This window comes from Helicoverpa zea, chromosome 17 (assembly GCF_022581195.2).
Source record: "Helicoverpa zea isolate HzStark_Cry1AcR chromosome 17, ilHelZeax1.1, whole genome shotgun sequence".
NCBI classification, from domain to species: domain Eukaryota; kingdom Metazoa; phylum Arthropoda; class Insecta; order Lepidoptera; family Noctuidae; genus Helicoverpa; species Helicoverpa zea.
The window spans coordinates 6,903,683-7,034,704 of record NC_061468.1 but is presented as its reverse complement, the minus strand read 5'-3'; the positions used below and the strand labels follow the sequence as shown (position 1 = coordinate 7,034,704).

The following is a 131,022-nucleotide window of genomic DNA, read 5'->3' as shown; positions in this document are numbered from 1 at the left end:
ATGTCTATCGAAAAATTACACTTCGTGTTAAAATATGGTGAATTACGGAAAATACACAACTCCATCTGTTGAAATAATAATCCTCTATAAAGAATGTATTGTCATTTACCACCTCGCTCCTTTGACAAATTGATGGTGTATTTTATTTACCACAGATGGAGCTACTTTAACCTTGGCTAAACAAAATTTTCATTTTTTTTTTTCTTCCGAAGTTACTCATAAAGGTGTGATTTTCTGTGTAAAGATTAATAATAGGCCGATCAACTAATATAAGTACAACATTCAAATGTACAGTTTTGACAAATAGATTGCGTGTCGTAATATTTTACATCTTGAATTCACAAAATTAATCATATCTTTTGATAGAGTGAATCGATTTCGATGAAACAAAAACTAAGTAATACCCCAAGTTACGTAGAATTTTTGTATATAAGCATTGTCTGCATTTAATTCGTAGATTTTACGTGAATCCCGAACAAACAAACAGATAAACAGACAAACAGACAAAAATGACAAAAATGATGGAAATGGGTTCTGTTAGTTATCCTTTAACATGCTGGCTATTTTTTTTGTCAATTTCTTCAATGTACAAAAATTACTTTTCTACAGATTTATTATATGTATAGATAGTAGATATAGACATTATTTTTAAGTATAAGTAATTATGGCGCATTTATCGCATTGGGGTAACCTGTAATGGTAAATGTATGTAGATAAATAAATAAATACAAACATACCTTATACAGGCCTTAAGAACTTCATTCGACAAAAATAAATAGCTAATCGTCATTCTATGGCAATTCAAATGTTCTATTATAAGAACAACAAATTCCGACACAATTAGGTATAATCAAGATATTAAATGTGTTTACGTTATAGAGCTATAGGAATGTAAAAATATACCAATATGGGTACAACATAATTGTTGTTTACCTATTATCATAAAAGTTGTAAACACATATAATTATGATTTATACACATGCGTTGACAGTTTAACAAAAGTAATGACCCGGTATTAATTCATCATGAACGTCACTAGAATTATTATAACAAGTTGATAAATGAATACGTATTAAAACTCGAACTCAAAACCGTTTATTCAGGCTAATAAATCTGCACTTTGTAAACGTCAAAACAAAAGATAGTAGCCAAAACACCCACCCTTCACTACTTCCTACGTGTTATTGCTGAAAAAAGTGACGCAACAAACCCCTTGTAAAATAATTACTTATTATCACAAAATTTGAATCATAGTTTTAAGTAAATACGTTACTCACAGTTCCTACTACCCTTTTAATTTAGAACTCTGGATAGTTAACCAGTACCGTACGCAATACTAGAGGAAAACATTCGTATTTTGCACTAGATACTAACGCCATCTCGTTTGTCACGTGAAAATTACCAGTGGTTCCGCGAAATGTTTGAACTGTGTAATATTTCCAGCAAGAAGCATGTTATATATAATTTGACTTGAAAGAAAACTATTTTAAACACAATAGTATAGAAAATGAAAGTGCACGTGCATGAACTTTTAACAAAGACTATAAATTGCTGAATTAAAAGTCATAGACTTTTAATTCAGCAATTTATAGTCTTTGTTAAAAGTCATAGACTTTTAACAAAGACTATCCTAATTAAAAGTCATAGACTTTTAATTCAGCAATTTAGTCCTTCATTATCTTAGCAATTCTATTGTCTATTCTAATTTGAGGCAATAATTAATTTTATCGTAATTTTTAAGTATTACACATAATAAACAGATAATTTATAAAAACACTTCAGCTCTTTCACACTAGCACATTTCTCGCTCAGAATTTTTACGCTTGTTGAGAACAATCCGCGCGAACAATTTTGGTGGAATTTCACCATAACAATCGAATAATTATCGAAATAAAATACAGGATGCATGTACGTCGGTAGGTACTTCATAGCTTGCTACGTAATATTAATCTGTGGTACTACAGCAATATCATAGATAAGAGCTGTCTGCGGCGCCGTATTGTAGCGTTGACATTCAATACCTACTCCATTTATGTAACATCTAGAATATACTGTATATTTAGCTATTACGTACATACAATGTTACTAATATAGAGGATATTTCTAAAATATAACTTTTATTTTTAGAAGAACCTATAGGTATTCTAATTTATTAAAATTAGATCCAATTTAGAACGTCGCTTCTAGACTCCTACTCATAATTCTTCGGGAATTCTTTGCTAAATCTACCTACATACGAGTTACTACGAAGAATTTATTCGATATTATAATTAAGGAACTTTAAGATTTTATTTTATTCTTAGTACCTACGTTATTTATTAAAAACTAACGGCTTCTCACGGATTTAGGGGACTACTTCCCACATAAGGATACATGTATGTATGATAAAATATATGTATGGTAGCTAAGGATTGTGAACCATTCTGTTTTTTTTTTTTAATTAGTCAAGTACTTTTGAGTCTATTTGTAACATACCAATCTAGTACTCAAGTATATGTCCTTGCTACAATGTCAGACTATGGGAAACTATGAGTACAAATTAAAGAAATCCCGCAAAACACGCAGGTAGCCTATAGTGGAGACTTCAAATATGTTTAAAAGGTTTGTAGAGAATATCAGGTCCTAAAACAATACTTTGTTGCTGAGTCAATACCATTAAAAGGGTTCTACGATTAGGCCATCGCTGGATTGCCCAATTGCTAAAGTGAAAGAAGTCGGTTAATGAGGTTGTAAAGAAACGGTCATCAGAGAAATGAAAAAAGCTGAACCCTGTATTGTATTTGAGATTTTAGTGTTCAGGTATGTTGTAATTCTGATTGAGGTAAAGGACGTATGGGCTGCGGGTTGTTCGAAAGAGATACCGCGGCCCTGGTACATAAAAGGCCTATGACGGAACACGACGGTTTTTAGTCAGTAAGAGTCTGACACTCCCTCACCGCTGCTAACCCACAGCGGGAGGGGTCATTTGATGATTTTTAACGTCGGAAAAAAAAAAAAAAAAAAAAAAAAGGTAAAGGACGTATGTTGCTGATTATATTGAGTAGGTATATTGTGAATATCACTTTATGTAAATTGGCCGATAAAAGTTATTGATACCACTAGTTGTTTTGAATTTTAACACGATTATTTGTGTGCTTTTTCCGTAGGTATATAGAAAGGTACATTCCTACAATGTTTTGTTTTGGTTTTACAATTTATTTGTCAACCATAACTTCGAAAGTGATTCATGAGTTTATGTTATTTATTAAAAGATAAAACACAAGTGTTAACATTAAAATACATTATATATGAAATATCTCCCGTAGTACTAATTTATCTCCCGTCTTAGGTAGGCACATTAGGTAACACACTGAAATTCAGTTTTGATTAAATAGCTGTGGATAAGATTAAGCTTGATTACATTGTTAATTAATATTTACGTGGGTACTTACCACATAATTTAAATTACTGACTAGACTCCCTCACTACATCTTAATCTGCACTTCAATTTTCTCTTGGTAATAAGTCCGCAACTACTTGTATTCAACAGTTTTATTTCACTTTGTCACAAGATTCAAATTCTAAATTAAACAGTAAGACAATGTTTGATAGCGACCTATATCCAAATAATTATGATTAAATTATTATTATGCGTGTGTGAGTGGCCGAATCCGGTTAGACTGGAAGCCGACCCTAACATAGTTGGGAAAAGGTTCGGGAGATGACGGTGACGATGCGTGTGTGAGTAGCATTCACAACTGTAGGTACATTTTTATTCTGTGTCTGCAGTGTGGGGGTACTGTAAAGTAAATTCAGTAGAAAACAAAACACGATCTCTTTGGAACAGGGAAGCCTTAAAAACAGATGCTGATTAAAAAGAATAAACAAACACAACGACTTTCTGAATGGCGCAGTATTCAAAATTCAGGTGATGCGGAATTGGTTTCACCGAGTAAGGCTTACAAACGGCTGTTCCGGGTGAAATTGAAATTTAAAATGCTCCTAGTAGTCGAAACATACATTCAATGTGAATAAAAGTTAAGTCCCAAAGTGGATGATATTCAGTAACAGACTCGTAGTTTCGTTTTATTTTTTAAATAACCTACTTAACATTACAAATAGGTACAATGGTACATATCGTCGTAAGTATCAAATCAATCAAAAGTAATTTATTCAAAGTAGGTTGAAAATCAGTACTGTTTGGACGTAAAAATTTACAAAAGACAGCCCCCAAAACGCCTGCCCTTCGCCATATCGTTTCAGTGCCTCAAAATATCTGAACATAATCAAATTTTAAGTCGCTCACGATAAAATGTATCACGAATCATTGAAAATCATGCTACAACCTTGACTACAACACAATAAGAATCCTTAAGAAGATTTTCTATATAAATATTTTTCTTTAGCCCGTTCAATTTCATTTCAAAGGCTAGCACAACGATAGTCGAAGACTTTGTTTGTTCAATTTCCAATATCGGTCTAAAACTGGCCATACAAGTATCTAGGGCCCTTATAACGCCTGAAGCCATTATTACATTACCAAGACAAAGAAATTCTTTCAACTTTTCGATGCCGAAAATAAAACAGAAAAGAATTGAAATATTTCACTAAGTATCTGTGTTGAGCGCCCAATAAAATGACCAATCCTTTATCCGAACTTACCGGCTTTTAATTAAAAGAAATTTTGTAAAACCTGAAAACTGAAAAGGCAAACAATAAAAGAAACTTCGTAAAACCTTTTCTAAGTGATCGATGAAAAACTTAATAAAGTTGATAGAAACCTTTTGTAAAATTAAAACTAGAGTAAATTGAGAGGCAGCTTCATCACTAATAAAAGTTAATATTAATAGATTGCCTACAGGTACCTTTTTAATTTTTTACAGGCACCTACTGCAGCTAACAACTTAGTCTATAACTGAACGTATACATCCATTCTTTTATATAATTATACTTCACTTCATTACAAACATTTCAATCTTCAGTTCAAAGTTACAAAGTGTATTAAGAGTGACATATTTATTACAAATCATGTGTAGCCCAATTACTGCGTCATTTGCGAGTAAAGTGACTAAAGCTAATATGATTTCTCCCAGTTAGCTGAACATTATACCGTACAGTGTAATTTACACAAGAAAGAAAGAAAGAAGAAAGAAAAACAGTTTAATTGCGCAAAATATAGGACGCATAAATGCCCCTAACAAGATGAGCATAATATGGATAAAAAGATAAAAAGAACATAACACAAATTTAAGGGAAAATATGCGTCCTAAAGCGCGCAATACGGCCCTCGCTCAGCATAATGCTGCGACCCGAAACGAGATAGAGTCCCAGCGCTGGTTTTCAGCGATAGCCGGTGCTACCGCGATGACGTCAACCGGTGGAACTAATGTATAAAATAAATAAATAAAAAATACCTACTTAACTTTGCATGAATATTGTGATTTGTGTTGTGATGTGAACAAATGTGAACTTGTGTAGTGGGTGGATGCATAGTGTGTTTACGGAAGAGGAGATTGACAGTGTAATATTTGACCACAGATAATACATATAATACGGGTTTGACCATAGTAATATAGGTTTTGACAATGACAGATGACAGCAAGTGAAAAAGTCAACAAGAAGAAAAAAAAACAATTAAATAGTATAATATCAACAATGAACAACATTTGGAAATTAATATAAATTATATTCGTATAAGTGGGTTGGAAGTATTATATAATAATTATAACCTGGAGAAATTCTCATAATTTGAGAAGGTGAGAAGCAGAGGAAGAACATCAAGCCCAGACACAGCTTAACTCCAATAGAAGATTGGATTGGATTGGACACAAGCCGAGAGAGTAATTAATGAATGCCATAGAAATGTAACAATATCAGCATCCTCATTGGAATCATGTTACTTGTAAACCTCTTCCACGAATTTTTGTTGGGAAGGTACAACTGTCTGTAATTATAATTGAAGAACTTCAGGTACAAGTCTTGAAATTACACCAAATCTGCTCAAGCAACCGTGGAAAGTCAGCTAAAAGGACACTTTAGGGTTCCGTACCCAAAGGGTAACACGGGACCCTATTGTTTTCGCTCCTCTGTCCGTCCGTCCGTCCGTCCGTCCGTTCGTTTGTCACAAGGCTGTATCTCATGAACCATGATAGTTAGAGAGTTGAAATTTTCACAGATGATGTATTTCTGTTGCCGCTCTAACAACAAATACTAAAAACTATAACAAAATAAATATATAAATAATACAAACGTGATGCTCTTTTTTGCTCATTTTTGCTCGATATCGATAAATATATATAGAATATTAGTTTGGATGGTACGGAACCATTCGTGCGCGAGTCCCACTCGTACTTGGCCGGTTTTTATAAAAGGATATCCTACCTTACAAGCTTTCAAAATGATTTTTTCCAGAAAATTGGAGCTAAGTTCAGTCAAGTGGAAGAAGTCTATTCAACCGTGAAGGACAAACCACTCCCGTTAAAGAGAAAAGTTTCGCTGACGAAGAAAATATGCAATTAGGTCATTACCACATCTATCACATTTAAAACGGAGACTGAAGGAAGTTATCTTAAAGAGTCTCGTTATGCTGAAAAAATAATGTTAAGAGGGTTGTAGTGTACCTTTGTTGCATCACTATTATATATAGGGAATTTGGCCAGACAATATTTATTTGTACAAACACTTGCTGTATTCGCACGGTTTCACTCGCATCCCGTTTGAGCTTCTCTGCCTGTACTCGGATAAGACGTAAGTATAGTCCATGTTACTCGGGGGTAATGAAGCTTCCTAACAGTGAAATATTTTTTCAAACCAGTTCAGGTTCTGGAGCCTTTGGGGTACAAATAAACAAAAAAAGTTTATACAGAATTCCTGTGGTAATCTAATGTTAGGACTATGTATTTTATTCATCAGTTCAAATAAAAACAACATCGGAAATATTATTTAGATCGGGGTGTGATTGGTTTTACAATAATCTCGTTTGATCACATCATGTACATATTTCGATTTCCAATTTAATATATTTTGGTACAATCATGAAGGTGTGGAAATAAGTAATTTGCAATTTTCTGATTCATATAAACATGTCCATCTGTGATAAATACTGTATTTGTTTTTTAGTGTTTTATCTTCAGATGTATCTTTTTACTTAGGTTTTGAAGAAATTTATAATACTCTGATAAAAAAACAACTTGGATGATTTTTCTAACATTCAAACAATCTGAAGAATCGAACATTTCATCTAAGTCGTTTTGGCATTCATTTAATTGACTCACAGCAAAATTCTGTAAATAATCTATCTGGCTATTTGATCATATTTTATGCTTATCTTCATACATATCAAATTCAAAGTCTTTCGATGTCTTGATAAGTAAATCAACAATTACATTGGTTACTAAAATCTGCAGCTACACTTCGTAAAAGAGAATTCACAGTCTTTTAAATCACAACCGAATAACGTTAATTTTACACTACTCTAATTAGATTCTAAATTAATTTAAACTCTATATAACTTCAAAGTTCATTCTACCCATTTAAACAGAAATTCATACAAAAGCAATTCATTTCAATAAAACAACGATAAGATAAATTCATACATGAAAATGCAACTATTTACTAAATCCCACATTTTATTTCAAAATTCAACTTTTAGGCTAAAATGTCTGACCATAATCTACCCAGTTTTGGGCGCTCTCCCAAATGTGAGTAAATGCAAGCGTTGCAAAGTTTGGAGCCAGTATGGCTGAGTTAAAATTTTTTACAATCTATTATTGTCTTAACTATCTAGTCCACAATGCTAAGGCTTATTACTTAATTGATTTAAAAATATGAATACGGAGGAATTCGATTAGATTTTTATAGCTAAGGTAATTTTCTTGCATGCACAAAACCTACATAATATGTCTATTACTGAATGTGCTAGGTCTATGTGCCTCAAGGGTCCCATCGCGAAGTTCTAGGAAAACCGCCGAATGGGCATTCGTTCACACCAATGGGAAAAGGGTATGTTTAGGCGCGGACCACAATTACCAGATTTGGTATAAGTAATTGTATTTTTAATCGACTTCATTTCTTTGTCTATTAATACAACATCGCCCTGCTCAAATTGCCAACCTCGCCCGCCCTAGGTGCACCCTGCTGAACACGGACGAAGCTCTGTCGATCCACTGGTGGTGGGTATAACCACCACGCAGTTCCGAGGAATATTAAATGCCATGCTCGGAGACAGGCAGCAGCATCTCCTAACTTAAAAAATATTCTACTCACCATCTCATTATCTTCTCAGCTTGGGGAAGGTCATCGTCTAGCAGTGAATTTTTTTGAAGGTGTGACGAATGATACTAATTTCTTGAATAATCATTTATTGAAGCAGTCGATGTGGGTTCCTGAACATCGAGCAAAGTGACAAACCTTAGGTGAGACTTTGTCCAGCAGTGGACGTCTTTCGGCTGACACGACGGCGACGACGACTTTACTAGACTCTTGGTCCGAATAGGTACCAGAATTTTTAGGATAAAAATAGATTTCATATACCTTCAAGTTATCATCATAGCACAGGATGCCAGTAAAATTTGAAGTTTTGTTTGTATTTCACGCTCGTGTGAATGTTTGAGTTGAAGCTAAGTTTGCACCATAACCACGACCACGAGTAAAATAAATAAAAAGCTATAAATAAAGGAGGTAGTCGTTGTTCTTCATAGTTTGAGAAGTTTAATTAAATAAAAGTGCAAAACGTTGGATCGCTGGAAAGAAGAAAACTTTTGATAGAAAACTTCAAGATAAACTTTTTAAATTTAATTTCATGCATAATTGTGTACCAAAAAAGAACTCATTATATGTATACTGAAAGATTTGATATTATTATCTAGCAAAAATAGTTCATGCTCTCTAGAAACGAGCAAAAGTTATCTCATACACCCATATAAATAGCAAAATAATAGCCAGATCTACACACTCTTACACATGGCAAATAACTCAGAACTTATTCACTCAATGAAACGCAATTTCACTTTTCTAAGAAGAATTCGTTTGAGGAAGAAAAATATTGGCATACATAACAACAATGTTTCAATAATGAAGTGATACCAAGAATCACGAGAAGTTATCCAAAAATATTACAAACACATTCATTGGTAACGAAATTACTTTTCTGATAAAAAACTTTGGAAAGCGTGTATCGATACAAACGAAAACCAAAATGTCGACGGCGCGTGTAAAACATGTGGTGTGCACAGAGCCTTATATTAACTGTTTTAGTTTCCCCAACGTTATCGATAAGGAAAGACACACCAGAAATGAACAAGGTTAAAAGATAATAGTTTAAAAACACCAGAAAAACACGCTTATAAATGCAAGAAAAAACATTACAAGACTTTTCTAACAAGTCCAAACACAGTCATGGTAAGATGTTGCATCATGAAGTTCCAGTTTGTCTTCCGGCTCCATCATCAACTAACTTCAACAGTACCACATTAATGTATTGTCATCAGAACTACATACAGCTGCCAATTTTCATGACGCTACGATTAAATTAGTAAGTTACCGTAGATTCCATTACATAGTTAGGATACAGATCGCTCTAACGAATTCTGGCAACTACCAAAAAGTGCCTATATTTTTAGATTCCAAAATCGTATCGAGTTAGAAGCCAGACTTGCAGATTATTTTTGTGCCTATGTTACTCGATATCTTTTCGAAACAAATGAATTTTCCTTTTTTGAAAAGTCTTCATTTCAAGAGCGCTCCGATTTCAGATCAAAAATATTTCGTTGTCTATATTCTATCAGAAGACTATAGCTTTTGCCTGCGACTTCGTTCGCGTGGAATAGTGACTTCCGGCAGATTTTTGGTTTGATTTTTATAATTTTTTGTAATAAAAACTATCCTATGTCCTTTCTGAAGTTCCAAACTATGTCTCTACCAAATTTTACACAAATCCGTTCAGTAGTTTAGGCGTGACAAAGGACAGACAGACAGACAGAGTTAAGTACTTAGCATTTATAATATTAGTTTGGATTATCATGGTTATTATAATGAATGTATATGCATATTCATGTATAAATGGTATTCAGCTTTTACAAGTATATAGTTTGCAATCAATTGAACAAATAGCAAAGTCTCGTTAAACATCAACATTTCGAAAGCAACTAAAGCTAGGAATCCGATTTTAGAGTTCAGATTAATTTACTTATTTTATTTGGAGAAGGCAAAGTAGACATTGAATAAAGTATTTAAGTATACATACTTTTTGAAAAAGCTTAAAACTATTTAAATTAATTAATCCTTTTAGTTTAATTTAATGACAATTATTTTGTGTTAAATATTTTTTCATTTAATATTGTGTTAAAATTATGTTCAGGTGTGATTTCCAATAAATACTAGCTACGTGATAATATATTGCTCAAAATATTGGTATTATTGCGTGCATGTTAATTATTTAGTTCTGAGAACTTGATGAACTCGACAAAGCGAATTAAAAGAAAAATACGTAATGAATTAAATTGAATGTTGATAATTAATTATATTTATTAAGTCTGTGTATGTTAACCACAGTATTTAATATACTGTAATATATTGGAAAATAAATAAATGTATGTAGAGTAGGTATACCTACTATTTATTATTTAGGTCTGCTTCAAACACAAAAAAAAAAACTGGACTGTTAAGTCTGAAATCACAATCCCACACTGAGGTTGTGTTTTGAGTAACGCACAATCCTTCTCCATGTGCAGCCGAAAATCGATCTCAGTGGCGTGCACTTGGAGAGGCCTATGTCCAGCAGTGGACTGCTATAGGCTGATGATGATGACTTCTCCATGTGAGACGCTGTTGGTAATGTAACAAAAGTCGACTAAAATTAGCTTCTTAACACCACTTATATAAGTAAACATTGGTAGAAATAACGCGTAATATAATCCAGCATATCATATGTGGAGAGAAAGTATTATGGTGGAGTAAATTAGCTCATTAACAGAGGAACGTGACTGCGCCAGTGCTAACTTGAGGATCTAATTCACGAACTGCGTAATTGCTACACACTCGTAATAGGAAGATAATGTTCTGGACTACATGTTTCTGTGTCTTTTCGTTTTTCGGCTAGATTTTTCTTAATTGTTCTTAGAAGCCAATATTGTTTTGCACACATTTGTTCGCGAACATAAATTGTATACAGGTAGGCGCGAAGTCGCCGCTGCGGCGTGTGTGAGCGATGTGAATACGAAAGCGAAGCGATGATGCGCTTGGCGAAAACAATAAACAGTCATTTGTTTCGAAGTAGCTTACGTGACGTGACGCAATACGGCGCGGGGCAGTGCATATCCTTCAATTGGCTTCGTTGGTTCGCTCACGCAGGACGCACCCTAAGCATGTGTAAAAAGGCCGCAGTTGCGCGGAGATTCTGGATATGTGACATACGTGTTTCGAAAGCGATGTCTAGAAAAAATAATTGAACGGTCAACCAAATTACAAACACAATAACTGAAACAAAAAGAAAGCTTGTACCTGAAAAAAAATATTTTTATAGGTAATTTTAGCACGCAGTGTCCATCAAAAGGTTTTAACTAGAAAAATAATAACCAAGTCATGAGAATTTCTTTATTTAATAAAATAATTTTAACGCCGTAGTGAAAAACCTGCAATACTGTAAACAGTCCCAGAGGAAATCTATGGGATGTCAGTTCACTTTGCAAATATGAAATATAAATCCTGGAACATAAGGCCGTCATGCTTCAAAAGAGCTGCTTATTACAGCTTCTGATGCTTCTTTTGTTACCACTTTTCTAACACACTAATTTAAGATTTTTCAAAAATGTTATAATGAAATCTTCTTTATATAGCTTCTTTATTTCTGGAAAATCTTAAATATAAAGAAGCAGGCTAAGTGAAATCACTATGACGCAGTAATTACCTACTGATCATCCTTGCTAAAGCTCACAAAGAATTTAAAATTTTAATAATTTTGTATGCTTTCATAAAATAATAATGAACCTCTTTAGTTTACTAGTAAATCTACTTACGTACACAAGTTCCAAGAAAACTCCTATTAATAAACGCAAAAGTTTATATGTATAGATATTTCATCCTCTTTCACGCTAAAATTATTGGATAGATTTTGATGAAACTTGACACTTGACAGTAACATAGTTTATATATCAAAATAATATATGGGCTACTTTTTATCCAAGTGCAGGCAGGAGTTTCCTCACGGGTAAAACCACGGATGGAAGCTAGTAAACGGCCTCTTAATAGGGAAGCAAAGTGAAGAAAATAAGGGTTGTGATTTACCTTTCGGCTCTCATCTATCTTATTAACGCAATGCTGCGGGGCTGATGTAGTGCCACTTAACCTAAACTTAGCTTTACGCTTGTACTACATCAATTATGTTAAAAGCTTTAGCTTTAATCATGTGATGGTTTGAAAAATACAATTTTGTAAATGCTAGAGCATTTTGTGTGTTTTATAGGTTAAACTATTATACCTAAGATGTATATATTATAGTGTGTACATTGTATAAAATAAATAAATATTTTATACCAGTAGCCCGAGTGGTATGTAAAAGAAATAAATAAGAGAAGTTTACGGCAGCTTTATAAGATGGTTTGAATTTGATAAAAAAAATTTGGTTTGTGCCGGATAACCTTTCATTAATGCATATGGGTACAGACACTGATAAATACATACTTTCTGGTCGGGCTCCACATATTCAAAAACTACTGGAGTTGTTAGATTTTTGCCATATTTCCGTCTTCAGAAGAAAAAACATTACTTTATTTAACAGTACATTATGGATGCAATAAACTTGCTAATTTCCGATGACAAAACTAATAAATACGGCTCACGGTTTACTGTGTTAGCATATTGGATTAGCTTTCACGTGGTTAAAACCACTCTCTGACTGTGCCAAACCGCAGAATGTCATTATCGCCACATTAGTGCACCTTCGCACACTATTTAGGAACTATCAGTCATTTGGTTTGAATTCACTTACTTATTGCATTTGTTTGCACCTGTCGTAGTCACGGTTGTCGAATAAAACTTTAAGATCCTAGTCTATAAGAAGTGGGTTTACAATATTTGAAGTAGTAAAATTATCACCATAAAACGATGAACTGATTTAGTTGAAAGCAAAGACCCTTCAGTTTCTCAGCGAGTCGACGGAGATCGATCTTAAATAGAGGCTCAGTATTTCGCCACACTAATACCGTGTAAGTAATTGTCTTCCGTTTGCTAATTGGTGTAGGTTCGATTCCTGTTATAAGCAATGACGGAGTTGCATTGATCGGAAGTCTGTGGATATTAATTTTGCTAACTTAAGTTACGGCTTTATTTTCATAGATAATTATTACCACATATTATAACATAGAACTCACAACGAATAAATTACATGGACCTTGACGTAGTAAGAATAATTAAAGTAAACATAAGGTTTTGTTTTAACAACCTAGTTTAGATAGGTTAATGTAGACTGTAGACAGTGATGCGTGTCCCGTTTGGGTGCATATTATTGAATCACTTTCCAATGTTTTAGATTCATGAAGCACAAAAGTATAACATTAATATTGTAAACGACAGTTTTTATCTTTTCTTACTTTTAAACTGCAATTCATCATCAGCTTTTTTATTGTCGCTTGTTACTGCCTTTTCTCATACAGAGAAGGAATGCCTATTCATCATTTCGCTTCCTCGAACTTTTCAATGCCGGTTTCACCAAGATGTTTTCCTTCACATTAGTACCTATATATGTATAAATTAAAAAAGATAACCTGAAATCAAACACACACACTAACGCTAACGGCTAACGCGACTATACAAGTTATTACCCAAAACTCTGATCAAAACATTTCATAGACCTTCGTAGGTACTTAAATCTGTCCGAGACGTCTGGGCTCAGCGGGATATCATGGAAGAAGAAAAAGTATACCTGTGTTATTTATTATTTTCATTGTAAAGGTAAAATCCATTATGAAGGACTCATTACAATAACAGAACAGCAATAACAGTAATTGAAGCATTCAGAATAGCAGCGTTTTACCTGAAATAAAACGCATATTAAATACTTACCTTATTTGAAGCTTACTAGTTTGAGATAGGCACCTACGTGTTTTCCGCTTTTATCTCCGTCCTTTTCTACCCCATATCTTGCATCTCTCTCGCACACCGACCAGTTTCACTCCCCACCAGGCAGGAGGCGACGAGTGTTCTCGGCGGCCACAGTTCGTCATTGAGTCGAAAACACCAGGCAGAAATTAAAATGTAAGCTTCAAATAAGGTAAGTATTTAATATGCGTTTTATTTCAGGTAAAACGCTGCTATTAAATTCTTGACCGTTATTTGAAGCTTACTAGTTTGAGACGTGTTTGTTATCGCCTGGTGGAAGTGGACGCCAATGTGAGCAAAAGCACAATGAAATTGTGTATGTAAATAGGTACTTAGGTACACGAGTAATCACATGTAAGTATGTGTATTGCGTCCTGGAATACTAATGTAATCAAAGTTAACTGGTACTGGTACTCAGCTACATCCTGTTAGACTGGAAGCCGACCCCAACATAGTTGGGAAATGGGCTCGAAGGATGAGTAATAAAAATTAAAAGAGAGATGCAAGAACAAAAGCAAAATTGATTTCATTTTCTAATAGTAATTAACAAAAACATTGCGATACTTCTTAATAACAATAGTAACAAAAATATAGACATTAATCAGCCGGATTAATTAAATAATCGAGATAACTTGCTACTTCTATTTAGTGGGTATCTTTCCCTTCTGTAAAAATGGGCAAATGTATTGCCTGATCGCCAATTACCCTTTGCTAATATATCGTCCAAAAGTATATTGTCAACACAGATTTTGACGCTACCGCCGAGTGGAAGCTTCCTGGGGTTGTAGTTATTCCTGCCTCTTTTAACAATGTCTTAATCCACCCGCATCATCGTTCGGGTGCCTGCCTTTGGTTGGCCTCTAACGGATATAAATAAATTTAAGGAATTAGCCGATGTCCGTCTATCTTCTAACAAGGCTTTAGTCTTTCTGACCCAATACACTGGACTTAGATTTATATTTTCCTGATTATCCATCAAACAACAACCCGACTGCCTATGACTAGAACTGTCGGTCTTAGAGCCAAAGACTGGCCATAAGATTAAATTATCTTTGTTGTTTTTGAAATGTTCTGGGTCTATTGCAAGCAAGGAAAGATCATGGACTCGCCTTTCCGAAACAAGCTAGCAAAAGAAAGAGCAGCAGTGTGCCTGGAAGTTGCAAATGGATTATTCTCGTCTACGTTTACTGCACTTAAGTAGGTTACCAATTGGTCATTGTTCCAGATGGACGGCTTCCCGGGGAACAGGTTTGCTCAGCGCTATTGATTTTAAATTGTGTCCGACTAGAACGTGTGAACCTAGCTCTCCAGTGGTTTCTGCATTGCATAGTGTAGCTATAACTGACTTGTGTAATAAAATAGTATTGTATGTTAGTTTATTTACTATGTGTAAGTCTGCTAAAAATTGGGTAAGTATAGGTCCAAATAGGGATTCAAGGATTCATAGGATCCAATTTCATACTTTTCGCCCCAATTTAACCATCGACTCCAAGCTGATTGATAAGTGTTGCGTGTGGATTGAAGAAGACTTCAGTCGGAGAGACTCCTTGTCCCTCCCCCCCCCCATTTCCCTGACCTTGGCAGGGGGTATCCCCGTTGCTGTGTCTATCGGTTTCTGCTCGAGGTTCATCAGTGTGTAGGGTACTGCTAATGATCGGGACTTCAAATCTGCTCGCCAAAATACCTGGTGCCACCGAAGGAACTACTATGAGATTAACTCCCGTTCCTGAATTGAGATGACTGAGGACCTACGGTATAAGGTAAGGTGGCGGTAATACCCATGCTAGCGGGTAAGTCAAAACTTGAGAAAAGGGCATCGTGGAACCCCGCTTTCGGGTCCTTCAGATCTAGGGGCACGTAGTACACAACTATGTGTCCCTGGGCTCGCTTCGAGGCAAGTAGGTCCACTGCTGATACAAGATGCCACTCCGGTGGAGGTTTGTGTCGGGAGAGATGGTCTGCCTGACTGTTGAATAGGGCTGGTATATGATTCACGACGTGATAGATTTGATACAGCTCAAGATAACTGAATACTCTTGTACGTCAAGTTCGGTAGGCTCCTTGATCGGGTGCCACCTTGATTTCTTAGATATGACACCACAGTCCCATTTTTGCATTGAAAAATGGCTGTTGATCTCTTTAGCAACTTGCCGTGATTTTCCAGTTAATACTGCAAGCATCTCTTTCAGATCGCAGTGAAAGCCTTTTTCTCTCTCGTTCCATGAACCCATTACGGGAGTTCCGTTCAGTTGTGCCCCCATCCTACATCGGAGGCGTCCGTGGTTATAAGGTGACAGGGAAGTGGCGAATGAATATCCAAGGTTTGGTGGCAGCTGACCAGCCACCACTTTAGATCTGCTAAGGCATCTGCTGGTAGGTTCAACATTGCTATACTCCATTCACCGAGCCGTGAGCCCACAATGTAACCAAAGAATGACACTTTTTCAAAATGGTGGGTATAACCCGACCGATGACAAAAACGTCACATTTTTATGTAAAATGTTCTTAGTATCGTGGTCTTCAATTAAGTAGGGTTCTATGTATGACAGTCAAGACTTCTAGGTTCATTTTACATGTAAACGATTTACTACATATTTCATTAAAATTAAGAAAATAATTTACGGCCTTTATTATACATATTTGATTTCAAATAAGTTTGAAAAGATTGCATAAGTTCCACAGACATCGTTCTAAAATATCATTTCTAATGTTGTCAGTATATTACTTTCGTAGTTATTTTTATAAAATATGATCATTACTTCAATCGTGACTTATAAGAACCCTTTTTATGGTTTGTTCACCGTTTGGCTCACGGTTCCATGAATAGGGTAGGTATAGATTGCTGTTCAACACTGCATTGAGGAAAGTGAGGAGAGCCCGGTAATGCAGTCTGCCGTATGGAACAACGAAAACTTGCGAAGTTTAAAAGTCCTATCAAGCTATGCAGGTCTTCTAAGTTTGTCGTGCTGTTTGTCACGTAGTGCGTTTTGTCATTATCTTGTTGATAATGCTTGCGATTTATTCACTTGCCATCCAAAACGTGGTGCAAATGATCCCAAAGTAGGCAAATATATCTTGGTGAGCCACCAGAAAATCGAGATACACAATTATAAGTAACCCTTGAGTTTTCAAAGTTTGAGCCACCCAAATTGGTCACTGTGGCGAAGGTCTTGGGTGCCGTGCTTAAGCCAAATGGTAGGCACGTAATCTGAAGCAGTCTTCTTCTGTATACTAGTCGAAGAACATGTCTGTGACCTCCGGCTACCGGAAGGTAGAAGTAAGCCTGGGCGAGATCCACTTGCACAGCCATTCGTCTTTCTGAAGAAACTCTAGCACCCGAAAAACATTTATTAAACTGAAGGGTTCCGTAATTATGAACTTGTTGAGAACCTTGAGATTGAGTATTGGACGGTTCTTTCCGTCGCCTTTTGGGCACAAGAAACATATTGGAAAGAAAGCTGGCAGAATTTGCAGCTATCAATAGAACTTTTTGTTTTATCATTTGGGATATGACGACATCCATCTCTTTGGACTCTCTGGTCAAATCTGGCATTATCTATCAAAGGTGGCTCTTGGCCAATGGTATGCGATACCCAGTTATTATTTTTGACAAGAAAGGCGGAGCTCCCATTTCTTTCCATTGGTCTTGATATAATGTTAGGCAACCCGCCTGGAAAGTCATAACTTACGTGCCTTGTTGGACGCATCAAAGTCCGCCTGCGGTCCTGGACGCTTTCTGTTTCCTCTGTTGGACATGGTTCCTATTGTAATTTACTCGTGATATCCCAAGGGAGCTTTTAGAGTTTTGCGTCACACGCCATTCAGCGTGAGTGTGATTACCATTTCCCTTCGAGGGAAGGTTATAATGGCGACTCTTCGAAAGTCGATCCAAAAAGCCACCCTGCGAGGGTAGATTGCAATGATGGTACGACCCGCAACATGCATGATTGGTACCCTGCGAGGGTCCGTGATAATGAGCCGACCCCTGCGGGGGGTGGCTAGTATACTTACTGGTCCCTGCTTTGTAATGATGCTGCGACTCGCAAAATGCAAGATTGGTACCCTGCGCGGGTCCGTGATAATGAAACGACCCCTGTGGGGGGTGGCTAGTATACTTACTGGTCCCCACTTTGTAATGATGCTGCGTCTCGCAACATGCAAGATTGGTACCCTGCGCGGGTCCGTGAAAATGAGCCAACCCCTGTGGGGGGTGGCTAACATACTTACTGGCAGTCCTAGGCGGAGCGTACCAAGTCTTTCAAGGCCGAAAAGCATCACACGCCGAGATAATGAGCCGACCCCTACGGGGGGTGGCTAACAGACTTACTGGCAGTCCGAGGGGAGCGTACCAAGTCTTTCAAGGCCGAAAAGCATCACACGCCGAGATAATGAGCCGACCCCTACGGGGGGTGGCTAACAGACTTACTGGCAGTCCGAGGGGAGCGTACCAAGTCTTTCAAGGCCGAAAACCATCACACGCCGTGATAATGAGCCGACCCCCATGGGAGGTGGCTAACAGACTTACTGGTAGTCCGAGGGGAGCGTACCAAGTCTTTCAAGGCCGAAAAGCTTTCTTGACACCATCAGCCCTCTTCAAGTGCGGTAGTGATCAGTCCGAACTAAGGAGATGCTGGTTGGACCGCACCTCACACCATTCTTTTTTGTCAAACCGTTGAACGCCTTGCAGGATTGAACTAGGGCCACAGGTGCCTTAGGAACTTCGGGCTTGCTTTCTTTTCCATAGTCACGTGCACGGGCTGTGGTAGCTTTATTATTTACCGCATCTGTATTTGCTTTATAAGTCACTCATTCTGAAAACAAATTACTGAAAAAAAAGTACACGGAAGAAACTCGTGACAAAAAAGGGGTAGATGTACAAAATATTAACACTTGATTTCGCAAAATCGAATATCGAACGGTAAAACCGTTAACAAATTGTATAAAATATTATAAACTCACCTGTGTTCTGCGAGAGCACTGAGTTTATTTTTCAACGAAATACTACAGCGGTTGGTTAGACAACCTTCTCGGGCGGAAAACAAGACGCCAATGACGAACTGTGGCCGCCGAGAACACTCGTCGCCTCCTGCCTGGTGGGGAGTGAAACTGGTCGGTGTGCGAGAGAGATGCAAGATATGGGGTAGAAAAGGACGGAGATAAAAGCGGAAAACACGTAGGTGCCTATCTCAAACTAGTAAGCTTCAAATAACGGTCAAGAATTTAATATCAATTAGTGATCCCTAACGACCTTCAAAATATAACCGATATGGATTGGACCAATAAAATCGTACCTACCTTTATTTTGTCCAATGACCTTTCAGAATATTTTTATTGCTACACAGCTTATGTTCTCAAAGCGTCAGTTTCGGATTTATTTGCAGGATTTTGTTTCATGAATATTTACAGATATTTTGTAGCACTGGACGGGTTAAGAGCAAAAATTATGGATAAAAATATAGCGTCATAAAATTAGCATACCGTGTTGGCGTCGCGTCGTTGTATTTTGACAAGCGAAAATTACAACAACGGTTGATTAAAAAAAATGCGGCAACGTGACGCGTAGTTGCGACTTTTTCCTTTTATGTCAGGACAAATTTTAAAATGGTGAAGTTTGCATTAATACGAATAATTATGTTTTTGTCCCTAATAGAACAGAGAAATAAATAAATTATATTCAAAATAAAATACGAACCAATACCTACATAAGTCTGCTTGCTAGTCCTGTAAAGATTGCGTAGCCATTAGCAGCTTTCGTGAGATTGTAGCGAAGACGCCTAACAGCCTTTTCACGCTGGCGAATAGGTTGTAATGTAATGTTACAATTCCGGCAGCTGTTATTATGAATATCTAAGCTCAGGCCCATTTTCAATCAGAGGGCAAACGTGCGAGAAAGGAAAACAGCTGTTTATCATAGGTAAGTGAAATGATTATGAAAAACAGTCAAAGATACATATGTCCTTCACAAAAATTTTTCGTACCTCTAACTTACCGATAAATATGAGTAATTTTGTTTGTCAGTTAAAGAGGTAGTACTTTGGAAACGAAGATAAGCTATTTTTGACCGACTTCCCAAAAAGGAGGCGGTCGTCAATTCGCATGGTTGTATTTTTTTGATGGAACAACCAACTCAAAGCGGTTGCAGAGCTAGTAGAGACATAATTTGCGTAACTTCCTAGAGGAAGAAGAATGTCCTTTGTCCTTGTACTATTCCATAACTTTTCCACGTGGTATAACATAGGGAGGGAATAATGTTTACTTGAGCCGTTTCTCCCTAAAGTCACTTGACATGCATTCCCCAAATAGCTTTCTTGCCAAAAATATGACATCTTGGAATTTGTTACGCAATGTGAGCAAAAATGTTCCTTAGATCAATCGCCCACTTTTTTGAAAATTGGCAAAGATGAAAAAAACTCACAGAAAATATATCTGTTAAAGGAAATGATCCCAAAACTCAAAGACAAATGATGAAAGTTGTAATTAAGACCTTTTTCTTGGTTGTTTTGCTTTAAGATTAATTAACTGTTATGAAAGTTTGTGTTTTTATTGCAAAGATTGAAAAAGGATATCCAAAAATACAGTTTACAGAACAACTTACTTTTCTTTTTTCTTCGTAAAAATAATCTACCTTTTCCACGTTTCACTGCCTTAATTCCTTTTGTCATAAAATAGGCTAGCTTTGACCATTGGATTATTTATCCATACATACACACATACCTACCTAGTTATGTGTTATCCTTGGTCAAGAAAAACTACCTTCTTCCGGGAACTGGTCACAAATGGATCCTTTCCGACTGAAACGTTCTGAAGCCAACCGAAGTTAATAAAGCGTGAATATCAGGAGTTTTTGCGGGCACACTCCGATGCGGTTGGATAAGCCCTTACTGGCGCACTCAGAGTTTTTATCGATGACTCGTGTCGTGGTGTCCCGTGGCTTCACCCCGCGTTCTGGGGAGCTACTTTCCGCAACCGAATAGAATGTACAGTTATCGGCACTGATATTGAGCCCTGACCTTCACCTGCGCAGAAGCGATTTACTGCCTTATTGCCTTATGCGTACGGTGCGCAAAGCGATCACCACTCTTCCGCCGAGAGCTCAATATCCGTGCCAGTAACTATAACACCACCACTTTACCTATATTCTACCCACATGCATATCTGTTTACCTATCAGATCATTTGTTTTCAAAGTGTGTAACAAACAAACAAACTTATGCGATTACTAAGGATTATTGGCCTGTCCTTTAAGAAATAAACGACTCGTTTTGTTTACGGACTGTATTTTTGCAAGTTTTTTTGATGTCCTGTTTTGCACACAAAATCAGGAAATGGTTTTTTAATCACCAAAGAAAACATGATGACTAATTACTTTTTTAAAATAATTATTAATTTTATATAACTATGAAGAATTTCAGAAAAAGCTCTTTACCATAATAAATACCTTACCTGTGCATATTCCTACACGTTAATATCTAAGACGTACTAGGGTAGCAGAAATCAGAGAGGATCTTACTTAGATTATTCTGAAATTGTTGCCGACACAACCTGGCGCTAGGTCACACGTGCCGCGAATTAATAGCAGTACTGGGTTAAATAAGACTGTGTTGCTTATGAAATTGTTCACGAGTACCTATAGTATTTACAAACCTCAGATTAAAATCATTTTAAATTCGAAGCTTGTGGCTAAGTCAAAACCGCGCTGTCAATTATTAAGTTAAGCAATACTTGGCGCGCAGTCAGTTCGTGGACCATCTTGTCATCACGACTTCTTCCATGTTTCGGAAAGTACGACAAACTATAGGTCCCGACTGTCATTTAAACATCTATGGCAGTCGTTACTGGTAGTCAGAGACCAGAAAATCTGACAACCAGTCTTACCAAGGGGTGCTAGGTTGCCAGGGTAACTGTATTGAGGATGTCAGATATGCAGTGCTTCTTATAAAACACTGATAGCCAGCTATCCAACATAGTTGAGAAAAGGCTAGGCTATTTTGATGACCTATACGGAGACCATACCATGTATATGGAGACATAAAAAACACCATCAATTTATGATGATAGATTATTAAACTTACTCTAGTTGCCTATTTCGTGAGTGGCTAATATTTCTATCTAAGCTGAGTTTTTTGTAATGCATGGTAGAAATAATAACATAGACTGAAAGACGATCTACCATTTAAAATATGAATAAAATATTATCAGATCTAAATGGAATGTCCTAATGGAATTCAATTCATTCAACTTCACTCAAAATTCATTCAATAAATACTGTTACAGACTTTTTATCGTCCCACTGCTGGGCACAGGCCTCCTCTCACAAGGAGAAGGATTGAGCATTAACAATAATTTTGTATTTATTCATTCAATAAATACAAATCAAATAAAAAATCAAATCATTTATTTGTGGAAATTTTGTGTTTGTTTTTGATTATACGTGATCAGTAATATATTTTTCCCATAAATATTTTATTACTGTACCTGTGTATTCGTTATGGCCATAAATGTGATTAGCTATTTTTATAAAAACAACCAGATAAAATTTATTTGGAACAACATTAATTTAAAAACGAATGGCTTTATTTCGCACTATTAAGTGCCTACATAGCGAAATATTTTAAACGGAGCTCACTGTGAACTACATAATTTAGTTGCTGAGTTACACAATTATATTACTTACCTTTTACTAAAGTCATACCAGACTGGTTGATAGTTATCGAACTTTCTAGCTTCTAGTCTTTTATTAAATTAAAGGCACTTAAACGGAAGCGTAATTTTAAGAAAACCATAATTTTAAGAGTCTCTTTAATGTAAACTTTACAACCCACAATTCTTGGTTTTTGACTTCAGTATTATAGCTGTAGTAATACCATCCCTTCCACTAGTATTTATCATGACATGTAAGGTATACAATTTTCCTCTCTTTGTATGAATGGTAAATTTGATAATTAAATAGTGCATAAGTGAAGTGCTACTAACATAGTTTTAAGTTTTTATTTACTAACAATTTTGTATAACATATGTATGCTAGTTTTATGGTATTTATCTATGGGCCTTTGATGCCTGATAATAAAGATGATTTGATTTGATTTGAATAATCTGCTCTTACACTGACCGTAAAAAGCATAACCTTACATAGAACGATCGGCCGTTGCTAAGCAACGAACCAAAGAAAATGGATTAACATTTATGAACATATGTAGGTCCTTAGATATTCATGTACGAGTATGTATTCTAACCGCATGCAGTAGCTAATTAATGAAGTGAGCATAAGATTTCAAGGCGACGTTACATCTAGCTCTATGGAAAAGATAATTATATAAAATCTACATTCATGTGCAGTGAAGCTAGGTTAGTTCTAAAATAAATTCATGATGAATTGAATTATGAGTAGGTTAATATTAGAGGCACTAATTGCCAAGTGAAACCTACACGGGCTGCGTGCAAGGTTGGCGCTTGGATGGTTGACCATCCATGGCATCCATGTTACTACGAGTTCTTTCGTGTTTCGAATGGTACATTCAATTCGTGTAATTGGTTGGTTAAGTTGGCCTGACTGTCAATTGAATCTCTTTGGCAGCCGTAACGGGTATTCATAAGCCAGAAAATCTGAAAACTTGTCTCAACAAGCGGTACCTGATTGCCCAGGTTATTAATAGGTTGCTATTGAAAAAGAATCACTGCGAAAAATCACTGGAGCCAACACGAACTTTAGTTCACAATTTTCAAAAGGAGTAGTAGGTACCTTTATGTCTATCCAGTTTATCCACCATTTCGTATGCAGTCAGCAAATTAATTTGGAACGCTCACTGCAACAAGCAGGTAGCTTTATTTTGTAAATCTATTTTAAGAATTTTGCAAAGTTTCGTACAATTTGTTCGAACAACTAAGTAGTTCGACGCGATCGAAATACAAATGCTTGTCACGTTATCTTTGGAACATCAACTAAAAAACTCTACGTGAATATTATTTTGTCATTCAAAACTTTGTACTAAAATATACTTCAGATTTATTTTGTGGAAATCATAATGACACCTTTTAAAATTTCTCTCTTAGTTCTTGGTGAAAGAATTTACAATTCTAAAATTATTATGATCGATATCTTAGCACCAATATCGGCGCTTTATCTGATAATTTTACCTTTCAACATTTTCAATAACCACCGTAAACTAGCAGACTGTGAAATGTGAAATTATGACATAGAGAATAAAAAAGCAAGCTTTTCTATAAAAATCTTTGATGAAAATCCCCTCGATTCGTTATCCCGAGCTAAGACTGAAAAAAAAGGCAACTGAAATAAAATTATAGAGATGTCAATGAATATTACCTTGATGACAGGCTATGTCTAGTTAAACAAAATTGACTGACAACCGGCCTTAATTACATAATCACTGGTTAATAGTCAATTAACATCTATTATTTCCAGCGTTCAACCTAAATGAATTCCCATTTTCAACAACATTTTCACTACTGAATAAAGGCTAAGTTTCACCAATGAAATAAGCTGTTTGTCCTAAGTAAAACGCGTGCCAGTTCAGGACAGAACTATTAATTTTGAACTTATTACGTATTCCTAAAAGGATTGACTACCGAAACCAGATGAAACAAATAGTAGAATACACCAAAATATTTGGTTTCACAGTAAAAAAGTCATCGATAAACCGACCTATTACGTAAACCGACTCTCAGTGAAATTGACCCTTTAGTCTACAATACATGAATGATCGACCGACGTATGAGCGTAATAGCTATTTCAAATACTGTACACGCCAAACTTCGCATTCACCCGTAATTACCGTAAATCATACCATTGTATGCAATTGCATATTTACTCCCTTGTCAGCCATTATTGATGATACGGCCCGGTATTATCGGAATATCTGTCGGAATAGCTACATCATGCTAATCTTGATGTAGCTATTAGCTATATTGACGGGCTATGGAACCTGATTCCATATCGGAACAGTGATTAATATCGCTAATATTTTTCTTACCATGACTATGGTGATGATGCAGCTTGTAATTTGTCTTCTTTCTAATCAATTATTTTTCGGCCCTCATTTTGGTGGGTTTTCCTCGTATATTATTTCTCAATCTATCATGATGATGTTGCAATATTTCTGTTACACACTAAAGAAAGGCAAAAATTAACAATGGAGAACAAAAGAAAATGTTTGTGTTTTATACTTTCTTGTTTGGTTTATTACCTAACGAAGAATTCAAAAAAAATTTCGTTGCTTGATTTCTGACATTTACGCGAATGTAAGACATTTAAATGAAACTTTTTCTACGAATTTTATCGCGGTTATGTGAATATTATTTAATCGCGACGTTTCGGTTGCCTTACAGCATCCATGGTTTAAGCAACAAAAAAGTGTCTTTGTTCAGGTCTATACCGTATGAACACAAAAACAATGTTTATTAAGTGAAATTAATATTTAAGTCTCATTTCTGTTCCCAATAATACTTAGGTACATGTAATATTTATTTACATTATTTACTTGCTAGGCAATCTTCGATGTTTTTTCATGGCTAAATCATTACCTAGCACAATTTTGATAAGAGTATTGAGTCGAAGCTCGAGAATTTGAAAATAATTACCAGTACTCAAATTGGTAAACAAATAGACTTGCCTGAAGAATCATTCTATAGTGGATTCATATCGGATATTCATATATAAATAAATAAATAATTCCGGAACATTTTTTACACACGGTCGGTTAGCCCCACGGTAAGTTATTAATTAACTTGTGTTATGGGTGCTAACACAACTGATAAACTACATACAGCTACATATATACATATTTATAAATACATATCATAACACCCAGACCACGACCAACAAGCATGCTCATCACACACATGTCGACCGAACCGAGAATCGAACCCGGGACCTCAGGTTCGGCAGTCCGGCATGGTGACCATTGCGCCATCGAGGTCGTAAAAAGATAAAATAAGTATAAGTCTCCGAGTAGGAATTTAAATAAAAAAACTTCAAGTGAAAGGTATTTTTGAGTAAAATAATACAAGCTACATTTACTATAAAACATTTCTTTAATTTTCAATAAAAGTTGAAAATAAAATTATTTCGAATAAGATAAAGTTAGAAGAGACACAGTTATTTGAAATAATGATAATTTCAAATTGATCAATTTACTTCGTAATAATTTATATTAAGGTATTACAAATATTCATAAAAATACCATATTTATTTTCCACATTGGAACAACACTAGACAACAGGCCAATCTTATAATATTATCATTTCATTATACCAAATATTACCAAGTAATCTTATACAACGAACGACATAGTACTAATCATAAAATTCAATTTGAGCGTTTGCAAGCATAAAATAACTTCTATACAAAACAGATTCTCAATATAGAAAAAGCTAATAAAAGAAAAGCAATATTTTGACACTATTTTGGTAATACAACTCTTTGGTAGGACTTATTTACAATATTGACTGAATCAACCAGTCTTGCTTTAGCGGGGCTATATACATACATTAAGTGAACGTTCAACAAACTGAAAGTTCTTCGCGTTAACCCTAAGACGTTCGACGTCACATTCGTTTGACACTGAACACTGATTTATCATCTAAAGCACTGGCTTGGGCGAGTGTTTCACTATAGAAAATGTTCTCGTACCACTGGGACACTCCCGTGTTTCACCCGTCCTCACGGCACGGATGTCTTTGCACTGAAACAAATGATTAAAACGTTATTTTATTTTTAATTTATAATTTTTAATTAAAAAAAGTGATCTCAGAAAAACTTTAGGCTAAGGAAAGTGGAGCTGACGTTTGAAAAGAAAATATCATAGTGTTTTATTTTGATTCTAAAACTAAAATGTGTCTTTAGTCAGCGAAGACCTATACAACCATTCTCTTGTAATTAATGAAAAGGTACTTGAGGTAAGGCTGTAGAAGAGGGATTGCATATTCATTAAAAATCAACCACTAGTGCTCACTACTGAATTAAATAAAGTTTTCCGTTGTTCACTATCAAAAAGCATGTGAATAAAAAAGTGTGTTACAAACTACCCATGACGCAATGACTCATATGACGTCAGATAAGGGAAATTGTGTATCGAGTGACCCAAAAAGCCGATAGACCAGAAAGCCTGCCCGTGCAAATATCAATCAAAGCCCACAAACCTTCCTAAAATCTACATTCCCTATATAGTACATACAAACACACAACATACATAAATACATCTTGAACAAACTGCTTCTAATACCTATTTACATCACCTCAAAACCTTATAAATACCAACACTAAATAAAACGGTTATAAGCCTATTCGGTCATTCGTCATCTCGACACACTTATCTCACCACGATTGAGTCCACTTGGTGAAACTCAAAATTTTAACATTTATCATGTCGTCAACTCGAAACCGTTAAGATTTTGATTCGTGTCCAGTTAGTGAAACTTAAATTATAAACTTTTATGTTTTCACCAACTCGACACGTTTTAGAATTTAACCCGATTTCAAGCAAAATGTACAGTCAACTACATTTATTTTCTGTGTCACAAACATCATTGGAAACTAAACGTCCGCTTATTTCCTAAGCGGACGTTCAGTTTCCGATGATGTTCTGTTCAGTTCTGTTATCCTTGTACTTGGTACAAACGATGATTCGATTTCAATACTATTATTTTACTGTAGAACATTATTAAAAGTTGCTAATGCGTCTGGCTTCAATGCACTTATAGAATAGAATAGAATAGAAATTCCTCAATTATCAGGAAATAGAATAGATTTCCTAGTACTTGTAGTAAGTAGTTTGGGAGTTTGAGTATGTTCGCGTTTCAAGCGTTTGCTAAGCGGACGTTCAGTGGCCGATGATGTTTGTGACACAGAAAATAAATGTAGTTGACTGTATTTTTTGCTTGAAATCGGGTTATATTCTAAAAAGTGTCGAGTTGGTAAAAACATAAAAGTTTATAATTTAAGTTTCACTAACTGGACACGAATCAAAATCTTAACGTGTCGAGTTGACGACATGATAAATGTTAAAATTTTGAGTTTCACCAAGTGGACACATTCGTGGTGAGTTAAGTGTGTCGAGATGACGAATGACTCGCCTATTCTACACTAGCCGATTTCCCGCGGTTTCACCCGGTTGTAACTACTACCCGTAATAGGATAAGATATGGCTTATGTTACTCGGGAAAAGTGAAGCAAAAAGTTACAAAAGTAATACAATTTTTCGAAGCGGCTCAGTAGTTCCGGAGCCTTCGGGTACAAATAAACTGACAACAAAATGATTGCTCTATATTAAATGTAGGTTTTAGTATAGATACATACACACAAAATCTTGGACAAACTGTAAGCCCCTAATATTTACACCATCTAAACCCCTACAAATACCACCATTAAACAAAACTGTTATGAGTTTATTCTACATAAACGGAATAACGATAACATTACCATTTTAGGGTTAAGATTACCGTTTCTTCATATTATTATAGTCACTATCAGCGATTATACTTTCTCTGTAATCTTTGGGTTTCGTTTAAATTTCTCGGATTTTCTTTAGGTACTAGACAAGTTCATTTTTGGCTAAAGACCATTTTCTTGTTAACCCTAGATTACTACTCTACGTCGCAGAGGCGCCCGCGTTTTTGATATTTTGCTTTCTCTTTTTATCCTTTGCGCGTACGGCATTCACGTTCAAGGACATCTCAGTGATTGCCAGCACGTGTCGCAGGACGGTGGTTGCGTTACGGTAAGTGTAATAGTTTTTTTGATATTACTACCTTTGGCGCTCCAAAGACGTATGAGTAGTTTGTATGTAAGTTTTACGCTATTAATCAAATTATTTGGTTAGTGTTTTTTGATCATTATTAGTTATTCTATATATCTTTTGTAAATTCATATGTTATACTAGTATGTTATATATTGTCATAACATATCAACAAAAAATGAAAAACCCCTAAGTCGAAGACAATTTATGAAAAAAACTTAGTCGCAGTTGACTACTGAATGGATGCCAAAATGACTAGAAGCACCTACGTTGAAGAGCAATATCCGGGATATAATTGAAGTCATCCTAAAAAAACCTTCCGATGACTGTTCTGAAGAAAATGAGGGTCCACCACCGCCAAAAAAAAGAAGATATTGCTCTTATTGTACATCTAAAAAGAAGAGGATGTCCAAAATGACGTGCGCAGAGTGCCAAAAATCTATACATCAAGTTCATGTATGTATCGGATGCATCTAAAATATTTTTTTTGTTACATTGTTTTTTTTTTTTGGTTGATTACTTCATAATTTACTATTTTTCAAGAGAATTGTATAATTTAAGTTTTTATTTTTTTATTTTTAATGAGAAGACTGTTAAATTGCCTAAGTTCCTAAAATTTGTTTCTAAGATTTATTTGATTAAAGATTTTGTAATAAAAATATATAAATATTAATTAAAATTGTGTTTCTCTTTTTTTAGTAATCTACACAATTACATAAACAGTCAAAAAATATCAATCATACTAATAGGTTTTTAATAAAATCATTAGTAAATATGATGCGCCTCGCAAGCGTATGAGTAGTTTCTTTGTGCGTCGCAACATGAGTAGTAATCTAGGGTTAATCTAAAGGTACGTTTTGAATACTAGGTGCTGGCTGCAACTACCGACCGCACGTGCCGCCATTGCATTAAATCGGCCGCACCGTTTTGGATCGGAACGACAGCAGCATGTGCAGTCGCCCTCAGATATCGACTGATTTCATGCATTCGCTGCACGTGCAGTCGACAGCAAGCTTTCAAAAACGGACCTTTGAATGTCAGACTGAATGAATCTAAGCTAAATTAAATGCTGTCTTGGATACGTTTGAAGACTCCAAAGAGTCCTGTTCATAAAAGGTAGGTACACGTGCCAAAAGCTTGCAAAATGAGTCATTGTGTGCCAAAGAAGTTATAAATATAAGACGCCCACGGATTTGCCCACAATGTGATAAAAATACCTCGCGAGCATAAAGAAAAATCCTTGTTTGTAGCTACTTTTATAAATACCTTTCTTTCTTTTCTTTGACGTAAAGGTGTAATAGATAGTTATTTTCTCATTTGAAGGTGCTAACAAAGATAACTATGTATCGGCACTTTACCCACGCTATCTAAGGTATCTTGTAAGAAAATGATGTCGTAATGTGGTTTGATAACTTTTGCTATCAAAAAACGTTCAGGGATTCTTACTTTTTATTGCCATTCATGCAGTATCATACTAACGGAACGTTAGGATCCCAAAATCCCAAAATTATAGTTTGAATAAAAGTAACGGTTAGAAGTATCTAACAAGCAAACATGTAATTCCCTACACGTGCTGTAAAACATTAAAGCGTTTCAATCTACCTGAACAACATTTAAAGTGGAATAAAATATGAATACTGCTACAGAGCTCAGAGGATTTAAAATATAAATACAACTTAATGACACAAACTTTGCTTTTCAAATCTGCAGCTTAAAGTTGGTTAACATAAAGTCGGAGTGGGCTTTGCAATTAGGTCAGATTTGACACACAAGACTAATGCATGCTCAGAACACTGAACAATGCGTCTAATCCCTTTTTATTGGATAACCTCTTTCTTAGAAATGCTTTTGATGTTGTTAACTAGGACGAAAATATTTTTTCTTTAACAAATAGCTGTTTCTGCGGTTCCGGGACAAATTTTTGCCGCAACCAGATATAAGTAGCCTTTCTTTTAACTTAAGTAATGTAAGTTTTTAGGGTCATACCTGCTTCGAAACTAAATTTCATTTTAATCGGATTAACCACTTTTCTGGGAAAGCGGACAAACTTGCTTTTTCATTAGTGACCTCTAATACATTTATGAGATAACAACACTCATTTTTGCTTTTATCTAGAACACAAACTAGAAATGTTTCATAAAAAGCCTAAAAATAAGTCATAATAATACTTGTGGAGAAATAAGTGTGCGAAAAAAATAAAAAGAAAGGCTGAACCAAAAGCTATTCTAATAAAAAAATGTGTGCGTAACATTCGTACATAAGCTACGAGTGAAAGAAGCACATATGGCGGTAATGACCAGCGTGAGAGCAATTGACGCGAGCTATGCGACAGCCAGAATATTTTGTGCGATCTCGTTTGTACGGCATGCCCAATAAAATTCAAATATTAGCTTCATATTTCGGCAGATTTACAAGTACAATAAGACTTGTACTCCATCCATATGTGTCAATTTAAGAAGAAAGTAGTAGAAGATAAAGACTTATTTTTACCATGCAGTGCAACCCACAAAGAACATACATACGTATTAATAACAGTGACAGGAACACAGTTGAGAAAACACTTCGAACGCAAACTCTTTTAAAAATGCAAAGGCAATAGTTACTCACATATCCGTATTTATATTGAAGCTCGGCTGTAGTTACCTTTTTATCTTTTCAGTGCACCTGCAGGGGGAAACAATTTCATGGCTCATGAACATAGTTTTAAATTGTTTCACAAAACATGCAGTTAGCAGAAAATTGAATTAGAACGAACATGAAAGGCAAAATCGAAGCGAAATGAAAATGCTGGGTTATTATTTTTTAATTAATGTTGGTGTTTTTGTGTAAAACTTACGTGTTCTGGTTGTGTGAGTCGGAATGCGATGCTGTGGGAGGCAGGAACCTCGCCAGGTGTGGTTCTAGAAGCAGCTGCCTGAAGGTCTGTCGGAACTGCCTCGACATTGAGCAGTACAGCACGAAGTTGATGGCTCCGTTCAACAGCGCCAGAAAGTCCATGAGCTCCCCGAACAGATCGTAGCATCGCTTGAAGAAACACCAGCCGAGTAATCCACTCATCAGCCCCATAATGCCTTGAGGCAGTTCCGTCACAAGGAATAGTAAGAGCACAGCTAATAACATCTTCGTTGTTCTGTCAGTCCGTTTGTCTGCTTTATTCTGCCTCTTCACCATTTTCTCAGCTGCGGGGCAAGCGTTATAGTTCCTAAGTTTCTTTTGATGTTGGTTGGCATTGTATAGCGCTCGTATTAGCCAGACGCTAATGACAGTAAGAATGGAACATGGTAATAACTTGATCACAACGCCGTGCACCCAGAAATTGGCTTGGTAAAGTGTCCCTTCGTAGTCCGAGTCCACGTGGTATGCAATGTCTGGGTTTCCAAAACGGTCAGTCACGTTTTTTGTGTGTATGTCGAAAACCTGTAGAAAAAGAGTAAACATTTCCTTAAAAATGCCAAATTCCCAGTTGTATTAAGTCTCGTTTGGAGTTCAAAACAAACAAAAAGTGAAATTAATCAACGAAATTACGGGCCGGTTCACAAAGTTTGTAAGCGAAGATAAATTCCTTTTTATTATTTCTTAGTCATAAACTTGATGTAAACAGTGTTGAATAGACGGCGAATTTCCTGAGTATTTGAAGACCGTAAAGAGGTACTATAGTAAACATAGCTACATTTGATTGATCACAGTCCGGAGCTACAAATTCTCCTAATCGCTGTCCACTGTTAACGTGACCAAATGATTGACAACATCGCCGCGCGAATAGCTATGCTAATTCCATGAACAATGAACACATTCGATGATAATTGATATTGTATGGAAAATACTCAATGACGAACAATTGAAAAGAATTAACAGGAAAATAAAACAAGTGAATGTTTAGTTTATAAGCTTACAAATGCATACCATCATTTGTTTTTACGTAAGTTCCATAAGAAACTTATCTTTTAGAGTATTATATATGTACTTTAATTAAGTTTAATATGGTTCTAGTTATGATACATACTATGTGTAATATTCCCAAAGTGTCGGCATTACAAGACCTTCGAATCTATATTACATTAGTGGATCATCCGGGTAACAGGAGAGATAAAAATTCAAATCAAATTGGAACATTTGCGAAACTTCAGCTTCGCTAATATGATTGCCGCTTCTGTAGAATTTGTGCAAACGAACAACCGCGGTATATGTTAGCATTGTTATATATATATATGTATGTGATGTTCAGCACTATTTGCTATGCGTCTCTTAATCAAACCAGCGATATATTCATAATTAATGTGTTCGCTCTAACTTCATTGTGAGATCCGCACTTTGGATGTAGCTCACAATGTATGAAAAAAAGTATGTAAAATACCAAGGTTTCTTCTCTGGAGAAGGTTATTTTACGCAAAAAAATCTCTTTTAATAAAAAAATAAATGAGTATCTTACCATAAAGGTCGGCGCGCACAGTATAGGCGGCAATATAAAGCTGGTCAATATCGCAATACTGCATCTTCGTTCCGTACACAGAATATGACTTTTGTCCGAGTACCTGAAACAGATTGGAAAATACATCGTATTTAAATGTGAGCTGCATTCGGATACAAGAAATCATCTGATTTGTGGAGAGGTATTTCATTTGAGGAATATTCCTTTGATACGTATGCAATAAGCACGCGAAGGAATGTCGCTCACTCAATCCCTGACACTTTATTTGCATCGCTTACTGAAAGAATTTTAAACGTATTCGGTAATAAAGATTTTTAGCGATTTTCCGTGGAAGAGCGTATCATATAGGAAACTTTAACGTACAACTTCGGCGATATCCTTTTTGTATGGAACTATCGGAAAAGTCAACGAACAGCAAACTAATGGGTACACGATGCCAATAATTCGTCTTTCAGTGTCGCAGAACGTGGCCAAATGACCGCCATTTCGGAAGACTCATTATTTACGTTGCAAATGTCCAATTGATATCTGCAAATGCTGGAAATAAGTGCCTTTATTTCAGAATATGCGTAATTTAATTGGTTTCTGGCAAAATACAATGGAAATATTCTTCATTCATTGTATTTTACGAAAATGAAATTGTCCAAATAAATGTCAAAGGATGATAAGCGATATCGCTGCATCCGATCTTTTTCAACAGTCAGGTAGTAAAGAATGGATTTAATATTCGTGTATGAAAGAGTTTTATATATTTTCTATGTCGAACAAAATAAATTACGAGTTAACCTCAGGGGAGTTCTGCGTTTTATAATGAGATGGTATTTACGCTTCAATTTAAAGAGCCGACAGAATTAATAGGTTTCTTAGTAAATATAAACGAGTAACAAGTTGCCGTTGCTTAAGGATTAAGTATTTGCTTAATTAATTAATGTGGCGTTCTGGAAACCCAATTTAATTAATCATGGTTGCTACTGATCTCACCTTCAATAAAGAGAAATTGTCGGATGAAAGGACAGTGTAACGCCTTAATCCTCTCTTACCTTGAGCATTTTGTGTCCTCATCTATTTACATACATAGATAATTAGACAATAACGCTTCTAGCAGAATGCTCATTTTTTTAACGGACGTCCCGAATATTCGGAGTTTTTTATATGTCTCCATCGCTCATGTCTATTATTTTTATTGTTTTTAATCATACAGGTATCATTTCATATTTATTCGAATCAGTATTCAATACTAACGAGCCCCTAAGCACTAAAACAGCAAGATCAGTCAGCTCATTTTCAACGAATTGATACCATCGTCTGCGACAAATGGAGTGACTCGACGTTTGTAAGCAATGGTCTATCAGACCATTAGCCCGTTGTTGAAACTCGTTCAATCGTGTTGAAGCACCATGTTTAACTGATTTTCGTACTGTTTGCCGAAGCTTTCAACAAAATGGAAACTGAATAACGTTGGGAGTGTATAGAACGCCGAAAAGTGATTTAAAGATCTCTTGAATTTCGCAATGTTGAGATTATTTTTATATTAAACTGTTTTTAGATTATTTTTTCGTAGAAATAAAATGAATGAACCCATTCTTTACGTCTTAGGGTTTTAATATTGTGTTAAGAAATCGTTTCCACTTCCTAAACTTTCGCAATTTATTTTAAGTTTCAATTCAATTCAGAATTAAAATATGGACTTCAATTTTAAATTGTACTGTCAAAGGTGTCAAGCCCAGTACTAGATGTATACAAAGCAGAAGTTCACAAAGTTCTAAGTCTGTATTTGACAAATATTAATTGCATCGACAGTTTGTGAAACCTACATTGAATGTGCAACCATTCAGATGAAATGCATTGACTTCGTACTGGAGAACTGAAGTGCAGGCTCGCCGTGCAGCAGGATTTAATGAATTTGACCTTTTAAATTATTTCTGTCAGAATCAGATGATGTCCATAACAAAAGGTCAAATATTTAAATAACCTGTAGGATATTAACAGTGCCTGATAAAAATTTTGAAAACCTTTTACTATTCAGGGCATATGCTATTGAACGCTAACGTCTTAGTAAAACATAAGACCGATTTGTTTTTACCTAACTACATATCAGCTGCTTTTCAAAGACACAAAAATAAATAAAAGATGTAGGAATATACTTACTTTATCGCCAAATATCTCCATATAGCCAGCGAGAGAGTCAGACAAATTGACGCGGTGTGCAGTATTTGAGCAAAGTGCATGTGGAACAACAAGTACATAGCCCAGGAGTACGGGAAATCCAATTTCTCCGGCAAGACCTGCAGAATAAAATTCTCGTTCAGAAACGTCGCTTACATTGTATTTTCAAAGTGAATTATTGTCATCTGTATTCATACCAGTATATTTTCTTACATCAACTTGTCAAGCAATTTAAAAAAATGTAATTTTGAAAAGATATATTTTTGCACAGAGGATAAAATTTTTGCTACAATTGTTCATTCATGTTGTCAAGGATTAATCATTTTGTGTATGATATACGTAGGCCATTTTCACGGCAAGTGTCATCAACAGTGAATGGAAAAAACGTTCCTATATTTACTTTTGATACATGTGTGTAATTTATCAGATCCCATTACATATTCCAGGACCATTACATCAATTTGTCTTCACTCTAAAATATTTTTGATGACAACAACAAAATAGTGGAGAATCGTTTATAAACCATTTATTCACGTCATTTGCACTCATGTCTAACATATTTGGGTCAATAGTTGGGTAAAATTGAGGAAAACACAGAATCCATTGACCCATTTATTTTTCAATAAAACTGGCAAAGAGTGGTCCCCAACGAAAAAACCATTATGTTGTCGTCGTTGATAAAATTTAAAAGACTTCTTTTGCTGTCAACGGTGTGATCGTTTAAAACCCGTAGGCGTTAATGCGTAATTTTATTTACAGGTGTATCCATCTTACTAAATGTCATTAGCTAAAGCTTACATCATTAAAATCCACGACTTGCGATCTCAGAGAATTACTTTCTTTATAATAGTCTCTATTGAATAGTTTTCTACTGCATTGAAATAACAAACTGTATCATTATAATAACAAAACAAGCAAGACATAAACGTACGCTTTTCATAACCTCGCCGTTAGCAAGGAAAAATATCAATGCTGCAGTTTTATTTATAAAATTATTTCTATCCGGACAATAGTAGCAGCTGCACCACAGTGCTAGTAAATCAGCGAACACAATGGAAGAATCGGCGCCATTCATCGGCCGTTCATTATACAATGTTCTATTATCTAGGTTCGGGCACGCGTTCTAGATGATCTAACATTGTTATCTAAAGATTTCCGGAGTACTTTATTGGTTGAAGTAAGTAGTACTTGAGATTTCAATTATCAGGTTGTCTTTAGGATGGCTCTCAGGCTGTATACGTCAGATTTTTTGTAGGAAAGATAATAGGTCTGAATTTTTGTAGAATATTCTGACAAGGATTTTCTGACCTACTTTTTATAGGACGCGTGCTTTACATTATTATTGCCATCATTTTGTTATATTTTTCTCCTAAAAAATCTGTCACCGATTATCGAAATTGCGGGCAGCCTTTGAAGCCTCTGAGCCAAATGAGCGCAAGTGTTTTTGCTGGGTATTATGCCAAATAGTATTTTCAATCGCACAATGCAATTTAACATGCAATTCCGACCTACAAATTGCATAACCTCCTTACGCTACAACAAACGCACACATCATCATCATCATCATCATCAGCCTATAGCAGTCCACTGCTGGACATAGGCCTCTCCAAGTGCACGCCAAATTAAACGCACACAAATTAAACAAATTAAACACACACAAGCTAACGCATTTTCACACTCCCTTGTTACCCTATTACCAATCCCGCTCATTAAACAATAGCTCTTATTACGTTGTTCCCAATGGTTTTAAGAGATGAGCTTACACCATGATTAGGGACCAAGGGCCGGTTCAAGGACAGGAATGTCAGAGGAGATGTCTGTGGTGTCGGGCATCGGATCGGAAATCTGTCCTGAGATATATTTGCGGTAAGCCCCAAACGTTGTAGCTGTTTGATTGCTGTATATATTGCCCGAATTAGATGACCCGAGACTTTCAGTTTCATTTGTAATGCGTCGGTTATTTGGCAGTAATCTTTAGTCTAAAGCTGAAGTTTGTTAATTTACTCTTTCGTTAGAAATTACGAGTCCGATTTGAAAAATTATTTCATTGTTGAATAGCCTATTAATTTATTGAGAAAGGCTATTGGCTACTTATTGTCCGGGAGCACTAAACAGTTTCCACAGGCCGTAGGTAAGTGATACTGCTAATAGAAGCTATTGCTCTTGTGTGAAATTCTCGGTAAGCTGTAATGTTATATAGATTTTACTTGCAATCTGGATTAGTGTGATGTAGCTTGCCTAATCAAGTTTAATTGTTATTCGGCGAACTGTTGCTCCTATGTTCACATTACTATACTTATTAAACACCAGCTACAGCCAGCGGTTTTACCAGTGTCCCGCGGGAACTACTTCCCGAACCCAGATCAAAAATGTTCTTTCACGGGTTTCAGACTATCTGTGTACAGTGAGTAGCAGTGTTTACATGCAGCGACTGCGTAACTGACCTCGTCAACCAAGTTACCCAACCGAATCGAATCGTAATACTGTTTGCCAAATATATTCAAAAGACCTACCTACTAATTTAACGTGCCTACCGAAACATGGAGGAATTCGTCACCACAAAGATGGTCACCCATCCACGGACCTACCACACCAAGTGTTGCATAACCCTGTGATCGATCGAGCCCTGCGGTTATTACTTAGCAACGATCCCCTTCATATATCATATCTATCACTATAGACTCTACACATTAATGGAATAGACAAGAAATATGATTCCTCTATATATTTCATTAATATGTTTCAAAGTACCATAGCTCTGCGATATAGATAGTATTTATCGATTCCTAGGAATTAGTGTATGATGAATAGAACAGATAAGGCAGTCTAGTTTAGTAATTACATAGATATTAGTAATTTATGCTATTTTGACTACAATATGCTATTTTCTAGGAATAATGTTGTAGATATCGTTAACGCAGAAATATTTCCAAACACTATAAAACATCGTCAAAATAGGATATACGTGATCCTTTTTGGAAGACCAAAACGCAATTAAAGTGCCGAAATTGAACTACTACCAAAAGGAATTTCTAAAAAAACATCAAAGGCTTTTGATCGTCCGAAAATCGTTCTCGACACTCGCTAACCAATTGTTTAAAGATTTTCATCTATTTCTATTTAATGACACACTCATTGGTATTCTACATAAATTCTCATGTTATCACGGTTCGGAGTCAATGAACCAGACTGAGTAAACTATAAAAGAATATAAAATTTTCTGTTTAAGTGGCAAGAGAAAAGCTTTGATTTTCACGTAGGTATACTCATTATATACATTTGAGAGTATTATGCTCAAAAATAAGCACAGACATTGCTTTATTTAATAAGATATTTATAAAAATAATAATGCCAAATCCAAAGGTGAATGACCGCTTATAAGTTTTCATTTACTTCATGTCTGAAAGGTAAATCGTTTGCTATATAAATACAAGAACGTGTTCCCAAATATAACAACAAAACGTTCACGTAACACGTTAGGCAAATATACGTGCTCTCTATTTACTACTGTTTCATGCAGTTTTGCTTGTGTTATTTTATTTATCATTTCACTATGCATTTTCCCAGCCTTTTGTAACAACATATTTAAGCACTAGAAAACTCGAGGAACAGCTTGGCAGTTTATATATTTTGGTTCAGTCATTTTACCTAACAAATAAAAAAAACAAACTCATATTTATACTACATTGCATTAATAATTTGAACGGCTTGTATGTGCATCTGGTTGAACGAGATAATCTCAGTAACTGTTGGCTCGATTGGTCAAATAGAGTCAGTATAAAATTATTTCCGTCGATAGATAGGGCATTTTCAGGACGGCTGTAGGTTATATATTTGGGTGCACATATACCGTAGTTCCCATCTTATTCAAGCAAAACCACGGACAGTAATTCACAATATAAGGCAGGATTAACTCACCAAATGTCGATAAATAACGAAGGGTACATATTCTATCATAACGAAGACATCAGCTACAGCCAGCCACTTCAGCAGACGGTTGATGGGAGCTGCCGCCATGTCTCTGCGAGTCAGCACTGCTATGTTCATTGTGTTCGCTAATACTCCTATTGTGCACACCTGGAACAAATGACAACTGATATAACGCATCCATTTTAGAAGACACGTCTTGTGACTCAAGGGCTGGTTTTTACTTCGCCCAACGTTTAAGTATTGTCTAATAGAATAATATAGTTTTATAAGTTGTAAGTATTTCTAAGACAGTTGTTAATTTTCTCATAAGTTTATGTGTTATTTATTGCAACAAGTTTAGTTTTACTTTAATTTTAATAAGAAGTGTTTTTTGTTTTGTATAATTTTCTAGTTTAAATTCTATCATTATTTAGCGTATCTTGGTTAACGTATTGGCGACTGTGTAAGTCCTAGTAATAACAAAAATTGTACTCTTAGCTTTATCTACACAGAAACTGTTGGTAAACCCTTTAATAAATAAATAAATTGTCATCCAATGTGGCAATGCTGACAGCCTATTGGATACACAGCCGTGAGACAGCAACGAAGACCAATTTTTTGACACCCTTTGACGTAAATATTTAGTTTGCGTTGAAATTATGAATCATTTGTTTAAATAACAAAAATAATTGTTTTATATACATACATAGGTGTCATACCACGAGTTGAAGATGTTCGGAACTTTCAATTTTAGTTTCCTTTGAATACTCAAAAGTTCCTTAACTTTAAGTTCTACTTAAAAATCTCTGTCGCACAAAACTTAATTGTGACAAAGATAGAACGATGTTTGAGTACAGTTGCGTTTCAGTGACTGTAGTTGTAGTAACATTATATGATGAATGATCCTTCATTACTAACTGCCATAATCATATCATACTTTATTCCACAATATATTAGGTACCATTGAATACCTATCCATTAAACTATCTAGACAAAGATACCCATTAGTAGGTATTATCTAGCCAAACTATACACGTACTCAAATAAATTATTATAAGGCCTTTTGATCTGTATTTATGATTATAGCCTAAAGATTAAGATAAATGCTAAAAACGGCACATTAGTTCACATTGCTATTTATATTTATTAATAAGAGCAAAACACATTAATAGTCCCAGCAAACTGCAGACTAAAATATCGGCCGATAGTTGTCCGGTGATAGGCTGAAAATATTTTTTGGAGTCAATCGTGAATCCAATCAAAATTTTTAGTGGGTCTGATACTGGCTGAATACCTAATCATAGTAGTGTGCGCATTTCTACATCTCGATGCTCATTTTTGAGCCCGATCAACTATGGGCTGACTTAGTTTGCACTGTGCAGGGGCTCTATAAAAGAGGCTATTATCGTAATCGAGTACCATAGTGTTAAATGTGTTGCCATATGTTTGAAATTATATTAATAAAATATAATTATAGTTAATGTTCGCTAAATGTGACTTCTAAACATGTGGTTCAATTCTCAGGTCGGTCTCAGTGTCATTGAGTTTAACGTGTGACTGAAACAACCTTCAAAGAAACACGACAATGGTGTAATATGAAACCCCGCTCGCTCCTGAGTGCCTTTTCCAAGTAAATAAATATACAACATAATTACGTTGCATTTACTTTCCGAACTGGTTCATACAATACAGCTGTCATTGGCTTTGGTCATATTATAAACGCGGTAAACGTTATTAACCGGCGAAATTAATGAAAGGGAAATATTCATGATTTGCTATAACATAGAGGTACTCGTACAACTCTTCATTTCAGACTAGTTATAGTAAGGTATAGAGAGCGAAAACTTTCAAAACAGAGGCGATAGGTGATTCCACGAATAGTGATGATATTCGATATATATCTAATATATCGATAATGTAAGTAAATAATACTCGTACTTACGAAGTTATATTGAAATCCCATTGACAACGCCATGGATATTGCCAATATAGCGTGAAGTGAGTTAGTCAATACGAAGAAAGTTTTGGGTTCCCCTAGTAAATCTATTTTAGGAAAAATCTCTTAAGAAATTTTTGTTGGAAAATGGGTGAACTCAAAAAGAGAAATACATACCGATAACATTACAGTTAATATAAAATCAGAGTTGAATTTGATTGATAGCTTTTATTTTTTGTGGCTTCAACTAATATTCAACCATCAACTTTTGTGTTCTTCTAAAATGAATAAATTAAATTATTAGGGTAGGTTAACTCAACGTAATTATATATTCCTGTTTATTAGAACAACAAGCAACAATATTCCAATTATTCATAAATATTTTCACTCAATTTGCGCGGAAAATCACAAATATTTTCTGTAAAAGCGCCCTTTTAAACCCGGCGGTTTGCACCATCCCTACCTATGTAAAATATTTATGTAACTGATGTTTCAAAATTATGTTAAATTCCGAGAACAGTGTACTTTCTTATGTAAATAACTGGATTTATGATTATTACTGTATAAAACGTTTTATTGGTTTACGAATGAAGGAATTGCAATACCAGACAGTAATGTCGGTATTTCTCGGTCAACGCTTGGCTGAAAGGAGTCAGTGTTACACTCCATTGGGGGTTATTAATAACACGGTTTAATGACCCACTTCACCTGTACACGTGGAAGTCAGATGTCAAAGGTGAGAAAATTGTGACATAACTTGACAAATAACGACACAATATTCAGGAGAGACTCGTGTTGTCTATAATGTCAATGTGTTAATTATTGAAGCTTGAGTTTAACTTGCACTGTTAAGAGTTTGAGTAGTTGAAACGCTTTAAAAAGTTTAAATGTTTAAGGCTCGTTATAAATATGTCTTGGGAAATTGTCTCATTTATTTTTGTTTGTACATAAATCTGAATAAAATTCAAAAGTTGTATTTAACACTCTAACACTGTTTAGCTCCTTTATAAAAACGGGCGATCTATTTACTAATCCTCTTCGGAAAGTTCTACAACAGTTAACCGTCCGCAGCGTAATGCTAGCATCCTGTATTAGTTTAAGTGTCCAAGTATTCCGAACTACTCACGAGTTATTTAAACTATTTCGCTCAAACGGACGAGCGTCGAGGAAATTTCCGTAATCACAACTCTATGGGACGAGGTTGCCGTGAAACAATTCCAGTGTCACTTCTCACGAAGAAGTTTCTATTCATAGCTGACACGAAATTGCTAATTAGACTCATAAGGTGAGATGGCTTCACTTCGTTGCGAAATTAGATAGGAAAGGTGGTCATAATCTAATAGGAACTCAAAATGGTGTGAGACTTGATTAAGGGCTGATTAAAACTTGCGATGTGCTTATATTTGTTGAAACTATTTGCATCACCGGAAATATAGGTAAAGAAGACCATTTAATAACGTAGAATATATCAATCAGACCAACGGATATTCACGCCACATCCAAGCTTTATCAAGAGGAATAATAACAATAATTTATTTCCAATCGGACAAACTACCCGAGGCAAACAACAATGTTGACAAGACAGTTATTCCAGTCAAAGGTAATTCAGTAATTACCAATCATAATTTAATCAAAGCCAACTTAAGTCAATATCATTTTGATAGAAATATTCCTGTTCCCGTGTCATAGAACATCGGCCATTGTGAATTCGATAGCATCCCGTATTTTGAACAATTAATTTATTCAATACTATCAGTATTGGTACCTTTTGAATTGCTACAACGGAGTTTGAATTGTTACTATTTTGCAAATTAATCGCTTCATCATCATCATCATCATCATCATCAGCCTATCGCAGTCCACTGCTGGACATAGGCCTCTCCAAGTGCACGCCACTGAGATCTATTTTCGGCTTAATTAATCGCTTATTTTCTATAAATGGAAAATCAAACAACCATACATCAAAGAAAGACCCAAGGGCTTACAAGAAAATATAAACGGTTTACTGGCCCAAGGGATTTTCAATAACATGACTACACTTACGTTATAAAAATGTTTGGCTACTTTTATTGTTTTTGTTTTTATTTTCCTGTCTATTTAAAGGTTAAGGCTGTCCCGTTTTGGATGTGATGTTCGATGTGAAATTAAAGGTGAATACAATATCAATAACATTGCGGGCTTATAATATATTCCTAGAGTTTTAGATATTTATAGTCTGTGAGTTCTGAATTAAATTAAAAAACGCATGGTGATTCCGTACCATTTGATTCGTTCTGTAAAACTGCCAAAATATCACGTTGGTCTTATAATATTAATAGGAACAATCACAGTCTTAAAGAACTTTTAAGAACTTCAAATAAATCAGACAAGTAGAGTAGATAAGAATTCATTCAACAATGCTCAATTTGCAGTGACTTTTAATAAAGAACTTTCAAAAGTCGACTAGGTTGAATGTCGACTTAGTCATTCACGAAATGAGAATTGTTTAAAAATCATAGTCTTTGTTTGAATTGGCTTATTAACTTGTTTTAAGAGACAGTTTACGTAAAAAAAGAATGTAGGTACATCTGATCTGTCAACATCATTACTTGAGTTTTAGTTTACCTACATAATAATAAAAAAAAATGAAAAAGAAACACACAAGGCGTAAAATATTTTTGCCATAGACAAAATAAAAATTCGTCACAGCAAAAAATCCCCAGAGAGCTATATGATTTAGTATTCCCTTTTCCACAGGTAGCTATTATATTTTTGATGAAATACTCTCTCTAAGATTGAGATTATTTTTTCCTTGTACCTATACTCGCAGTCGGTGCTAAGACCTTCGTCAATTTTCATTTTTTTCCTTCATGACGTTAAGGTATGTAGACCTTTTGATCTTTTTTATTCATCACTGTTTGTTTTCCCTAATAAAAAAATAAAAAATAAAAATAAAAAATAAAAATCACAATAATTTATTCAAGTGTACGTAAATAAATAATATGGATAAAGTGTATTATTATAAACAAAATATGAACTTTTATTTTAATTTTTAGGGAAACATGTTAAATTAATAAAAATACTGTAGGAATTACATCATCCTCCAAGCCTTTTTCCCAATTATGTTGGGGTCGGCTTCCAGTCTAACCGGATTCAGCTGAGTACCAGTGCTTTACAAGAAGCGACTGCCTATCTGACTTCCTCAACCCAGTTACCCGGGCAACCCGATACCCCTTGGTTAGACTGGTGTCAGACTTACTGGCTTCTGACTACCCGTAACGACTGCCAAGGATGTTCAATGACAGCCGGGACCTACAGTTTAACGTGCCATCCGAAACACAGTTATTGGTGTCTAAGATATACTTAGAAAGTACATACAAACTCAGAAAAGTTGCATTGGTACTTTCCTGACCTGGGATCGAACCCGCGCCCTCATACTTGAGAGGTTGGTCCTTTACCCACTAGGCCACCACGACTACACTACTGTAGGAATTACATGAAGTAAAAAGCTTAAAATTTATAGACCATGGATTATGGAAAAGCAGTTAGTGTCCAACTTTATATGAGCTTATTACAACACTGCTGTATCTGACTTGGAACCATTTCAAAACACTATGTTTTGGTATAGCAGAGACCAATAATTCTGCCCATAACTATACGTATATCATATAAAATAAGTAGGTACGTAAATGTATTTGTTCGAAATTCCCTGATTACGTCTTTCATACCGATTCAATAAGAAAAGTTCCATTACTAACGAACTGAAAATAAATCTTAATTCGATCGAGAAAATTCCTTCAACAATAGGTGTCTGCTCAATCAAAACCAGACAAAGTTATGAGGGTAATTTTCGTTTGCGACAATTTTTCGAAAAGTGCCGCCACATACATTTGACGACTCTGCAACCAATTGTACCATAAATCTTAAGGATTCTTAACTTCAGTTTGCCAATAAGAAATATTTAGAGCTCTCTCATACTGCAAACTAAACTATCGGCTGATAGGCTGATACTATCGGCTAAACTATTGGCCCGATTGTCGGTTTACAGATCATTTTGTAGATAATAAATCCAATCAAACTTTTAATTTGAGTAGATCTGATATGCGGTGGATAACTAATAGTTATGATGTGCGCGTTACCATTCATCTCCACACTGATTTACGAGTCCGATCAAACTATCGCCCGACAAAAAGTTTGCAGTATGCGGGGGTTTTCAGCCAAAGAAAAGTGCCATACCTTCATTTCGTATTTCTCATAACATGAGCGTCTAGACAATGTCAATAATATTTTAGATTCTAGTTCTAAGCACCCTCGGTATCGCGACGAATGTAAAATGAAAATATTTAAACTCGGAAGGAATGAGTTTTGTCTGAAATTGGCATACCTCGAAATGACTTGGGATACCTACATTTTGTGAAATGTACTTTTCATTGAAGGGGAGGTATGCTTTGATGTCAGTTCTTTTGTTTGTATGATGAAAACTGCATTAAAACATAGCTGCATAATGTACCTACATTTTCAAGTGATGCAGCTCATAGTACGAACCCAATAATAGTTTCGCTTGTTGATGGACCCTGCAATTGAAGTGCACTCTACACTTTTGTGTGGGTTACTGGATCAGTCTTACCGAGTGGTATTGGGTTGCCCGGGTAACTGGGTTGAGAAGGTCAGATGTGCATTCGCTCGTTGTAAAACACTGGTACTCATCTGCATCAGGTTAGACTGGAAGCCGATCCCAACAGAGTTGGGAAAAGGCTTGGCAGATGATGGGTGACTAAATCACTGCTTTCTGCATACAACTCTGTTCATCAAAGAATCTATTCCATGGTTGAAATAGCCTAATTTGATACAAATACGTAATGTATTTTAACATACTTGAGTGCCAACAGAACTGCCAAAAATATAATAAAGATAAACATCCATAGAGGTTTAAATACCTACCTACTGCTCTGTCAACTTTAACAACAATATTATTAAAGGCTTATTTAAACGGCCTAAATAAATAGTATCCAGTTTTTCGATCAAAACTATTCAAACTATATCTACTAAGAAATAAAAATAAAACCAGATTTTGTTTTGCTAGTAAATTCTATCAAGCTTTTACCCGTCGTAATAATGATTCCTAAAACAATATCATATATTCTGTGAAGGTAAATAACGAGATTCCTTCTCAGAATTCTTTTTATTTCAAATATCAATATTTACTTTCATAGGAAAATTACTCATATAACTTTTTGTTTTACATTGGCAATATAATAATGACGACCAACCAAACCGATTATCAACAAGTGAGGCTTTTTATTTAATACATGTCATTTTGAATGTGTTAATTAAAATGAAATGATCAATATTTTTGAACTAGTCAACAAAATTATAATACCTAAAACACCGTTATTCTAGGAACATCAGCAATGTCTTCACGGTTTATATATTTTTTAGATATTTTGAATGAGCCAGTAAACTATTTCACCTTAACACTAGGATACTGAGAACCATGGAGTATGCAACGACTAGCGTAGATGATATTAAGCAAATTCTCCTAAATGATTAGCCATAATGCCAAATCTCCTTAAAAAGCAGCGCGCCAAAATGTGGCCCTCATACGCCTTCTGTGGAACCGGCCCATTATTTTCAAAATAAAATCACCGTTCAATCAAGACCAACTTTGAAAGAGTCTTGATTTTTTGATTGACAAGGAGCCTCGTTAAATCTAGGAAAAGATCACACCTGACGAATGTTACATGACCTACAAGAAGACGCCAGACCTACCTTCCTTAGGCATCTCCGCTATCTTTCCTTCCTCCGTGCTAAGAAGTCTGAATTATTGAATAACAAATATTCGAGCCCACGCTAATGTGAAACAAACGACTGGCTGCGACGTAAACAAACTGTCAGTACGAAAATAAACAACCGTTTGCGTAACAACCATGCAAGACTTTTTAGCAACAAGAAAATTGTACTAAAATCTCACTACGTAATGTTTTGATGAACATTTTACGATTCCTGGAATACTGAATAAGGGACTATTTTTATTAAAATTATAAAATTGTCAGCTTTGAAAAATTCTGGTTCTAAGCATTCGACTTTAAACTTTGCAGGACTACCACACTACTTAGCGGATTTTCCAGTGAAAATCTCGCTATTTTAAAAATATAAATTCATTGTTAAAAAAATGAAATTAGTAACATTTTCCAAAAAATCTTGTGTGATTTTGCTACTATTGTTATAGCAATTGTACAAATCAAATTAATCACTTACTTTATATTCACACAGAGCATCTATGTTAGATCCTGTTTTGCGAACGTATTATAATTTTAGCACCTACCCCAAATCGTGAGGTAAACAACCTTGGTGCTTGACTGAACAATGATCCGCGGAGGTCTAACAGCCAAAGACCGCAGGTCACTAAACTGTCCTTACAATATTCTCATCTCACCGAACATAGATCTGCATAATACCATTGTTGCCATGGTGTTAATATGGCAGTATAACAACTTTTAATTCAATACTTTAGTGAACTGTCCAAACTTTTTGTGCAATTTGCTTGAAAATGTGAACAATGATGTCGCATGTGTGTCACATCATGCTGTGTTGTTATTTAGCTATATTATGATTAAAAATTTAAATAATGAAACAATAAATACTACTCTTAAAATTGTACCACCTTCGGCATTACTTCCAAATGCTTTGCCAAATAAATATAGTAAAAGATCTTACTTTTGACCTAAGGAACTATCTAGTGGCCTTAAATAACCTGTAAGTGTGAGAAGGGAAGGGAAGTATCAACACTACGATGTTATAGGCTAAATTACATGTTAATAATATGCTTAAAGTACCAGAAAGTTTAAATAAGTACCGTGGAGTAACACCAACAAAATCAGAACGATAAAACTTTTAATCCGATCTTTTGCCGTAGTTAGATGCCGCTTTGGAAGTTGTGATCCTAAAATATTTTAGAATACATACATATTTTATTATTATCTACTAGTACTGGTATTAGCCACTTATTTTTTCCTGAGCAGTAAATAAAAAAATGTTCATGACTGTTTTTATCAAGCCTGGTTCCCACGGTGCGTGATTCTGCGGATCCTCACGCACCACAGCCGACGCGCACGGACGGCAACGCACACGGACAGGGCTCTTCCCACGGTGCGTGTCGGTGCGTGTCGGTCTGTGCAGATCTTTTAAAACTTCATTTCAAAATGCAAAGTGAAAGAGAACGTGTCGTCGCTGCAGCAGCGGCTGTGATATTAATTAACAAGTACCAAATTATGCGATCTACAAGTAGTAAAAGTAAAAAGAAACCACGGCGCTGGTGGATATCAGCATACAACAAAAGTCGTTTAACGACTTAATACGTCTATATACACTTACATTAACATTTGAATTAGATATATTATATCTAATTTTATTTATTTTGTGTTTTGTCACACATGGCAGTGGGATCACGGTAGAAAATTAACGAATGACATAAAATCCCTGTCCGCACCTTTGAAGTTACCGACTTGCGACGGATACCGGCGCACCGCTGCAGACGTTGCAAACGACCACGCACGAGGCCATTCCCACGGTGCGTCGTGCGTGCTGGTCGGCGTCTGTCGGCGTGCGTCCGCGAAAACACGCGCCGTGGGAAGCCGGTGTCAGATGGGAGAATCTTGGTTCATGCATTTTTAATTACTTACATTGAATTTTTAAGGAATTCGGTGTGTCTTTATAAGTCTAATTGTAGGTATTTTTTAGGGGATAAAGGGGCAAACCAACATCGTCTTGCCCCAAATGCCAACCTCACTGTTCCGTGGTTCCCTGTTGAAAATCTAACGGCTCTGGTGACAGACTGGTGGCAGCAAATCACAACACACCACTAAAAAAAAGCCTTTGTCCAACAGTTTCCGATTGGTTAATATGATTTATTAACTCTAATTTAATTATTGACTATTGAATAATTCGCTTTTATTTGTTAATATCTTTTTACATCCACACCTATCAGATTCCAGACGATTATGACTAATACAAACATTTTTATGTCCTATTTCCGCAAAAAAAAATACCCAGCAACTTAGCAAAAACGTCTTGATGGATGGCTCCCAAATAAACATTGCAATATCCCGTAGATGGCTCGAATGATCAAACGTATGCATGAGTAAATATTTGCAAGGTTGTTCGACACACATTTGAGGAAACATACCGAAACCCAATACGGTTGTATAAGTTATCTGTGACCAAGGCTGTTATCCAATAGGTTTTATCGGCTTTGATAAACGATTCACAGCTTGTTTCATAAAATTTATTATTTTGAATGTTTTCACTACTAATAGTAACTGGCATACGGGGTTTGGTTAGTCAATATTGATTCTGTTTATGTGCAACACGAATTTAGTTGCTTTTTGAACCACGTATTTCTTCATAGTTTCATAGTGACATCGCATAATAATCTAACTAATAGGCCTTTTATGTACTCTTTCGAACAATCCCGCAGCCTTGGCAGGCCTTGACCCTGCTGGGCCTTGCTGGGGTGTTTTCTGCTTTCAAACGGATCCCGAGGATACTTCTTTCCACACCCGATAAAAACAAGTATACAACATGTAACGTAATTAACGCACACCCTCAAACACGCCAATTAGAATATTATGTTATAATCATAATACATACACTGAATTTTTAATTTAACATGTATATGCATTTTTATTTACTAAATTAGTTATACCAATTCTTGGAGAACTTTTTGGTCATACTACTACGCACGCAAATATCGCGCCGCGCGCCGCTCGACTCGACACAACATAATGAAACTACAGAAAAAGCCGACAATACACGAAGTCTTATTACTTTGAGTTACGGTCTATTTGAATTTGTTTTGACTGTACAGGGTTAATATGACAATAATTTCCGTAGTTTTAATTATTTTTGGGATAAAAAATTACCTATATTAAAAATTATATAAATCGATTCAGTAAACGATTCTGAATAAACTAATTTCAGGATGTGCGTTAATTAAGTTACATGTTGTATATCTTTTCCCGAGCATTAGAACACTGAATTATCAAATCGATATAAATTGGTTCACTAATTTATGTCATGCTGTGAAACATACATACACACAAAGTTGCTATCACATCTATACCTAATACTAATAAGGATTTCGACTCAAATGTCTAATAGGACGAATCAAGTTAAGAGGACTTTGAAGGATCATCCGTGATGTGAATAATTTATTCAAGTAGTGGTGTATTATTAGAACATTGGATCTAATTTTGTGTTTAGCACTTGCGCCGAAGCGTGGGCTGTATGACAGATAATCTGAGTAGGAGGTATATGTTTAGAAGTACATCACGTGTCTTTGATGCACTTTAGTTTAAAGTTGGTTCGATCAAGAGTTTATGAACATGAGACTCCCCCTTCCGAAATACTCGAACTTTGCTCGATTTAGTCTTACTTAAATGTTTTTCGTACATAAAATTCTATAACTAGTATATAGTATATTATATATATTATATTATTATTATGGGGTAAACATTTCTGTTTCTTAGCCATATGGCTAGTTTTGACTGCATTTACGGGCGGGTGCCAAGTAAATGCAGCGTGTAGTGTGTTATTGTGTGTGTTGAGGTGTTATTTCATGTTCGTCCAGTTGCATGAACTTTTATTATTATATTATTATCTTGTATGTCTCTACCAGACCTCGGGACTACAGAGTCCCGGATTTTTGGGAGGCGAACGTGGGGCCGAAGCCAACACGCTGAAGCCCTTTTGAGACAACTTTAATGAAATGGTGACACAAAACCGACGATTATCCCTGTATACACTATAGAAATGTACCCAAGGACAATCCCCGGTTCTGTGCTAAACTATTGCTAACTATGGATGAAAACTACTTGGGCTATTGTGATGGGATGCTAGTGGACTAGGAATGGGGGAACTACGGGAACTATGGCACCTGCCGATAACAATGTAATAAATACACGTAAAAATGGCAGGTGGAGACTCGCCAACTCACTTACTGGGCCCCCGGGAATCAGTCGCTAAATCGCAACAAGGGGGCAACAGGTACATGAGGGGCTGAAGGGTGAGGATACCTCGGCGGACTTTAAACGCAGATCACGCGCTCCCTGTGGGTCCAGCATCACCGGCCCACTCGCCACTTACCACGAGGCACCTACCCTCCGAGCGGGCTGCTAACCCTACTCTAGCGACTCCACTCTGACCGGCCGGTGAAGGCAAGCCAAGAGGCGGGAGACCTATCCCCCGTCATGCTTCACTCCGGCAGGCCGGAGGTGGGGGACAGTATACTCTCCCTGGAGCACTCGGATATATAGCCCCGCGGGGTCGCTACTCCCCGTCATCCGCCTCAGATGCCCTGCGGGGCATATTATTATTATGGGGTAAACATTTCTGTTTCTTAGCCACTTGGCTAGTTTTGACTGCATTTACGGGCGGGTGCCAAGTAAATGCAGCGTGTAGTGTGTTATTGTGTGTGTTGAGGTGTTATTTCATGTTCGTCCAGTTGCATGAACTTTCTCACTATTCGGCACGTATTGAGGATTGCGGCTTTTTGAAGTTGGATATAAGTGGAGTCTTTAAGGTCTATTAACTTGAGGCTATGGTGGAGGTGATTGGGTATAACACCCGTAGTGGAGACGACTATGGGAACTACGTAAACTTTATCTTGCCGCCAGATTCTGGTTACTTCTTCTTTGAGGTCTGCATATTTAGTAATCTTTTCGCCTATGGTTTTTTGTAGGTTATGTGTGTTGGGTACTGCTATATCTATGAGGTATGTGATTTTATTGATTTTATCTTGGAGTGTTATGTCTGGTCTATTGTAGTGTATTGTCCTGTCGGTGAGAATAGCGCGGTCGTAGTAGAGTTTGTGTGTGGTGTTTTCTAGAACTGTTTGTGGTGTGTAGTTGTAGTATGGTGTGTTTGTGTCTTGTATGAGTTTGTGTTTGAGTGCTAGTTTTTGATGGATGATGTTTGCAACCTGGTTGTGCCTGTGAGTGTAGTCTGTTTGTGTGAGTGTTGTGCATGCCCCTGTGATGTGTTGTATGGTCTCTGGTTGCGTGTGGCACTTGCGGCATTTGTCGTTGGCTGCTGTGGGGTCTTTTATGATGTACTTCATGTAGTTTTTGGTGTTGATGATTTGGTCTTGTATAGCAATGATAAAGCCTTCGGTTTCGGGGAATAGGTTGCCGATTTTGAGAAACTTGTTTGAGGCTATTGTGTCGATGTGTGGTTGTTCCAAGTCGTGCGGGTGCCTTCCGTGCAGGACTTTCTTCTTCCAGTCCTCTATCTTTTGTGTTTGTGGGTCATTAGTGTCGTTGTGTTGTGTGTCTGGTTGTTCGTGTAAGTTAAGTGGAGTGTAGTTGTGGTCGTTTACAGCTACGGCTTTGTGAATGTTACTGGTGTGTGATTTAGTGTGGAAAAATGTTTTGAGCCTGTTAATTTGTTTTTGCCAAAGATGGTTGATATCTATGAGGCCTCTCCCTCCATTTTGGCGTTTGATGGTGAGTCGTTCTATTGCGGATTTAGGGTGTAGGTTGTTATGTTTAGTAAGTGTAGTGCGTGTGGTTCTTTCTATTTGTTGAATATCAGTTTTGGACCATTTAATAATGCCAAATGAGTAAGTTAATATTGGTATCGCGTAGGTGTTGAGTGCTTTGATGAGGTGTTTTCCAGTGAGTTGTGTTTTACATATCGCGGTCACTCTCCGCTTATATTCTGTGTTTAAGGTGTTCTTAATAGCTGTGTGATCAATTCCTTTTAGTTGTTTGTATCCTAAATATTTGTATAAGTCTGTAGGTTCCATAGCTGTAATTGTGTCTGTAGTGTTAATCGTGTAGTCACCAGGTTTTATTTTTCCTCTGATTATGTGTAGTGTTTTGCATTTATCTAAACCAAACTCCATATTGATGTCTTTACTGAATTCTGTTGTAGTGTCTATTAGGTGTTTCATTTCTTTGTCTGTCTTACTGTATAATTTAATGTCATCCATATATATAAGGTGTGAAATTGTGGTTTCTTCTGTGGTGCTATGTTTTAGAGTGTATCCGGCTCTACAATTGTGGAGTAGGTTAGATAAAGGGTTCAGTGCAAGGCAGAACCATAGAGGACTCAGAGAGTCTCCTTGGTAAATACCTTTTCTAATGCATATCTGTCTAGTTGTGATTGTGTTGTTGTTGTGGTGTAAGTGCAGTGTAGTTTTCCATTGGGACATGATGTGATGCAGGAAGTCTATTATCTTTGGGTTTATTTTATATATGTGTAATATTTGAATTAGCCATGAATGTGGAATACTATCAAATGCTTTTTTATAATCTATATATGTACAGTGTAGATTTCTATTTTTAGTAGTGGCGTGTTTGTGAATTATTGTGTCTATGACTAATTGTTCCTTGCATCCCATATGGCCTCGCCTACATCCTTTCTGTTCCTCTGCTATAATATTGTGGTGTTCTATGTGTTTGGTGATTTTGTGTGTAATGGCTGATGTTATGATTTTGTAGATTGTGGGGAGGCAGGTGATTGGTCTGTATTGTGAAGGTTGTGGAGAGTGTCGAGATTTGGGTAGCATGTAGGTTATTCCATCTGCAATGAATTCTGGTATGTTCTGTTGTCCTAAATTATTATTATATTATTATTTTTATATACTGCCTCGTTGGTCTAGCTGTCGCAAGTGCGGCTGCTGAGCACGAGGTCTCGGGTTCGATTCCCGAGTCGGGCCAAAATCGCTTTGTGGGTTTTAGAAGACTTTCACAAAGCAGCCCGGAGCCTGGAAGCTGGTGATTGATACACCCGTGCATCGGAGAGCACGTAAATGTCGGTCCTGCGCCTGATCTCTCTCCGGTCGTGTCGGATTACCGTCCCATCGGGCTATGAGAGTTAAGGAATAGTGAGTGCACCTGTGTCTGCGCAAATGCTCGTGCACTATAATATGTCCTGCGTAGTTGGCTAATCTCCTTACATGAGAACAGCCGCCGTAGCCGATAATCGGCTAGGAGGACATCATCATCATTATATATATTCAAAGTTACAAATAATTTTGAAACCAACCTTAAATAGAGTAGTCATTGTTAATAAGTAGTAGGTACATGACCCGAAATGATACCATGACATGATTTTCAGCTTAAAATACATTTTATAATTGGAAGCCATTATTTTTTTCTTTAGACAGTTTTTATTTTTTTACTAAAATATGTATATGTTTTATAATATAATTCCTGTCCTGATATTTGCAGTGGCTACAGAAGGAATAAGGTAATTGCTGAAGAGACACAGCATACTCTGAGCGTACTCAAAGCTCTTTGGAACGACGATAGCGACTGGGACTTATTTGCCAGTGTGTAGCCAAGCACACGGTTTATGAGAGAAATGTGTTATGCGATTTTAATATTAATACAGTATACAGTTTATTATATAATACTAGCTTCCGCCAGCGGCTTCGCCCGCGTGCTGTGTTGATAAAAAGTAGCCTATGTGTTAATCCAGGGTATCACCTATCTACATACCAAATTTCAATCAAATCGGTCCAGCCGTTTTTGCGTGATTGAATAACAAACATACATCCATACATTCTCACAAACTTTCACATTTATAATATAAGTAGGAAGTAGGAAGTAGGATTTTTCAACTGCAGATATGACTGCGTCTATCATTGTAGTCGAGTCCTATCAAGTTTGTTAGAATCTTAACGTACTATCTCAACCCCTTTGTTCCATCCACTTTAAAGGTAGTTTCGTCTTAAAAGGTTTACATCAAAGAAAATTATGATATCTAGACATCAGTAGACTAAAAAATATTCAGTATAAAGAGTAATTCTGGAGATGAAGTCAAAAGGCTATATTCAACATTCGAGCCACTTGTAACATAAAAGAAAGATCATAAAGAAAGTATTTTTAAAGAACCGTATCCAAACGGTAAAATTAACCTATTACAAACTATTAAGGCACGGATCTAAAGCTATGAGCTAAAGCTCATGATCCGTGCCTTAATGCCTTGTTGATATTTTACAGATCACATATTTCTGTTCCCGACAAAAGATACTATATAATAGTTGCACATTGAATTTGCCCTACCTCATCAAATCACTCTTTCACTCTAAGGTTGGCTGTAAGAGAACCCAACACTGGGTCAAGCTTGCCGTTGTGCATAATCTCTCTGTTATCTGTGTGTCAAAATGTGTTTATGTGTGCAATAAGGAATAAACTAAACTAACAAGTAGAATAATAACTTTTTTTTGATACACTCATTCATAATCAGCTGGTTACTAAATTGGATGACTGCGGAGTACGCGGTCCATTACTCAATTGGTGTAAAAATTATTTAAAAAATCGAACGTTCTCTGTAAAAGTTAATAACACTAGTAGTGAACGCAAAGCTGTAACTGAAGGAACAGCTCAGGGCTCAGTATTAGGGCCTTTGCACTTCTTATCATATGTAAATGATATGAGTAATTGCATCACAAACTGTACATGCTTTCAGTTTGCGGATGACACTTGCCTTGTTATTGCTGATAGAAATCCTCAATTAGCTTGCGAACGCTTACAACACGAACTTGATGCTCTGACAAGGTGGTGTCATGATGCTGGCTTAGTACTTAATGCAAGCAAAAGGAAATTATTGGTTATCAGATCTCCCTATATTAAAAAACTGTCCTCACAGAGCCTAATAGCCCATAACCATGATTGCTTGCATACAGTTAATGTGACCAACTGTAACTGTCCTCAAATAGATGCTGTCAGTAAACAAACATATCTGGGAGTAATTATAGACGATAAGTTTAACTGGAGTTATCACATAGAACGTGTTTGCGATAAACTTCGTCAATTTCTTGCTATTATGACCATTCTCAAAAACCGCCTACCCTTCAAAGTGAAGGTAATGCTTTACTATGCGTTGGCGGAATCGTACATCCAGTATGGCCTTAGTAGCTATGGTCGTACTTATAAAACATATCTTGACAGTATTTACAAAACTCAAATTCAAATTCTAAAAAAACTAGTATCACCCAAAATTAAAAATAAATTTTACGATAACATAAATGGCCTTTTTAAACATTGTAATGTCTTACCAGTTAACACTCAATTCAAGTTTTTATTATTAAAAGAACAATTTTTCAATAAAAAATTAAGAAACAAAATCGAACATCCTGTATGCACTCGGGCAATTTCTGAGAATAGGCTTCTTACACAGCGCGCCAACAACACCTATGGCGAACGAACTACCGCCTATATTGTACCCAGACTTATTAATAACCTACCCTCAGAAATAAAAAATAATATTACGCCAAAGAACATAAAATGTAAACTAAAGCAATATTACTTAAGTATTATTTAGGAATGTGTTTATCTTAAATTGTTTATATTGTTAGCGACATTAACGTAGTATATATTTGTAAAACCTCATTTTATAAAACTTCGCTTTTGAGATGGATTCGTGATAGCACAAGTTTAAACCTTAGTGGTTTTTGGTTGCTGTTTTAAATGTATAATCATGTATTTACTGTAAATATGATAAATAAAAGAAAAAAAAATATATATATATATAATTTATATAATTATTTGAAATCCCCCATAGAGCAACTGTGATTTTTAGGGTTCCGTACCTCGAAAGGAAAAAACGGAACCCTTATAGGATCACTTTGTTGTCCGTCTGTCTGTCTGTCTGTCTGTCTGTCAAGACCCTTTATCTTAAGAACGCGTGGACGTATCAAGCTGAAATTCACATGAAATACTCGGGTCTATTGTCCCTTTAGGCTGTGAAAATATCAAGCTTCTAAACCAAGCCAATCAAAAGATACAACCGATTATGTCGATATTTTCAACAAATTCTCGACACTCGCAAAGGAATCAAAACCTACAGGGTACTTCCCGTAAACTTAGAATCTTGAAATTTGGCATGAAGCATTGTTATATAATGCAAATATAGGAAAAATTGCGAAAATCTCATTTTTTTTGTTATATAATATAATAAAAATATTTTAATAAAATGAAATTTACTACCTTATTTCTCACGAACGAATAAAGGTACCAAATTGAAATTTATACCAAATACCGGTCTATTGTCCCGTTAAGCAATGAAGAAATCAAACTTCTAAGTTAACGCGATCAAAAGATACAGCAGTTTTACCGACACCTTAGACGAATTTCCGTCACACGCTAGGGAATCAAAACCTACAAGGTACTTCCCGTGAACTCAGAATCTTAAAATTCGGCACGAAGCAACGTTATATAGTACAGATAAAGGAAAAATTGCGAAAATGATAAATTTGAAGTTACATAAAATATTAAAATATTATTTTTGCTTACATGACATAAAATATTTTTTTAATAATTATAAACTTACTACCTACCCTTTTTCACATGAACGCGTAGAGATATTAAAGTTTTGAATAAAAAGTGAAATTCATATCAAACACTTCTTAAATATAATGGCCTCTAAACTGTGAAAAATTTTAAATCATTCAAAGGTCATTGGGCACCTTAGTATGAAAACCATACCCACGGCGGATACGAACGAAATATAGCACAGTATAATGATAAAGGCTCTGATTTACTATGGCATTAGTCGCATCAATGTGAACCATGGGAATCTAGAGAAAATCAGGTGTAAGCATCAAATATTTTCCTCATTTCAATGGGGAATTTAAACGACCAAGTTTGACGGATTTGAGAAATCATTTCTTTGTAGTGAAAGAGTATACTCGTCGTTTATTTCCATTGTCATCAGGTCAGGATCTGATGATGGAAATCTTGAGAAATCGAGGGCAACTATCAGAAATTGTAGGCATGCATAGGATTAAAAGTTGATTCTCAGATGTATGTCTGGTGATACTATCAAACAGTGAAGGTTTAGAGCTTATCTGATGATGGAGACGTGAGAAAGTCGAGAGAACTCGGTATGTTTTAGTTACGTTGTGTTTGGGCTTATATTATTCGTATTGACGAAACTTTTCACAAAAGTTAAAAATAAAAACTTTTTACAAAAAAAAAAACAACTTCTATAACAACAAGAAAACTGTTTATATGCATCGGTCTAGATCTCGGTGGTTAAATAAATATAGATGCATCCTCTAGACACCGACTTCTAGACCGATGCACCTAACATCTTTTTAATTTCTTTCTTGCTTTTGTTTTCTTGTTGCTTTTTTATATGTTTGAAGTTGGATTTGTTTGTAAAATGCTACAAAATAAAATAATGCCGACTTTATAAAACAAAGAAAGGGACAGAATTACACTTTTGTCAAGGCTCTAGAAACGAAAAGCCAGCAGCCCCGAATCCTACTCTCTAGAAGTCGTTGTTACAATTCGACAGCTACAAGTCGTCAGGCGGTTTCGAAAAAAACCTGAAACTGGGGCTCTTTAGATAATTAATCCCTCAAAAATAAAAGATCCCATTCCTGCAATGGCTGCTTTAACCCAAGTTAGTAGTGAATTCTCATCACCTAAAATAAAATAAGCTCCAACACAAGGTTACGTTATAAATTGTAAAGGAGTTCCCATAACTATATCTGATCTTAGCTGTCGATCCCACAATGGCAGTCAAACCTATCTTTGTGGAAAGTCTTCGCCAATACGAATAAAATAAGCCCAAACATGTGGTAGTTGCAACATACCGTTCGGGAGTTCCCTTGACTCTCTGTAGTCTCCATAATCAAATCAGCTCCAAACCTTCACTGTTTACCAGCACCCTCAAAAATACACTCACATGTCTGGTTATGACTCGATGCGTGCCTACAATATTCAAGAGTTGCCCTCGATTTCTCAGGGTTTCCAGATCCTCATCAGATCCTGGTCATCCGGATTGGCACCTTCGTTCTTTATGAAATGTCTTTAACAATAAAAACTGGCATTGCAACCTGTACAATCCTCTGAAACTGCTTGTCTTTTATATTTTTCAAACGATCCTGGACATTCGTCTCCATGGAATTTTAATAAAATATTTATATTCAAAGAAACGTCATACCATTCTCCACGATTTAAAACTACTTTGATTCATGTCCGCCACTTTTTACAAAGCGGGTCAGATATGCCCCATGACCTTTAAGACATAATTAGTTATTTTCAATCAGATTTCTGAATGATGACTATAAAATGTTGTATATAAATAACTTCAATAAAATAACTTTTACAAGGTACTGGCCTACTATTTTAGTTATATTATAAAATAAAAAATATTAACTATTTTGACTCTCACGAAATTACCATAACTATGATTGTTCTAAACTGAACGGTTGGCGCGAAACTCACTTTTTATCTATAGAGCATTTGTACGGAACCCTCGGTGCGCGAGTCCGACTCGCACTTGGCCGGTTTATTAAATATTTTTTCCAATCCAACCAACTCGTAGGTACTTGGCCAGTAAAAAAAATCAAAACCAAATACATACCTAACCTGTATATTCTAGATCGGAGAAAAATATCATCAACAGGGATATCTAGTTGGCGTTATTTACCTTACTGAAAACATCGCTATATCTGTACGTGAAATCAATATCTGTGTCTAAATATGAACTAGATAAACCAAGTTATTTCTAGAAATCCAAACTAAATCCATGCTTAGGGTGCTTACATAAAGAAACAGGTTGCCGGTACAGACAAACCTGTACGGGTAGGTATCGATCAGTGCAGGTATAATATTTCAATACAATCCTATTCACTCACTTATAAAGAAACAGGTTGTTTACCTGTTTCAACTTACCTGTTTCTTTATTAGTGAGTGAATACGATTGTATTGAAATATTATACCTGCACTGATCGGTTCCTACCCGTACAGGTTTGTCTGTACCGGAAACCTGTTTCTTTATGTAAGCACCCTTAGTTGCTACGAGTGAATTGTAAATGTACTAAGATTTCGAGACTTTGTTTTTAAGTCTGATTATTTTATTAGGTCTCAGTAACGAATTTCAACAACTAGATTATTCTTTAGAGTGGAACAATCCTTACGCTCAATCATTGTAATAAATTCTACGATCCCTTCTAAATCATATCTGCCAAGTAAATATAAATGATAAATGTTTTTAATGTCCAAAAGTTAACGAAGATATATAAGTATTTTTTGTTTCGAAAAATAAAATAGATCAATTTTTAGTGCATAAAAGTAATTTATACATACCAGTAAGCTGACATAGCCGTGAATACTATTATACGCCATTATCACATCACGAAAGTCGCCCTCACAGTATCCACAAGTATCCGGCTTCAAGGTCAAGTTCAGTCTGTTTTTAGCGTCCTTCATCATCTTCACCAGCAGCGACTCCATCTCATCCCCCCTCCCCCCTCTCCCGGCCTGTTCCCTCAACATGGTCACTATCTGAGTCTCATTGATACCACTATCCGAAGCATTTCCAGGCGCCGCTAAGATCTCTTGGAAAATCTCCAAGAGCGTATGCGATTTGTTAGACATTTTAATTCGTGGTATCTACAATTAGCACTGTAAACTCATTGTCCATTCTCCTTATTGTCCTCGCTCCATTTGCAACCTAAAACAAGATGAATGTTCCCGTTAGAAATTTTATCTGGGTTTCAAATAAATATTTTTTCTCGAACATGACTGTCATTTATCGGAACTGTCGCGGTACCGTGACTACATTTTAGTTACGAAGCGGAAGATTTGCATGGCACTATTAATTTTAAAATTGGAAATTGGTCATTTTGTACTGAATAAATAAATATATGGTCAACTTATCCTACATATCCATGCTTATATATTTTTTTGGACGCTGAAGAACTACTAGCATATATTTTAATTATTCTTTCAGTGTCAAATGCTCATCCAGATAATCGATCGCGAGGAAAAATAGCATACAAACAAGGGTAAAGAACTACTCGTAGATTATATAAAAATTTGTTGTCTAAACACCTTGTTAATTAACACTCCGAAATTATGAAAGACTTTTCGCACGAGAAAGAAATCCCTCGAACATCATAAGCTGTCTTTTAATAGGTTATCATATTTTTACCCCACCTTTTCAAAGTAGGTATTACGTTCATTTCTATTCTGGTTTATTTTTTTCCTATTGGAAACTTATGGCCATTCACATGACCTCCGCCATTATTAATGGTTTAAAGTCCATAAATATTAATCTCCGACTGTATGAAAGACATATCTTAATGAAAACAACACAAGCAAATATAAATTTTATGATTGCTTCCTCGCTGGCAGGCTTCCAGCATTTTGCGGAGCCGGATAACGATCACAAAGTCAACATTTTTATTGTTATATACGTTGAAATAAAAGCATACACTCGCGGGTTTCAATTAACTCTTATATGATATTAAGAGTTGCATTTCAATTTACTTTTGGAACAGTATTTTATTTATTTAAGTATAGTACTGCTGTGTTATGTTCACTGTTCACTTTATAATCTGTTCACTTTATAAATATTATGTTTGAATACGGATCTACTAAGCACCTTTTTTTCTTACTAACGTATGTAGGTCACGAAAACTTTGTTGCAACATTTTAATTCCATTTGTAGCTTGTAGCATACGTTTAATTAAGAGTTTAAGGAGATTAATTCTTAGTATTCGTAGTACTCGGTAGTTCGTATTGTGTCACCTTTTCCTAGTAAAGAAAGTATACTATTGTCCTCGAATTCTACGATGAAAGCAGTCGCTCTTACAATTTCACGATGGAGTGGTCAAACCAACGTAACTGAAATTTTTTTAGTCCATTATTATTTTGAAAAACCTAGGTACAATGCGTTCAGTACAAGGGCATGAAATGTAATTACATAACTTAGTTTTGCTATTAATTTTGAATTTCCATTCATAAGCTTCCACAATGATTTCCATTATTTTGTGCAAAATAACAATCAATATTGAAGGACGCACAGTTCATTATAATCCATGCTTGATATTGTGTGTGAAACTATTATAATCTATATCAATTTAATTCCACGGGGATTCGGGGTGTTCCAGTCTGATTAACATGTATAATAGTAGTATGCCGCTAAACATTTTAATTAACTAGCCCTAGTAGTTAAAATAATTACCTAACTTCATAACTCAATGCCGTTCTGCCGATACAATACACAATTTCTCTGCGACGTAGATACTAACAGATTAATAATCAGAATAATTTCTTAATTTGAGTTCAGCTTTCTGTTTCACCGACTTCTCAAAAAGAAAGAGCCTTCAAATCCACCGTTTTTTTTTTACAAAAGAAAACACATGAAGGACAAAGTTTCCTTATAAATGCCATGTCTATTATAAATATCACTCGAGTTACACATTGTTCGGAAAACTACGTTACGGGATGTAACTAAATATAACTCAAGGGATATGACTACAGATACTACAGTTCATGTCAAATAAGTTTTCCCCTGCGAAGTTACATACATATATATGTATGTATAGTTATAAATATATATGTGTACAAATCGCGAAAGTTTAAAAACTATATTTATTGGCTATAAGTAACTTCAAATTAAAGTTATTTTTACAGACATGTGTCAAATGTATACTTGTCTAGTCCGTAAAAATACAAGTGCTAAGTAGTATGAAATTTTATAGCAACATTTAATATTTTATACAGCCGAACGCGATCAAATTCAGCAAAGTACCAAAGCCACAACAAAATTCCCTCGAACCGTTTCATTTGAAATAGTACCCGTCTACTCTTATCAATTCACCCTTCGACTACTAACATACATTTCAGTCGATTTCCCCGAAGGAGCTCAAGTACCTCTGTTATTGACACCTTGTGGGACCATATTAGCATAGTTAGCTCATATATCCAGCCAAATCTGCTGTGCTCAACATTTTTGTATAAGGATCTTATTACTTCAGCGACAGGAAAAAATAGAATGTCTTACGGCCGTTTCCAATAACTTATCTGTATGTTGTTTTACTTGCCAGAGACAGAATTTGACATAACTTGTGTGAGTCAAATACCTCATCATCATCATCAGCCTATCGCAGTCCACTGCTGGACATAGGCCTCTCCAAGTGCACGCCACTGAGATCTATTTTCGGCTTCTCGCATCCAGCTCCTGCCAGCCGTCTTGCGCAAGTCATCACTCCACCGTGCCTGAGGACGTCCTACACTACGTTTGCCGAGGCGTGGTCTCCACTCTAGAACTCGTTTACCCCAACGGTTATCGGTTCTTCGGCTAATATGGCCAGCCCACTGCCACTTCAGCTTGCTGATTCGGTAGGCTATGTCGATGACCTTGGTTCTCTGACGGATTACCTCATTTCTGATGCGATCCCTCAGAGAAACGCCGAGCATAGCTCTTTCCATAGCCCGCTGAGCGACTTTAAACTTGTGGACCAGCCGTACCGTCAGTGTCCACGTTTCGGCTCCGTAAGTCAAGACAGGTAGGACGCACTGATTGAAGACTTTTGTCTTTAGGCACTGTGGGATCGACGATGTTAGGACTCGACGTAGCTTCCCAAATGCAGCCCAACCCAACTGAATTCTCCTATTCACCTCGTCCTCAAAGTTGTTTCTACCTAACTGCAATGTCTGCCCGAGGTATACATATTTAGGGCACGCCACCATCGTGGCGGTAAGTCCCCTCTTTGAGGAGTGGCTCGGGAGGAGTCACGGCGCCCTCACGTACCGCATGACGCAGGTCCTCACCGGACACGGTTGTTTCGGGAGGTACCTGCACCGCATCGGTCGTGAGGAGGCGCCCGGGTGTCACCATTGTGCGGACAGCCCCGAGGACACGGTGGACCACACAGTCCAGGTGTGCCCCGCATGGGAAGGGCACCGCCGGGTCCTCGTCGAGGCTTTGGGCGGCGGCGACCTCTCGCGTCCGGCCCTGGTTCAGGCCATGGTCCGGGGCGAGAGGGAATGGGATGCCGTCGCCTCCTTCTGCGAAGCGGTCATGCTCGAGAAGGAGGAGGCGGAACGCCAGAGAGTTCGCACCTCTCATCCCGGCCGCCGCGCTGGACCAGGTAGACACCATGGGCGCCGGGTGTCGCGAGATGACTCCCGGCCACCGTAGGCGTGGGTCTGTGGGCGGTGAGTTCGGGTGGCTCATCGTCCCTCTGTCTTCCTAGACGACAGACCCGTGTCGACGGCGCGCGTTGTTCCACGCGCTCCTCAAAGAGACGTCAGCAACCCCAGCGGGGCCCAGCTTAGGGCCAAGGCCTGCCGGGGCTGCGGGTTGTTCGAAAGAGATACCGCGGCCCTGGTACATAAAAGGCCTATGACGGAACACGACGATTTTAGTCAGTAAGAGTCTGACACTCCCTCACCGCTGCTAACCCACAGCGGGAGGGGTCATTTGATGATTTTACGTCGATAAAAAAAAAAAAAAAAAAAAAAAAAAAAAAAAAAAAAAAAGGTATACATATTTCCGAACAACTTCGAGAATGGCGCCGTGTATCGCAATCGGTTCCGGTAGAACATGTTCATTGAACATGACCTTGGTTTTGTCCAAGTTCATCCGTAGGCCGATGCGTAGAGAAGATTCAGCCAGGTCGTTCAGCATCTGTTGTAGGTCCTGCAGCGTTTCCGCCATGATGACGATATCGTCAGCAAATCTCAAGTGAGAGATGTGTTCGCCATTGATGTTGATGCCGCGTCCTTTCCAGTTCAGCGTCTTGAACATATCCTCCATTGCATTAGTGAACAGTTTCGGGGAAATAACATCCCCTTGTCTCACTCCTCGATGCAACGGTATGGGCCTTGTTTGCTGATTCTGTACTTGGACGGACATTGTAGCGGCTTCGTAAAGACATCTCATCACTTGGATGTATCGCCAATCTACTTGACAACGCTGCAGGGACTCCAGAACAGACCAGATTTCAACCGAGTCAAAGGCCTTCTCATAGTCCACAAATGCTAGACACAGGGGCTGATTATACTCTTCGGTCTTCTGTATAATCTGCCGCACTGTGTGGATGTGGTCTATGGTGCCGTATCCGCTCCGAAACCCAGCCTGCTCCGGTGGTTGGAATTCGTCGAGTCTTCGCGCAAGTCGGTTCGTGATCACTCTTGAGAACAGCTTATATACGTGGCTTAGGAGGGAAATGGGTCGATAGTTCTTCAACTGGGTTTTGTCTCCCTTTTTGAAGAACAGGACGACAACACTCCTACTCCACGCCTCTGGAGTTCTCCCTTCAAACAGGACGGCATTAAAAAGCTTCTGGAGCTCCCCCAGTACGGGCTTACCTCCTGCTTTTAAAAGCTCTGTTGTAATGCCATCCTCGCCAGGGGCTTTTCCATTTTTGAGCTGTCTCAGAGCGATCTCGATTTCGCCACTGCTGACTTCTGGCAGGTCTTCGGTGAAATGGCGTGTTAATGTGGCTCTAGAATCCTCATTTCCGGGATCAGGTCGAGATGCATGCGATGCGTATAACCGGCCATAGAAATTTTCCACTTCCGAAAGGACTGCCGGCACCGAAGAAACGACTTCTCCACTTGTTGTGGTCAGCTTCGTCAAGTGGCTTCTTCCAAGAGATTGTACGAACACCTTTGACCCCCGATTCAGCTCAATTGCTCTTTCAATGGCAAGAGTATTGGAGCACCGGAGGTCGCGTCGTACGTGCTTGTTGATCTCTTGGTTTAGAGCCCGCTTAGCTGACGAAGTGACAGGCGGGTTTTCACGTCGTTTCTTCATAAGCCCTAATGTCTCTTCCGAAAGCTTTGATTTCTTGCCCTTACGCTGCATGTTACAGAATCGCGAACCTTCCTCCCTGAGGATCCGAACCACATATTCATGGTTCTGGTTAACGTCTGTTGTGGTTTCCACGGCGGCAAATCGGTTCTCCAGATTTGACTGGAACGTTTCAGATCCTGTCATGGTTTGGAGCAGTGTTGGTCGGAGCCTGGCCTTCACCAGACGGAAACGTTCGGCCTTGAAGTTGATATTCAGAGAGCCTCGGACAAGTCGGTGATCGCTCCCGGTATTAAACCTATTGATCACGGAGACGTCTCTGAATATGTGCTTCTTGTTCGTCATGATGAAGTCAATCTTATTTTTAGTCATAGTGTCGGGGCTTTGCCACGTCCACTACCTTTGGGGCTGCTTTTTGAAAAAGGAGTTCATCAAAAAGAGCCCCTCGCGTTCGAGGAAGTTGACGAGCATTTGCCCCCTATGATTCCTGCTTCCAAATCCATGGGATCCTACTGCCGATTCGCCGCAAATCTGTACTCCCACTTTAGCGTTAAAGTCCCCCATGACAACGGTGTAATGGGTCTTTGTAGTGAAGTGGAGGGCCCTTGATATATCATCAAACATATCCTCCACTTCATCGTCTGAATGTGTCGAGGTCGGTGCGTACACTTGCACTACCTTGAGGCTATACCTGTCGGTGAGCTTTATGATAAGGTACGCTACCCTATTCGACACACTAGACACCTCCACAACGTTATCAGCTAGGGACTTATTTACCAGAAACCCAACGCAACCTTGGGATTGTTGGTCTCCCTCTCGGAAGTACATTAGGTGACCTGATTCGAGGGTTATGGTGTCCTCCCCCTCTCTTCGAACTTCACATAACCCTATAGTTCGGCCATTCAGAGAATGCGTTCCTGACACGTCGCGATTGAACTGACGACGTAACTTTGCAATGGCGTTGCAGTTACGATAAAAATATTTTTGCTGGTTGTTTACCGTTTTAACAATTGAGGAGCATTAAAACAACATTATTATATCAATAATCAATGAATGTAGTTACGTCGTCAGTTCAATCGCGACGTGTCAGGAACGCATTCTCTGAATGGCCGAACTATAATATATGCCACCTAATCTTCCCAAGTTCCACCTCGAGTTGCGCCAGATGCGAGTCAAGCCGCAGCGTGCGGCCGTTGTACGTCGCAAGAGTAAGTTGTGTTTGGTGGCCTCCCGTAACCCGGAGATTCTTCGCACCCCCTGTCCCGCCGTAACCACGGTCGCCACCGTGACCGGGAATAGCGGGACTGCCGGGAACTAGGGGCCGTGGCTTTTTCGTTCTGCACATTGAGGAATTTAGCCTACTGCTATCACGCTGGCCAGACGGGTTGATAGAGGGTTTTTTTCGAGTTTTCCTTCTCTCGCACGGTGTTCGGTGCATTTTTGACTCCATTAGTCGACTTCTACGACACCCACTGGAAGAAGGGGGTAGCGACACATGTATTCTTAAGCCGTCGCTACACGGCAAGCCGTCGCTACACGGCAAGCCGTCGCTACACGGCAAAGCCGTCGCTACACGGCAAGTCAAATACCTATCAAAATTATATCTCTAGAAGGAAAAGAACAGATAGATAAAATATTGAATATAATAAAGTTAGTTGAATTCAACATCACTTATCTGCAAATGGAAAGATTTTCTTTTGTTTTGGATCCTGTTCATTTGTTTCTCTCGTATCTTTGTTTAATTTCTCTTTTCCCACCTGTTCAAACAAAATCGTAGTGACTTAATTCCATGTAAATCACTGAAAATGCTTAATTTTCTCAAATATAAATAGAAACAACTGTTTTACCAAAATAGTTTTCATGAATAGGTAATAGGTACAAACATCTAGATTAGGCATTGAAAATTGTCTAGCTAGTTTGTAAACTTAAGAAACACAAACTCAGTCTGAGTAATTACAAATGTTTGTAAATATTTGTATTGTCTACATGATGATGATGATGATGATGTCCTCCTAGCCGATTATCGGCTACGGCGGCTGTTCTCATGTAAGGAGATTAGCCAACTACGCAGGACATATTATAGAGCACGAGCATTTGCGCAGACACAGGTGCACTCACTATTCCTTAACTCTCATAGCCCGATGGGACGGTAATCCGACACGACCGGAGAGAGATCAGGCGCAGGACCGACATTTACGTGCTCTCCGATGCACGGGTGTATCAATCACCAGCTTCCAGGCTCCGGGCTGCTTTGTGAAAGTCTTCTAAAACCCACAAAGCGATTTCGGCCCGACTCGGGAATCGAACCCGAGACCTCGTGCTCAGCAGCCGCACTAGCGACAGCTAGACCAACGAGGCAGTCAAAAATTGTCTACATAAAGCGGTTTTAGGTCTGTATGTGTACAATTGTACATGGTATCTCACTACTACTAACTTATACTGTTTCGCGCAATTTCACCCAAGTCCCGGGAAACTTATTCCCGCACCCAGATAGAATGACGATGGTGTCCAAGGCCGATTTCGGCCACGGCAGCTGTTCTCATATAAGGAGATCAGTCAGCTCCGCAGGACATATAGTGCACGAGCATTTGCGCAGACACAATTAAGTGCGCTCACTATTCCTTTACTCTCATAGCCCGATGGAACGGTAATTCGACTCAACCGGAGAGAGATCAGGCAAAATAGAATATAGCCCTTGTCTACTTAGGGATAGTGAAGCTTCGCTAGAGTGAAATAATGTAGTAGTAGTTAAAGTATCTTTCTGATATTAGTTTCGAAACACCAAAGAGTTAAATTCCACAATGAAAACAAGATCTTAACAAGATCAGCTTCCTTTTTATCAGTTAAAGGATTATAAAATTGCGCTTCCCCATTACTTACGCCATAATAATTATTTCCAGGAATTACAGTTTAAATGAAAAGCGGATCCCATTAAACTACTTAATTCGGTTCGTAATGGATAACTGCTAACTCAAACGCGCTAACTGAGTTTAGATTGAACAAATCACGATTAGTTTGATTGCTTTGCAGATATCAAATCGGTATTCCGTAGTTTAGATTGCCTAGGTTATGCTTAGTTATAATAAACTTTAGTCCTTAACTTCAGATTTATCTACGTCTCGTGGGAATTATACTCAAACCTACTAGGATAAAAATAACTCACATTAAAACTGATGATACCTATATGACATCAAAAACTACCCCCTGATCGGTGTTAACAGGGAGCGTATCCTGGCTGGATGCATTGCTATACGAGGCAACACATTTTATAACGAGGCAACACATAAATATACATACATAGAATGGTATAATTAAATATATCTACATATATATAGATCTATACATTTTAAAAGTACCTATTTTAAACGTGAGACCCTTATTCGAAAATTACAAGATCATAACTATGTATTAAGATCGTAGTTGCTCCCTTTGGTAATCGCTTTGTGGCACTGAACGATATAGACCTTAATTGCCGTGAGACTGAGTGTCAATAAACGGATCAAATAATATCGTTGAATCAATAGATACTTAAGTAATTCTAGGAACGGGACTATGCTGAACTTTGAAGTATGGTTCTCACACATACATTAACATGGAAATAAGGGCACACTCATTCCATTATAGGGACATACTTTAATTTTTAACATAAGGACTTTTAAAATTCAAAAGTTTAGGAGAGGTCACAGCCTACATTTGACATTGAATGTGCTATTTTTATTTTATTTTGTTATTCCCCAGAGGTACAATTACTTAAGGCTTTTTGATAAATAAGTACCTCTATAAACAAAATGCCAGATTAATTTTATTTTCGGGCACAAAATCGCTCGACTTACATTTTCGCTTAGGTACATTACGTTCGTACTTGACCCACCGAATCAGTCCTAAGCTTAGGAAAATAACCACCGAGTAAGTTCCCTGTTACTTAACAAAATTACTATGCGATCCCTGAGATGTTTCAACTATTTCATAGACTACGTTTAACCACAACAAATACGGAGTTTCCCTGAAGATTGGACTAACAATACACAAGCCCTTCCTTTATCTTTGTATGGGATTTTACGATGCGTAAATGTACGTAACCAACATTTGAGTACAAGTAAAATAAGTGCGAGTATCACAGCACTTTTTTTACCTTTTTTTCTGGCACTCAACGTTCTGTGTTCGCCAACAAAGAGTTTCTTTTATTTAACTGTCAAAATAAAATTCACTATTCTAAATTCAAATATGTATTTATATTGGACAGTGCACGACGCTTTAACAACACTGGTGATACAGGTTGAACGGCGACGAACAACTTTTTCAATTTTGGAACTCTCTGGAATTCTTTTTTTTTATCCGACGGTGACGCGATATTCATTTTTAGTGATGGATGTACTGGCTTAATAAAAGGATTATTCCTAAGCGACCCAAATGCTATTATAGTAGAAGATGGGCGTTTATATTTAGAATCAAAGGATTAGCAATCTATTTTTAGAACGCGTAGGAATCAACTGCGCCTTAAGAGAAAGCAGGCAGTTAAGGAAATCCTCAAAATCTGCGATAAAGCGCCTACATTCCCCTGAAAACCCCTTATATTGATAATGTTCGGGGAAATGTTTGTTTCTTATTAATAGCATAACAGCATTAATAGATAATGCCCTGGTATTTTCCTCGGTATCAAAATGCGCACATTGCTCGAGTAAAGATGAATACATTATACGGTGAACTTTCGTCAAATAATCTTGAAAACCGCATCAAAATCCTTCAATTAGTGTATAATCGCAAAAGGAACACGCATAAACGGGAGATTGATGGCTCTATATTTAGGTCAACCTTCAACAGCATAGAAAACATTACGAAATGGGGTATACACACCATAACGTATATAAAACTACTATAAAAAATACCCACCCTGCTCTTATCGTCTAGTTTATGATTTATCGAAAGGGGCCGTGAACTTACAAAAGATTTTTACTGTGATCAAATTAGTGAAGTACCGTTTTATAGGACGATAATAAATGACAAATGACTGTTTGCATGTTGGGTAGGTAGGCATTTCGTTAAATTAAAATAGCCGTTTCACACTGGCGGATTTTCAGAGCGACGTCATCCGGTTCGTAAAGGGTCTAGCTCGTACGCGCAACAACAAACAATTGAAAAGCCGAAAGTGTGAAAAGGTCAGGGGAATTTTTCAAGGGAACTCCGCAACCAATATAATTACGTATAAGTATTTAACTGAAGCTTCAGATACATAATGCTTAATTATCTTTAAGTAATAAAAAAATATGTCGTTAATAAGAAAATACATATGTAATGGCAATATTTTCCTTAACACTTTTCGAAGTATTATATGGAAAGCTCGCTATTGTATGAGAAACAAATATCATTTCAATCGGTAAATATGTCATTAATTAAATTGATATAATCCGTTGTCCATTTAATTTTATTTATTTATTTATGAATAACAACATATTTTTTATGAATGTTCTTCAAAATTAACAATTATTACATTTATAGCTGGGGAGAATGTTGCAAAAATCCTTCTTCTCAAAAAAAAACAAATCAGAAGCGGTGAGTCATTTTGTTAGAGGATTTTTTGACTGATTTGATTCGGAGAACGTTTGACGTTAAAAAAAATGCTGTTAGGATATTTTTCTTTCTTTCTGTTTTCAGCCCATTTTGAATAAATGCACTTTGATATTGCTGACGCGTGGAGGAAGTAATACTTCAAGCAAATACATCTTTTATGTTTTAGTTCATTTTCCTTCCTTATTTACAGCGATCCTAAGAAATAGCTTACAAGTCATTTAAGAAAACTCTGGAGCAATTCCTACAAAACTTAAGGAGTATAATAGTAACATTAATATTCGAAACGATCGGAAAAACTAATCTTACTAAATTATTCAAGCGAATAAAAACCTTGAGCCTAGTAAACTTTAGGTAAAAAATCCTTTGTCATTTTCAGCATATTTTTTGATACGACAATAAGAGAAAAGTGCGAAATTAGAAGAACAGCGTTTATTTACTTTCTTCACCTGTAAGTCGCGATCAAAGACATTCTATTTACTAAGCAATAAAAATCGGATTCTGTGGCAGCAAATTACGACACTTTTTTTCAATAAAGGTATTTTCCTTCGTATTTCATTCGTCTTGTACGTAGCGGAAACTCGGCGTACGGTGTTTTATTTCAGGAGTAGGTACAATATAAGGCTAAAGATTAACGTAATTGGAAAATCTGTCTGTTTATTAACAACCAGCTGTTCCTGCTTCCTAGCTAGTGCTAGAGGTCCTTTCTCAGGCTCTAGACTATCTGCGTACCACACTTCATTCAAATGGCTTCAGTGGTTTAGGCGTGAAAGCGCAAAAGGCAGGCGAACAGAGTTACTTTCGCATTTGTAAAGGAAGTAATGATTAACTACGTACGTCTATGTATGTACGTAATTATGCTATAACATAACAGAAAACATTCCTGATTTTTATAAATGGAGACACTATATAAATAATTACATGACTATATGAATTTATATTATGAATAAATAATTTAATATATTGTTTGGAACAATTTTCGTAATTAAAATAATGTTAGCAATTTTGTTGCTATGAAAATTGTTTATTCACATTCCTTTATAATATGTATTTTTTATAGCACAGAGTCCCCATTTAGAACACTCTATAGAAATATACAGGGTGGTGGAACACAGCATCTACCTACAGCTACCAATTGCTTCGCCTCGTACTTATGCCCGAAGGCGAAAAGCCCACGTAATTGTACAAGATTAAGAAATTATCAAAATAACTTTGTTTTGTCACAAAAAAAGCCTACTGCCCTTTGTTTTTCTTACTTTCTTACAACGTAATATTTCAGCGCCCATGGCGATTTGACAAGTTTTTCAACGACTTTACGACCAGCCATGTCAGGCCACTATAAACTTCAGGGGATAACTCCCTTATTATAAAAAAAGGTATTTTATGATATTCCACCAAAAAGAGATAAGAGTAGAAATATGTGGATCCAATATCCTATGAGAGATCAGTATCAGAGTAGTGCCATGTAAGTGATGACCTTTATAAAAAAAAACATTTGGTGCCTACGTAAAAAAATGTTTCGTTTCGTAAATGCATTCATAGTTTCGCCGAACCTTTTATATAAAGTGAGATGCTACCTTTACAAAATGGTTACCTCTCGACAAATTGAAATTCAGAATTTCCCAGGATTAGACCTATCAACAAAACAAATATTGGTCAGAAAGTTTGTAGGTCTAGTTTATTTTTGTTTGAGGCAACACCGAGAAAATGTGGATTTATTACCTGTAGGTATCAGAATAGAACTGAGACCAGCTTTTCTAAGATTAACGAGTAAATTAACACACTGTCGCTTACCTGAGAATCGTGTGAAAAATAAACTTACAATATGTTTTCATGTCTCTTGCTATGCTTTTGGTTTGTTAAGGATGAGCGGAGCCTCCTGACACAGGCATATTTACATGCCTAAAAGGAGATTCCAGCAACTAATTATAAGAAGAAAATTTTGTAAAAGAAATAAAGATTTTTGTATTTTTTGTAAATGTGTAACACTGCATAAAAATGAGAATTTTTAAAATTGCTTCTATAAAATGCGTTAAAACAAAGTTACTGTAAAACAGAAATGCACCGTAATTGGATTTTACACTCCTTTATTTCTCCGGATATTTAATAACAAAGTTGATCAGTTTTCCGTTAAACGTACAAATTGCTTTTGATGCTTGCAAAGAGATGGCTTACTCTTTCACGAATTAATTAGGTATATAATGGGTCATAAATAACTACACTTAATAATTTTTATCCGTCCACTTATGCGTCGACACGTCTCAAAGTGAACATGATACATTTTTGCGAACAAACTGATACACATCTGTATAGGGATTTACGTATTTAGAGCAAAAGTCAGACTGTTGACATTGGCAACTTCGTCCCGGCCTTATCAGTTCCCTTAGGAGCGCCTCAAGTCACAAGCCTCTCTCTTCCTTTTGCGACCTCATTTTTTGCTGATATTTATAGCGGTCATAAATAACAAAACGTCCGAACAGCGCTAATGAGTTTACGACAAGAAAAAACAGTGAAAATTACATTATTAATCCTATTTATGAAAAAACTGGTGATAAAAAGAATAATGGAATTTAAGAAAAGAAGAAAATAAATGGCAAAATCCTACATTAAACCAAGAATACCTGATAGCTTCTATGATGTACGAGTGTGCAGAAAGCCGGAATGACGTGTGATGCGTGTAAAACTGAGGTCTGGCAACCCTGTTCGATAGACAGCTTACAGCTTGCAACACAATGAGAATACCTGTATCATGTCGATATAAAACCTTTTTGCACAGAGAGACGTGTACGTATTATAGTAGTCTGTTGCTAAAAACTCGAATTTACATAGTAAGTACTTATTAATAAATATTGTTTCATTTTCTTTAGATACTGTACGCTTTATCGATCACACTTTTTTACGCTATTGGTATTACAAGGTACTACGCAAAAGTTTTTATGCTTTCAATATAAAACTGAAAGGAACTTAGAAAAAAACCTTTTAAAAGTGGAAAATGTTCTTTATTACCACTTTAGAAGCACTAATGGAAACCTAACTACATACTTTAGCTTGAAAGAACTTGGGAAACTTCAACATAAAACGAATTGGCTACTTCTTTCGATATATTACTTGAAAATCTCCAGAGACCACTATCGATATATGTTGTAATTTTTCATCATCTCCCATGCCTTTTCTCAACTATCATGGGTTTGGCTTTCAGAAAGCTTCCAGTCTAACCGCATGCAGCTGACTACCAGTGTTTTATAAGGAGCGACTGCCCTATCTGACCTCCTCAAACCAGTTACTAGAGCAACCCCTTTGTTAGACTAGTTATCAGACTTACTGACTTCTCTCTATCTGTAACAACTGCCAAAGATGTTCAATGACAGCTCAGCTTTCCATCTCACCAAATAAAGGTAAACTATTCATAGTTATCTTGATCTATAACCCAAGCTAAACCAAAACATAATATTAAGCCTCTGAAAGCCCATGACTTCGCTAAATAGTTTCAGTCATTATGGGTAGCGGGCTTTAAGTTGACAGGCAACAGGAAACTTTGGTAACGATAGACGACTGCCAAGTTTCCGACTTGTGTATCTCAACTTTATATCTTAACTTAACTAGCTGTCGCCTGTGGTTTCACCCGCGTCTTTTGTATAAAGAGTGACCTGTAATGTTATACCTAATGAATTCAGTAGTGTTACTGTAAAAGGAACAAACTTACATTATCATTTTACGATATTAGTCTTGATCCGTCCCGACTATGCATAGATATAAATTTTACGAATATTAACATTAATCTTCTTTATTTCTATACCGCTTTAAATTCATGATAATCCGTTTGTAGTACAAACAGACGGACAGACATGGAAGACTTAGGTTGGGGTTATTTACTCTTGAGAGTATATGTATATTGAAGACTGATAGACAATACCCACTAAAAGAAAATGAACAAGTGAAATCCTTCTGACCTTTGATATATCCTGGGTTATGGTAATATGGGTTTGGAAATCAAATGCCTTAGGTGGTAAAATCGATTGTTATTGTTTTCTCAGTATACAATAGGATATTATTTATTTTTTCATACCTGATGGAAAAAAAACATGACGTTTTGTTTGTTTTTGTTTCACTTGTTGTAAATAGCATTGTTATGGAGAAATGAATGTATTTCAGTAAAATAATGATGGATGTGTTTGACAATGTTCCTTTTCATATTCCAAAATAATAATTCAGCATTGTTATAAAAACGTGTAGTTTAAAATTAATTGGTACACAGGTGACACAAATACGTAGCATTGATGTGAGCAAGAACACTGATATACTTAGATAAGGTAAGGAGTTACAGGATAATACTACTGACCGCAAAAATAAGGTAATAATCATACAAAGAAGAAGAGCAGTAACCATGTAGGTACATAGTAACAATTTTGAGCACGAATGCTGACACAAACAGTAGGAAATAGCAATGAAATGAGCTTGTTACACGAAGTATGTACGAGTCTCATATGTGAGTTGTACATACAACTTATTTTTGAACTAAATACTTACTTCAACTTTGTTTAAAAAGAATTTTTAATACTGCATCGAAACCAAAGGCATCTTATTTAAACAAAAAAAATCCAGTTTTATTAAAATCATATTTTTAAATTCTTAGTATATCTTTGACACTAATGACTGATTAAAGATAAAGGAACACATCTTGAGGAAACCTGGACTATAAAGTCTGAAATCATCAACCCGCATTGAGCAAGCGTAGTGATTAACATTCAATCCTTCTCTGTGTGAGAAGAAGCCAGTGCACGATAAAATGGCTGATGATGGTGAATAAAATGTAAAAACATGGAATTGGAACATCACAGCATTAACACTACGAATTACTTTGAGAAAAACAGTTTCATTAAAACACTATTTTTAATAAAATTGAACTGAATCCCAGTATTAAGCTTGTTCAGCATTCCAATAACCAGGTAGCCTATAACAGTTTGAGATTATTGTCTGTACAAAGTATTTTACATAACCGTATCGTGCCAATCTTCTTAGTTTGAACTCGTAACCTCGCGTTGAACACATTATCCAGTTAAAACGCCGGAAACCTCCACTGCATATTGGCATTGGAATTCCAAAATTAAATTCTAACTAGAAAAGAAAGAATGAAATGGAATCGAATTCCGTGTTGGAAAATCTGGATAAGAATGGAAGTTTGGCCAGGTTTTTACTTGGCTTTGTGTATACTCGTAACAGTTAGTCAGAAATAACGACTGCTTTATTAGTGCTATTAAAAATTATTTATCGGCAGCCTGCCCGCGTTTTAGATTTCATTAATATCAAGGCTTTAAAATAAACTCTACAAACAGAAAATTAGAGTATTTTCTATGTATCGAAACAGAATCTACATAAGGTGACATTGGCAAGGATGTCCTTAAAAATTGTATGGCATAGCTTCCTTTTGAGAGGAATTATATTATTCTATGAAACTTTAACATAATAACGTAACTTATTATAACTTAATAATAAGAACTTAAGGTTCCATCTTCCGTATGAGAAACACACTTTTTAGGGTTCCGTACCTCGAAAGGAAAAAACGGAACCCTTATAGGATCACTTTCTTGTCCGTCTGTCTGTCTGTCTGTCTGTCTGTCAAGACCCTTTATCTTAAGAACGCGTGAACGTATCAAGCTGAAATTCACATGAAATACTCGGGTCTATTGTCCCTTTAAGCTGTGAAAATATCAAACTTCTAACTTAACGCGATCAAAAGATACAGCAGTTTATACCGACACCTTAGACGAATTTCCGTCACACGCTAGGGAATCAAAACCTCCAAGGTACTTCCCGTGAACTCAGAATCTTGAAATTCGGCACGAAGTAACGTTATATAGTACAGATAAAGGAAAAATTGCGAAAATGATGAAGTTACATAAAATATTAAAATATTATTTTTGCTTACATGACATAAAATATTTTTTTAATAATTATAAACTTACTGCCTACTCTTTTTCACATGAACGCGTAGAGATATTAAAGTTGAAATTCATATCTAACACTTCTTAAATCTTATTGCCTCTAAACTGTGAAAAATTCTAAATCATTCAAAGGTCATTGGGCACCTTAGTGTGGAAACCATTCCCACGGCGGACACGAACGAAATATGGCACAGTATAATGATATAAGGCTCTGATTTACTATGGCATTAGTCGCATCAATGTGAACCATGGGAATCTAGAGAAAATCAGGGTTAAACATCAAATATTTTCCTCATTTCAATGGGGAATTTAAACGACCAAGTTTGACGGATTTGAGAAATCATTTCTTTGTAGTGAAAAAGTATACTCGCCGTTTATTTCCATTGTCATCAGGTCAGGATCTGATGATGGAAATCCTCAGAAATCGAGGGCAACTATCAGAAATTGTAGGCATGCATAGGGTTAAAACTTCATTCTCAGATGTATGTCTGATGATACTATCAAACAGTGAAGGTTTAGAGCTTACCTGATGATGGAGACGTGAGAAAGTCGAGAGAACTCCTCAACGGTATGTTTTAGTTACGTCGTGTTTGGGCTTATATTTTTCGTATTGACGAGAACTTTTCACAAAAGCTAAAAATAAAAACTTTTTACAAAAAAAAAAACAACTTCTAAAAACAACAAGAAAACTGTTTATATGCATCGGTCTAAATCTCGGTGGTTAAATAAATATAGATGCATCCTAGAGACACCGACTTCTAGACCGATGCACCTAACATCTTTTTAATTTCTTTCTTGCTTTTGTTTTCTTGTTGCTTTTTTATATGTTTGAAGTTGGATTTGTTTGTAAAATACTACAAAATAAAATAAAGCCGACTTTATAAAACAAAGAAAGGGACAGAACTACACTTTTGTCAAGGCTCTAGAAACGTAAAGCCAGCAGCCCCGAATCCTACTCTCTAGCAGTCGTTGTTACAATTCGACAGTTACAAGTCGTCAGGCAGTTTCGAAAAAAACCTGAAACGATTAATCCCTCAAAAATAAAAGATCCCATTAGTAGTGAATTCGCATCACCTAAAATAAAATAAGCTCCAACACAAGGTTACGTTATAAATTGTAAAGGAGTTCCCATAACTATATCTGATCTTTGCTATCGATCCCACAATGGCAGTCAAACCTATCTATGTGGAAAGTCTTCGCCAATACGAATAAAATAAGCCCAAACACGTGGTAGTTGCAACATATCGTTCAGGAGTTCCCTTGACTCTCTGTAGTCTCCATAATCAAATCAGCTCCAAACCTTTTCTGTTTACCAGTACCCTCAAAAATACACTCACATGTCTGGTTTTGACTCGATGCGTGCCTACAATATTCAAGAGTTGCCCTGGATTTCTCAGGGTTTACAGATCCTCATCAGATCCTGGTCATCCGAATTGGCATCTTCCTTCTTTATGAAAAGTCTTTAACAATAAAAACTAGCATTGCAACCTGTACAATCCTCTGAAACTGCTTGTCTTTTATATTTTTTAAACGATCCTGGACATTCGTCTCCATGGAAATTTAATAAAATATTTATATTCAAAGAAACGTCATACCATTCTCCACGATTTAAAACTACTTTGATTCATGTCCGCCACTTTTTACAAAGCGGGTCAGATATGCCCAATGACCTTTAAGACATAATTAGTTATTTTCAATCAGATTTCTGAATGATGACTATAAAATGTTGTATATAAATAACTTTAATAAAATAACTTTTACAAGGTACTGGCCTACTATTTTAGTTATATTATAAAATAAAAAATATTAACTATTTTGACTCTCACGAAATTACCATAACTATGATTGTTCTAAACTGAACGGTTGGCGCGAAACTCACTTTTTATCTATACAGCATTTGTACGGAACCCTTGGTGCGCGAGTCCGACTCGCACTTGGCCGGTTTTTTCCTCTACACAGCACTCACGAAAAATGGCCAACTAATTAACTAAAAGATACATGTATTGCAAGTTTGCAAGGTTCCCAACTTGAGGCTAATTGATAAACCATGTTCAAACCTGTACCCAGTAAAGTTATAACGAGCCATTGTATAGAGCGCACCTACTTTAACTTGAAACAAGTTACCAAGTATAAACTTAAAGTAATTCGATTTTGGCTATTGTTAAGTCAGTACATAAGTTTTTGATTAAAACTACAGGGTGACAGTAACAACTATTGTATCAGACATAATAATGTTTGACTAAATTACAGTTTTGTGAATTCCAAATTACTTTGAATCTACAATCAATCTGAAATCTCCTTAGCCTTTTCTCAATTAAAAATAAAAAGTATTTGGGTCTAGAGATGCTTCTGAGTACCAGTGTTTTAGTAAAGATGAAACGATCGTCTATATGACCTCATCAACAGGGCAACCCGAAGCCCTTTGGTAAGACTGGTTGTCAGTCTTTCTGGCTTCTAACTGCCCGTGCCGACTACCAAAGAGGTGGGCCTCTCCACAACACACACTACGTAGAAATGGGGTAAGTTAATTTTAGATTACCGTCTTTTGGCCATTTCCACAACTAGGTTAATATAAGTAAACCAGGTCGACAATAATTACAGTCACTTTAACTCAATCTTCTCGTAAATAAGGTTGTTTACACAACCATAGAACCAGATTTTCGGAATCAAATTTAAACCCCCTTCAAAATTAGGGATAAACACAATTCTTACTTAAAATTAATATTATTTAAATGAGTTCAGACTTACTGAGAAATAAGTCGACGAAGCCTTTCGCTCAGTAGGCACCTATTTACTAAGAGATACACTGCAAACTTTTAGTCGGCCGATAGTTTGTTTGGGCTCATAAATCAGTATGAAGAGGGTAGTACGCACATTTCAAAGATGAGGTACTTAGTCGGCATCTGAACGACTGAAAACTTTTATTGGAATCAAGATTACTTTTATAAAAAAAATTGCCTACCATCTGGTCAACTCTAACAACTGAGCTGGATGCGAGCAGCCGAAAATCGATCTCAGTGGCGTGCACTTGGAGAGGCCTATGTCCAGCAGTGGACTGCTATAGGCTGATGATGATGATGACTGGTCAACTCTCGGCCGACTGTTTAGTCTGCAGTATGTATACTCTTACTGTAAACAGTTGATTCAGCAACATCAATTGTCACAGTAATTATTTGACTTAAAAAGTAATTTAGAAGCTTATGTTAATAGTAGAAGTTTACTTAGGCGTATTTAAATCTGCGAAATCATTGGAGATTTCAGCGTTTGCTGTCGTTATTTAAGTATGGTTCATTTGTAAACTTTCACCAGCGATTTTAGCCGACTCCATTGAAAAAAGAAACCTAGAGCCTTCTTCAATCAAATGACAGTAGTTAGCGCATTAACAATAAAACATTTTAATATTAGTATTGATTTTTCTTTGAATAAATACAAATTATTACCAGCCATGCTTTGGGTAATTGACCACAATTTGAATATATTAAATGATACATTGTGTTATTTAGTTATTTTGTGGTATTTAGTTATGCGGATAACTGAACTCTTCCTCGTGTCATTTAAACAAATAAAAACATTAAACAATAACATGTCTGTTAGTAGTTATCACAAGAACTATTAATCAACAACTAATATCGATATTATTACCATAAAACTTATAAAAGTGTTGAAGTTACTATGTGCCGAAATCCTCAGCACGAAGATAAATTAGACCTCCTAAGCCCCTACACGGGTGAGGCTGGGTGTCCCACCGGGTCACATGTCGAATATTAAGTAGACTACTCGCTTTTTTTTTCTAAGTAAACATTATTATTTGTCAACAACTAACATCGATATCATTAACATAAAACTTATTAAAGTGTTGAATATTTGTAGCAGGCTATTATGCTGAAATCATTAGAGCGAAGAAAAATCTGTCCTCCTAAAATCAGGTGCACAAAAGGCCTACGAAAGATGGGTTGTAGGTTGTAGTCAGTAAGAGTCTGACACTCCCTCACCGCTGGAGGAGTCAGTAGATGATTTCCCATCAGAAAAAAAGAGTACACATGTCGAATATTAAGTAGACAACTCGCTGTTTGTTTTCTAAGTAAACATAATCATTTGTGCTCTACTTATGTCTGTAATGAAAACTGGATTGTTACATTATTTGCCTACAGCGCTACTAGATATTTACACAAAATAATATAAAGTTAATGTAGGTTTCTAATATTAATCGCTTGGAACATTTGTTGTGTTTAGATGTTACTCGTACCTAATTATTGTTGTATTACAAATATTATAAAGCAAAATAGATTGTTTTTTTTAAACGCTCTAGGATTTATTCTCAGGCACAGTCTGATTTGAAAAAATCTTTCTAAGCTTCTTAGCTATAAGCTACTTTTATTCCGGTGCGGTAAGCAAATAGTTCCCTAGCTAGTGTTAACATAAAATATAAAATATACCGTCGCTCGTGCCACAAAAACTTTTAAGCATCTGTTGAAAACTTATCTAAAAAATGACAGATTATGACGTTGAAATAAGGTCCGTTTTGCAGCCACAATTTTTTTAGACAAGTGTTTGACACATGTTTAAGTTTTTGTAGTAAGACCAATACCGACGTGCCAGAATAACTTTTAAACGTCTATTGAACACTTGTCTAAAAAAATGACAGATTATGACGTTGAAATAAGGTCCGTTTTACAGCCACAATTTGTTTAGACAATTGTTCAACAGATGTTTAAGTTTTTGTAGGTAGTAAGGCAATAGTTGGTAAATAAAACACAATTTTCCCTAAAAACAAGATTCGAGCTTATGTTCAAAGAGTTTGCATGAAAGCAAATCATTACTCCAATATCAATCGGAATGGATTTCGTTTCAGAATTTAAAACCAAATATTCCAACGGTATATCTGCAAATTTGAGTATTCATGTTAAACGAACGAATTAAATATTGATATTCGAAATATGAAACTTTTTATGAGTTTGAATTTTTTATGCTATTAACATTTTCAAAATATTATAAAAAAAAAAATCGTATAACGGGTACCAATTTGCAGTAAAACCAGGCCTCTGTCACTCGACGTACTTGCGCGCGATAAATGCCTACCGCTCGCTGGGTTACCGGTAGCCCCACGCGGCACAGGGCTTTCGACAGCCGCTCGCAACGCGCGCGTTTTATGTTTATTATTTTTATTAGTGAACATGTCGACCTCTGGCCAGTTATGTGCTGTGCTTGGTTGCAGATCAAGTAAAAGAAAAAATATAAAGCTTTCGTTTTTCCGTTTACCTAGAGATGTAGGCAGGTCAGTTATTGTTTATTTTTTATTTGGTTTTTAAAATTAAAACTGAAGAACTATTTTGATTTGTTTAGGTGTATACTTATGTGACTATTGTAGGAAAATATAAAGGTTTCCTATTATATATGTATTGGCATATTTGGAAATATTTTATACCTATGTATGAATATACATAGGTTTCTATTTTTGAAAGTAAAAATACTTAATAAGTAGACAAAGAAGATAATATCTTCTTTGTCATTTTAAAAATAAGCGACGTACTTTAGATACTTAAATTATAGATACTTATACCTTATACTTAGTTATACATGCAATGATTACCGAGTTTTGTAGCTAAAAACATTTCGAGTATAAGTAGGTATCGTTTTCGTCCAACTAAATGGTGGCTTGGCAGAAACCAATTTTGAGTAAGTAGATATGTATCAGCGGTCAGCGGTGTTGTGCCAGGGGTAGTAGGTAAGTATAAACTACTTGCGTGTTCTGTGCTCGAAAAGTAGTTGTGCACCTCCATTAATTTGGGAAATCAGTTACAAATAAGCGTAACTTTGTTTCCCTATTTAATTGTAAGAGGCAACCCTACGCTCGCTGTCGGCACGGTCGCGGTCACTGAACTGTGCGCTATCGCATTGAAATAACAATCGAGCGCTGGAGCTATTAAGGTTCATTTTCTAACGCAGCTATGAATTTGTAGGTAGTTTGGGAACTTGTAGGTGCTTATAACAGTAGGTATGGACTTTTTTGTATGGAGTGATTTATCTGTTACGTAGTAACTATTATATAATCTGTGGTAAAACTAAAAACTTACTACTAAAAACGTTAAAAAAATCTCCTTATAGTCTGTACGTTTATTTGTTGTACAAAAAAGTTAGTGTTCCTCATCAAAAATCTCTGAAATAAAATGAATATATATGGCAGCACCATACATATATTACTAAAGCTTCCAGAGGTCTTGCTAAACTCTAAATCTTGCAATAATCTGACCGGCAGTATCGAGATATTTCCCCACAGTCAAGTAAGTGATTAAAAAATATATTCAATGTATACCATATTGTTGATCCACAAACTATGTTCCGTTAACCATAAATTCCAATACTGAGAAAACAAGTAAAATTAATGAAGTAAACAAAATTCTCCCTCATTTTCATATTGTGGTCGAATAAAATTCAATACATGAAGGATAATAATTATGGCATGTATTTTGATTTGATAAAACAGGATTCCATTATTTATAGGTAAATATATTCACTGTAAACCTCTATAATGAATGCAGAGCGTTAATTTATATGTATTTTCTTAACATACTTAATAATTTATGATCTCTTTGTCATGATTGCGTGGGTGGTTGTTGTGAAATGAAACCACATTAAAGCCTGTGCTATTTTTAAACAATTAATGTGGATTGAAAACTCATTGAGAACCTTACTTGTACATCAATATTTATATACCACATGTCTCATTACGGCAAATAAGAACAGTGTTACTTTCGCAAACAAAAAAACACAGAATCTTAACTCGAAGATTGTTTTCATTACTACAGTAAAGTCGTCAAAAAACAAACCATAATAAATACACTTTTTAGAGAGTAAAATTCCAACTGCCATTACACAGTGAACCGTTGTACAGTTTACGGGCACAGTTTGATATAAAACAACTGACACGAGTTACGCCAATCGTCACAAACTTTACGTCACAGCGCGAACGATGATAGAAAAATAAAGTTTATTGCATCGTTACTTTATACTGCACGTTTATAACTCCTTACTGGACCCATTTAATCTGATTACGGGTTGAAACGTGTTAATAAATATAGTTTGCTCCAAATTAATGTTGGTTCATAACTGACTTCGGACCCAAGTTCGCGCATGAGACCATACCTTTCGCGAAGCTTTGCCACCCATTGACAACTAAACAAAAATGGCTGCTGTTATGTCAATGCTTCGACTGGTAGCGGGCAATTCAAAATATATTTTTTTAATGATTTTCCTAAGTTAAAAGAAAAACAATTCTATATTTGAATTTTCCTGTACAGTTAAAATATTAATTAGTAGGAAAATATTTCTCGGTTTCGCAGCCTCGCTTTGCTTCTGTGGACAGGCAGCATAAGTTTGGCACGTATTAAACTAAGAAACGTGGACGCGGAAAATTCTTGCATTTATATGTAGCTATCAGTACATTTGTTGGTGGCTTTTCCCTCACAATTTCGAAAGCTTCTTCATTCCTCGAAGAGCACGCACTCTGTTCCCGATCCACTTACAGAGTCAGTCAGTGTCTCAATGGACTGCATCAGCAAATAGAGTGCATAATTTTATTTACATAAACGTTTGAAAATATTTTTGGATACGCTGTGATTCTGTAGATAGATATTAATTCTAATTGTTATTTATATTAATCACCAACGTGTTGAATGGTTTTAATTTTGAGTAGACTGGGGTCCCAGTTTAAGTTACTTTGTTTTAAAACATTCAGTAATTCGAATAAATATCGTATTTGTCTGGCAGGCTTCTGATAAAGTCAAACAAAACTCAGATGCCTTTAGACAAACATTTAACTAGGCAAGAAATATCAAAATCGACAGTAAATTGTCGCCTAAGTTATCTCTGTGAGGTAGGAACGTTTAAAATTAAATGTCAATTCGATGAAAACAATTTGCAAGTTTCCCTAAAAGGGTTTTCACTAGGGGCTAATAAAATACCGGGAAATCAAATTATTAGCATTTCGTTTCAGAATTTCATAAACTATTAAATTTAAATTACACAAGTACACTTAATATCGTTTATCAAGCTTGGAGTATTTATGTTAATGTGCCAACCAAATGTTGTCAAGCCCTTATTTGAAAAGCCTTGAAGCCTGAAATAAATGGATAAATAAAAACCGGCCAAGTGCGAGTCGGACTCGTGCACGAAGGGTTCCGTAAATTACAGTTAAATCAACCTATCTCAAAAACTATAAGAGATACTTTGATCAAACCAAAAATCGTTGAAAGAGTTAATTAGCATGCATCACCTCTATTTTTTTTAGAATTTTATACCCCGTAGTTATAAAAATAGAGGGGGGGGGACATACTTTTTACGACTTTGAGAGCTGATATCTCAAAAACCGTTCACTTTAAGAAAAATGTTTTTTAGAAAACTTTATATCATTTTAAAAGACCTTTCCATTGATACCCCACACGGGTATGTACATCGAAAAAAAAAATTTCATCCCTCAGTTACATGTATGGGGGGCCCCACCCCCAATTCTTTTTTTTACTATTTAGTGTCATATTTTTGTAGCGGTTCATACAACACATATTCCCATCAAATTTCATCACTGTAGTACTTATAGTTTCCGAGTAAATCGGCTGTGACAGACGGACAGACGGACAGACGGACAGACGGACATGACGAAACTATAAGGGTTCCGTTTTTGCCATTTTGGCTACGGAACCCTAATTAAATAATAAATAGAAGATAAAATTATATTATTTAAAAGAAACAAAACACGAGCCTCATATTATAATTAATAACACTGGTCAACAGCATTTTTGGTGCAAAGGTGAAATATATAATTTCTTATAGATTATTTGATACGTAATCGAAGTCCAGAACATAAAGTTGCACTAGCACGTAGGGATTTAGAGATATACCCCTCCTAAAGTACCAAAAACGCGTTTTTTAACGATATTTGACGATTTTTTTGAAGGACAGCAAAATTGTTTTTTAGTTTCTATCTATAGCATTATATAGTACTACTCTTCCCGATTGAAATTCATATTTTTTTCGAACGCTAAGAGTTTAAATTTTCATGAAATTTGTATACAGCTACGATAGTTCGATCTTCCCTATATTTTATTTGGCCTGTTAGTATGAAAAAACTCCACTTTAGATATAAAATGGTATATATTGAGAAAGAAAACTTGCAAAAATATAAATTAAAATGGGGTTAATGCGGGGAAAGTAGTACTATATAATGCTTTAGTTAGAAATTACTAGAAAATTCTGCTGTCCCCAAAAAATTACATCAAATTTCATAAAAAAAACGCGTTTTTGGTACTTTAGGAGGGGTATATCTCTAAATCCCTACGTGCTAGTGCAACTTTATGTTCTGGACTTCGATTGCGTATCAAATATTCTACAAGAAATTGTATATTTCACCTTTGCACCAAAAAATGAAAAATAATTTGTTGGCCAGTGTAATGTACAGAGATAATGAAGCTTTTTTAATTATACCTTGCCTATTGAAAGGTCAATTTACGTAAATATATATCTCCTTAATAGAGCATGGACAAAAACACTTTATTCCGTATACATTTTTAAATGCGAGCAGGCAAATGCTTTCACAAAATACCTGTAAGTGTAAATAACTTATTTTCTATTACTTTCTCGAATTTTTATTTACTTCAGATAAGCGACGGCGCATAACAAAATTCCTCGAATTTTCTAAGTTCAGAATATCTCCCACATGATCCTATTAAAGAATATACTTAACTACTCAAATAGTATCATACCAACATATACAAAATTTCTGGGAAATGCTTCAATATTGTCAACAATCTACAGAATACAGATTATACTAACAACATGCAAACTTTAGCATACTCGTAAATGTTCAGAACTTATTACGTCAGACATTGTAGCTTGTCAATGTACCGTATTACGAGTATGTACCAACCGTGTTTGTACCATAGTACTCCCACACACAAACTGTAAGCCATACTTTACCGTATATTAGTTGATTTTAGTTGCCTATTCGGTTTAGTGGTCATAATTGTGAATGTTTATCATAGTGGAATGTGTAATTTGTACCTATGTTTGTTAGTTCTTCAGGCAAAAATTACTCAACAGATTTTGATTCATCTGAGCAGTAAAACAGCTTATCATTATTAAATCTGAATAAAAATTAGGTTACTATTTATTCCGGTACGAAAAGTAGTTCCTTCAGGTCGTTCTGCTTAGTATTTTTATATCGGAATAACATTAATTTAGTTTTTACAACGAGTTATTTTTATCCGGGTACGGAAAGTTGTTTCTTCAGGGTGAAAACGAAGTAAAACCTAGTTCTGAATAACAACAACCCCATATTTGGAGTCATTTGAAATTCTTGATGCCAATAATGTTACTTGGGACTAATAACCATCTAAAAATAGATTACAATACGGTATTATAACATATTTCTGTCTAACCCTTTGCTGACTGTTGGCGTGAAGTAATGTACAAAATGTTTTAATATGAGTCTTGATGGAGCCTCTTCAAATGCTTGACGAGACAGGTCAAGTAAAACTGGAAGGGTTTGGTGACAACAAAAGTTAACGTTGATACAACCTTAGCAATGGCATGAGTAAGCAAGGGGTTAAGAAATGTAAATGCTCTTATTATAAATATTCATTGAAATCAGCAATGAAAAATATTTTTGTAATAAAATAAATGTTGCTACAGTTTTACATAAAGCCTGCAATTCATTAAATTGAGTACTAAACGTATTGTTTTATTAATATTAACTCGGTTCTGTACGAATCGGTGACCAAACTAAACAATGAATGATGTTAATAACAATAATTTACAGCTAAATTAGTGATGGAAATATCACTAATTTAGCTGTAAATCAACAAATTAATTCAGTACGTCGATTCTATAAAATTCGAACAACAACTCGCAATTCACTTCACATTTCACTTCGCTATTCACTCTCACTCCACATTCGGTTCAAAACGTTCTAAATGTCATCTCATACTTTACCTGTCAAAATCTCGAGTTTAATTTAGTTCAACTCGCAAACACGCTCGAAAGAGTAGCGCTAGTGTAGTAACTCACGGCGGATTCAGATTCGAAGTTAAGAGTGAAGTCTTATAGAATCGTACTGCAGCTCATCAAAACCATTCTCTCTAACATTTATAAATGCGAAAATAACTCTGTCTGTCTAGCACTCTATCACGCTAAACTATCGATCCAATTTAAATCTTAACCGAAGAAAATTGCATATGGTACTAACCTACACGTTACACCTTGGAACTCGGCCCAACAATTACAAAAAGCTCTTATTTACTTCGCCGTCGTTCCTCTTGTAAACTGATGTATCCGTTGACGCATTAAACTGTGTAAGAACATAAAACACTAAATTGTTATCACGACTCGTTACTGTCAACAGTTTTTGCTGCGCCTCCTTGTCACCTAACTTCATTTGTATTCAACAGAAAAACGGATTCACCCAGACAATGTAATAATATTTTATGAAAATCTGTATCTGTATTTGATGTAGCAAAACTCTTTAGAACTATCAGAAAAAATCACCTACAAATAAGAGGAAAAGTTGCCTGCAGGCTGGTATGTTTTATTCATACATTTACGCAGTGGCCAAAATGCACCACGTTATTATAAATGTTTCCCATTTATAGCTAAACAAACTGAGACCTTTGAAATGACAAATTATGTGATAACTATAAGGAAGTAGTAAGAACTATAAGGTTATAACAAAGAAAAGAACCACATAAACTTAAACGATTGGAAATAGGTACCTATCGATATAGATTTTCCCAATCAATGATACCATTGAGTTATTCAACTTAAGATATACTTACAAATAAAATATTATTTAAACTTAGGTACCTACTTTTACGCATCGTTTCCGTTATCCTACTAATAAATATCAAATAAGTATAGGCTCTATTAATTAATCTATTAAAATCTTTCAGTGTGACCTTTTGAAAGGATTTATGAAACTTTTAAACTATGTAATCCCCACGGAGGTGGTGGTATATTACAATTTTGCTGAAACTCTAAATGTTGCGCGGTTTTAAAGTATCTTATATTTTTATAAGTTACTTGCTACGAACTTTGTAAAGTAATCTTATTATCTGCTTAAATGAAGGAGAAGCTAAACCTTATTTTCAAAACTAGATATAGCTTATAATGCGGATAATATTTTACTTAATTTTGTAATTTTTGTCCATTGTACCGCTTTCAGCAAGAAATTAATACAAAAAATACGTTTGTGAACTCATCGATCAATCAACACCAGTGGAAATGTATTTTAAGAGATTGATTATGCTTTTATTTTTAGTATCAACTGATAGACTTATCAATATTTTTTCTCATTACTCTATTGAAATATGTGAATAGATATCTTTTAATACAGGAAACATGTTTAAATTAAGTATTCTCCATTATTCAAATTCGCACGTTCGAATGGTTTAAGTAATAGGTCATTTTCAAAGAACTGCAACTACAACAACATGAAAATGGAAAATCTAAGGGCGACTGCATGTGCTGCTGCCGCTGCGATCTAAATCAGTTTCATGTAATTACATACAAACCAGTAGTGCAACTGCGGCCGATTTACCTTTAATTTACCCTTGTGTTGATACTTGAAACGACCTCTCAGCAGCCATAATATATTCCAGCAAATCATACAATTATCATACAATACAGATCATTACATAGCTCATAGCTGTCATTATAATAATAAGCCTATGTTAACATACTCCTAGACACATGCCATGGCACGCCACAAATCTCCAAATGTATGCAGGTATGTGTATGTATAGCTATTATTGTATATACGTGTTTTGATAAAGGTTATATAGCTAATTTATTATGCGTGTTATGTGGAACGGGGACTAAAACCGTCAATCATTGGCCGCCTGAGGTTTCACATCACAGGCCGGCCGACCACAACGTAAACATAATGTTGATGACGACGTTAAAATATATGGTGAAAAAGGTTTAGCATTGTATAAAATTAGGTATACCATTTAGAAAATAACACCTGAAAATGAAACTGTAACCCACTCTTTATTTTGAGTGGGTCCAATTAAAATTATCTTCAATTATTACAACAACTCTCACTCAATTTAATCCGATCTTGACTTAATGAAAAAGCTTCAGCTGCCTGATTAACAACTGATAAAGTACCAAAGAAAGCAGTATCTTAGCAACCGTAATATAAATTTAAATACATAAGGATAAAGCTTATTTATTTAGTAAACAAAATACGGATTTACCCCTTTTGAAGAGGGTTTAATCTTAGTAATCGAGTCGTTAATTACACCCGTCGCTAGAGCGAGTAGTGACCTACCCTAAACTACGATGGCTTCTACATTTAAATTAGTTTATCCCTATTTCATTCACGGATTGACGCCATTTTGCGTTACTAACTGGAGTTAGAAGTAATAATTGTTTACGATCAAAAGACCAAGAAGCAGCCCTTTTTAATAATCATTATAAAAAAGCAGCTTATTGTTTTTTATTAAATAACGTTCATAATGGCTCTTCAAATGCAGGATTCTATGACAAAAGGTTTTTAATTATCAGGATTTCGAAGTCAATGAATGTTCAAGATTTTTAGCCAGGTCAGTACCTCGGATATTTCAGAAATGCTCAACACATGACCTACATTATCTAGCCTACAATTGCAACAGGAACGAACGGAAATCCTAAGCCGGTTGATTGATAGTAGCCTGACTGAAAAGGCCTTTCATAATGAAAATTACAGCTGCTTTAAGTTGGATTCTGAACGTGCAATATTGAAAGGTTCAACCCCTTTCCGTAGCGTTTCACATGACATTGCTTTTTGTAAGTCAATTCTTAAACTTTTATAGGTGCGATCTTAAAATTCTTTCGTGTAAGAAAATTCTTTTGTTAAAATGAGCTGTAATGCTAGGTAGCTGTGATGTACCACGTGTTACAGCCCTCAGGTTTTCTGCTTTGTCAGAAGCGAATAGGGACGTGAAAAAAATTGGAGCGAAAAAACTGCGATTTTAAGAAACTGCTCGCTCTAAAAGCTGCTCTCTCCGCTCAATAGCTTGCTCAATCGAGTTGACTTTACATAGATAGTGTATCGAATGGCACTCACACTTGAGTACCTGGATATTCTGAACCTTGCTCATATTTTGATAGTTAACTAAGATATTATGTAGATGAGACATGTACATAGTTGATGTGGTTGTGGGTTGTGCATAATTCCATAATTTTCCCATTTCAAATATGACACTTGAGCGGACTGATTATATGAATACCTTTACCCTAATAGTCTCCTGTCCGCCTCATCCATTATTGAAAGGACTCATTGTAATAGTCTTTGGCAGTAGTATTCTCTGTGCAGTTGGACAAGCTGCACAATTGTAATTTACCATTATTATATTTACGTATTATAAAACAAAATCTTCCATTATTTCCATTCCTTCCGTTTGTTTGTGCAATACTCAAAATAATGGAGGGATCTTCAAATTACGGTTTGCACCAAATAAATAAAGGATGATAAAGATCCCCACACCACAAATCCACATCATAATATTTACCAGCTGTGAAACACAGCGCCTGTAATCTTCAAAGGGGTACTACTACAGCCTATATTGTACGACAATATGTGGCCATGTAATCTGATGAGCCGATTTCCATAAATCAACGAACAGCACAAAATCACAACCAGCTTTTGGAAAATACTACGTATATATTTCTATACCTAGTAGCTAGCACTCACGTGATCACGTCCCGAAGGAACTTTTTGCCGCAAATGGATAAAAAGTACCTATCCCATGTGTGTCCTTTCTTGTGTTTAGACTAAGGGTGTGCAATATTTTAATTAAATCGGTTCAGTAGATATTAGTAATAACCGGGATCTAATGCATTAATTTAATTAGGTACTTCCCACGGATATTTTCTATAATGAGGATCGATTTCGTTGAAAAAATATTTTCATATTGCACACAATGCATTAGGGATTTTCTAGGAAAAAAAATATTGTTTATTCCTGCGAAATCTCGGTATCATATCCCTGTAAATACACCACATTTGGAACTTTGGAAGCTTATTAAAACATTTCTAAAACGTACTTAGGAATCATAAGGTAAACTCAATAAGAACTAATACCTATGTTTTTTCCTTTTCTTCCCACAACATGCTTTGAACAAATATAATTTAGGATAAACATTATGAACTCTGCAGGGATATGTACGCGAATGAACAATAGCTTTTGATACATATATCGAAATACATAATAGGTACATTATTAAGCATAAAATTCATTGTTCCACTTAAGTTAGTGTGTTGACAAAGAGAGTAATGATAAAAATCTATGGATGTTTTGACGTATTTTTTTGCAGTTTCACTGGGACCCTGAAGGTACTATTTCACGTAACCGAATAGGACGGCAATTTATGAAATGCACCATTAAGGTCAAACCATCGTTAACCATTAATTTCCAATGGGACGTCCTACAACACCTAATTTATTTATTAAATCATCTTGTTGGTATAAAAAAAACTTAATACGGAATTTCTGGTATACCCTCCTTTGTAATCAGTAACCGTATCAAAATCGAATTAAATAAAGCCAAAAAGCTCTTTGTTATTTAAAAGGGAGAACACCATACAATTTCTACTAAAACTCCGAATAACAATTTCCGGGAAAAACTTTTTAACATTACAAACAAGTACAATAATTTCGATAAAATTCAAAATTTAACATTACAAACAAGCTCAATAAACCCGATAACATTCCTAATTGTAAGATACCCGTTGTTTACAACAAAATACTGAAAATTAAAAATAATCAGTAGGGAAGTACCCGATGCTGAAAACAGAGCTGTAGGCGGAGAAACCACGAAGCGTCTTATTGTTATTAATTAACACCAATTAGGTATCGTAATTGTATACATAAGTATCAACATTAGCAAGCTTTTATATAAGAACAAAACGTAAGAATATACTTAGATCATATTCTTTATTAAATGACTCATTTTATATAAACGTCGCGATGAAAAAGAAAATTATTTTACGATGGTCGACTATCAATTCGGTAGTATGACACAACTGTGATGTAGTATTTCCATAGTACATTACTACAATATTTACGACCATTTCGTATAACTGCGTACTGTGAAAAACTTTTGCATTATCTCAATGTTTATTATACTAGAGTGCTAACGAAAATATTTAGATAAAAAGAATTCATGGACTAAGATAGGTATGTGAATGGAAAGGCGTTCTTCGTATTATTGGAAATAAAAATTGGATAAAAATGTAGCTAATGTACTGTGAATATCATTATTATAAAAATTACCTTTAATCATGACATAATATTATTTAAATAAAAATATGTACACTATGCTTACAAAAAATTACCTACATGTTGTCAAGTTTTTGAATTCGCTTCCTTCTTGACTTAATTTACAAATTAGAAATAAAAAACAAATGATTTATGAAATTATCTGAAAACCTAAGTAATAAAATAAGAACGTGTGAAACAATTTAAGAAAGTCCGACTTATCAAACATTAAACAAACATTACTTACCGGGAAAACAAAATTCGAACGATAAAAGTTCAGAAACTTGCACAACTAATCCAATTATTGTTCACAAAACACTAATCACTACTAAGCTGTTCTGTTTCAACAAAATTATTAAAAGTTTAGAGATGCGAAAGTATGAATGTCGATATCGATGTATTTCTGCGAACGGCACGATGGCGTCCCTCTCGGCCGCGGATACGAACTCGACTGAAAACGGTCCATGTTCGGGCGGTGATGTCCCACGGCAAAGGGCACAATTGTACCTATTACGACTTGCTCACAACCATAGTGTCCCAACTGATGACTATATACGTCATTCCCGTGTCATTCTTTACTTGTATTTTAGTGAATCACATTTTTTTCCTTACAGGTATTTTACCACATTAAATAGAGAAACATCCTGTTTAGTCTCGCTAGTTGTTTTATTGTTTAATTAATTTCGTTTATTTTGATTTCGGGTTCACTTCTGTTGCTTCTGATCTTGAGTTATGGGGAACAGTATAATCAATCGCTCATCGTCTTGCGTTATATTGAGAGCAATCGAAGCTAAACAGTTTTAGGTGTAGGCGATAGCCCAATAACAAATTAGCGCTACGCTAATTTTGTGAACAAATGCCAAATATTTAAAATAAGATGTTGTGACAGTGGGGAGCTAAAAGGTCTTTTGTAGAATATGATGCATCGAAAACATTTTTGAAAAGCGACCTTTTGAAAACCGTTTTAATAACTTTGAAGAAAAACAATTCTATTCGGGAATTTACCACAGCTTACCTTAATAGTTACTTCGCCTGTACTTCGCAATTGGTCATTAATTATTACTGTCAATGAGGGGCTTTTTAGGAATTGAAGTCAAACTAATTTTCAACGAGTTTGGTCACTATTACGCATATTGAAATTATTTATCAACCATATTTTCTCCAAAACTGTTACTCTATAATGTCCAGTCTACACTGATGATCAAAGCATGTTCATTCACTTAACGAGAAGAGGCCTCAGGCCAACAGGGATAATAACACTGTTATTCTGCAGATCATTATCAAAGGATCACAGTCAACACTGTCAGTCTGTCTGCGTCCAGTATTATCCAAGAATTTTACTCGAGACAGTTCTATTTTAAGCATTTTTATTTCCAAACCGTCGATTCAATTTCTCAGATTTCAATGTCCATCCGAGACGCTTTCAGCCATCATAAAAATATCTTGTTCCACGAAAAGTTATGGCCGTTCGTATTACTTAGATCATAAATAAGCTGCTAAACCTCAATTATTACTGTATTAAGGTAAGTGCCCTAACTACATAAAGAAGGACTAACGCCTTCGTAACTAATTATATAAGTAGATAACATGAGAAAATTGGTAAAGTTAAAATTAATTGTCCACAAATTAATTCTAAGTTGTCGGGTGGCAAATGTTTGAGAAGGGTGTAGAGACTAGAAACAGCCGACAGTGACGTCGCTTATCAACAAAAGCTTACAATAATTTGAGTTCATAAGTCGTTTACACTCGAGAGCTATGAATCCGGGTCAACCCACAAAATATTTCATAACTCTATAGCTTCAATATTAAAACAGATTTCAATTTACAATTTTTAAAATATCATCATTAGTTTCTTCTTTATAAAACCAAGGAATCCCTTAACTCGTATTCATTGTATGTATCTTGCGAAAATTGTTAGGTTAAACTGAAATATATCTGTAATTATAATAACGTTCTAACATGATGTGCAAACATTTTAGGCCTCGTACGCAATCAGCAAACACGAGTCCTATCCTAAGATAAATATAGAGAAAGTGTTAATTAACTGAGAAATGTACACTGACTGAAAAGAGGTTAGAATACGTAAAAAGTTCAGGTTACAAAGGGTAACTTTTTCCCGTGAACCGTTCACAGTTCAGTGTGCAGGCCGGTTGCAGGCCCAACGCCAATTTTCAAGTCGCATTTTTAGTCTGCATACCAATTTAGAGCACAACTTCGAGGCATTCTTTTTTCAAACTATATTCCATGTTCCAAATAAAAAAACGTGACTGGCTTATTTATTTGCCCGAAATTTTTACTTTTAAGCGCCATGCAAATACTTCTAAATAAAAATTATTATTTGACGTGAAAACGCTCATTCATATCGTTAATTCAATTTAGATATCAATTTAAACGGTTGTCAAAAACGCACTGATATTTTTTACATTCATATTTCAAATTCAATTCAGTGATTGATTGTTAAATCGAGTCAGAATAGAGAGTAGGTTGTACTCAACACACAATTGAATATTCATGATGACCGATGATGAATTCTAAAAGTTTTATTTACTATCAAGATTTACAAAACATGCATTTTAGTTTACTGCTTGTTCAACTGACCGTAAAGCCAAAACGTTGACTGTAAATAAAGTTTTTCCGTGATACAAAAGTGTGCTGATGTGAACCCAATTACAGAGCTTTGCACCACTTTTCGATACATCAAGATGCAAATGACAGTGTCACTGTTATCACAATGCAAATTAACTTACGAACTTAGGGTCCCTTAATATAATAAAAAGTTACGGAACAATTGCGTTGTATACACAAAATATTGTCGACACTCCATCTTACTTGAGAAATTGTGGGCGTCCCATACTGACAGTTCCGTCACTGAAAGTTTCAGGAAAGGCCGTGAAATGTATACTGAAGGCTTTTGAAAAAAGGTCTCCGTATTACGTAGGATGTTTGGAAAGTAGAAAATGCTCAATTAGTCCCAACAATTACAGTAAAAAAGGTCTTAATTGAATACAAAATTCCGTAAAAAAAAACGTTCTTGATAAAAACTTTACGTCTTCATTCTTCAGGAGTATATTTTGGGTTATACGGAAAAAAACTCAAATACACAGTCAAGTGCCTACTCACGCAATTTCCCCATTCATAAATTCATTGATTTGCGGTTGGTTACACCATGCTTAAGGAAACCACAACAATAATATTATTGTATCCTGAAGTATTGAAGACCATTACATGCTTCTCAAAGTAAGGGCATTACTCCTTATGAGTAGTCATTCATGTGTACAAATACATAGTTCACAAAAGTATGCTCTTATGCAAGACACACTAGAAAGATAATAAAATATGGTAAGAAGATTTACAAAATATACTTTTGTTTGTTAATAAAACCATGACAATAACGTGATCGTGAATAAACTTGATCTCTGTATATAAGTAATAATCTAGATAGTGTTTAAAATAGAAGGCTAATCCATAAAACTTGAGCAAACTACTTTAGGTAATGTCTTTAATCTTCCCATCACAAACTAAAAGTGATATTACAGCAATAAACGGGTGTTACCAGCAAAAACTGCTTCCATGAAGGTTTCAGGCGAGTTTACAGTGAGGCATAAACGTAACTTTTCCCTATTAAACTTTGCTGGGATTGATAAAAAATTGTAACAGTCTCAGCTTTTATAAGCAGACTAGCCGTTTTCCCGCGGTTTCACCCGCGTCCCGTGGTAACTACTGCCCGTACCGGGATAAAATATAGCCTATGTTACTCGTGGATAATGTAGCTTTCGAATGGTGAAAGAATTTTTAAAAACTGTCCAGTAGTTTTTGAGCCTATTCATTACAACCAAACAAACAAACAAAGTTTTCCTCTTTATAATATTAGTATAGACTAGCGACACGGCTTCACAGTCACACGGGTCTTAACTATTATGTAGGTACTTAAACGTTTCTCCTAAATCCTTTTACCCGTTGTGGAAAACCGCAAGAAAAGGGTAGTAGGTTTTTTTTTATTGTGGACAGGAACAGTAAAATGCGATAGAGGACTTTATAATATGTAGCTTATTAAATTTAAGAGTGGCAATGCAGCCAGTCTTTTGGGCACTATCCCCGCTGACAGCGATGCGGATTAGTTTTTTGATACTTATAATTAGGTACTCTTTTTAAAATTATTTGTCAATTGTTATTTGTAGTTTTGGTTAACTTAAGGTATATATTGTAACCGTAAATATATAATTAAATGAAGAATGTAGAAGAGTTGCTGAGTGCTCTAGTTGCATCTCAATTACACGCTGTTGGCGGTTTGGCTGCAGCCTACATTGACATCATTGGCATTAACCCAAAACGACTTCGTGGTGTGTAGTGGTATACTTTTAATGTCTCAGATTATGTACCAGCATTGTCTTACTTAACTTTATCTTTATTACACAATTTGAATTAATCCGATCAATGTGTTTGCCAATCTAGTAAACGTCGAGGTGCAAACAGTTATGCATAATACAAACCGAAAAGATTTTTCATATCTCACGTTCTAAAACAATATTTTTTTTCCTCTTTGTTATAATGAAAGAAAATGTCACTATTTTCATTACGTAGGTTGATATAGTTACAAACGAAAATAATGAAATAATGTGTACAGTCTTTATTACGTGTTCTCATGAATTACTCTTTTTATTTGCACTAGAACTGGGTCTGGGGAGAAAACCAATAATCGTTTCGGAGAAACCTAACGGTAGAACGTCGAAATGCAAACCTAAGACATTTCGATTTCAGTAACACATTTCTTTAATTTTTAGAATTGGGGATCTAGCTCTTTTTTGTTTACTTCAAAAATCCTTCAGACCTACACGAGGATTTCAAAATTGAGTTTTAGAAATGGATTTTCTCAATTTGAATGTATCTTTTTTCTGCCATGGTCGGCAACTGACCTACATCACTCTAACCCTTATTTATCAACCACAGGCATAATCAAAGTGTCCCATGTTTGTCAATAGTAACTCAAAAGCGAAGGCCGTCGCTTGAGGCTCGAAGTATCCACTTTAATTAGAAAGTGCGAGTATATTGTCCTGTCGAAAATAATCCCTTAGTTTCCTCCAACAATTGCGGAGAAAGTTATGTTAACATACAGTTACCGGCACGGATGTCGGGCTCTCGGCGGAAGAGTGGGGATCGCTTTGCGCACCCGTACGCATAAGGCAATAAGCAGTGGCGGCCCTAGGGGTGTGCGAACTGTGCCATCGCACAGGGCCTCGCGCTTGGGGGGGCCTCGCGCTACAACCCACACTAATATAAAAAAATATAATGTGTATATACATCTGGTCCAAGAAAAAAAAATTGCATTTTTTCTTTATTTCTAATTCATTCTGCGTTTACTTTTTAAGTCCTCAATTTAACAAAAACTTGAAACACCAAAGTAACAAAAACAACTGGCTCTCGGTCCAGTCACGGATTCTTTTATTTTTGCTTAATTCCGAGTTTAATTTGAGAGTCCTTAAACAAACTATTTAAAAAAATTCGCGCTCGCTACGCTCGCGGTTGTTCACTTGACAGTACCAGACCTTTTCTTCTAACTTGATTAGACTACTTTTATGTCCCAAAACTCAAAAATTTTCGCGCTCGCTACGCTCGCGACTTCACCCTGCAGCGTATTTACAGTATATACATGGCTAGTACGCAAGCGTGTGAAACTAGTCGCGAATAGATTGGAATTCACTTTTTATACATAGTCTTCCGATGTATACAGCAGCAGTACGCAAATACTCGCATATATTTTGTAGTGGCCAAAGTAACTTGCTTTGTTCCATAATATACAGTGCTAGTCCGCATGCAAACTAATCGTGTATACATTGGAATAGGCGCGAAAAACTTTACGATTCCAATCTATTCGCGAGCAGTTGCATGCTCGCCATTTTGATTAAAACACGACCTAGCATTTAATGTTAATTTAAATATTAATAATGCTCGTTCAATTAAAAAACATTGTATTAAAAATTGAAGTTAGTGACGAAAACTAATCGCTGCAAAACCGACTCCACGTAGTCTTGTCTGCCCTATCCCTAGAGTGCAATTCAAAACCGCGTAGGCGCGGAGGGGCGAGGCGGCCTGCGAGCTGAAGCGCAGGTAGTTTTACCGCCCGCCGACGCGGCTAAGGCTGGCCGGCAGAGCCGGCCAGCAAGCCGAAGCTGCGGTGGTGAGCGTGAAAACCATCTGCGACGATAAGCTCGCATGGGACCGCCGGAGCCCCGCAGCACCGGAGCCGTGACAGAAGCTATGCTTGCTGCATGTTGCTTGCTTACATTTTAAACGTACTGAGTTGAAAAATTAGAAGCTAATTAAATATATTTTATGATGTCATTTAATAGTATTTTAGAAGTTTACTGTTAGAATGCCTGCTACAAAAGATGCTAAAAAATAACCATCATGCTGAGTTGTATTTAGAGTGGTTTACTTAGAAGATAACTATAGTGGCTAAGATAGTATTATTTAGATGCTCTTTAATTGTGGTTGACTTAATAATTTAGAAGGCAACATACATTTTTGTTTAATTAGCATTTTTAATAAACAAACTCAGATTCAAAGCCATTTTTATTTAATGCTTTACCCAATATAAATTTTGTATAGTTAAATATGACCGTGTATAAATTGGAATGATGCATGTGCACGTCTAAGCTACGAATTATACGCGAGCAGTACGCAAAATTCGTGTATACTTTGAAATCACAAATTAAAAAACAGCATTACAAAATATCAGCGAGCAGTTTCCTATGGATGCGTTTTGGCTATGTACACTCTGTAAATACGCCACCCTGCACTGTTGTTTATTATACAACTTTAGGTGGTTTAGTGACCCAAAGCTCAAAAATTTTTGCGGTCGCTATGCTCGCGGGCGGGCAGTAGCGGCGTAAGGGCGGAGGGGGCGGTCCGGCTGTCACCCATCTCTTTCTTGTTTATTTTTGTTTTTATATGATTACTTAAATTAACTCCTCAAAGTTTAAAAAAAAAAACCGCTAGCTTTCGCTCGCGGTTTTTTCATAATTTCTCATTTATTCTGCGCTTACTCTTTGAGTCCTCAAGCTAATAAAAAGTTAAAGCACCGAACTTTCCACGGGTTTTTTTCAAACTTGTTTGAGTATTTTTGTGTTCCAAGACTCAAAAATTTTGCGCTCGCTGCGCTCGCGCTTTTCAGTAACTTTTTTCTTAAATCTTTAGGTATCATTGCGTCCCAAAATATGTATTTTCGCGCTCGCTACGCTCGCGCCTTTTATCTTTACCTACGGCGGCCTCTTTTAAATTCGTTTTGGTACTTTAGATACTGTTCCAAAACTCAAAAATTACGGGCTCGCTTCGCTAGCGCTTTAAAAGTTTGCAGTGATCTGTCTCCGGTTTCTTTATGGTAAACCTAGAAAAAAGCATCATGAATCATATGTACACGATTTTTAAGTACTTTAATTTATTTTGTCGGCCCTGAATCAGAAATACGAAGAGCTGAATATTATCTCGGTGCTGAAATATATATTAGAAAATAATTTAACTGAAATTTATCCCACTACCGAAATAGTCTTGAGAATTCGAATAATAAAATAATAATATCGAAAAAGCAGTTCTTCGAGGCTTAAAAATATTACAACATGTTTAAGGAATTCGATGACACAAGACATATAAACTGTAGTAAAAATAAAATTGTATTAATTTGTTTAACTTGAGCATTTCTCCTCAAACATGACGTTTAGCTAAATCAAAACACCAGCTTACTCTCGCAACACATACTTTTCACGTAAGACAAAGGGCCTCACATAGACCTGCCGCACGTAGCCTCGCAATGGCTAGGGCCGCCGCTGGCAATAAGGCAGTAAATCGCTTGTGCGCAGGTGAAGGTCAGGGCCCGACATCCGTGCCGGTAACTGTAAGTCTCGACCTTCGGCTAGCTAAAAGCCAAAGCCTTTTATATCCAAACATGTTCACTACCAGGTACTGCGTAGGTACTTAATGCTAATTTAGCTATCGAATTTACCGCAAAAGTACGTGGTTCTGAAGCTGGATGGAATAAAGTCACGCCCGAATCCCGTGAGATAATCCCGAGGAGACCAATTTACAAATAAATACGCACAAATAATTTACTAATCCTCAAAACCTCATTTTTTTTATTGTATTAAGTCGTTGTTATAGACTTAAGAAATGCCATGTTTTACAGTCAATGGCTGCATACAAAACTATCAACCAATATAATTATGACTGCAGATCTGAATTTGCAAGTATTCTAGTCATTGTTGTTCTGCCCCACGTGTTCCATACATTTTGTTAATTAGACACAATATTTAGGTCGCTGCCATCTGAGTTATGAGGCGGCCACTAATTAGCTATCATGTTTTTAACTGTGTGAACGTTGTTCTCAAAACAGCTCGCATTAGAACCCCTAGGTTTTTACATTTTGCTAAAGTCCTCGTTTTGTACGTTTGAAAACACATGTTTTATGTAGCTCTGAGATAAAAATAACATAGGTATCATTATCTCGTTTCAGTCTTGTTATTATATATTGTAATTAAGTTCATTAAAACATCTGATTTTATCTAACAGACAGGATAACGAGTTCAAATAGAGAATTCAAATCACACAGCTTTGAAAAGTACCTAAAAATGTAAATAGAAACTCTTGAAAATAATTTTCTTAAAAACTGTTAGAACTTCCTAAATGGTTTATATACGAACTTTCTCAGTTTACTATGCCGGGTACAGGTTCACTTCAGTCGGTTTCTAGTAGGTATTATTAGTAAATTGCGTATCACAAAAACTATACAAGAAACGAAGACCATTATGTAATTCTCACCCATCGGAAAGAGACGTTTATGCATGCACGTGATAATGAGGCAACGGGCGAATAAATTCACTCGCGCGATAGTGGTTTGAAATTAACATACATATGTGTTGTTTCCTTCCCTCTCTTCGTCAGAAATGGCGCGTGGGCATCTATGACGTCACATAACACGCCTGTGAAATTAATATTAGCGACTTGTTTTGCCCGCAGCTTCACCCGCGTCCCGGGGAAACTATGTAGTGTTAACCAGGATAAAACATTGCCTATGTTACTTTGAGATAGTGAAACTATACTATGTTTTATGCAAATATTTTTTTTATTATTATATGTGAAAGAGTTTGTCAAACAGTTCAGTATTATCGAAGCCTATTCAATGCAAACGAACAAACAATCAATTCCTCTTTATAATACTAGTATTGATTACTCATTCATTACCTGCATAAAGTGGTTTTACAGTGCTTGTACCCTTTCCTCGAAAACTGTGGGTGTGGTGGTGACACGCACAATTAACAGAACAAAACATCTCACTTTACAATTGCCCGCCATTATTGTTGTCATATCACGTCATTTCTGTTTAATTTACAACCATATTTTTGTATTTACATTATATATTAAATTCTAAATGCTCTCCTCATTTCAGTAATTTATATAAAATCTGCATTGTAAAAAGAAATATTCTAGCATGCAATTTACAATGCTTTGCCAATGACATATTGTAGTCGTAATATAATAGGATGACAGGCTTTTCACAATGCATTGTTAATAGAAATTAGCTTCTATTTTCTACTGTCTCGCAAGTTGCATAGAGGTTTTATTTCAGAAATATTTTTATTTTAGATAGAGCGATTCTTATCTGACTTCCACTTAGTTAGGGTTTTTGAATACCCTGAAACGGCTGTCAAATATTTGATAGTTACATATTTATGTAATGTAATGATGAATATTTTTTACAATTCGCTTTCCATTTCGATTTGAAATGTAGGTAAATACAATTAGACGGCTGAAACAGATTCACTAATGTAAATCGTAGTTACGTTTCGCCTACCACTGCCTGTTGGAACAAAACATTTGTGTTTACTGAACAAATATTGATCAAAACTGAGTCAGTGTCTATGTTTCATTCATAGTTTATGGCGCCATAATTTTCGAAAACAAAGCCTTAACAAGAACCTAAAGGGCTTTATTTATGTGTAATTACACAGTTTGTTGTGTTTCTATTGCGTAAAACAACGTTATCTCTTGTAAATTAATACAATGGTTCAGAGGCTAAACGATTGCATGTTCTTGCGTTCAATTTCCTCAAATAAACTCTTCCTTTTGAGATGTAGTTCCTTTGAGTGGTCCTTTCCAAAGATGGAACGCATACCATCTGTCATAGTGTAGCTCAACCATATTTTATTGCGCTTGACGACGCAAATCTCTTCAAATTTCTCACTAGGATCATCTCGGTCTCAGTAACAAGGCTATTTTGTAGCGGACTTGGTAAACCCATGGGAAATATTAAGATGCTTATAATTGGGAGTTTGTTTTGTCCCCGTTTCCCATTGTTTGAGTTGAAAGCTTGATCCCTTTAAACTTGTTTTGACACAAATTTGTTAATCACCAGCCTGCTTTTGTGTTTAACGGACAGCTGATGGAAACGCAATTAGTCCAATCTTGTAATTAGACCCCTTCACATGTGTCTGTATGAAGATGTTTGGTACAGAATCTGAAATACAGGTACCTATAAAGTTGTAGTTTTGTGCAGGAGCAAAATAAAACTCGAAGGGGCTATGTACGAAAACTTATGTTTTCTTAGCATCCATAGACAGTTAAAGGGCTTAATCAATTTGTAGATTTAGTACCAATTCTTCTCAAGTTACTGGGTCTCCAAGCAACGAGACAGCTAATTTGGTTAACTTCTATAAAAAAGTAAATTATACCTTTTTCATGAAAGTTCTACTCGTAATTTATGAGAAAAAGTTGTTAAAGCTGAAATCAAATCAAGAGACACAAAGAATCAAAGTCCGTTATTGATATAACCTCCTTACATTATGTGTAATTGTGTACTTAGCCTAATAAAGGTCTGGTTATCCTATTATTTTTGAGAAATGTCTGTTAGAGATGTTTTATCTCTAGAAATCGAAGCCACACTTGGGTGTAAATGTACATTCACATCGTAGTATACTTGCATTCTGTAAACTCAGGTGTGGTGACTCTCAATGTAGGTGTACCCTGTGGCCCACCTGTGTACCGGGGACCTACTTCCCGAAGCCAGATTAAAAACAGCCTTAACTGCCAGAAAGGAGCCTTTTTTTTAAGTTATTATATAATAAAACTTATTATCTACATATTAGTACGAGGTGGGCAGTGAGATGAGTGAACCTTAGAAACAAAGGTATCTGTTAAATGAGAAATGTCTGTTAGAGATGTTTTATCTCTAGAAATCGAAGCCACACTTGGGTGTAAATGTACATTCACATCGTAGTATACTTGCATTCTGTAAACTCAGGTGTGGTGACTCTCAATGTAGGTGTACCCTGTGGCCCACCTGTGTACCGGGGACCTACTTCCCGAAGCCAGATTAAAAACAGCCTTTACTGCCAGAAAGGAGCCTTTTTTTAAGTTATTATATAATAAAACTTATTATCAAACATTAGTACGAGGTGGGCAGTGAGATGAGTGAACCTTAGAAACAAAGGTGTCTGTTTTTATCCGGGTATATCCAGATTACGTAGTTGCAGGTATTTTTTAAAGTAAAATTAAAACTGCGGTGAAAACATAACACGGGAGGAACTGTGGAGGAACGCGTAATAAATAATATTTCAATGTAACTTAGCATCATACAGTAAGTATCAACAAAACAAAAGCTTTACATGACACAGATTCTGAGAAAACATAATACACACCACGTATATAGACATCTTTAATTTAGGAAAGGATTTGAAACATACTTTTCCAGGTAAACGTTACATTGAATCAAATTTAATTTTATTCAAGGAAATCCCTGAAAATAATACAAATGAGTCGTAAATCCGAACAAGTAGGTACACATCGACGCCTTAGAGTAAAAACCTCGTTAATGAAAGAGACAACTTTTCAGGAGAAAGATGGGTACCTATAGGTCGTACTTTGCACTATTAGCATCCTAGAAACGCAATATAAATTGAAAAAAAAAATGCAGTGCCGAGGTTTTCACTCTATATAACGTCGATATGTAGTGTCAAAGTATAGATATATTTGTGTTTGTCTAGACTGCTGAGACAAAACTTTGTCTATTCCCTCTTCCTAAAATATCGTCAAGATGTATTACTCTTTGGGGAGTAGGAAGGAAGCATCCACCTCCGCAGTGTTGTACTTAATTAAATAAGTGAAACTAAACGCGACGCTTCTATTTTCATAGACATAATATTAGTAAACAGGACTGCGCATATAAACCCAAAAAACGAGCCGAGTGAAACAGTTAGTACGGAGGCTGTCTGTCCCTTTCTAATAGGGTGACTATGAGATTAAGCTATGTGAGACAAATCCGAATTCGCTAAGATTATTAAACACAGATTAGTATTGAAGTTTTAACTTACGCAGTTTGTGACCTTAAGATACTAATAAAGGCTTTTAATAATTAGCGGAAATTAGCAGTATAAAAGCAGGAAGATTCGAAGTGAAGACTGTTTTTTTTTGTATTTCTACTTCATATATAGACTGCTGAGCCATTTATGTCGCCTTTCTTCATTTTTTGGGAAGCTATAACAATAGTACAACAGTTTTAAAATCCATCACCCATATTTTGACTCGTTACAAGAATTCATGGGCACCCTAGTTGTTTGGTTTACGAAAATGTTATTATTAGCTAACCTGTGGAACGATATATTGCAACCACCATAGGATTCACTTTTGCAAGTAGAAACGCAACACTTTTTCACCATTTTAATAGTTTAAATTGATTTAATACAAAAAAATATAAACAAAATTTTAAATGCTGATTACGCGCCAAGAATGTTCAGGGTTACCGCTAGAAAATAAAAAAAAGCAAAATAAAAATTTATGTTGTTTATGTTTTAATAATAAATACGAATAAATTAATGCGATTGTTATTAATTTGTTGACTTACAATTGTTAAAATAAGATAAAAATATAAGTGATTCAATTGTTTTTGGGAAGACAAAACTTTTGATCACAACATTTTTTTATGCTGGCAAGGTGTTAGAAAGAGACAAACAGCCTCCGTTCGAACTATCCCTCTCGGCTCGGATTTGCCTCTGTGTATTATGCAACCAATTTAGTACCTTATTGCGTTAGAATAGAGTTCATTTTCGTAAATATATATTTTGAGCGTGCGCAATCTTGTTTAGTAATATTATATCTATGTCTATTTTAGTTAGCGTTTAGTGTCTGCTTTTGAAATAATAAAAAAAATAACTTGAGTTATAGTTATGGAAGATGATTAGAAATTACTAAATACTTGCTGAAGGTTTATCGCAATTTATTATTGATTCAGAGAATTTTATGTTTTTTTTTGTCTGTAATTTTACCGATAGCATTTCTTTAAAATTAAGTAGGTATGTAAATCAAAACGTTTTTGATTACGCCTACGTATTGGTGATTTCAAAACACTGTTTTGTTTGCAAACGACTTATGTTTTTACAGATTCCTGCAAACTCAATGAAATTTTTTAATGAAACTTTCTCAGACTGGGAAGTTCTTGAAGAATAATATTTATATGGATAATGTGGAAATAATATTTTATCTAACCACTAAACGTACTGCTAGCGTTCACATACGTAATAGAACATATTTGAATGTAGTTTGTCGAGATTTTCTTTTCAAAGTTTTGTCTATGAGGGATTGTTCACACCAAACGTATTGTCCGCCGCTGACTGTGAGTATACTCACTGTCTGCCCCAGTATGAACGTCGACTCAATCTGCAGTACGCGTACTCACCAAGCCGACAATAAGCTATAGCGTACGATTCGCTACATGTGTGAACAAAAGAATAGGCTCGTGTAGGTTCACACTAGATGCGTACGCTGAGCGGCTGACTATTCTACACATAAAAGAGCTCAGTATTTGAACCCCCCAATCTTCATACATAACAGATGCTATGTCTTCCCAAGCGCATCTTCGTAAGTTTCTATCACTAAATTCTTCTGAATTCGCATTCCAAATACATTCTCTAGAATGTACTTCTGCAATAAACTTTTCGGTGTCGAACATCGCGAGGTGTCACGTGTCACGTCTGTCCTCATTGAAGTTTGTTTCTCGAGTGTATTGCGGCCGATGCGCGCGGCGGTGCGGGCGCGGCGGAGCGGCGCTATTCGGCAACTGCGTCCGCGTAGCCAATCCGCATCCGCCGTGCATAGTCGCGTAGTAAAATAATCGGCCACTGAGAGTCAGCGACAACAGGCGACGTAATAGCGTATAGTCGGTTCGGTGTGAACGACAATTTCAATATATATGGAAAAGCAATAAACTGCGTAACGCGCGCTCACAGTCAGCGGCCGACAGTACGTTTGGTCTGAACGATGCCTAAGGTTTTTACAATGATACTCTCCTACAGTCCAAGAACTAAAGGTAATAATCGTAATAAAGATATTTAATTACGCAAGAGAATGTCTATACTTTAAGCTTTTATGTATTCAGCTAAAGAACTCAGACTACTTAAAGGTTACATCTAAATTTTCGCGGGTAGGTGCGAAAAAAGTGACTACATATCTCTAGAGGTTTTATTTTATTTAAATTAAAAATAACACTTTTTATATAATTACTTTAATAAAATTTTAAACTAATAGTGTCCCTACATAATTACTTACGTTAGTAGCACTCTATGAACTATTTGAACTAAGAAAACCATCACCAGTTCACCACACTTATTTCACTGACTTGCACGGGCACTACATAGATTCTTGCTATGTCACAACTTGCTGAGATCCTGTCCATTCAGAAGACGTTAGAAGAGAGCTTCAACAAGAAGATGACCGAATTGGGTGCTCAGATCCAGAGTGCGGGAACTGCCAAGGATACTGTGGCAAAGGTTGCTGAAGAGTTCCGGACGTTCAGAGAGCTCATGTATAGCATGCTTGGCTTGCTCAGGAAGCAGATTCATGAGTGTGCAGTGCAGTTGGATGGGATGGAGACAAGACATCGACGTAAGGCTTTGCTTTTCCAAGGGCTCCCGGAAGCCGATAAAGAAGATTGTAGTGCTGTCATTCTGGATGTTCTCACTGGCAAGTTAGCATTCCGGAGCATGACAGCATCTTCAATAAAAGTGGCCCACAGACTCGGTAATCCCAGTAACGACCATGCAAGACCAATTCTTGTCAAGTTTGCTTCTCTGGATGTTAAGGCGGAGATATGGAGGGCAAAGTCTGGTTTGAAAGGCACCAAGATTTCTGTGAAGGAGTTCTTAACAAAGGACAGGCAATCCATCTTCGCTAGAGCTCGACAACATTTTGGAATGCGGTCATGCTGGACTCAGGATGGCGTAATAGTGATCAAAGCCATGGACGGGAGCAGGCACAAGGTGACTACGTCCAGTGAACTGAATTCGCTGCTCTTGAAGTTCCCTAAACCATCAGGTGCCTCGGTCGACGCCAGGGGAGTCTCTGCAAAGGTTTAGTTAAGATTAGACGTAAGTTACATTTGGAACTAAATTGATAAGTTGCAATATCCGTTTTTACTTACCACAGTGATCGACTCAACAATTGAATCCGTATTTTATATTTCTTGAATAAGGCTATAGTTTCTTTTCATTTCACATACTTTTAATCGTTCTTCTTTTCTAGTCCTAATGTACCCTCTTTGTAATTTCTATTTCATTCTCAATTCAATCATTAAATTAGGGTAAGTCGATTTCACTTTGTTTATTTATTGCTTCAAATGTCAGATGTCAGTGTGATTTAGCTGTCAAGTGTCAAACTTTAGATGTCAAAATTTTTTGTGATTGTGTGTTCCGAAGTTTGCTTGCATTCTGTCTTGGTTGTATTGTCTGTTCCAAATTTTATGTTAAGTGTGAACTGGCTGGTGGAGTTAAATAATATTTGAGTAGTATAGTTCGGCCATTCAGAGAATGCGTTCCTGACACGTCGCGATTGAACTGACGACGTAACTTTGCAATGGCGTTGCAGTTACGATAAAAATATTTTTGCTGGTTGTTTACCGTTTTAACAATTGAGGAGCATTAAAACAACATTATTATATCAATAATCAATGAATGTAGTTACGTCGTCAGTTCAATCGCGACGTGTCAGGAACGCATTCTCTGAATGGCCGAACTATAGTTAGTACGTTAGTTAATTTATAACCTTTATATATATAATTTAGTTATTTTATATATTTATATTTTATGTTTTCTGATAATGATAGTTTTTATTCTGCAAATGAGTCCTCTGCGTCTAGTGATGGTAGCTTCATTTCTGTGACTGATACTCTTGGAGATATTTTGCGAACTCAATTTAATCAAGCATACAACAACACTTTTAACGTATGTCATATTAATGCACAAAGTGTTCCCAGTCATTATAGTGAATTGTATGCAACATTTACAGACAATAACGTGCATGCCATCTTGATTTCTGAGAGCTGGCTTAAACCTAATCTGTTATCAACCTCTTACTCTCTTCCTGGTTTTGTTCTCATCCGAAATGATCGTCTTGAGAAAAGAGGAGGTGGTGTGGCAATATAACTTAGATGTGAATTCCGACATAGAGTGTTAGCAACTTCGGCTGGCTCTTCAGGAACTGCGGAATTTTTGTTTTTAGAAGTTCCCATAAAGGGAATTAAGACAGTGATCGGAGTTGTATATTGCCCCCCCTCTGCGGACTATTTCACCAACTTCGAATTGGTATTAGAATCTTTGGGTTCTGAATATGAGCACTACATCATCATGGGCGATTTCAATACGAACCTCCTCGCACCTCATTCCCCACGATCCCGTAAACTCCTCCATATTGCCGAGTCAGTTGGGTTAAGTATCCTACCCCTTAAAGGCACCCATCATTGTTCTTCTGGCGATGATACCTGGTTAGACCTCATCCTTACTTCTAATCCTTCCCTTGTCTCCTGTCATGGTCAACATAGTGCTCCTGGTTTCTCTCATCATGACCTCATTTTCCTCACCTATAACCTAAAACCTCCCAAATCCAAACCCAAGGTTCTGCACAGGCGCTGTTTTGCGCGAATGGACGTGGAGAAATTACTTAAAGATGCCTCCGACATTGACTGGACACCTCTTATTGAGGCTGTTACAGTTGATGAAAAGGTTGCTGTATTTAATTTTAAGGTAAATAGCTTGTATGATGTCCATGCTCCGATTAAAAAAGTCAAGTTAAAACGGCCACCAGCACCGTGGATGACGCCGTTGATTAAAATTGCCATGAGACGAAGAGATCGCGCTTTTAGGAAATATAAGAAGATTCGTACGGATGAGAACTGGGATCTTTTCAGGGTTGCTAGGAATCGGTGTAATCAGATGATACGCAACGCTAAACGCCGCCATATATTTGCTCATGTATCATCATCTTCTTCTGCCGATATCTGGAAGTTCTTAGGAACTTTAGGTATTGGTAAATCGCAGAATGTAGACTTTCCTAATACTATTGATTTAAGCGATTTAAATCGCCATTTCTGTGCAACACCTCTTTTGGATCTTCGTATCCAATCGAATACTATCAGTTACATATCTAGTCTACCGCGCCCCAATATAGAACCTTTTCTTTTTGTACCAATCAGTGAAGAAGACACAAAAAAGATAATCCTTTCCATTAAGTCAAAAGCAGTTGGTTATGACAACATAAGTCGTGGCATGATTGTCACTATCCTGGATCAATTGGTACCTGCAATTACCCACATAATTAACTTCTCCCTTTTCACTGGTAAATTCCCTTCACTATGGCGAAAAGCCTACGTGCGTCCTTTACCCAAGATCCCTGTTCCTACCCTTCCCAGTAATTTCCGTCCAATTTCCATTTTACCTTTTCTTTCTAAGGTGCTTGAGGCTTGTGCCCATAAGCAGTTCTCTCGTTTTATATATGTCAATAAAGTTATCAGCCCTTTCCAATCCGGCTTTAGGCCTGGGCACAGCACCTGCTCTGCTCTCCTTAAAGTGACTGGCGATATTCGAACAAGCATGGAGGAAACCAAGCTCACAGTGCTGGTGTTAATTGACTTCTCGAATGCGTTCAATACAGTCAGTCACGATCTCCTGATGCACATCCTATCCTTCTACAAGGTGTCTTCTCAAGCGCTGGATTGGTTCATGTCTTATCTTCAAGACCGCCAGCAGTCAGTACGAGTTGATGAAGTGACATCAAATTGGTGCAAATTGGATGCTGGTGTGCCACAAGGCGGTATTCTTTCTCCACTTTTATTTTCAATTTTTATAAATCTCCTTACTCTTGAACTTCAGTCTGCGTATCATCTTTATGCTGATGACTTGCAATTATATCGTCACTCCAGCCTCGAGGACTTATCTGCTACAATCATGGAATTAAATAATGATCTAGCTGGGTTGAAGAGCTGGGCTGATAGGTTTGGAGTGGCGGTAAATCCTGGCAAGTGCCAAGCTATTTTAGTTGGTAGTAGTCGCATTATGCAAAGAGTGGATTTAAGCAGCTTACCTCCGGTACAATTTGATGGTATGAACATCCCTTATAACTCAAGCGTGAAAAACCTGGGCTTACATATCGACACTACGTTAAGCTGGCAATCTCATATTGGGAGTGTTAGCCAGAAGGTAACAGGTTTGCTGCGCTACTTTTATCGGTTAAAAAACCTTCTCCCGTTCAACGTGAAAGCGATGCTTGTGCGAACCTTGATCTTTCCCATAATTGATTATGGTGATGTTTGCTTCTATGACCTGAATGCAGATCTGCTCAATAAACTTGACCGGCTTCTCAACAATTGCATTCGATTCGTTTTTAATCTCCGCAAGTACGATCATGTGTCTGCTTATCGAGACCAGCTTAGATGGTTGCCAATTAGGCAAAGACGTGAGATGAGAGCATTAACTACTCTATTTTCCATTCTTCATACTCCTTTTTCACCTCCTTATTTATCATGCCACTTCCAGTTTTTGTGTTCTCAACATGACAGAAATTTGCGTTCCTCCAACAACCGTCTACTCCAATGTCCCTCACATCGCACAGATTTCCTTCATTCCTCTTTTTTTGTCCAATCTATTCTTTTATGGAACAAGTTGCCCTCGGAAATTAGGATGATTAATAGCCGATTGACTTTCAAATTGAAGCTTCGTGAGTATCTTCACCAGAGTTTGCAGAATTGACACAACTGTGCATTTGATTTTGTGTTATTTATATATGTATTAAAGTTTATTTAATATTATATATATATGTGTATGTATAATAAGTCTATGTACGTTTATATATTTTCGATTTGTCTCATATACATATTTAGTGCACCTGCCATGAAATTTCTCCTCCACCTAAAGGTTGACTGGTAGAGAACGCCTAAGGCGTTAAGTCCGCCTTTGTACATTGTTTTTTTGTAAAATGTGTGCAAAAAGTATAATAAATAAATAAATAAATAAATACATTGAAGGAAAAAACAGCAATATATAAAGTCGATAAAATAGAAGATTGATACACATTGGTACCGAAATAAAAATACACCTCATTTGTAAACAATACAGAAAACATAGATCTAACGACCCAGACGGAGCTACGTTCCAAAAATACCAAAATCATTGTCACGTATAGGCAATTGGACAATATATTATTGTACCTATATACCTAATGTATACTCATGATCAAAACAGGCATTTATTTTATCAGAGCTCGAACAAAGCATTACATAAAAACAGTTTTATGTAATGCCTGTGTGTTTTGTTTTAATGTAAACTAAAATATTTGCTACTGCCATATATCTAGACAAAACCTTTCTATTAATATCACGTACCTAATGTTGAAACGCTGTGATTTTTCGTAATAAATATTGTTCTCTTTTTGTCTCCATTAATATATATAATACTTAATTTTAGATGAATTTTGTGAAAACGACGTTAGAATACGTAACATGGGAAAAATCAAAATTCAACTATGTAGAAAATCAGCACTTTTTGGACGACAACAAAATACACCAAGACAGTCCCCAACTTCCCACTTCCCTTGTGTTTGTACTGGGAAGAAGAAATGGCGCAACCCTCCGTGGGCGCAACAAACTCCCCAGCAACATATGTCTGTCTGTCTGTTTGGTTTGAAAAACCATTACTTATGCAGATGATATCACACTGAAAAGATAGGAAGAAAAATAAGAAAACGAAACCGCGAGAAAATGCTACTCTACCTACAACAAAAACTCAACTTAAACAAATATTTAATTCTTTACGAGTTGAGTTATTCTATAACATTGCTTTATTTTTACGTTAATATCAAAACAAATACCAATCCCCTATGTTCTTCCACACACAAAACTTGACTCACTATAAATAATAAGCTGGTAATAAAGTTACTCACAAGATATCCTAAATCTTAAACTCATATGGACTCCTTTAATCAATAGATCTATTTATAGCATAATACCTACATTAAACGTCTAAGGAAATAAACTAAGATAGTGATCGGGAGTGAGCGATTGCGTCTGTCCTTACACGTGACTCGAATACAGACCAAGGAGTTTTCAATTCCACGCTTTACCTAATAGAACAATGGATTTTTCTTGTTTTGTAACTTACCTAAAGGTCGTTGAACTTGCATGTCCAGTTAAATTCTTTCATTCTTTCTTTTGGACACGAAACCAATTTAGTTAAAGACAATGTTTTCTTTGCAATTATTATTTTTAAAATGAAATTGCTTTGTAATTGTATTTCTATTTTAACAGCAGTATTTAATTTCAATGTACCAGTTAATTAGAGAGTAAAGTTTTAATATTAGATGAGTATGCTGCACTTCAGGTTAATTAAACGAAGTTAGAACTATTAAAAATGTTCTACATTAAGTATTAAAGTTAAAAGAATCTCTTCGTCTTCCACGGACAAAAGAATTGTACCTATTTTTAACCGACTTCCCAAAACGGAGGAGGTTCTCAATTCGGCCGGTATGTTTTTTTTTTCTTTTTTCTGTGTATACATCGATTACTCCGAGGGTTATAGTCCGATTTACGTGATTCTTTTTTTGTTCGACGCGGAATAGCTGCCAGTTAGTCCCATAGTCATCAGGTCAGGATCTGATTATGGAAACCCTGAGAAATCGAGAGCAACCTTCGAAAGTTGTAGGCAGACATAGGGTAAAAACTTGACACTAAGGTGTATGCTTGAAAGCACTATTCAACAGTGAAGGTTTGGAGCTGACCTGATGACGGAGACCAGGGAGGGTCGAGGGAACTCGACAACTGAATATGTAAACTACCTCGTGTTTGAGCTTATATTATTTGTATTGACGAGACCTTTGCAACAGTGAAGGTTTGGAGCTGACCTGATGATGGAGACCAGAGAAGGTCGAGGGAACTCGACAACTGAACATGTAAAATACCTCGTATTTGGGCTTATATTCTTTGTATTGATACGAACTTTCCACTTATATGGATAGTGACAACTATTCGTATCACTGAAAAGCTGTAAATAAAAAACTTTTTTACAAAAAAATTAAACCGACTTCCAAAAACACTAAAAAGCAAAAATAAAAACTAATTTTACGTGCATCGGCCTAGAAGTCGGTGGCAAAATTAACTTAGTAACATCCATTAGACACCGACTTCTAGGCCGATGCACCTAAAATTAGTTTTTTTTTTTGCTTTTTAGTGTTTTTGGAAGTCGGTTTATTTTTTTTTATAGAGTAGTAAAAAAATATCATGAACAAAATCACAGTGACTGAATTATGAAGTAGAAAACCTCAGTGTTTTTATGAAATAAAACTTAAATACAATAGACACACCACCAGAATACACTACATATTTGCATTTTGCATTACTATTTTAAAAAAAAAAAAACTAAAATAAAATATTTAAGAAAAATAAAACCTAACCAAAAAATAAAAATATTCCATAAACTACGTTTTGCGCTTCTAAAATCAAAATTATTTGAATATGGAACTAAATACAAATCTAAGCTCAAAGTCGTTGCTGGCTACAATCGGTGCTTAGATTATCTGGACCGAGTCTCGAGGGACACAGTTGCTTCTCAGCACATAATCAAATCAACGGCGAATTGCTTGCAACTCGTAGTTACAATTACTGCTTTACTGTCCCGGATTAAACTGTACGGACATTGTGTTACATGCTATTTCTAGTATACCTATGTAGTTAGGTACATCTAATAGAAGATGGAACAATGTTTAGTAACGATATTGCAAGCGAAATAATCCAAGCACTTTGTACAATGCACCGGTCATTTTGGGGGAGCAAAAATTTGAAAACGGTTCCATCCGTTTATTTCTTAATTCTAGTACTTAATGTAAATAATAAACTATCATTAGCTAGTTCGCTATCAAGGTATAATACAGCACATCGGTAATTACCTTAAATGTTTTGAAATTACGAAAATAAATATTGCAATTCATTAAGCTTTTACTTCTATTACTATATAGTAAATGCTCATATTTGCATTGCGTTTAACTAAGAGTCTAAATAAAAACCAAATACATTATTACAAGCAAAATCAAAATTACTGCTAACAAACACAAGTCATTCAAAATAAAACGCGCAAAAAATGCTTTTTACGTAGAATCAAAAAGACAGAGCATTCTGATATTATTTAACGAGCCCCCTAAGTGGCTCTTTGTGTAGCACCTTGAGAACCAATTAAATTATCAAAGTTAGTGCAGAAAACGAAGCCGGCATTGTAATAAGGCCATTAGTCAAAAATACCCGACTGCACACTAAAAAAAGAGTAAAACAAGCCCCACAATAATATTTAATTTATAAATATTGATGGAAAGCATCGCAGGCGGGGACCAACAGAGGCTTATTTATAGTCATTTCGGTTGTGCACCATTTAGCAGAATTTTCGTTGGTGGCGGTCAAGGTGGTCCCCGCCTGCGATGCTTTCCATCAATATTTATAAATTAAATATTATTGTGGGGCTTGTTTTACTCTTTTTTTAGTGTGCAGTCGGGTATTTTGTTTTTTTAATAATAATTCTTTTATTTATAACTTTTTAGCTGTTTTTATTTAACGAAAATGTTGTAGATGTAGAAGACTATGTATATGTAAGTACCATTTTAAATTATTTCGACGACATTTGGCTTTAGATTACGAGTGATGTTACTCCGCAACATAAATTTACCGCCAATCTGGACTGTTGGTAGTGAAGAAGAAAAAGAATTAGGTGAGTCATTACTGCTGAAGACCGTCAACGACGTGTGCCCTTATGCGTGTGCCCGCATTCGGGCTGTATACTCGAGCATATCCCCCTCCGCACCGCGCCGCGCGCCGCATGCCAGGCCACGCCCTATCTTTTTGCTTGCTAACGCATGAGTTGCTTTGCGTTGACGCAGAATTAACATGTTCCCGTGGGAATTTTGAGAAAAAACGTATCCTATATTAATTATTACTCCCGTGATTGAAATTAATCTAATGATACCGCATACATATTTTTTTAAAGGGAAATTTAGAAAAAATATCCCGTGGGACTTTTAGGATAAAATGTATCCTATGACACTCCCGTAATCAAGACAAATCTAACGATACCTCATACATCAAAATCCATCAAGCCGTTTAGGCTACAGGAGGTCACAAAGGAACAGACATACATACATACTTACATACACTCGAAAAACATTACCCTCCTTCTTTGGCAGTCGGGTAAAAAGGGACGGTGAGTAAACAAGATACATACCTATAGAACTTTCTAGATGTTATTTCCATTAGAGATGCATTTATAAAACAGATTTTTAGCTTTTATTTAGTCTTTTGCAGCATCGTACAAAAAAATCGTACTTAGTGCTATGTATAAAATGCGAAAGTAACTGTGATTTTCTCTTTATTACGTAGATGGAAACGCGGTGATACAAAATACATAAACTTATTTTACTTTAATTATTCTACATTTTCGATCTTTTTTATACATAACAATGATTTATTTGGATGAGTCCAAAATTATTTGGAACTTATTTTAAATAGTACATATACTTGGGCCAGTTAGTTTCTTTTGACAACAGGCAGGAAAAGGAGATCGACCGCCGCATAGAGAACGCCTGGAAGAGCTACTGGTCCATGAAGCAGTACATGAAAGGGGACCTTCCCCTTTCACTCAAGCGAAAATTAGTCGACATGTGCATCTTGCCCGTCCTAACCTACGGTGCGCAAACATGGTCTCTTACCGAGTGTCAGAAGTCCAAACTCAAGGTTTGCCAAAGAGCAATGGAACGTAGCCTTTTAGGCATTAAACGGACGGATCGCATCCGGAATACCGTTATACGTTCCAGAACAGGAGTTGCTGATGTAGGCCGAAAGGCGGCAACATTGAAGTGGAACTGGGCCGGACACGTTAGCCGTATGCATCCGGAAAGATGGGCCACTATTGTCACCCAGTGGACACCCCAGGATGGACACCGCAGGCGGGGAAGGCCCCGGAAGAGATGGCGTGATGAACTAGACGCCTACTGTCGAGACTGGTGGACTCGGTCGAAGGATCGGGAAGTGTGGAAGCGAGATGGGGAGGCCTTTGCCCAGCAGTGGGACATTATAGGCTAGTAATAAAAAATATTTTAAAATATCAAAATACTATTCAAATGCTATATTTTCCTCGCTTAAGATTATGTAGACTGCATGCATATATAACCAGGGTTCTTGAAGAAGTTCCCTACTATCATATGTTTAAATTCATTGTAAATGTCACAACGTCGCCCATAGTTTTAATTATCTACCCAATAAACGTTAATAGTTAATACACATTACATGGCTAATCAAGTTGCTACACATGTAATACAACGCGTACCCACTCGAAACATTAGTCTAATTGACTGTCTTCTATATATAACGTCTGTAATGTAAACATACTTCGTTGATTAAATACATTGAGCTGTATATAAAGCAGGAGCTTAGGATTTAAACTTTGGTACAATTCAATAACATTCATACATATTCGTACATTGAGCCGTTTATTAACACCAGCACAGAAATATAGCTTTGATACAGTTTGGTCTTTACCAAGTCTTCAATGGATAACAACTACGGAACGTAATTGTGTAAAGGTAATATAATTAAGAGGAAGCATTTGTTTGTTTGTACCCTAAAGGCTCCGAATCTATTGAACCGATTTGAAAAAGTCTTTCACAGATAGAAAGCTACACTTTTCCCGTAGTACTAGTTCCCACGAGACGTGGGTGTGACTGCGGGAAAACAGCTAGTTTTCCATAATTTTACCTTTAGATATTAATTAATGTGAATTCAATTGTAAATAAGACTATCTCAGTCGTTGCTAATCATAAAATGTAAATAAAAGCATCAGTTTGGCAGTTATAGCCAAACTAATCCAAATTAAATATTTAATGGAATTTCTGAAGCGTTATTAAAGTTGCCAAAGTAATTCGATATTTCGAAGACAAATACTAAAATTATATCAAAAACGACTATTTTAAGACGTTGCTTTATTATCTCAATTAACTGTCACCAAGCGACTTAGTTCATCACAGTCATAAATTAAGTCTTAGATCTTTGGAACGTGGAGAGAGAACGATAGACTTTGTTCAGTAGCAATAACCGAATTAAGACAAAGTCAGTTTTCATTAATTCAATCTTCGAAACCCTTTGAAAACGTCATTGTTGCGTATCAAACAAAATTCTCAAAATATCCGAATTTCTGACTCTCTGACAATTTATACATACTTTACTTGTAAATTATGAAGCTTTGTTACCGAAAATAGTACAGATTCTAAAAATAACCATCTTGTTTTATAAAGAGTCAAAGTCATAGGTTTTTATTTCATACTAGCTGATCCCGCGAGGATCGCACTAGAAGACTGGGCAGACGGTGTTTCGATCGGTGGTTTGAAGATCTCCAACCTGCGATATGCAGACGATACCACTTTGTTCGCCACCAGTACCCAACACATGGAAGAGCTTCTTGGCAAGATGGCACAGGTTAGTCTTGAGTTCGGACTTAAGATAAACCGGAATAAAACAAAAATGATGATTGTCGACCGCATGAATAACAATTCTCCAGAAATTACAAAAATTGCAAATTGTAATGTGGTGCAATCGTACATTTATCTGGGGGCCTTAATAACGAACAACGGTGGATGTATCGACGAAATCAAAAGGCGTATGGCGATCTCCAGATCTGCAATGGACAAGCTGAGGAAAATATGGAGGAATCGCAACATTTTTAGAGCCACAAAGATCCGACTAGTACGGACACTCGTATTCCCCATATTCCTGTATGCCGCAGAAACGTGGACCCTTCGGGAGGTAGAGAGGAAGAAGATAGACGCCCTAGAGATGTGGTGCTGGAGAAGAATGCTCGGAGTATCGTGGACTGAATTTCGTACTAACGAATCTATACTTCGAGAACTAGGCATCAAGCAACGTCTATCGTCTTTGGTACAGTCTCGTATCCTCAGCTATTTTGGTCACGTATGCCGCCGAGGGGAGGTGGCTATTGAGCGACTTGTGGTTCAGGGCAGGGTTGAGGGTACCAGGCCACGAGGAAGATCGCCTATGAGGTGGACTGACCAGATAAAAGCGGCAGTAAATGGCTCATCGTCACTTTACGAATGCACGAGGAAGGCGGCCATCAGAGAGGAGTGGCGGCCGGTTGTTAAGCTTGCCACCAACACCTGAAGTGATGACCACGACCACTCTGTCAAGAGTGATAACGACAAAGAAGAAGAAGATCCCGCGAACTTCGTATCGTTCAAACCTTCCCTGGACCTCTACAAACATTTTAAAACCAAAATCAGCTCAATCGGCCCCGCCGTTCTCGAGTTTTAATCAGACTAACGAACAACAATTCATTTTTATTTATATAGACTAGCTGATCCCGCGAACTTCGTATCGTTCAAACCTTCCCTGGACCTCTACAAACATTTTAAAACCAAAATCAGCTCAATCGGCCCAGCCGTTCTCGAGTTTTAATCAGACTAACGAACAACAATTCATTTTTATTTATATAGATATAGATAAATAGACCTATTATAGGTGCTTAAGAAACGTCAAACTAGTTGCGCCTGAAAGTCTTTTATATTTTTACAAATAATATGTATGTTATGGCTAAAGACTGAAGTGCAGCTGCACCTAGGTTTAGCCGGCCATTTGGGCTAAACTTAGTTGTCCTATCCTCTTATCTTCGGATAAATCTACGTGTAGGTGTAGTACTCAGATACGCTAGTTTTATATATGCTTTTCTGAAAGGTAGGATAACCAAAGTCTTTTATTTTACGAGAAATTATTCCAAAGTTGCATGCACTATGAGGGAAATAGAATTTTCTAAAATTCTATTTCCCTCATAGTGCATGCAACTTTGCTAACTTTGATCCGCCTCATCTAAAATTAAAATCTCCAACAGTTTCTGGAAGTTACAGTACTGGTTCATATACGTATGTGCTCGCATTTATTAATATTTACCTAAATACCTATGTTACATAGGATTGCGATTTTTGAAGGTTTATCAAGAAGGTTTTAAGCTTGTGGCACATTATAGCAGCACCGCAACAGCTGCAGCACGGCGTCGCCTCGAAATAAGACTACGGCGAGCGGACGGCGCGCCAACCACGCGCTGTCAGTAAGCTTGCTGTCACAGCAAACTCAATATTATTTTAAGACGATTATGATTGATGTTATGATTGAACACGACGTAATGACGTTGTTTAGCTGCCGGCTCGGAGTCGGCGCGCAATTAGCACGCCGTTGGCGCGCTGTACGCATGAGGTCAGCACGCGGGCGGCGAGTCGAGTTGTGTGGAAGCGGCAAGCACGCTGACTGCTCGCCGTTGGCTTTTTCATATTGACATTACGAAATATATTATAATATACAAGATTTAATGCTCTAAATTGAATGACAACTTAAATGCTGGTGTGGAGCCGTGCTGTTGCGGTGATGCTATAATGTGCCACAAGCTTAAGGTTCATGAAATTGTACTTAGGTGTGTATTTAGGTAAAGCATTCTTTAAATACAGTAAAAGCAGTCCGATATAATTGAACTTGTTTTTTCCAAGTATGGATTCGAGGGGCAGTTAGGTACCTACTTTCGAAGTTAAAAAAAAACACTTTGACACTTGTTTTACATTTTTTTTTATTCTTGACAAAGAAGTAGATGCTGCAAGCAAAATGAACGATTTGCGTAACAAAACAGTATTTAATTAACTTAAATTATAAAAAGTAATATTCACCAGACCCATGTGGCTTCCTTAGCCTGTCACTAATTATATTCTTTAATTGTCATTCATTCATTTCAACAGAACACTGTGCAAAAATTAGTTCCTTAATTATAATTTGTAGGTACTCAGTCTAAACAAATGGTATTGCGTGGCAAAGGAAACATGTTTTTTTGTCAAAAAAAGGTTTCATAATTACATTTTGTTGCGTGTTAGGTATGCTAAATTACATACTACGTTAGATACGTTATGGACACATTCAGAGACATTTTAATGGTTAGGTACTTAAGCCATTCCTTAGTGCAGAATTTCTATGAGAATCTGTCACTAAGGAGTGACTTAAGCATCGATATATATGTACTACGTACTATAGTTCGGCCATTCAGAGAATGCGTTCCTGACACGTCGCGATTGAACTGACGACGTAACTACATTCATTGATTATTGATATAATAATGTTGTTTTAATGCTCCTCAATTGTTAAAACGGTAAACAACCAGCAAAAATATTTTTATCGTAACTGCAACGCCATTGCAAAGTTACGTCGTCAGTTCAATCGCGACGTGTCAGGAACGCATTCTCTGAATGGCCGAACTATAGATAGAACGTTCCGAACAAAAAGCTTACCACACTGAACTGCAGTGCAGACTATGCAGTGCCCAAAATGGCAAATCAGAGCGATTTTGACACCTGCGTCAGATGGATGTCTATGAAACGACAATTATAAAATAGAAAATACATATCAAGGTATAAACTTACACATATAAACTAATTCGAGAGTCAAATTAGTAAAATTACACGCTGTTCATGCTATTACAACGCTTGTATATCATACTTTTCATTTATAATTCAATTTTACAAATATGCATTAATTTGTTCCCGCCCGCCATCTTAAATTATGGATTAAGAAAATCGTGCAGAAACAGATGTGCCATAAAACTGGCAGTAGGTAAAATATCAATGAAAACAGACTTCACTTTGTCATGGTATGTTCTTACTTTCAAGAAAAAATAATTAAATTCGCGAAAATTTGTGATAGCCCTCTTAAGAAAAAAAAACATCGTAATTAATATTAAAAACCCTAAAAATAAGTTCCTGGTTTTAATATATTACATGATTTTGCATTCAATTAGATATAAATAAACTTTTTGATATATTACATGATTTTGAATTCACTTAGATATAAACTTTTTGAGTAATGAAAAATGTAGGCAAAATACGAGCGACACTTCTGCAATTAACATCAATGAGGATGACTACATGTCACAATACGTCATCGAGATGTCAACAGACGACATAAGCGGGTAAATTATTTGTATGGATGTTCTTGTCTATCGCTAGAATATATGTCAATGGACTTAAGTAATCATGTAAATGTCTCTGAGTGCGGGGGTAAGTGTCATTGACCACGTTTACTTTCTTTGTTTTATAATAGGTCAACAATGAAAACTCTTTGATCAATAATGTGGTTGAATTAAAATTTAGTAAGAGATAAGTGCTCCATCGCAATGTGATTAAAAGCATCCGTTCCTTTGTCACTCTTCTCGAATAGAGTGATTGTTTTTTTTTATAATTATGGAAGTATTATCTCAGCAAATACTAAGTATAAAAATAAAATATAGCTGACAGCCCTCCGACCAACCGAATGGCCAACCTGAGCGATTAGAAACACGCTACACAGATTTACGTGTCTTAATATTAAATAAGAGCCGTAACAGAGATCTGCATACACGTGTCAACAGCTCCTCTGACGTCAACTACACATTCTACACGCTAAATCTCTAACTGTAAGCGATAGGATTAATAGGTTCGGACGGGACATGGCGCGGCCGGTGCAGCTCCATCAATCAATTGCCGTCGGTGGGCCGGTGTACCGTGCAAGTCACATTGATGACGATGCAACGTGACTCCGACAGGCAGGCGTCGAGCTCCGCTTCGACTCCCATGCATCACGTCAAACACGTTCACATTGAATTAATACCTCTGTATGTTAACGACAACGGAACGCTGTCACATTGTGTACAGGTCTCGTACGATTTTTTTGCTAAATTGAATTACATAACGGTTTTCTCGTTTTTCAGGGTTAGGTAAAGTTTAACCTTCATTTGTTTATTTGATAACATTTCGTCTGTTACGAAGAGAATACAGTGCGTGCGAGCCTTCAACCCGAATAGTGATCCGGGACCGCACAGAAAAACCCATCATTTCCCGCTGTCTAAGAATCGAATGCCGGTATCGGTGGCTCAGAAATCACCAAAAGAGGCGCTATTGTTTCTTCATAAAATAGTTTAGGGTCACTCATGTACCTAATGTTATTCAAAATTCCTATGTTGTCAAGTTGTCGCAAGCTCGAGTCTCTGCCACTGACCCGCTGTTCAACTCGTGACTAAACTGACAGCTACGCACATCCATCATGCGCGTGGACGGCTGGAGTGACTGATTGTTATTTAAACAACTTGGATTCGCCCCTCGGTAGTCAATAGAGCACTCTATCTGTTCAGTTTCTATTGCGTCATTATCGAACTGATTTCTTAATTTTGATTAAATTTTTTTGACGCACTAATAAAAATTGCGTATTTGCAAATTTAACCGATTACAACTAAAACAGTTTTTAGTGTTTTCAGTAGCCCATTGTATTCTAGTTCGCACTCACAAAGGCCTAAAAATGCATTCTGCAAACCAACTGTAGTGTATGCAGGTACATGTGCATCATTGTATAGGTTATGTCATTATTATGACGCCTCGTGCGCATACGTCACTCGGTTATAAATACCGGATCGAGCGGTGGGGAGTCAGTCGTTGTCAGACTGTCGACCTGTGTGGTGGTGCGTTGGCGAGTCGATTAACATAATAAAATGAGCGTACAATACATTGGCGACGAGGATAAAACCGTGAGTGTTTGGACCAACAGTTACCTATTATCTAATTTTTATAATTTTGAACTACCTATTAGTTCTGTGATCCAGAAAAATATTTGATATACAAGGTTATACTAAATAATTTGTCCTATTCATGCCTATACCAAATTAATGTATGCTAAATAAGCTTTGACAACAAGTAACCTCTGACCGATGTTAATATTCAATCATATTAAAAAGAGCAAAAGGAAAGAAGGAAGGGAAGAGAGTAGAATGACAAAGTATACATAACTTTTATTTTCATGTATGTATCACCCGAATTGCAAACAAATTTTAACCTTTTTACGTAACTCTTTGTTTAAGTTTACCTTGTTACAATTCTAATGGAAGTAGCAATATTTATTGCAGGTGTTAATATTTATCAAATGAGTAATTTATAATACAAAATCATTACTTGGTGATCAGTTTACTCATTCTTAAACCTGCATCAAAGTTTATTCAATAATAGGCATTTATTGGAAGCAATATAAAGTTGCTGGTTGTTGAATTGTCGTCAAGACGACTTTAGCAGTGGTGGGATTTCCTAGAGGATATAATACAATAACCTATTTGCCTTATAATCAATTGTGTTTAATAATTGTTGTGCTTGCATGCCAACAAGGCGGAATGTACACGGATCTTATTATGTTGTTTACAATCCTATTTTGTAAGTGCCTGCATTCTAAGCAAATAAAGACCTATTCTATTCCAAAAATCTGCTGGTCATTAAATTGACAGCTTGACGGTTAGCAGTAGTGTATATCTACTGGTCATTAGATTGACAGCTTGGCAGTTGGCAGTAGCGTGTATCTACTGGTCATTAGATTGACAGCTTGGCAGTTGGCAGTAGTGTGTTTCTACTGGTCATTAAATTGACAGCCTGATTGTTGGCAGTAGTCTATATCTACTGGTCATTGAATTGACAGCTTGATGGTTGGCAGTAGTGTGTATCTACTGGTCATTAAATTGACAGCCTGATTGTTGGCAGTAGTCTATATCTACTGGGCATTGAATTGACAGCTTGATGGTTGGCAGTAGTGTATATCTACTGGTCATTAAATTGACAGCTTGACAGTTGGCAGTAGTCTATATCTACTGGTCATTAAATTGACAGCTTGACAGTTGGCAGTAGTCTATATCTACTGGTCATTAAAGTGACAGCTTGACAGTTAACGGTAGTGAACGTCTACTGGTCATTCAATTGACTGTACACGCATAAATTATCTGGCGATAGTTGTCAACTACTGCAACAACTAAATAGTAAATCTTGATAATTTTTATATTTTCTGTGCCCGGTGATTTGGATCATAAAAAGCTTCCAAACTTAACTTCTCAGAGTCTAGTCAACAACTTATACCTGCTATATTGTTCTGGTACTTAACTAACTTAATTCAAGTGCTTGCAATATAGAGGATATTACAAGAACAAACTGGTGGGTTATATACTCAACGGTTCTACAAATGACAAACATGTGCTAGGTATCTAGTTAAACAAACAGCACATTGAGGGACCGTAGTGGGTTGGCCATAGATGTTGAAGAACTCGCCCAGCTATACTGGTATGTATTCACCTATGCACAACATCCAAGTCCATCAACACCTCTAGTGGGTTGCCTACCCATAATAGTGTTAATTATAACAGTTGCTCAGTCACCCTAGGTATAATTTCAATACTTTTACTTTATTTTGCTGTATTAAAGAGGTTGTTATACAACAGAGATATTCCAGAAGATACAGAACAGTAGAACAGCATACAAGCAGCAATACTAGCTGGAAAATGTGGATCAAAATTTTGGTATTCAATAGATAGAATCTTTGGTAAACATGCTAGCTCACAATTGTAATTTCAGTACTTTAGGTTGATATAAAACTCTTAGATCAAAAGAATATGGAACTAAGCATTGGAGCAATCTGTGATTTATTTGACAATGCTACTTTATCTACCCAACTGCCTCGTTGGTCTAGCTGTCGCAAGCGCGGCTGCTGAGCACGAGGTCTCGGGTTCGATTCCCGGGTCGGGCCTGGAAGTTGGTGATTGATACACCCGTGCATCGGAAAGCACGTAAATGTCGGTCCTGCGCCTGATCTCTTTCCGGTCGTGTCGGATTGCCGTCCCATCGGGTTATGAGAGTGTAGGAACAGTGAGTGCACCTGTGTCTGCGCAAATGCTTGTGCACTATAATATGTCCTGCGCAGTTGGCTAATCCCCTTACGTGAGTACAGCCGCCGTAGCCGATAATCGGCTAGGAGGACATCATCATCATTTACCCAACTGGGCCTTCTCATCTGTGACAAAAAATCTTTTAAGGATGATACCTGGAAGGAGTTCCAATGTAGATACTTACTCTGGGAACTGTCTAATGATGATTAGCTCATGGATGATTGTTGCAATCAAGTTCTCAAAAGTTGATGATTGCGTGTGCTTTTAAAACCTTCAAGATTCAGGCTTGAATGAATTTTAATTGGTATCTTAGCCTCTTTTTATTGATTTACATTGGTGTTTACAAATAGTTTAACAAAGTGGCCCTCTTTATAATATTGTTATTTGCAAATTATGTTTTACAGTATTGCAGTACCAATAAGCAGTATAAGTACATTGAGAGTTGTGGAAGAATATGCTTCCATAGGGGCGAATAACATAACCATATATGAACATATATGAAATAGAATCCATTTATTGATCTCAAGTTAATAAATCATCACATTAATATATTCTTGAAGTGCACACCTACTTGTAATATAAAGTTGTGTAATTTCCTCAACCCATCCCATAAGATAAGATCCATATGGGTGGTGGGATGGATATCTATTAACAAAATAATGTCTTGTGTCCATAGCGTTAGGGTTAATAATAATTGATCTTAGAACACCAATCTTAGGTTACCGTAAGACAATTGGACTCGCACGAGAGGTAAAGAACTTTATCACTATTTACATTTATCGACATTTATTACTCTTTTGTGCTAATTAAACTACACAGTTGCGTCGACATTTGGTTAATAATAACTAAAATATTATTAAGTTCCTAAGTCCTACTGCAATATATAATCTGAGTAAGTGTTCCTTAAAGTATAGGAAGTAAAATTGCCCTTAGTCACCAAATCGTTTAAAAATTTACTGGGGTGCTGTCCCTATAAAAGATAATAATATTGTTATATTCTGGTTGTCTAACTAAAACAACGTAGATAAAGTCAGCTGCAATAAAGGGTAAGCGCTTTTGAACGAAACTATAAACATACTTATGCAGCCAACTATACTTACATAAAAAAAAAAAAAAAAATTACGTTACCTATACGCGGTCATGAAATTGGAAAAGCGTAAAATATTAAAAATGGAAGCAGCACAAAGCTGATCATCAAATTGATGAGGTCAAGTATGACATGAGAGCAGCATAGCTGCTCATGAAATTGAGATATAGAATTAGAATCCCACATTTATCTATGTGTAGACAGATGTTTTAGAAAGGTTAGCGGTTGTTTTGCAAAAGGAAAATTGCATCGACTAGAAAACTGTTTGTGAGCTGCTGTCACCTTGTTGAAAGGAAGAAGAGCATGAGTTGAGGGTCAGGGACTCTTCTATTTTATGGTGATGCAGAATGTCACAGCTTCAAAATATATAGTGCAAAGTTAGTGACACCTGTTAAAGTGCGTTCGTTGCATAATATGGTTCTAATTAGTTAAAATCTGATTCGTAATGTTACTTTACACCTTCGTTATAATCAATATGTAACCATGACACTAAAAAGCTTACCATCAAAGCATAATAATTCTTTGACTACTTAAATTTTTGAAAACCACATTAGGAAAAGCAAACAAACATTACAGAACGCAATGTCCGGTGATAATAGTGTTCTTGGATGCCTAACCGAAATATAAGTATTCCTATCGCACTATTATATGCAGTAAGGTATTCATATGTTGGGTGTTGAATGCTAAGAAGCTTACAGTTTCTTGACTAGATATTGGACATACATTGATGTAGGGTATTTAAAGCCTATATCAGAATTTCAGCGAGTGTACTAGCAGAAACGTGCAAAGTACCAGCGCTGATCAATAGGGTTGAAGACCAGATTGTTTGTTACATTGCTGAGATAATGATAGGCTTTGATATTCCACTCTCAAATTAAAAACTACATATTACCAAAATTAGTTGAGTTAGCATTCTCTTGCTTACAAGGCACACAAAGTACTTAACTCGTACATAGAACTACAATTTAAACCATTAAATTGGTGACAAAATATGTGGTCGCCATTAAATTGGAGACAAAGTATGTGGTCACCATTAAATGGGTGACAAAGTATGGAGTCACCATTAAATCGGAGACAAAGTATGTGGTCACCATTAAATGGGTGACAAAGTATGGAGTCACCATTAAATTGGAGACAAAGTATGTGGTCACCATTAAATGGGTGACAAAGTATATGGTCATCATCAAATTGGAAACAGTCCATCTAGGTCACCATTCAATTGGGACGATCTTATGTGATTACTTTCCTCGTACGGCTCGTACGGTTTTGAATGAGTGAAAAGCATTGATGAGGTACCCTAATGCCGATCTTTTACCTTGGAACAATGCATTCTGTATCAGTTTTAAGTGAAGTCGAACCAAGCAAGATGAGTGCTCATTATCTGAAGGTACAGCAATATTTGAGATTTGCTTGATTTCACATGGACTGATTGGCGGGATGTCTGCCAAATGGACGGATCATCTCTAGTGTAGATATAATACAGGGCCGGAACAGCGGCTACAAAACCTGAAGTTAAACTTGCCGGCCTGATATCACTGCTACGAATTTGTCTTGTTGAGCCTGAAGCAGATGCTGGTATGTTACCGTCTGCAAAGGGACGGATTTTTATTTATGTTTATTTCACAAGGGAAGGGATGTAGTGTCCCGCAGTATCACCGATATCTGTCGTCTCCTTAAATGGAAAGGGAAATGAAATGGAAACGGAACAAAGTAAATCAGTTTGATGGCAGTGTGATCGGTGGACTGATCTGATAGCGTGGTTTTGTTGTGCTGCAGGTGTTTGATAGATCTTTAAGAAATTACCAAAATATTTATGAGTTTGATTGTTGAACTTTTTGAAACAAGGTTAAAATCAAAACAACAAGGGAGAGATGTAGTGTATGCAGGTACATGTGCATCATTGTATAGGTTATGTCATTATTATGACGCCTCGTGCGCATACGTCACTCGGTTATAAATACCGGATCGAGCGGTGGGGAGTCAGTCGTTGTCAGACTGTCGACCTGTGTGGTGGTGCGTTGGCGAGTCGATTAACATAATAAAATGAGCGTACAATACACCAACTATCGAATGAACTCACAAACTATGGCGGGATTTGTAAAGCTTTTCAGTCCACCATCCTCTTAAATCAATTAAAAGTTTTCAGATTCAATAGAGGGCTTACCGTCCAACTGTAACAATCTGCTTTGATTTTGAAAAACATTCAAATGTTTATTTCCACGGATGTTAAACGCTTTTCACATAATGAATGTAAAGGATTGCCTCCTAATAAATACATATTTAAATCTCTCGGCCCATTAACCATTAGGCAGGCTTTATCTAAATATAGCACCTTTTATTGCGGCGTTCATTTACATAAAATGCTAAACTTAATGTGTACTGGTGAATTACCTTCTAATATTCAATAAACTGAATAATGTAATGAAGGATGAAAATGATGCCTAGATTTGCATTATAAGTAGCTATGTACTTATTTACGTAATTTAGATTAGGGCTCGACTGCTGACAAATTTATTTTGCCGCTTTGAAAAATCGGGTAGGTAGATACCTACTTAGCAATAATAAATGCAAGATTTATCTGTAACTAAAAGACCTCTGAAAACCATTAACGTAGTCTTTCTTCATGTAAATCACTGTAAAAACGAAACGATTACGTAAGCACAACAAGACAGCGGTCTATTTTTAGGATGCTTACATAAAGAAACAGGTTGCCGGTACAGACAAACCTGTACGGGTAGGTACCGATCAGTGCAGGTATAATATTTCAATACAATCCTATTCACTTATAAAGAAACAGGTTGTAACTTACCTGTTGTTGTTGTGAATACGATTGTATTGAAATATTATACCTGCACTGATCGGTACCTACCCGTAAAGGTTTGTCTGTACCGGCAACCTGTTTCTTTATCTAAGCACCCTTAGATAAGTGTAGGTGTCCTTTCACCTCAATGTTCAAAGTTATGCCATTAGGGACAGTTAAGGTCTTAGCGCGAAATTAAAAGTGCCAAGAGAAAGAACTGCCGTTTGTTACGTTGATTAAATTACTCTCTGGTCTCACCCAGTTTATTATTCACGACGGGACGACAATGCAATGTTTTAGCTTTTTATAAATTGTGAACAATAATCGATTTGAAATTCTCGGTAGACTCGTTACGTTAATGGATTTATGGATTATGTCTGATCGGTTTCAAATGTGGGTCTTACATCAAACGCTAATGCCAATTTTTTAGAAGACCTA

At 36.3% G+C, this 131,022-nt stretch overlaps 2 protein-coding genes across 3 annotated transcripts; one reads left to right on the top strand and one right to left on the bottom strand.

The window, feature by feature from the left end:
- Nucleotides 1–26,101: 26,101 nt before the first annotated feature.
- Nucleotides 26,102–94,055, bottom strand: LOC124638357 (G-protein coupled receptor dmsr-1-like). 2 transcript variants are annotated; one of them, XM_047175297.1, is made up of 8 exons: nucleotides 93,850–94,055; nucleotides 60,348–60,714; nucleotides 39,336–39,494; nucleotides 35,400–35,536; nucleotides 33,252–33,354; nucleotides 31,659–32,239; nucleotides 31,430–31,486; nucleotides 26,102–26,770 (listed from the first exon to the last, which is right to left on the bottom strand). In XM_047175297.1, exons 2-7 carry the CDS (start codon nucleotides 60,636–60,638, stop codon nucleotides 31,462–31,464), a joined length of 1,296 nt encoding a protein of 431 aa, XP_047031253.1. In that variant the 5' UTR covers nucleotides 60,639–60,714; nucleotides 93,850–94,055; the 3' UTR covers nucleotides 26,102–26,770; nucleotides 31,430–31,461. The 2 variants fall into 2 exon arrangements, with proteins under 2 accessions (XP_047031253.1, XP_047031254.1); XM_047175298.1 differs by lacking the exon at nucleotides 31,430–31,486 and having other exon boundaries at nucleotides 93,850–94,048.
- Nucleotides 94,056–108,067: 14,012 nt separating this feature from the next.
- On the top strand, nucleotides 108,068–109,411 carry LOC124638555. Its single transcript, XM_047175558.1, has one exon. The coding sequence runs from the start codon at nucleotides 108,287–108,289 to the stop codon at nucleotides 108,992–108,994; it is 708 nt and encodes a 235-aa protein (XP_047031514.1). The 5' UTR covers nucleotides 108,068–108,286; the 3' UTR covers nucleotides 108,995–109,411.
- Nucleotides 109,412–131,022: the final 21,611 nt, after the last annotated feature.

Excerpts from the sequence above, each read along its gene's own strand:
- LOC124638357 (XM_047175297.1), bottom strand. The coding sequence starts at position 60,638 with ATGTCTAACAAATCGCATACGCTCTTGGAGATTTTCCAAGAGATCTTA. Across the intron at positions 39,495-60,347 it reads ACGGCTATGTCAGCTTACTG|GTGTGCACAATAGGAGTATT; the intron begins GTATGTATAAAT and ends CATTTGTTCCAG. Across the intron at positions 33,355-35,399 it reads TGGAGATATTTGGCGATAAA|GTACTCGGACAAAAGTCATA; the intron begins GTAAGTATATTC and ends AATCTGTTTCAG.
- LOC124638555 (XM_047175558.1), top strand. The coding sequence starts at position 108,287 with ATGTCACAACTTGCTGAGATCCTGTCCATTCAGAAGACGTTAGAAGAG.